Source organism: Syngnathus scovelli, chromosome 15 (assembly GCF_024217435.2).
Source record: "Syngnathus scovelli strain Florida chromosome 15, RoL_Ssco_1.2, whole genome shotgun sequence".
NCBI classification, from domain to species: domain Eukaryota; kingdom Metazoa; phylum Chordata; class Actinopteri; order Syngnathiformes; family Syngnathidae; genus Syngnathus; species Syngnathus scovelli.
Genome location: NC_090861.1, coordinates 12,332,789 through 12,452,508, shown reverse-complemented (window position 1 = coordinate 12,452,508; position 119,720 = coordinate 12,332,789). Strand labels below are relative to the sequence as shown.

Sequence of the window (119,720 nt, the reverse complement as noted above, 5' to 3'; positions counted from 1 at the left end):
TGTGCCTTCCTCAGGTCTGGCACACGGGAATTGCAGCTAAATTTAGTTTTGTTGCATGTGGGTTAGGGTTAGGGGGTTAGGGTTTAGGGTTAGGTATTTTGAGTTTATCTCGCTAAACCTTCCCCAAAGGGTCCGCCGACCCTGTCGGTTAGATAGAAGGCAACGGAAGGCACGAGCCTACGCATGTCTCACCAGTAAACCTCGCCGTACCAGGTCACATAAAATCTGGATTGGGTACGAAGGACAGCGAAGTGAGAATGCACCTCTGCCAGAACCTCCCCCGAGTAGCTGAGGCGCTACCCAGGTCTTCGGCCAGCAAGATGGAAAAAATAAGAGAAGAAAAAAAAACAACCTAAAGTCCTACCCTTGGATTACATTATGTCTATTCACTTTGAACCATTGTTTACCTCATGTCTTGTTTTTATATTCAACCAACCGTTTTCCTTAGAAGTTAGGGGTTAGGGTCAGCTAAAAAGTTCCTCCCCCGAAGGAGAGGAGCAAAGGCACGGTCCTTCTATCCTTACCTGCCCCCCATAACCGGCTCCAAAGTATCCTACCCATTGCGGACGCGCCAGCCATGTTGGCCCGGACTACTTAGGGCTTAATAAAGTTATTTTTTTTACCTTGAACTCGTGTTTGTGCTTCTTGTATGTTTGATTTTGACTGTACTTACCCGATCTGGTCACCTGAGGGAAAAAAAACACTAATTTAAAGTCCTACCCTTGGATTACCTTTGTCTATTCCCTTTTAACTATTTGTGAACTAATATCTCGTTTTTATATTCAACCAACCATTTTCTTTAGAGGTTAAGGTTAGGGATTAGGGTTAGGGGTTAGGTTTAGGGATTAGGGGTTAGGTTTAGGGATTAGGGGTTAGGGATTAGGGGTTAGGTTTAGGGATTAGGGGTTAGGACTAGGTCTATAAGGTTATCTCGCTACACCTTCCCCAAAGGGTCCGCCGACCCAGCCGGCCAGACAGAAGGCAGCGGAGGGCACAGGCCGACGCATGTCCCCTTCAGCAAACCCCGCCGCACCGGAGTCGCACAAACTCCGGAACGAAGGACGGCGAAGCGAGACCGCACCTCAACCAGAACCCCCCCCCCCCCCCCCCGGAGCAGCCGAGGCGCCCCCCAGGACCCCAGCCAGCAAGACGGAAAAACAGCGAGACGCGAGAGAAGAAAGCCACCCCATCCCTGGACCACATCACGTCTACCACCCTTGCAGCATTCTTGACCCAATATCTTGTTTCTATACTCAACCAACCACTTTCTTCAAAAGGGATCCCATTAAGTCGACATTGTTGTTCTGGGTAATTTGAACGTCATAATTTTGTAGACACCTCATCAGTAGTGGACCTTGGGGTCACAGAGTGTTTCGGCCATTATCACCAGACACCCTCGCCCAAGGGAGGCCCCACCGGGGTCGATCAAGCCCCGGAGTGTGTCTACCTCCTCAATCGAAATCTCAGTATCTGTCTAGTCAACTGTCCAGCTTTAACGCAGACAGCATAAATCAATTGGTCAGTCTTTTAGTCCTTTTGTTGTGCTGATTTGTTCAACCATTAAACCTACGTACAAAACCTTTGTATTCCTTTGTATGGCATGCCACAAGTCTGGTAAAACAAAGTTTAGGGCTAACCTGATATAGTTTTGCTTCGCATGCTCCCGCATATCCCATCTCAATAAAGTCTAGCATAGCGTAATACAGCATAACCTAGCCTTGACGATTAAAAAAGTTTCACCTGATATTCTCAAAGAATCGGAAGAATCTTCCATATTAACTGGAAACAAGGTCTTCCCCAGTGCCCTTCCCCCGAGTCACCGTCCTACCGCCGAGCACCTCCTCCCCAGAGCCTCAGCGAAGCAACTGACGGCTCTCGTCATACAATCACGCACCCACATCTAACTGATAAGCACCAAAAAATATATATATCGGCAAACCCTATCGGTACTGTTTAATTGGTTTAGTCGTGCAACATTTAAATGTAAATTGAATTCATAATTTAAATCCAATCATATATTTAGGAATACATTCATCTACGTAAATTGCGATCCCCCTAAGTCCCGCCCCCTGGAAACACTCGTAAACTCCTGTCAATCACCCTGGCGGCTCTTTTCTCCGTAATCCCCCTATCTTTCAAAACCTCACATCGCCCAAATAAACGATCAATATAAAATAACATTCTCCTAAATCCCCTGGTATTATTAAAGTGTGTACCCCGATCCCCTTCATTCGTAGAATTAATTTATAACATTAATACGATCGTACATTCAAGATTCAAGATTCAAGAGTTTTTTATTCGCCATGTTTGAGCGTGCCAAACAAGGAATTTGACTTCGGTAAATCACAGCCTCTGTTCAACATTTAGGTGACTAACAACAACACTCAGGACATGTGAAGAACGAAAGATATTCTCAAACACCCCCTGATCTTAAACTCCCAAGAGGGCAAGGAAAAACTCAAAACTCCAGCTAGGGGAAATGAGAAACCTTGAGACGAGACCACAGATGGGAGGGTCCCTCTTCTAGGATGACCAGGCTGCAATGGATGCAGAGAGGACACATAGTACAAACAGTGTAGACAAAAAAGGTGTGGCAAGCGGGATGTTATTGCACAGTAATGACTCTGAGACTCTAAGAGTGGTGTGAGTTCATCAGAGCGACAGCCTGGGGGAAGAAGCTGTCTCTGTGTCTGCTGGTTTTAGTGTACAGAGCTCTATAACGGCGTCCGGAGGGGAGTAGTTCAAACAGGCTGCAACCTGGGTGCGAAGGGTCTGTTGAGATGTTACTTGCAAGTTTCCTGGTCCTGGACAGGTACAAGTCTTGGATAGATGGGAGGTTGATTCCAATTATCTTTTCTGCAGTCCTTATTGTCCGTTGCAGTCTGTGCTTGTCTTGTTTGGAGGCCGATCCAAACCAGACAGTGATGGAGGTGCAGAGGACAGACTGGATGATGGCAGTGTAGAAGGTCTTCAGCAGCTCCCGTGGCAGGTTGAACTTCTTGAGCTGTCTCAGGAAGTACAGCCTCTGCTGGGCCTTCTTCCGGACAGAGTCTATGTGGCCGGTCCATTTCAGGTCCCGAGAGATTGTGGTTCCCAGGAACTTGAAGGTGTCTGATGAGAGAATAGTATTACTGCGGATAGTGAGGGGTGAAAGTGGTGAAGGGCCTCGCCTGAAGTCCACTGTCATCTCCACGGTCTTGAGCGGGTTCAAGTCCAGGTGGTTTTGGCTGCACCAGTGACCAGCCGCTCCACCTCCTGTCTGTACGCAGTCTCATCACCGTTCTGGATCAGTCCGATGAGAGTGGTGTCGTCTGCATACTTCAGGAGCTTCACGGAAGAGTCACTTGCGGAGAAATCGTTGGTGTAGAAGAGAAGAGCAGTGGGGAGAGGACTGTTGGGTTGACAACATTTATCTGAAATCAATCTCGGAGACGGTAGGTCTTTCTTGGCTTAGCGTTTTCTCCTGCGCAGAAGGGCGCATCCCAGACACAGCAAGTGTGGCTGAGATTCGCGCTCTGCTCTGAGTTTTGCCGACCTTTTTATTGAGAAAGAAACAATTGGGCAAGTGTACATGATCGGGTAGGTTCACAGGCAGGAAATACATTCCATAGTTATATCTCATTACCACAGAACAAACTCTCATGGACGGAGCAGTATGGACGTCTCATGACTATTAGCTTAACAAAAACGTAGTCTTTAGTGGCCCTGGGAATACATCCCGGTGTCGTACTCATGACTTCAACTTAAATGAGACCTCTGTCTGCTTCAGCCATCCCATGACAATCTCATGATCTGAACATGTCTAGCTAACTATGGGGCTTATTGTATAGCGCGGCTAATGACTCCAGTCATTAGCCGGCCATATGCCCCCAAATCATTTTCACAAGGCTAGATGGTCACATACTGCGGAGAGTCTTGCACACAAAAGTAGATACATAGAATCCAATGATAAAAAGTATATCATTTCCAACATTCCCTCCTGTTTTTAACATTGGAATTCATGGGAAAACAAAACATCAACTAATAACTACATATGTGTATAAATGAGTATATGCTTACACAATATAGTATAGTACCATCAAAAAGCATGAAAGTTTACATTCCAGAGTTTATCAGAACTACAGCCCTTCATCCGGCTTTGGCTATGTTCGTTATAATGGAATGTATTTTGTTCTGGATCGTCAAGAAAAATAGACAGGTAGGCGATTTACGCAAGGCGGTCCCACTCATCTTGTTCACACTGGGCCAACATGATATTCTGGACAGCAGATGCTGATGTCAACCTTTTAGTCATGTGACTAATTAAAATAATGCCGCATGTGGTCGTTTGATAAAGTAATGAAGGACATAATATTGACACAATATCACAGCATACTGCAAAGTTGAAATGCTCTTAGTTTTGCCCCCCTTGCATATGTATGTGTCTGTCGATGAATTGCTCTGGGATCACTGCCCAGGGCCTGCTGTCCATCCAAGATCTTTATGTCCACTTCACCGTCCTCAGAGTCTCTTCCCAGGCCCCGGTCAGCGTTCAGGAGTTCCCTAGTAATCGACATCTCCATAACCAGTCGTCAGCAAACAATTCTTCTCCTTTGTGGTTGTTTGGGGCACGGGGATGATTGGTGGTCGTTGTTCAATAGAACCTCCAAGCGTCCCTGCATCTACTCCTACGATCCAGAGGCCCGCGTGAACCTAAAACAAACAAACAAACAAACAACAACACTCCCCCCAGGAGTTATGAATTATCTTCCTTATTTCTCATCGTGCTGTCAGTCTCGCACGATTTCTCCTGTGACTGCTGCCTGTTGAATTCTGGCACGTCCTGTTAAAGCCTCCAAAACAAGTGAATCCAAAAAAGCATTGAATGTCACAATTAAATTTTATATGTATCTACTTACGCACTCAAACGTAACTCCACCCCCCTTTAACACATTCGCCCAATGTGTCATTAGGCATTTAAAAAGGAACCGGCAAACGTCCTACCACATCATCACGTCTTGCAGCCAGTCCTGTCGAACCTTGCAGTCATCCAGGATCGTCATCCCCAAGTTCCTGAAAATTGACTGTGCACCTCACACTCGGCAATACCAACAACGGACACTTGTGCTCACAAAACTACACAGGCATCGAGTATCTACTAAATGAAAATAGACACACAATGAATCATGGCGCACGGGGATTCCGTCCTGAAAATCATCAATCATCATAAAAATCAAAAGGGTTAGGGTTAACATTTTCACGTGAATTCAACATAAACTTTCCAAGACTGCAATCGACAACCTGCAAAAGTAATACAAGTTATAAAACTGATGGAAATGATATACTTTTTATCATTGGATTCTATGTAACTACTTTTGTGTGCAAGATTCTCCGCAGAATCTGGCCTCGTGAAAATGACTTGGGGGCATATGGCAGTCATTAGCCGCACTATACAATAAGCCCCACAGTTAGCTAGATATGTGTAGATCATGAGATTGTCATGGGACGGCTGAAGCGGACAAAGGTCATGAGTACGGCACAGCAATGTATTCCCAGAGGCACTAAAGACTACATCTTTGTTGAGCTAATGGTCATGAGACGTCCATACTGCCCACTCCATAAAGAGTACTCCCTGTGTTCTGTGGTAATGGGATATAACTGTGGAATGTTGTTCTTTCTGTCTGGAAACCTATTCGATCATGTACACTTGCCCCTTTGTTTCTCTCTCAATAAAAGCACGGCAAATCTCAGAGCAGAGCGCGAATCTCAGCCACACTTGCTGTGTCCGGGATCCGCCCTTCTGCGCAGGAGAAAACGCTAAGCCAAGAAAGACCTACCGTCTCCGAGATTGATTTCTGGTAAATGTTGTCAACCCAACATTTTTGGGGGCTCGTCCGGGATTTCCTGAAAATCTGCTCGCTGATCCGAAGAGTGTTGAAGACGCCGAATCCGTGCACGGCAGAGGTCACAGGACGCCTGAAGGAAAGCCCTGGGGAACAATGTTCATCCACCAGGCCGGCGTCCGGTTCAGCACCTCTCGGCAGCGAGGATTGACGGAAACTTCAAAAGAAATCTCTCGGAGACTCGGTGAGACCTTTTTGTTGGCTGCGTGGTTGGGGTATTTTAGTCCCCAGAAAAAGGGTACCTGGGTAAGGACAGCGGAGTCCTTGTTGTGAATTCCAAGTGATAGGAATTCGGTCTACAGATGGAACTTGTAGACGGAAATACACCTCGTTGTGTTAAGAAAATTCCGCGGTGTGAATGTGTGTGAATGGTAGCACGTATCACTCGCTATTGTGCTGCATGTAACATGGTGGGGAGAAATGGCAAATTTCTGTGGAATTCCTCACCAGAAAACTGGTCAAAGCAGGAATTACCACAGAAAGTTGTTATTGCACTAAAGAAACATTCCATCTTTAGAAATCCCTATGATTTAAATGTTGAACTAAATTGATTACAATGGGGGGGCCGTCAAAGTGTTACTGACAATGTATCAGGGGATGAGAAGTATACGTTAAATAAGTTACCAAACTTGAGGCTGCAAGTATGATTGTCAGACAATGAAGCTATAGTGCGTAGGCGCACTGTTAGGCGTGGCTCAAGAAGAGGAGCCTGAGGCAGAAGCTCCTCCTGCTCCTATGCAAAACATGCATCTAATTTAAAAGACCTGAACCCCCCCCCATATGATAGCAAAATATATTATGGTCAGTCAATAAGAACTCCTGTACAAACAAGAAGCATGACCAAGGCTGTTAAATTTCCCCAAAGTATAAATGACGCTGATGTATGCGAATGATACAGTTGTCAAACCTTATTGAAAGGCCAGTAATGTGAGAAAAAATAAATAAAAATAGTAAAACCAAAACATCAAATAGAGGAAGACGTTTGCGCAGCATTGTTTGTTGATGTTGTTTGTGCACTGTGTTTTGTTGTGGGCCTTTGTGTTGTCCTTGTGTTCTCTGTGTGTTTATGTGTGTCTATGTGTTAAAATTTTGAAATTGGCTAAAATAGTGTGCAAGGAAAGTTACTAGACTGGGGTCTATTCGATTTGCACTGCAAGAAAAAATAAAATAAAAAAGGAGACATTGAAACTGGAAAATGCATTTTTTGGAGAAATTGGTGTAAAGACAGGCGAAAAAGATGAATAAATATTTAGGAGATGCAACAGAATGATGTTCGAGCAGAATTGAATCAGTTGAAACATGTAGAACTTAGAGGTGAAATATGAATTTTGTAAAATTTTGCAGAAATTTTAATCAATCTTTTATTGGCCAAGTTTGAGCATGCCATACAAAGAAGTAATAATTTAACGTGAAAATATGAATTTTTTAATTTTGCAATTTCGGGAATGTTTAAAAACTTTCCCAGTGTGATTTAAATGGGCTGAATGATGTGAATTTCAAACTGGGACAATGTAAAGGTGAAATGTAGAATTTGCCTGTAAGAATGAGTGGAAGGAAAATTGCCCTAAATCTGCAATTTTTTTGGAAATGAAAAGCTTATGGAATTAATTGAATGCAAGCATCTCTTGAGTGAATTTTTGGAATATGTCAAAATCGGAATGAGTGGGTTGTTTTACCAAGAACCTTGAGATAGGACAGATTCAAATGAGGACTGTGAATTAAAAATGATGTAGTATGACTGTGTGGACAGCTTGAAGAGAGCTTGAGGAGAGTGAGAACAGTGCATGCGTGCGTGCCTGTGTGTGTGTGCGCGTGTGTGAGATGCAAATGAGCAGGAATGAATGACAAGATTTGACTTAAAAAGAAAAAAAAAGATACAGCTTGACTGGTTGACGTTGTTGGAGACTACTATGTGAAAAGTAGTAGAACAACTTTGAAGAAAGAATGATTTTGAGCATATTTAATGCTAAGAAAAGAAAATAGGGCTTATTTCACAGTGGTTGACTGATTATCATGAATTGAATGGCTCGTTTTAGGCTTTCATCTAAAAGTCAAGTCAAGTTTATTTGTATAGCCCTAAATCACAAACAGTCTCAAAGGGCTTCAAGTAGACAAAAGTTCAAGTTTTCGTCTACAATGATGATAATTGCTTTTGAAACAAAGGAAGTGTAAGGATGAGATTCCTTTCTCCTCATGCAGCATTTAGGCCAGAGAGGAAGTGAAGTCAAGTAACAGAAGTTAGGATGGGTAAAAACCAGAAGTAAACTATCTTGGTTTACTCTCAGCGAAAGGGAGAGCAGGGAACAGGTTATATTAGACACACCACGACCTGTCACGAAGAACAACTGATGTTTTTTTTGTCATTACTGCAGAGCTTGGGCTCCATGCTATGCTGAAATTGCTAACCCACTAACAGGAGTGGCACATGGACAGCCGTTAGCAGTCAAAGATACATTCGCGTGGACACCAAAAGTAGAAGAAGGATTGACAAGATTGAAAATGATATTAGTTCAAACAACAAAGGGTGTGATAATGGATAAGGTGCTATTGACGATGTCAATAACAAAACTGTTTTGCCAAAATGACTTTTAAGGCAACGCCTGTTGTGTCACTTATGTGACAACAGGGGGGAGATGAGTTATTAGTTACCTATTAGTTACCTTTGGTTTAGATTCTTGAAAAAAAAAAAAAATTTAAGCATGCCCTGTTTGTGTGAAACATGATCCACACAGGAACCTAAAAGAAACTCTATATGAAAATTCGAAGATTCGAATAGTGGAGCCTAACAGGAACATGGAAAAAGTGAACAGCTGAGAAATGGCCTTCGATGTACTGGCAGTGAATTATAAATTCAGGACAGTTCAGTAATATCTGTAAAGTGAGCATAACACCATTAATACTGAGGTCAAAATAGAGATGATACTAGGCAAAATTTGGAAACTAGATCAGAAATTGAAGGCTCAAATCAGGAAAGGTGGAAAGGTAATAGAGAGAATGGCATAAAATCAAAGTTAGGAAAACAAAAGATAGATAGTAGCCTGGAAATAGGAGGAGTTTCTGGAAATTACAGTATAATTGAGAGAAATCACAGTTAAGACTTGCAATTTAAGTTTAGGGTAATCTGTCAATTTAAAATGGTTCAAATGAGGTCCATCACAATACATCCGAGCGCTCATGAAGGAAAGGCGCTGTCCTTCTCAGGTAGATTAGATTATTGATAATAGTAGAATTTGAAGTTTGATTAACAGAAGGCACTATGGAATTTATGTCAAATTGGAAGATGATAATTAAGTTTGGTACCCCAGTCTGTTTTTTCAGTATCCATCAGTGACTCTGAAACTCGATCCCGAGACTCCACCGACAGCTGAGAACATCAAGAAAAATGGTGCATGGCTCTAAGGCACCTTTGACCTTTGCAAGAGCAAAGAAGGACTAAATTTGTGCTTTGGGGGGAGCACAACGCTTCTGGAGGAGAACGACATCCTCGGCGGCGGAGTACAAAGAGTGAATGGACTCACAAGATGAGAATGGACTCAGTTGAAAATGGACTCATCCAAGAGTGAGGGATGAGTTGACTCTGAGACTACAACCAAAGATAACAACCTGACAATGAGGTGCGGCGAAAGACACACAAGACCTGAAAGATGCATCAAGACGTTATCAAACTTGGTGGAGCTTGGGTCAGAGTGGATGGAAGCTTGCTTGGGCACTGAGTTTGACACAACTGAGGAGTCTTGCTAAAAGATAAACAAATAAGGAACAAATTGTGTAGTGTTACGAAGAAAGAAGAAGTATCATAGTCAGAGGATAAATTTGGATGAAACACATAGGCTAAAATTGTAAGAAATAAGAGTAGAATCACATTTAGCCCATCCAGCTTAACAATTAGACATTTAGTCATTAACAGTTCGGAGAAGGAAAAATAGGGCATTAGGATCTACTAGGATGCAGTCAAAAGGTGATTAGATTATTCAATGGAGGTAATTAATAAAGTAGAAGTTAATCACACCTCATAGGGAAATTCTGGTGTCAAAACAAAAAGTTTGATAAGATCAAGGAATAACAGCCATGAAAACTTTTGACAGTTAAGAATAACACTGCATGAGACTCACACCAAGTGACAGTGAACGCGATGACAAATGTGATAGGACTCGGAAAACAAATGCCTTAACATGGCAAAGTGAAAATAATGTAGTGGAGTGGACTGTTGGAGGAAGACTTTTGAGTATCTTTACCCAGGTGCTCGATCAGAACGATGGATTAGGACAAGATTATTTAAGGACCTACTGAGGCTGCTTCTTTCCCCATGCTCACCCATGAACATGCTCAGCAGTACAAATGACTGAATTTTTAGGCATTTAATTGGCAATTTTACAGTAAAGGTCCGGTACGAATGTACGAAATATTCACTTGGGAAGAACATCCAGAAATGAAGGGTTTACCGTTAATATTCGCTGATTGCCTGTTCACTTACACATACTAAATTTGTTTGCTGTTGTATGAGTGATAGATGCAAATGGATTGGCGCTTGTGTGGTTACGAATATGTGTGTGTGTGTGTTGAGGGCAGTAGGCCAAAGTATTTTGTGGTTGGTATGAAAGGGTCACAGTTGAGGGTGAGATTCCTCTCACCTGAGACGGGAACACCCAAGCGTGATGACTAACAGCCGATGGTTAATCAAAGGCACCATGAACAACAAAAATAGTTCATGGAGAAGGCCGAATTCAGCAACACGGATGGACAAGACAGGACTGATATCGAACACTAGGACGATGGACATATGACATGACGAACCTGAACTCACCCGACAAGGTGACAGACTATGTAGATGACAACCATACATATGGAACTTAAGCTTGCTTGTGGCAAGTGCGAGCTTGGCTTTGTTTCTGTGTGTCACTTGACTTATTGCAGCGTCAACCGACAGCCAAGGAGCAGATTGCTGGTTGTTTTATAACTTGTATTACTTTTGCAGGTTGTCGATTGCAGTCTTGGAAAGTTTATGTTGAATTCACGTGAAAATGTTAACCCTAACCCTTTTGATTTTTATGATGATTGATGATTTTCAGGACGGAATCCCCGTGCGCCATGATTCATGGTGTGTCTATTTTCATTCAGTAGATACTCGATGCCTGTGTAGTTTTGTGAGCACAAGTGTCCGTTGTTGGTATTGCCGAGTGTGAGGTGCACAGTCAATTTTCAGGAACTTGGGGATGACGATCCTGGATGACTGCAAGATTCGACAGGACTGGCTGCAAGACGTGATGATGTGGTAGGACGTTTGCCGGTTCCTTTTTAAATACCTAATGACACATTGGCCGAATGTGTCAAAGGGGGGTGGAGTTACGTTTGAGTGCGTAAGTAGATACATATAAAATTTAATTGTGACATTCAATGCTTTTTTGGATTCACTTGTTTTGGAGGCTTTAACAGGACGTGCCAGAATTCAACAGGCAGCAGTCACAGGAGAAATCGTGCGAGACTGACAGCACGATGAGAAATAAGGAAGATAATTCATAACTCCTGGGGGGAGTGTTGTTGTTTGTTTGTTTGTTTTAGGTTCACGCGGGCCTCTGGATCGTAGGAGTAGATGCAGGGACGCTTGGAGGTTCTATTGAACACTCCGATGAGACAACGACCACCAATCACCCCCGTGCCCCGAACAACCACAAAGGAGAAGAATTGTTTGCTGACGACTGGTTATGGAGATGTCGATTACTAGGGAACTCCTGAACGCTGACCGGGGCCTGGGAAGAGACTCTGAGGACGGTGAAGTGGACATAAGGATCTTGGATGGACAGCAGGCCCTGGGCAGTGATCCCAGAGCAATTCATCGACAGACACATACATATGCAAGGGGGGCAAAACTAAGAGCATTTCAACTTTGCGGTATGCTGTGATATTGTGTCAATATTATGTCCTTCATTACTTTATCAAATGACCACATGCGGCATTATTTTAATTAGTCACATGACTAAAAGGTTGACATCAGCATCTGCTGTCCAGAATATCATGTTGGCCCAGTGTGAACAAGATGAATGGGACCGCCTTGCATAAATCGCCTACCTGTCTATTTTTCTTGACGATCCAGAACAAAATACATTCCATTATAACGAACATAGCCAAAGCCGGATGAAGGGCTGTAGTTCTGATAAACTCTGGAATGTAAACTTTCATGCTTTTTGATGGTACTATACTATATTGTGTAAGCATATACTCATTTATACACATATGTAGTTATTAGTTGATGTTTTGTTTTCCATGAATTCCAATGTTAAACAGGGGGGAATGATGGAAATGATATACTTTTTATCATTGGATTCTATGTAACTACTTTTGTGTGCAAGATTCTCCGCAGAATCTGGCCTCGTGAAAATGACTTGGGGGCATATGGCAGTCATTAGCCGCACTATACAATAAGCCCCACAGTTAGCTAGACATGTGTAGATCATGAGATTGTCATGGGACGGCTGAAGCGGACAAAGGTCATGAGTACGGCACAGCAATGTATTCCCAGAGGCACTAAAGACTACATCTTTGTTGAGCTAATGGTCATGAGACGTCCATACTGCCCACTCCATAAAGAGTACTCCCTGTGTTCTGTGGTAATGGGATATAACTGTGGAATGTTGTTCTTTCTGTCTGGAAACCTATTCGACCATGTACACTTGCCCCTTTGTTTCTCTCTCAATAAAAGCACGGCAAATCTCAGAGCAGAGCGCGAATCTCAGCCACACTTGCTGTGTCCGGGATCCGCCCTTCTGCACAGGAGAAAACGCTAAGCCAAGAAAGACCTACCGTCTCCGAGATTGATTTCTGGTAAATGTTGTCAACCCAACAAAAACAACCAGCAATCTGCTCCTTGGCTGTCGGTTGACGCTGCAATAAGTCAAGTGACACACAGAAACAAAGCCAAGCTCGCACTTGCCACAAGCAAGCTTAAGTTCCATATGTATGGTTGTCATCTACATAGTCTGTCACCTTGTCGGGTGAGTTCAGGTTCGTCATGTCATATGTCCATCGTCCTAGTGTTCGATATCAGTCCTGTCTTGTCCATCCGTGTTGCTGAATTCGGCCTTCTCCATGAACTATTTTTGTTGTTCATGGTGCCTTTGATTAACCATCGGCTGTTAGTCATCACACTTGGGTGTTCCCGTCTCAGGTGAGAGGAATCTTACCCTCAACTGTGACCCTTTCATACCAACTACAAAATACTTTGGCCTTTCATACTGCCCTCAACACACACACACACACACATATTCGTAACCACACAAGCGCCAATTCATTTGCATCTATCACTCATACAACAACAAACAAATTTAGTATGTGTAAGTGAACAGGCAATCAGCGAATATTAACGGTAAACCCTTCATTTCTGGATGTCCTTCCCAAGTGAATATTTCGTACATTCGTACCGGACCTTTACTGTAAAATTGCCAATTAAATGCTGTTAGAGATTTGCTCACTCCAACTTATTTTGCAAGAACCACAAGAGACAAGGCAAGTTCTTTTAGACACCTGCAGGTGGAGAGATCACTCGCTACAGGAATGAAATCTGAAAGGTCTCCTTCCTGCAAGGGCATATTTATTAGGAGGAACAGAGTGGGGGTGAGAGTGGGGGTCAGAGTAGACAAATGGCCGAAGCCCCTGGCTGATCAAAGCACAGCAGGGGGTCCTTCACGATGTTGTGTGAACTAAACAACTTTGATTGCTTCCTCTGCAGCTAGTCACTTTGTTCTACTACTTTTGTTAAGACAGGACAGGCGAGTTTAATTATTACAGGTTACATTCCAACATAATCATAGGATCAAGATAACCTGGAAAACCCTAACATCTCCCTCCTGTTTTATCATATGATTATGTCACCCCAAACAACAAAGACAAGCAAGAAAAGGAAAAAAAACATATATACGTATAATGAAGAAAGTAGAATAGTAAAAATAAAAACAACAAACAATGATAGCAACACTTTCCAGTGAAGATGAGGCATTACCTCAACACCCCAGATCAAACTTATTGTGTAAGCGAAAAACCTGCTGGCCAGATGTTATTAGCAGGAAAATTCTTACACGGCCCCGTCGCCACAGGCGGCCAGAATGCTATGAATAACAAAAAATAAAAAGAAAAACACAGAAACAGTACATCATTGTATCCATCACTTGCGAAGCATTTTCGATGGTCAAATCATCAAGTTTCTGTAAAACATGCAAAACAGAACAGCATCTACGCAATCCATGTTTCATCATCGTCATCACATCCGTCATCTCTAAGGAGTTGTATATGAACCTGGGCTACAGTAGAGGACACAAACTTCGACACAGCAGACTTCAAACATGGGATAACGCAGGTCGTAAACAAGCACAACACCATCAGCACAACAAGCACAGGAGACAGCAATTTCAACAGCAGTTGCCACCAGTTGCCAGAGAAAAACCACGAAAAGAAATCAAACTGATGTGGGACCTTGTCATTAGACATGGCCTGCTGTAAGTTCTTCAGTGAATTCATGGCGTCGTTGATGTGGGTGTCATTTTCTCCTGGTATGTATGTGCAACAGGAAGTCCCAATGATGTGGCACACACCACCTTGTGCTGCCGTCAACAAGTCCAGAACCATCCTGTTTTGCAAGACCATCAGTCTGATAGCCTGAATCTCTCTATTTTGTCCATCGTTGACTTGCAGCGAGAGATTCACAAAGGATTGAAAACGATAGTTCAGTGTCTCGATGAAGAGCGATAGTTTCCCAACCCCAATCTGAGGGAAGAGCGCAAGGACAACTTTGTCTCCGGCAGACCATACTTTATGGTCCTCTGGAACGTTCACACCCCAGACAGGGTCATGAGGGTCAAAGGTTGTAACTGCTCTGCGTCGACGTCCAGTAGAGTTACGTGCTCCTGTCAACAAATGGTGTCGTATCCTGTAGGTGTGGTCTGTCACCCACACTGGTGCACACACTCCTGTCCAGTTGGCGGGCAGCATCGGATAAACCTTGTGACCACAAAGCCACCAGCCATTCTGTATGAAGTATGTTCCATTCGATGGTGTAGCCATGTTGGTTGGAGAGCCCTCCCCACCTGAAATGGCTCTCTTATCTTGACACTCATCGGTGATGTCCAGAGCTCCCATCCAGTTTCCTCCTGGAGAGCAGTCGTCGTTAATGCAGACGTGGGTCTTGTTACCTTGGGTGTAACATGTGTAATTCACTCCAGCTGGTCTCTCTGTGTAGGCCACTTGTGGTATTGTTCGTCCTTTAACAGTCACATTGAGATTTGTCCAGAACAGCTGATCACAGGCACCGTCAGCAAGTCCAGGGCGGTAAGGGTCAGCATCTTTGACTGTGACGGCACGGTGCTGATATCCAACTCCTCCCATGGATGCCATACATTTTGCTTCAGTGGCATTCATTGCTCTGGCCTCCAAGCGAACTTGCGTGGAGGAAGGGGGGAGTTTCGAACACACATAGCATCCCTCCTGTGTGTGAGCTCTCACAGTGAACCTGACATATCGGTACCAAGTGTTGGTTTCGTATGGGTTTGTGGGGTCCCATGACCAGTCTTCAAAGTTCTCATCATGTGACCATCGTTTACCACGGGCAACATTGTCATTTGGTCTGTTCAGATGAGTCAATAGACCATAGCACGCTCCAACCACAACGCAGCAGAGGATCCATCTGGCATATGGAGCCCCGTTGCTACTAGGATGGCAGAGACACTGGGACATCCCCTCGCCTAGCGGAGTGGGGATCGATGAATTCTTCACCAACATTGAGACGCCTCGCCCTAAACGACAGGGCCCCTTTGTAGTCAGCCTTCCCCACCACTCCGAATTAGGGGTCCAGCACTCTCTGCAACTTGCAGTGGCTGAGGTGAATCCAGCTGGGCCGTTGAGAGATTTTTACCGCCGTGGGAGTAGCAAGCAAAACTTGGAACGGTCCCTCCCACCGCGGGCTGGCCCAGTTCTTTCTTTTGATGACCTTGATGTAGACCCAGTCTCCTGGATTGATGGGGTTGTCCACCTGTGAGGGGGAGAGATCAGGCGGCAGTAAATTTGCATTTGACACATCTTTCAGTTTGAGCGTCCTGATTAGATAATCTGCCAAGGTCTGTTCTTCATCTGCTTTTTGCAAATCTGCAGGGAACACTGGTAGTCTATATGGTCTCCCATGTATGATTTCAAAAGGTGTTAGTCCTTCTGAAGTGGGAGTAATTCTCATATAGAGCTTCACTAAGTCGAGGCACTCTGGCCAAGGTCTGCCTGTTGTTTCCATGCATTTTTTCAACCTGCTTTTGATAGTAAAGTTTGCCCGTTCAACCAGGCCTGCGCTCGAAGGATGCCAAGCACAGTGGTTTTTTAACGTTATTCCAAGGTGTACAGCCATGTTCTGCACAACTTGGTTCACAAAGTGTGGACCATTGTCACTGTAAATGGTTTGGGGGATGCCATGAGTTGGTATGATGGTTTTGCAGATAGCTTTTGCCACTGTTAAGGCATCTGCGCGTTTAGATGGAACTACTTCCACCCACTTTGAAAATGCATCAATTATCACTAGGCAGTATTTGTAAGGTCCACTTTGTGTGAGTTCAATAAAATCCATATGCATGATTTGAAATGGATAAGAGGGTTTTGGAAATGAGCCTCTCTTAGGTCTCATGTTTCCTTGTGGATTATGTTTCACACAAACAGGACATGCTTTACAAAAATTTTTTAAGTAAGCATCTAAACCAAAGGTAGTGAATTGTTGGTCTATGATGGACTTCATCCCTCCTGTCGACACATGGCAAGGCCCATGTGTCGCAAGCGCTGCTGCCTTAAAAAGTGATTTTGGTAAAACAGGTTTGTCATTGATGCGGTGGATATTATCTGTATCCACTATTGCACCTTTTGTCGTCCACATTCGTTTTTCTACCATTGGAGCATTGCCCTGCATATCTGTCAGTACAGTCTTATCTATGAGTTGTGTGTCCTCTGAACCCATTAAAAAAATTTCATGGCCATGTCTCCCTGCAGCTGCTTCTTTTGCAATCTTGTCTGCTAATCTGTTTCCATTTGAGACTTCATCTCTGCCAGTGGTGTGAGCAGCACATTTACACACAGCTAGTTTAGCAGGTAAAAGAATGGCCTGCAACAAGTCTTTTAACAAGGAGGCATGGGTAACCGGCTTGCCGGTTGATGTTGTCATCCCTCTGCGCTCCCATTGTTTTGCAAAATAGAACAGAGTAGAAAACGCATACTGACTGTCTGTGTATACAGTGACTTCCTTATCTTCCGCTAATTGACAAGCTCTTGTTAGAGCAATCAGCTCAGCAGCCTGTGCTGACCTGGTGTATGGAAGCTTCTCTGCTTCAACAATCTGGTTTGGCAATTTCACAATTGCATAACCACTTTGATTGTTCCCTTTAGGATCCTTTGAACATGATCCATCCACAAACCACTTTTCCCCCTTGTCAAGTGGCGTGTCACTTAAATCTCCTCTGGGCAGCTGTAGATGTTCTGTAGCATCCAAACAGTTATGTGGTGTTCCATCCCCTGGCAACGGGATCAACGTTGCTGGGTTAAGGATTGTGCACCTCTTTATCACAATGTGTGGTTGTGACAGAAGTATAGCAGTGTAGGACAGATGTCTGGCTGGTGACAAAAAGTTCATTTTGCTTTGCAGCAGCAACACATCTACAGCATGTGGAACCAGCAGCTCCATTTTGTGAAAGAGCACCACATCTGCAGATTGTCTCACTGCAAGCGCCGCCGCGCATACTGCTTGGACACAGTCTGGCAAAGACAGCGCCACTGGATCCAGTTTTTTTGAATAAAATGCAATTGGTCTTAGTTTGCTGCCATGACTCTGCAGCAACACTGAGGTCATAAAACCATTCCTGCAGTCTGCTGTTTGCACAAAGGTTTTATTGTAGTCTGGCAAGATAAGAGTTGTGGTTTCTATCAGAGCCTGTTTCAGCACTACAAAAGCATCATCCGCTGCTGGTGTCCACATGATTTTTTCTGTCATTGTCATGGGAACTCCATGCACAATATCCACCAGCGGTTGTGTTTTTTCCGCATAATATGGGATCCATGCTCTGCAGTAATTGCAGAGCCCCAAAAATGACATCATTTGTTTTTTTGTTTCAGGTTTCGGTGTATCTGAAATAATCTGCTTTCTGGTTCTTTGTATCTGTCTTCCAGAAGCTGACAAAGTGTGACCTAAATAGTTCACTTCCTGTCTGACCCACTGTAACTTATTTTTGTTCACTTTATTCCCTGTTTTGAAGAGATAGTGTAACAATGCTAAGGAGTCTGCCTTGCAAGCAGCTTCAGTTTCAGAGGCTACCAGGAGATCATCTACATAAACTAGAAGTTGACTTTTGTTTGACATCTGAAAATCAGCCAAACAGGACATGATAGCTTGAACGAAAATAGTTGGACTATCAGCAAATCCTTGTGGCAATCTTGTGTATGTATAGCTTTGTCCTTTAAAGGTAAAAGCGAACCAAAACTGTGAGTCTGGGTGAATTGGCACTGAGAAAAATGCATTGCTGAGATCAATTACTGAGAAATACTTCTGATTAGGTTTCAAAGTGTTCAGAAGTGTGTGTGGGTCAGGCACATTGGGTGCTCTCGTTTGCACTGCATCATTCACTGCTCGTAAATCTTGTATCATTCGCCAATTAATTTTGTCGGCCTTTCGGACTGGGAAAATGGGAGTGTTGCAAGGAGAATCCGAACACTCCCTAATGATTCCTCCTGTCAAAAGATCATTTATAACAGGGGCAATCCCGTTCATTGCCTCCTGTTTTAAAGGATATTGTTTAACTCTTGGACGCCACTCTGATCTTGGTTTGATCTGTACTGGGGAAATGGATTTTAAAAGTCCTACATCAGATGGGCCCTTGGTCCACAGTTTTTCAGGAAGCCCAGCCAATTCCCCCTCCTCCTTTTCATTCAAACAAATGTCAACTCGTCAGGGAAGCGCACAAGCGCCTGCTCTGCCTACAGCCACTTCACACACTGTTTGCTTCCACACGTCACAACTGGTACTGTAGCTCCACCCATCACCTTTGTCCTCATAATCAGTCACAGATCCAGCAAGTTTAATTCGGGAACCCACATCTGCCCACGTTATACTGTGAGGTTTAAACAATGAGATGTGGGGTACAGCCGACAATTTGTATCTATCTTTCTGAGGAGCGGGCAGGCGTACAGCGGCAGCCGCAAATGACCTGCGATCAGTGTACAGAGCAGTGATTGTTAAAGTTACTTCTGTGTCGCTGAGAAAACTTCCAATATAGTCATCTTGTGGATCAGTGAGAATATTCATGGTGACATGTAATTCAGTACAAGTCATTTCTGATTCAGGTTGGGACAATTGTTTTCGAGCTTCACCCAGCAATCTGCTTGGGAGTTTAGGATTTCGTTCAGGAGGGATGGCATAGGAGCAGCAGATCTGTTCACCTGCTTGTGCAGCATATGAGTCCACATCTCTCACTCTACATGCTCGCATGCCATCCTTTACTGGAATTATTGCAATTCCCAACCGAGTCATCAGATCTCGTCCCAACAGGTTTATGGGACATTTTGGGGATAGGACAATCGAAACTGAAGCCATGCTTCCAGTTTCCTTATCTCTCACTTCAACTGGATTAGAGATACTCTCCTTGTGTACCTGCCCATCAGCAGATTTCACCCAAATAGTATTTTGGGAGGCCTTTAGATTTGGGACTTTAGTTTTTATCACGGTTTTACAAGCCCCGGTATCACACAAAAACTCGACATCACTGCCTCCAATGTTTAGAGTAACATATGGTTTTTCTTTTAATGCACTCAGAATGTCCCATGCTGTATGGACATCTACTATTTCTTCCTCTTCGGCATATATTGCATGCAATTAAGAAATCTACTCGCCATGTACTTCTCATCTCCGTCAAGAGGTAGAGATTTACCGTTTTTATTTCCCATCTTAATTCTAGTAGTTCTAGGTTATACAATTTATTTTTCTCAAAAATATTATTATTATTATTATTATTACTATTTATTACTATTTATTTATTTATGTCTTTGAGGATCCTCAATGCAGGTTTAAATTGACCTTTCAACAAATCACTAGCCTGTATTATTGCCGTGAATCAATGCTAGAACTGCTTCTTAGTCAACTTATCCTACCAGTCACACTCCCAACCACACAAACTCAAGCGCTTTGTATTTTTCTCATGGCTTGGACAAACCAAAACCGAATCTCATAGCTCGGACAAACCAAAGCCGAATCTCATAGCTCGGACAAACCAAAGCCGTATCTCATAGCTCGGACAAACCAAAGCCGTATCTCATAGCTCTTTAACTTACTTGTCCCCTGGTTCGTTGCACTGCCGGGTCCCGTCAATCCACCTCTGTCAGACGAAGGCAGACCTAAGATGCTGGCCCAGCGAAGAATTTCCTTCCCAGGTCTTTCTTTACCAGGTCCGGCTAGTGGACGCTGGCCCGTCGACGGTGTACAGCGCGTCGTCCTCCGTCAGCCAGATGATGGGTATGAGGGTCCCGGGTTTCGGCACCAAAATGTTAGAGATTTGCTCACTCCAACTTATTTTGCAAGAACCACAAGAGACAAGGCAAGTTCTTTTAGACACCTGCAGGTGGAGAGATCACTCGCTACAGGAATGAAATCTGAAAGGTCTCCTTCCTGCAAGGGCATATTTATTAGGAGGAACAGAGTGGGGGTGAGAGTGGGGGTCAGAGTAGACAAATGGCCGAAGCCCCTGGCTGATCAAAGCACAGCAGGGGGTCCTTCACGATGTTGTGTGAACTAAACAACTTTGATTGCTTCCTCTGCAGCTAGTCACTTTGTTCTACTACTTTTGTTAAGACAGGACAGGCGAGTTTAATTATTACAGGTTACATTCCAACATAATCATAGGATCAAGATAACCTGGAAAACCCTAACAAATGCCTAAAAATTCAGTCATTTGTACTGCTGAGCATGTTCATGGGTGAGCATGGGGAAAGAAGCAGCCTCAGTAGGTCCTTAAATAATCTTGTCCTAATCCATCGTTCTGATCGAGCACCTGGGTAAAGATACTCAAAAGTCTTCCTCCAACAGTCTACTCCACTACATTATTTTCACTTTGCCATGTTAAGGCATTTGTTTTCCGAGTCCTATCACATTTGTCATCGCGTTCACTGTCACTTGGTGTGAGTCTCATGCAGTGTTATTCTTAACTGTCAAAAGTTTTCATGGCTGTTATTCCTTGATCTTATCAAACTTTTTGTTTTGACACCAGAATTTCCCTATGAGGTGTGATTAACTTCTACTTTATTAATTACCTCCATTGAATAATCTAATCACCTTTTGACTGCATCCTAGTAGATCCTAATGCCCTATTTTTCCTTCTCCGAACTGTTAATGACTAAATGTCTAATTGTTAAGCTGGATGGGCTAAATGTGATTCTACTCTTATCTCTTACAATTTTAGCCTATCTGTTTCATCCAAATTTATCCTCTGACTATGATACTTTTTCTTTCTTCGTAACACTACACAATTTGTTCCTTATTTGTTTATCTTTTAGCAAGACTCCTCAGTTGTGTCAAACTCAGTGCCCAAGCAAGCTTCCATCCACTCTGACCCAAGCTCCACCAAGTTTGATAACGTCTCAGCAGCTTGGTGCATCTTTCAGGTCTTGTGTGTCTTTCGCCGCACCTCATTGTCAGGTTGTTATCTTTGGTTGTAGTCTCAGAGTCAACTCATCCCTCACTCTTGGATGAGTCCATTTTCAACTGAGTCCATTCTCATCTTGTGAGCTCCTTCACTCTTTGTACTCCGCCTCCGAGGATGTCGTTCTCCTCCAGGGCGTTGTGCTCCCCCCAAGCACAAATATAGTCCTTCTTTGCTCTTGCAAAGGTCAAAGGTGCCTTAGAGCCATGCACCATTTTTCTTGATGTTCTCAGCTGTCGGTGGAGTCTCGGGATCGAGTTTCAGAGTCACTGATGGATACTGAAAAAACAGACTGGGATACCAAACTTAAATATCATCTTCCAATTTGACATAAATTCCATAGTGCCTTCTGTTAATCAAACTTCAAATTCTACTATTATCAATAATCTAATCTACCTGAGAAGAACAGCGCCTTTCCTTCATGAGCGCTCGGATGTATTGTGATGGACCTCATTTGAACCATTTTAAATTGACAGATTACCCTAAACTTAAATTGCAAGTCTTAACTGTTATTTCTCTCAATTATACTGTAATTTCCAGAAACTCCTCCTATTTTCAGGCCACTATCTATCTTTTGTTTTCCTAACTTTGATTTTATGCCATTCTCTCTATTACCTTTCCACCTTTCCTGATTTGAGCCTTCAATTTCTGATCTAGTTTCCAAATTTTGCCTAGTATCATCTCTATTTTGACCTCAGTATTAATGGTGTTATGCTCACTTTACAGATATTACTGAACTGTCCTGAATTTATAATTCACTGCCAGTACATCGAAGGCCATTTCTCAGCTGTTCACTTTTTCCATGTTCCTGTTAGGCTCCACTATTCGAATCTTCGAATTTTCATATAGTTTCTTTTAGGTTCCTGTGTGGATCATGTTTCACACAAACAGGACATGCTTAAAAAAACATTTTTTTTTCAAGAATCTAAACCAAAGGTAACTAATAGGTAACTAATAACTCATCTCCCCCCTGTTGTCACATAAGTGACACAACAGGCGTTGCCTTAAAAGTCATTTTGGCAAAACAGTTTTGTTATTGACATCGTCAATAGCACCTTATCCATTATCACACCCTTTGTTGTTTGAACTAATATCATTTTCAATCTTGTCAATCCTTCTTCTACTTTTGGTGTCCACGCGAATGTATCTTTGACTGCTAACGGCTGTCCATGAGCCACTCCTGTTAGTGGCTTAGCAATTTCAACATAGCATGGAGCCCAAGCTCAGCTGTAATGACAAAAAAAAACATCAGTTGTTCTTCGTGGCAGGTCGTGGTGTGTCTAATATAACCTGTTACCTGCTCTCCCTTTCGCTGAGAGTAAACCAAGATAGTTTACTTCTGGTTTTTACCCATCCTAACTTCTGTTACTTGACTTCACTTCCTCTCTGGCCTAAATGCTGCATGAGGAGAAAGGAATCTCATCCTTACACTTCCTTTGTTTCAAAAGCAATTATCATCATTGTAGACGAAAACTTGAACTTTTGTCTACTTGAAGCCCTTTGAGACTGTTTGTGATTTAGGGCTATACAAATAAACTTGACTTGACTTTTAGATGAAAGCCTAAAACGAGCCATTCAATTCATGATAATCAGTCAACCACTGTGAAATAAGGCCTATTTTCTTTTCTTAGCATTAAATATGCTCAAAATCATTCTTTCTTCAAAGTTGTTCTACTACTTTTCACATAGTAGTCTCCAACAACGTCAACCAGTCAAGCTGTATCTTGTCATTCATTCCTGCTCATTTGGATCTCACACACGCGCACACACACACAGGCACGCACGCATGCACTGTTCTCACTCTCCTCAAGCTCTCTTCAAGCTGTCCACACAGTCATACTACATCATTTTTAATTCACAGTCCTCATTTGAATCTGTCCTATCTCAAGGTTCTTGGTAAAACAACCCACTCATTCCGATTTTGACATATTCCAAAAATTCACTCAAGAGATGCTTGCATTCAATTAATTCCATAAGCTTTTCATTTCCAAAAAATTTGCAGATTTAGGGCAATTTTCCTTCCACTCATTCTTACAGGCAAATTCTACATTTCACCTTTACATTGTCCCAGTTTGAAATTCACATCATTCAGCCCATTTAAATCACACTGGGAACGTTTTTAAACATTCCCGAAATTGCAAAATTAAGAAATTCATATTTTCACGTTAAATTATTACTTCTTTGTAATGCTATGGCATGCTCAAACTTGGCCAATAAAAGATTGATTAAAATTTCTGCAAAATTTTACAAAATTCATATTTCACCTCTAAGTTCTACATGTTTCAACTGATTCAATTCTGCTCGAACATCATTCTGTTGCATCTCCTAAATATTTATTCATCTTTTTCGCCTGTCTTTACACCAATTTCTCCAAAAAATGCATTTTCCAGTTTCAATGTCTCCTTTTTTATTTTATTTTTTCTTGCAGTGCAAATCGAATAGACCCCAGTCTAGTAACTTTCCTTGCACACTATTTTAGCCAATTTCAAAATTTTAACACATAGACACACATAAACACACAGAGAACACAAGGACAACACAAAGGCCCACAACAAAACACAGTGCACAAACAACATCAACAAACAATGCTGTGCAAACGTCTTCCTCTATTTGATGTTTTGGTTTTACTATTTTTATTTATTTTTTCTCACATTACTGGCCTTTCAATAAGGTTTGACAACTGTATCATTCGCATACATCAGCGTCATTTATACTTTGGGGAAATTTAACAGCCTTGGTCATGCTTCTTGTTTGGTAGGAGTTCTTATTGACTGACCATAATATATTTTGCTATTATATGGGGGGGGGTTCAGGTCTTTTAAATTAGATGCATGTTTTGCATAGGAGCAGAAGGAGCTTCTGCCTCAGGCTCCTCTTCTTGAGCCACGCCTAACAGTGCGCCTACGCACTATAGCTTCATTGTCTGACAATCATACTTGCGGCCTCAAGTTTGGTAACTTATTTAACGTATACTTCTCATCCCCTGATACATTGTCAGTAACACTTTGACGGCCCCCCATTGTAATCAATTTAGTTCAACATTTAAATCATAGGGATTTCTAAAGATGGAATGTTTCTTTAGTGCAATAACAACTTTCTGTGGTAATTCCTGCTTTGACCAGTTTTCTGGTGAGGAATTCCACAGAAATTTGCCATTTCTTCCCACCATGTTACATGCAGCACAATAGCGAGTGATACGTGCTACCATTCACACACATTCACACCGCGGAATTTTCTTAACACAACGAGGTGTATTTCCGTCTACAAGTTCCATCTGTAGACCGAATTTCTATCACTTGGAATTCACAACAAGGACTCCGCCGTCCTTACCCAGGTACCCTTTTTCTGGGGACTAAAATACCCCAACCACGCAGCCAACAAAGAGGTCTCACCGAGTCTCTGAGAGATTTCTTTTGAAGTTTCCGTCAATCCTCGCTGCCGAGAGGTGCTGAACCGGACGCCGGCCTGGTGGATGAACATTGTTCCCCAGGGCTTTCCTTCAGGCGTCCTGTGACCTCTGCCGTGCACGGATTCGGCGTCTTCAACACTCTTCGGATCAGCGAGCAGATTTTCAGGAAATCCCGGACGAGCCCCCAAAAATGTTGGGTTGACAACATTTATCTGAAATCAATCTCGGAGACGGTAGGTCTTTCTTGGCTTAGCGTTTTCTCCTGCGCAGAAGGGCGCATCCCAGACACAGCAAGTGTGGCTGAGATTCGCGCTCTGCTCTGAGTTTTGCCGAGCTTTTTATTGAGAAAGAAACAATTGGGCAAGTGTACATGATCGGGTAGGTTCACAGGCAGGAAATACATTCCATAGTTATATCTCATTACCACAGAACAAACTCTCGTGGACGGAGCAGTATGGACGTCTCATGACTATTAGCTTAACAAAAACGTAGTCTTTAGTGGCCCTGGGAATACATCCCGGTGTCGTACTCATGACTTCAACTTAAATGAGACCTCTGTCTGCTTCAGCCATCCCATGACAATCTCATGATCTGAACATGTCTAGCTAACTATGGGGCTTATTGTATAGCTGGAGTCATTAGCCGGCCATATGCCCCCAAATCATTTTCACAAGGCTAGATGGTCACATACTGCGGAGAGTCTTGCACACAAAAGTAGATACATAGAATCCAATGATAAAAAGTATATCATTTCCAACAAGGACGCATCCCTGAGGGGCTCCAGTGTTGGTGGTCAGGGTGTCAGATGTGATGCTCCCCAGCCTCACACGCTGTCTCCTGTTGGTCAGGAAGCTGGTGATCCACTGACAGGTGGAGGCAGGCACCGCAAGCTGGATGAGCTTCTGTTGGAGGATGTCAGGAGCGATGGTGTGGAACGCCGAGCTGAAGTCCACAAACAGGATCCTGGCGTACTTTCCTGGGGTGTCCAGGTGTTGCAGGATGTAGTGCAGTCCCATGTTGACCGCATCATCCACCGACCTATTTGCCTGGTAGGCAAACTGGAGGGGGTCCAGCAGGGGGCCCGTGACATCCTTCAGGTGGTTCAGTACTAACCTCTCGAAAGATTTCATGACCACAGATGTCAGTGCAACAGGTCTATAGTCATTCGTACCTGTGATGGCGGGCTTCTTGGCCACTGGTACGATGGTGGAGCTCTTGAAACACGAGGGCACCTCACACAGCTCCAGGGAACGGTTGAAGATCCGTGCAAAGGTGGGCGCCAGCTGCTCAGCGCAGACTTTCAAGCAGGAAGGTGACACGCCGTCTGGGCCCGGTGCCTTCCTGATCTTTTGTCTCCGGAACATCTGGCGCACTTCCTCCTCGCGAATCTGGAGTGCGGGCGCGGCCTCTGCAAGAGAGAGAGTCGGTGACCACGGTGATGGAGGTGTGGACAGAGCAGTTGTGGGGGGAGGTGAGTATGTGGATTGTGTGGATTGTGCTGCAGGAGGTCCCGTTGTGTGGGAGGACCGATCAAACCTGCAGTAGAACCTGTTTAGCTGGTCAGCGAGCCTTGGGCTCTCCACAGGACGGGGGGTTCGTTTCTTGAAGCCCGTGATGCTCTGCAGGCCTTTCCACACTGTTGAGGGATCAGGATTGGCAGAGAGGTGTCTCTCCAGGCTCTCCCCGTAACACCTCCTGGTTTTCCTGACCTCTCGGTTCAGTGTGTTTCTGGTCTGCTTGAACAGGTCCCGGTCGCCGCTCCTGTAGGCCTCCTCCTTGACTTTGCGCAGCCTCCTAAGGTTCGGTGTAAACCAAGGTTTGTCGTTGTTGTACGTGCAGAAGGTCTTAGTCTGCACACACAGATCCTCACAAAAACTGATGTATGATGTGACAGTGTCAGTGAGTTCATGCAAGTCTGAATTTGCAGCTTCAAAAACACTCCAATCGGTGCAGTCAAAGCAGGCTCGGAGGTCCTGCCTTGACTACAATGTCCACTTCCTGACAGTCCTCACCACAGGCTTTTAGTTTTTAGTTTCTGTCTGTAGGCAGGGATCAGATGAACTAGACAGTGGTCCGAGAGTCCTAAAGCTGCACAAGCCACAGAGTGGTATGCATCCTTAATTACGGTGTAGCAGTGGTCCAGTGTCTGTGCCCCTCTGGTGGGACACGTTATGTGCTGTCTGTATCTGGGGAGTTTGTGTGCGAGGTTCGCCCTGTTAAGATCACCCAGAACAATGATTAGTGAATTTGGTAGAAGTTTCTCCATGTCTGTCACCTGGTCAGCCAGCATCTGCGTGGCTTCACTCGCACGTGCGTGTGGTGGGATGTAAACAGCCGCCATGACGATCGAGGAGAACTCCCGTGGTGAATAGAACGGCCGGCAGTTTATGAAAAGTGTTTCTAGGAGAGGGCTGCAAAACTCTTTCAACACCATGACATCGGTACACCAACGTTCATTAATGTAGAAACAGAGACCACCTCCCTTTGATTTTCCGGAGAGCTCCGCGCTGCGATCTGCACGCGTTAGCCGAAACCCAGCTAACTCCATGGCGTGGTGGGGGGTTCGTTCGCTAAGCCACGTCTCAACAAAACACAGCGCGGCGGATCTGCTGAAGTCCGTGTTCCTTGAAGTGAGGAGCAGCAGTTCGTCCATCTTGTTCGCCAGGGAGCGGACATTCGCCAGATGAATTGACGGTAGGGCAGAACGGAACCCTCTCTGCCTCAGCTTTACGAGGGCTCCCGCTCGTTTTCCGCGTCGCCGCCGTCGCGCTAGCTTGTATAGCACCGCCGCTCCGGCTAAAATCTCCGACAAACAGTCTGAATCAGAGAGAACAGGAGAGAAAATACCAGAAGAAGACTGACCGATGTTTAACAGTGCTTCTCTAGTAAAAGTGATCCGGGATGGACAGCAGAAGACACAGAAAACACACAAAATAAGACAAAGAAACAGAGAGCGACTCACCGTGGCAGCCATCCGCGGCGCCATCAGTCGTAACCAAATCCCCGTAAGCGTATCGTAGCTAATGTTATGAGCGTTAGCTGTGTTTCCTTTATTGATATCCGGCAATTTAATATTTTCTCTTTTCGTTCTCTTTTACCTTAGCATACTCCCGCACATCCTATACCAATAAATTCCAGCATAGCGTAGTACCGCATAACGTAACTTTAGCAATTAAAAAGGGTTCACCTGTTTCTCTCAAAGAATCGGAAGAATCTTCCACCTTACCTGGAAAGAAGGTCTTCCCCAGTGCCACTCTCCTGAGTCACAGCGCCACCGCCGAACGCCACCCCCCCCACGAGCCTCAGCGAATTAACTGACGGCTCTCGTCATCCCATGACGTTCCCACATCTAACCGATAAGCCCTAAAACATTCGGTAACCCCTATGGTACCGTTTAATCGGGTTAGACGTGAAACATTTAAATGTAAATTGAATTCATCCTCTAAATCAAGACATATATTTAGAAATACATTCATCTACATAAATTGCGATCCCCCTAAGTCCCGCCCCCTGGAAACACTCGTAAACTCCTGTCAATCACTCTGGCGGCTCTTTTTTCCGTAATCCCCCTATTTTACAAAACCTCACATCGCCCAAATAAACGAACAATATGGAATACCATTCTCCTAAATCCCCTGGTATTATTAAAGTGTGTACCCCGATCCCCTTCATTCGTAGAATTAATTTATAACATTAATACGATCGTACATTCGTAACCAAATCCCCGTAAGCGTATCGTAGCTAATGTTATGAGCGTTAGCTGTGTTTCCTTTATTGATATCCGGTCTCATTCATCCGGCAATTTAATATTTTCTCTTTTCGTTGTCTTTTAGCTTAGCATACTCTCACATATCCTATACCAATAAAGGCTAGCATAGCGTAGTACCGTATAACTTAGCTTTAGCGATTAAAAAGGGTTCACCTGTTTTTCTCAAAAAGAATCGGAAGAATCTTCCACATTACCTGGAAAGAAGGGCTTCCCCAGTGCCACTCTCCTGCCTCACAGCGCCACCGCCGAAAGCCAACCCTTCTTTTCTCTTTTCTTTTCTCTCCCACGAGCCTCAGCGAAGCAACTGACGGCTCTCGTCATTCAATCACGTTCCCACATCTAACTGATAAGCACTAAGACATTCTGTAAACCCTATTGGTACCGTTTAATTAGGTTAGTCGTGAAACATTTAAATGTAAATTGAATTCATCATCGGCGGCTCGGTGGCGCACTGGGTAGCACGTCCGCCTCACAGTTAGGAGGGTGCGGGTTCGATTCCACCTCCGGCCCTCCCTGTGTGGAGTTTGCATGTTCTCCCCGGGCCCGCGTGGGTTTTCTCCGGGCACTCCGGTTTCCTCCCACATTCCAAAAACATGCTTGGTAGGCCGATTGAAGACTCCAAATTGTCCCTAGGTGTGAGTGTGAGTGAGATTGGTTGTCTGTCTCTGTGTGCCCTGCGATTGGCTGGCAACCAGTTCAGGGTGTCCCCCGCCTACTGCCCGATGACGGCTGGGATAGGCTCCAGCACGCCCGCGACCCCCGTGGGGACTAAGCGGTTCAGAAAATGGATGGATGGATGGATGGATGAATTCATCATCTAAATCAAATTATATATTTAGAAATACATTCATCTACGTAAATCGCGATCCCCCTAGGTCCCGCCCCCCGGAAATACTCGTAAACTCCTGTCAATTACTCTGCCGGCTCTTTTTTTTTCTGTAATCCCCCTATTTTCCCAAACCCTCCCCTCGTCCAAATAAAAAATTCATATGGAATAAAATTCTCCTCAACCCCCTGGTATTATTAAAGTGTGTTACCCGATTCCATTAATTCGTAGAATTAATTTATAACATTAATACGATCGTATATTTGTAACGAAATCACTATAAGCGTATCGTGGCTAATGTTATGAGCGTTAGCAATGCGGAAGTACTTTTTCATTTCTGAATTTAAAGGGTATCATTAATCCCCTAATATTCGCGTCTAGCCGAGCTCTATTCGTACCACAGCGATTTAGTGTGCCAAGGGCGCCCTCAAGCGTCCCATCACGTACTATGTTTTCCTTTTATGTGTTAGAAGAAAAATCCTTCTTTTTTTTATATTTTTCTTTTAGAGTTTGCTTAAAATCAAAAATATAATTCGATTATAGTCCCCCCTTTTTTTTGTTTTGTAATTTAATTCAATTTAATCGTAAATTTTTAGATTTGGTTGGATTAAAATTCATTCTGGAATCTCATTGCATTTAGGATCAACATAAGGTTCAGTTTAGATTAATTTTGTTGAAATTTGGTGTAATTCCTAATTAATTTAGCGTTAATGGTTAGGGTCAGAGGTCAATGTTAGAATTAGGGTTTGGGTTAGGTTTTCATTCTGAATCTGAACTTATGTAAGTTTTATGAATTGATTAAGTGTTAGGATTTAATGTTAGAGTAGAGTCCAAATAAGGATGAAGATTAGAATTTGGTGTCCGAGTTGGGCACTTTATCTATGTTGTCAGGAAAACCAGCCAACCAGAGTTAGACTCTTTGATTAAATGGAAAGTGTCAGGTTTTTCTCCAACCTCCTTTCAGCCGTCTCCCAATCACATAAACATCCCCCACAAGAACTTAAACCAAGGAACAATTATGATATTTTCCCTAATTTCCATATATCGTTTCGGGAGGGCATTCCCTCCAAATTTTCCCCAACCGTGTAAACTCCACCACTAGAACTTCTATTTTAACCCCGATATTCCAGTGTTCTCCGTTTCCGTTGTTGCCAAATTGAGTCCTAGTGGATATTGAGTTTTCAACCTCCTGACCCATCTCATTTCCGCGTTTTCCCTATCCCTTTGTGTCCAGCCCGCACAGCTCTCCAAAATCCGTATTCTCAAGTTACGTAACCCGTGCAGGCGGAAATGGCGTACTACATGCGTGTTACGCTTCTGGTTATGTGTGATGCTGTAGCGGTGCGCATGCAGTCTGCTTCTGACATCATTTCGAGTCCGTCCCACATACATAACTCCACACAATCGACAGCTCATACAGTAGACCGCATTCCGCGTAGACAAGGCCTTACCCGTCTGTGTGAAGAAATGTTCTTTCTTCTGAGAGTCTGTTATCACTCCTATTGATCTCCTGGCTGCACGAGAGGACCCACTTTTCATTTTAGTGCTAACCAACAAATCTTTTAAATTTGGATTCCTTTTGAAGGCTGAAACCACCTTATGTTTCGCCTTCAGGTCAGTCAGCGCCGACGCTTCCAAATTCTGTTTAATTTTTCTGTGAACATTGACTGTGTAAGAGTTGTAAATCGAAATTAGAGGAAGTATCATTTTTTTAACCCGCTGAGTGTCCCCTCTTCTTCCTTTTTTCCATGTTTGTAGCTTAATCGTGCGAAGAAATGACCGAGAATAACCTCGTTGCTGTAATGACCTGAACAAGACTTTGGTCGCTTCTTCCCTATCTTCTGTGCGAGTGCAAATTCTCCCGAATCTCAAGAGTTGTGAATAAACCAAACCCCCAAACGTGTGTCTAGGGTGAAAACTCTTTTTGTGTAGTAGCGCATGAGTATCTGTGGATTTAAAAAATACTCTGACATCAAGTCCCCCTGTTGTATGAAATTCCGGTCCCTTATATGTAGTTGTGTCAAGAAAATTAATTTCCCTCTCGCTAATCTGTGCCGTCAGTTTAATTGAAGGGTGGTGGCCATTTAAGGTTTTAAGAAACACGTCAAATTCTTCCCTAGAATCTCCCCAAATTCCCCAAATATCATCTAAGAACCTCAGGTAAGCTATAGGTTTCTTAGAGCACTGTGTCAAGGCGTTCTCCTCCCATTCAGCCATATAGATATTGGCATAGGCTGGAGAGAAACGTTTCCCCATTGCTGTCCCCTTGACCTGTAAAAAATACCCATTGTCAAATTGAAAATCATTCTTAGTCAGATTGAGTTCCAGCAATGCCAAAATGTGTTCATCCGGGCGGCCCAAAATCGGATTACGTGCCAAAACATTGCGTACCGCCTCTAAACCCCTAGCAGTTTCAATATTAGTATACAAGTTTTCAACATCCATGGAAAACAACCAACAGGTCTGTGGCACGGTCAAGGTCCGTACTTTTGAAACAAAATCATTAGTATCTTTGATGTAACTCGGATGTAGAATTGACAAGGGATTCAAGTAATAATCTACTAGCTCAGCCGAGCCGTAGGATTCGCTACTACAATCTGACTCGATGGAACGTCCTGGCGGCATTTCGTAGGGCCAGGGCCACGATGCCGGGTCTTTATGAATCTTAGGGAGTAGATAAAAGTATCTCGGACGTGACGGGGATGCTCCTGTTAAATACAAGAATTGTTTTTTTAGTAATGTGGTGCTCTTTTCTCATTTGATCTAATATTGTGTGGACTAACTTTTCTGTATCCGGATAAATCGTTTTTTGGATCGAATGGTAATACTCCGTATTGCGAAGTTGTCGATGAGCCTCTCTCACGTAATTTTTTCGGTCCATAATGACCACCGCTGACCCTTTATCTGCTGGCTTAATAATCAATTCCTCTGCCGAACTTAAGTCGTCCAGGGCTCTTCTTTCGCCCTCTGTCAAATTTGGCATCTCTCTTGGGACTTCCACTTGTTTTAGGACTGCTCTGTCTTTGTGTATTAATACTTTTATCTCCCTGGGTACTTCATCATCCTTGGGCTCCCACATTGAAGCCGACTGGAATTTGGGTGGTGCTGCCGTCGTCGAAGTTCCAAAATAAGAGTCTAGTTTTAACCTTCTATGGTACTGTCGCACATGGGCCTTGGTGATCCTTCTCTGATCCTTCATCATGGTTGCGGTGGGGACGAATGTAAGCCCCTTCTCCAGAAGCTCCCTATGATCTTTCGTCAAACTAAAGGAGGTCGACAGGTTGACCACTGGATCAGCCAGGGTTATCTCCTTGAGTTAGGGGAGGCTCCTTGGCATAAAAAAGGTTTTCCACAAGTTATCTATCTATCTCTTCAGCCGTGTCCGTTGTCCAATGGATGTTGTCCGGTCCTGTGGTAAACAGTCTTGATGGTAAGCGTTGAATCGAATGACCCGTTTCCTCTATTATTTCATTCAGTTCCCTAAGGTTGGCTTGGATCTCCAAAGGAAGTGATTGGGAATAATTAATTTTAGGAATGAATATTTTAGCATAAGGAAAAGTGGCCTTAGCTGCTCCCAGCAATCTGGCTATCTCCTTGGATATGAATATTGGGATGACCCTACCTCTATTGTTAAGGCCCAAGGATAAAATGACCCCTAGCACGTTGGGAGAGGTTGCAGTTCTGTTTCTGAGTAGGTGAATCCCATGGCGGATTTTAGCTCCCGGGTAACAGTCCACTTGTACTTCGCGGTCTTCGATTTTCTCCAATTTGGCCAAGTTTGAATCACCTACAATCAACCATCTTCTCTGGGGAAACAAAAACCAATTTGCCCTCTTATTCCCTTCATGTTCGTGTGTGGTGTACATCGATTGTGGTTCGGTTTGTGTGTCACGTGACTGGAAGAATATTGTTTCCAGTAATTTCGGTCGTGGTGTCTCTCTTCTCCTAATTGGTGTTTCTGACGAGTTAGGGCCAGTAGGTTCCTGGTATTTCCTCCTTATTCCTTCAATGCGCTTCATTAGAGTCTCTGTCGTCGGTTCTTCGGAAGCTGTCGAGTCCTCCTCTTGAGTCGGTGAAGGTAAGTCTTCCATCTGCTGGTCAAGGTAAGTCGTTTGAGGCGCTCCCCAATCCTCTATGTGTTGGGCATCCCTCTGTTCCCCTGAGTGGTGGGTGAGCTTCTTACTCCTCTTTCTCTTTTTCTTAGTCTCCTTAATCTTCTTAACTTCACCTTGTTGAGTGTCTTTTTTTAGGTTGGGGTTAGGGTCAGGGTCAGGGTTAGGGTTAGGGTTAGGTTTTGAGTACAGAGACCCACTCCAAAAGGAGCGAGGAGGTGCACGGACCTCCCGGTCCCAGGATCCCCTATCCTCCCTGTCCAAAAAATTGGGCGGTTGACGTGGTCCCCTCCGACCACGACTAACCACCGTCCACTCTGTCATTGTTGTTTTTTTTTAACTTATTTAATTTTGAAAATTTAATGTATTTTTAACTTTATTTATTTACCAAAGCATTTAATGTACTAATTTGCCAATGAAATCCAATTCAATCCCTTTATTTATTCACGTATTTATTGAGACCCCCAAATCAATAAAGTCCCCAATAACCCAAACCCAGTGTATTGTGCCAAAAACAACAAAAAAACTTCTTTTTAAATGAACTGAAACAAATACGACGTTTCGACCTTAATCGGTCTTCATCGGGTACTATAAAAAAAAAATGAAAAAAATGAAGAAAACCCCCAAAAAATATATTAGTGAAAGAGTTGGCTAGTTTTTAAGAGAGCAGAGAGTTGTCGACTGTTCGAGAGACAAAAGCACAATGAACCTGTTTTTTTCTCGCCTCCTTTTATACTCTTTCATTTTTTCTTTTTTCCGGGTCCCTTTTCCTTTTTCCTTTTTTCCTTTTGATTCAGATTTTATTTTGTTGACTTGTATATCACTTTTCGCACCATAAACCACTAAATCCACTGGTCTAATTATTTTCATTCGTTCTGTTGCTTATTTTACATCAAATGTATAATTTGTGTTAATATTGTTTTATTTATTTATCTCTTTCGACTCAATCATCAATTAATATTTAATGTTACCTCTGTGTTTTTAATACTTCTGAAATTTCGTAAATGATTTTAAATTAATTAGTATTTATACATTTTAAATTTTGACGTTCTAAACTTTTATGTATTTTTAAGCTTTCTTAGTGTTTTTGAAAATTTGTAATTGTCATTTTTTTTATTTTTACATGTTATAGCGGCAGAATTATAATTTAGGCGATTGTTGATGTTAGGATTGTGTGATGTGGGTGGGGTTAGGGGTTAGGGTTAGGGGTTAGGGGTTAGGTTTAGGGTTAGGGTTAGGATTAGGTTTGGGGTTAGGGTTAGGGTTAGGGTAGGGTTAGGATTAGGTTTGGGGTTAGGTTAGGATTATGGGTAAGGAGTAGCGATTGGGGTTAGGTTAGGATTATGGGTAAGGAGTAGGGATTGGGGTTAGGGATGGGATTGTAGTAAGGATCCAAATCAAGTGGTGTATGGTGAATCTTCAATGCTTAATGTTTAGTCCAATTGGCTCCCTAGTTCGCAATGTAAATATCCAATATCGTTCCCTCCCTTTTCTTTCTATGTCTGTCCAATTAATGTTCCTTTGTAATCCCGCCATTCTCATTGAGGCCATACCATGATCAACAACATGTTTAACTAAGGGTGTGTCCATTTCTTTCTTGTTCTTCACATTATACCGATGCTGATACATGCGTGTGGACAAATTGTTTCGTGATTCGCCAACATATTGGATCCCACATTTGTTACAAAAAATAACATAAACACAATTTCTAGATTTTGGGTTGATTCCCTGGTCAATTCCAAATACTGTTCCCATTTCTATATTTTTAATGAAATTTAGTCTCTTGAATTGAGTGTCCAACAATAAGGGTTTGTCCCACTTCAATGTTGGCAATTTTGCCCGGATCAAAATATCTGCCAGACTCTTGTTCCGCTTGTAGGCAGAAATGACCTTAGTGCCAGAAAATAGCCCCAGAGCACCCTGTCCGTCGTGGCTGCGCCAGCCATGCTGATCAGGCCAAGTTGGGCTTAAGAAACATGTATTTGCTTTGTATTTGTTGTTTGTTTTTGTGTTTGCACTTTGCCTATCCAGTCGCCTTTGTTATATATGTAATAAATGAGTCTCGACTTGGCATGATAGATTGACAGCGGCATTTGCGGTCAAATTAGTCGTACCTCGCACTTAATTCATCGACTCCCCTATCTGGGTGGAGCGAGAGCATCTTGCTCTGTGCGGCATCCATGCGCTCTCCTATCTGGGTAGAGCGTGAGTAAATTATAATTTTGCACCTAATTGTTTTCCTATCGGCGCTAGTTTGCGCTCCCTTTTATTTCCTCCGTGTGGCCATCGACAACGTTTCGGCATCTTTTGTGCCTTCCTCAGGTCTGGCACACGGGAATTGCAGCTAAATTTAGTTTCGTTGCATGTGGAGCTGTTTCCTCCTTCATGGCCGCATCGAGACTGAATTTCCTGCTCCGAGCAGTCCTTATATGTGTTTCATGTCAGCAATTTGCGTTTCGTTCCGGATAATTTTCCATCTACTCATTTTAGCTTATTAACTTGTTGTTTTTGCTCTTTTCTTGCAGGTACCGATTGGGTGTGAATATGTGAACTCGGCATAGTTAAGTATAACTGTGTGTTTTTCTGTTTCAGGTTATCCAGGTAAGTATTGTTTTTTTTGATAGTGTAAATTTTTACTTTCAACCACTTTTTAGTTTATATTCAATTTCGTGTTTGTGTTCAAATTTTTGACTTCTTAATTTCCATTTTTTGACTTGCAGGTTGAAATTTTTTTCATAATGGGAGTCAGGGAGGGATTTGGATTAGGGTTAGGGTTGGGGTTAGGGTTTGGGGTTAGGTTAGGGTTAGGGTAGGATCGGTTTAGGGGACAGCGCACAGACGCAGCAGGAGCTCAATGGAAACTGGAAACGTGGGGGGGCAGTGGAGGTGGCACAGGCGAGTTAGGATTAAGAAGGGAGTTCCTCCCCCGAAGGAGAGGAGCAAAGGCACGGTCCTACCATCCACGCCCACGTCCCACATCCAGCCCCAGAGCAACCTGTCCGTCGTGGCTGCGCCAGCCATGCTGGTCAGGCCAAGTTGGGCTTAATAAACATGTATTTGCTTTGTATTTGTTGTTTGTTTTTGTGTTTGCACTTTGCCTATCCGGTCGCCTTTGTTATATATGTAATAAATGAGTCTCGACTTGGCATGATAGATTGACAGCTGCATTTGCGGTCAAATTAGTCGTACCTCGCACTTAATTCATCGACTCCCCTATCTGGGTGGAGCGAGAGCATCTTGCTCTGTGCGGCATCCATCCGCTCTCCTATCTGGGTAGAGCGTGGGTAAATTATAATTTTGCGTCTAATTGTTTTCCTATCGGCGCTAGTTTGCGCTCCCTTTTATTTCCTCCGTGTGGCCATCGACAACGTTTCGGCATCTTTTGTGCCTTCCTCAGGTCTGGCACACGGGAATGGAAGCTAAATTTAGTTTTGTTGCATGTGGAGCTGTTTCCTCCTTCATGGCCGCATCGAGACTGAATTTCCTGCTCCGAGCGGTCCTTATGTGTTTCATGTCAGCAATTTGCGTTTCGTTCCGGATAATTTTCCATCTACTCATTTTAGCTTATTAACTTGTTGTTTTTGCTCTTTTCTTGCAGGTACCGATTGGGTGTGAATATGTGAACTCGGCATAGGTAAGTATAACTGTGTGTTTTTCTGTTTCAGGTTATCCAGGTAAGTATTGTTTTTTTGATAGTGTAAACTTTTACTTTCAACCACTTTTTAGTTTATGTCAGGTGCAGAGCAGGGAGAGGATTCGAATGCAGAGACTTCAATGTCCAAAAAGGCTTTTATTGTCTCCACTGATAGTCGAACAAAAAACGCCTCAATAGGAGGGAAAAAAGGGAAAACTAAGGCGCCTCGAACCGAGGGAGAAAAAGGGGAAATCAAAGCACCTCGAACCGAGGGAAATACAAAAACAAGATAGCGATGTAACCAAGTTAACATCGGGGATCAAAGTCGCTCAAACAAGGCTTGTACGTGGAACTCGAGGGTTTCGTGATCGCTAGTGTTCTTACAAGGCAAGACGCACTGGCACTGGATACTGGGAAAGACGCGGGTTATATGGACACAGGAGGGGAACACAGGTGAAGACAGTTGGTCATTGACGCAGGTGCACACACTTGGAATCAGGGGTTCACGTGACCGGACGCACAGGGGAAGGACACACCGACTGGAACGAGAGGAAAATCACACAATAAAACAGGAAGTGATCCGGACGACACATGACAGCATGACATAACCCCCCCCTCTAGGGCCGGATCCCAGACGGACCCGGAGCATCGGGGTGAGCCGCGTAAAAGTCATCTAGTAGCCCGGGATCCAGGATATAGCTACGCGGCACCCATTGCCGCTCCTCTGGCCCGTAACCCTCCCAGTCCACCAGGAACTGCCAGCCCCGGCCCTTCCGGCGCACGTCCAGCAACTTCTTAACTGTGTAGGTAGGCCCACCCCCCACCGTCCGCGTAGGCGGGGGTGCCGCGGGAGCCGGCACCATCCCACTCTCCCTAACCGGCTTGACCTTCCCGACGTGGAAGGTGGGATGCACCGCAAGGGACCGAGGCAGACGGAGTCGCACAGCCGCTGGACCGACGACCTTGGAGATCGGAAACGGCCCTACAAAACGGGGGGCCAGCTTCCTGGAGCCCACCTGGAGGGGAAGGTCCCGGGCGGACAGCCAGACCCGCTGGCCGGGCCGGTAGACAGGTGCCGGACGACGTCTCCGGTCAGCCATCCTCTTCACCCTGTCGCCCTGGCGGACCAGTATGGCCCTTGCCGCTGCCCAGATGCGCCGACAGCGTCTCACCACGGCGCACGCCGAGGTAACTGACACCTCCGGCTCGCTGTCGGGGAAGAGCAGGGGCTGGTATCCAAAGACGCACATGAAGGGGGACATCCCGGTCGCCGTGATGGGAAGGGAGTTATGGGCGTACTCTACCCAGGTCAAGTTTTGACTCCACGACGAGGGGTTCTGGGTTACCAAACAGCGGAGGCCCATTTCCAGCTGTTGGTTAATGCGTTCTGCTTGGCCGTTCGCTTCCGGGTGGTAGCCCGAAGTGAGGCTCACGGTGGCCCCTATAAGCTTGCAGAAAGCCCTCCAAAAGCGGAACACGAACTGGGGGCCCCTATCTGACACGACGTCCGAGGAAATCCATGAATCCTGCAGACGTGGTCCATGAGAACTACTGCCGTACGTTTGGCCGAAGGTAATTTGGGCAGGGCAATGAAGTGGGCCATCTTGGAGAACCTATCCACGACGGTGAGTATCGTCGTCTTACCGCTAGACACCGGCAGTCCCGTGACAAAATCCACAGAGATGTCGGCCCATGGTCGAGAGGGAATGGAGAGAGGCTGCAGCAACCCCACACGGCGGCCCGGAGTGTTCTTACTCCGCGCACAGATGGAACAGGCTGCAACATACTCCCGGACGTCCGCCCCCATGGAGGGCCACCAGAATCTTTGTTGGATGACGTGCAGGGTTCTTCGCACGCCCGGGTGACACGTGAGCCGGGAGGTGTGCGCCCAGTGGATCACTTGGGATCGTAGTTGGGGCGGAACAAACAGTCTATTCTCGGGACTTCCCCTAGGGGGTGGATCATCGTGGTTTGCCCGCTTCACCAAGTCCTCTATGGGCCAGGTTACGGCTCCCACCACGCAGTGAGGGGGGAGAATGGGCTCTGGCTCTGTGGACACCGGGTCTGGGCTGTAGATGCGTGACAGCGCATCAGGTTTGGTGTTCTTGGCCCCCGGTCTGTAAGACAACGTGAAATGGAAACGGTTAAAGAAGAGGGACCAACAAGCCTGGCGGGAGTTCAATCGCTTGGCCTCCTTGATATATTGCAGGTTCTTGTGATCGGTCCAAACCAGAAAGGGGTGTTGGGCTCCCTCCAGCCAGTGTCTCCATTCTTCAAGAGCCTTTTTGAATTTGCTAACAATTCCCGATCTCCGACGTCATAGTTCTGCTCCGCGGGGGTCAGCCGTCGGGACAAAAAGGCGCATGGATGGAGCTTGTTGTCGACCTGGGATCTCTGAGACAGGATGGCGCCGATTCCCTGACTGGAGGCATCAACCTCCACCACGAACTGACGAGATGGGTCGGGCAAGGTAAGGATTGGAGCGGTGGTGAACCGCCTCTTCAGCTCCTGGAAGGCGGCTTCAGCCTCCGCCGTCCAGCGAAACGGAACTGTCGGGGAGGTGAGAGCGTGCAGGGGAGCCTCGGTGGCGCTGAAGCCTCGTATGAATCGTCTATAAAAGTTAGCAAATCCCAGAAATTGCTGCACTCTTTTGCGGCTATCCGGTACCGGCCATTGGGTCACCGCGCTTACTTTGGCTGGGTCCATCTGGACCTTCCCTGGGGCTATGATGAAGCCAAGGAACGATATCGTTTCTGCATGGAACTCGCTCTTTTCGGCCTTTAAAAAAAGTCGATGGTCCAGGAGCCGTTGCAGGACCGACTTAACATGACTCTCATGGGTCCTCAAATCTGGTGAATAAATTAAGATGTCATCCAAGTAAACGAAAACAAAGTGGTCTAAGAAATCACTCAGAACGTCATTGATCATGGCCTGGAAGACCGCGGGGGCATTGGTGAGGCCGAACGGCATTACCCGGTATTCAAAGTGTCCCCGGGGGGTGTTGAAGCCCGTCTTCCACTCATCACCTTCCCGAATGCGCACGAGGTGATACGCGTTACGCAAATCTAACTTGGTGAATACCCGAGCCTGCTGCAACTGATCAAACACGGCCGACATGAGTGGGAGGGGGTATCGATTCTTTATAGTGATCTGGTTGAGGGGACTGTAATCTATGCAGGGGCGCAGGGTTCCGTCTTTCTTCCCCACAAAGAAAAACCCGGCCCCTGCAGGCGATGATGACGGCATGATCAGACCCGCTTTAAGTGACGCGTCAATATAGTCATTTAAGGCCTTCTTTTCGGGGCCCGAAAGGGAATAAAGTCTCCCCTTGGGGATCGAAGCACCGAGCAATAGGTCTATGGCGCAGTCGTAGGGACGGTGGGGTGGTAAGGAGCTCGCCTTGGCTTTGCTAAATACCTCCGCAAGTTGATGGTAGCATTTGGGTACTTGGTTTAGATCCGGAGCTCTGAACTCTGGTTCAGGAGACGCAAAGTCCGAGGGAGAAGTGCATGGGGACTCGATCGAAGGGTTCGGTTTGACACACGATACTTGGCACTGGGATGCCCACCCCTTTATCTCCCCTGACTCCCAGTTTATTGCAGGGTTGTGGTGTTTTAGCCACGGATAACCGAGGATAAGTTTTTAATCAACGCAATAATTTACAACCGTTGACCAGTCGAAATAATCGTCGAAATTTGGCATCTGTGGCTGGAAGCAGACGCCGAGTTCGACGTTCCTCCCAAACGCCACACTCCCTCGCTTTTCAGGGCTACACAAAAAAACATATTTTTCAAAACAACGAGTTGTAATTACCTTGTACGCTCTAGACGGTCAAGTTGCAAGCTGAAAACAAAAATATTTGTCTTGTTAGTTGTCGTGTTACTAACCGCTGTGTCTTGTTTGCAAGCATTGCCGCTTTCCTACTTCCTGTTGCAAGTCACGCCCACGGATTATAATTTTGCCGTGAGTTCCGCCTATTGACATCATGTCCGCGTCACATGACTGCGACATAATATTATCTAAAACTGTTTGTGCGGTATTGTGTTGTTTTGTGCGGTATTGTGTTATTCTGTGTGGCGTCGTGTTGTTCTGTGCGGCGTCGTGTTGTTCAGTGCGGCGTCATGTTGTTCAGTATGGCATGGTGTAGTTCAGTGCGGCATGGTGTTGTTCAGTGCGGCATGGTGTTGTTCAGTGCGGCATGGTGTTGTTAAGTGCGGCATGGTGTTGTTCAGTGCGGCATGGTGTAGTTCAGTGCGGCATGGTGTTGTTCAGTGCGGCATGGTGCTCTTCAGTGCGGCATGGTGTTGTTCAGTGTGGCATGGTGTTGTTAAGTGCGGCATGGTGTAGTTCAGTGCGGCATGGTGTTGTTCAGTGCGGCATGGTGTTGTTCAGTGTGGCATGGTGTTGTTCAGTGCGGGATGGTGTTGTTCAGTGCGGCATGGTGTTGTTCAGTGCGGCATGGTGTTGTTCAGTGCGGCATGGTGTTGTTTAGTGCGGCATGGTGGTGTTCAGTGCGGCATGGTGTTGTTCAGTGCGGCATGGTGTTGTTCAGTGCGGCATGGTGTTGTTCAGTGCGGCATGGTGTTGTTCAGTGCGGGATGGTGTTGTTCAGTGCGGCATGGTGTTGTTCAGTGCAGGATGGTGTTGTTCAGTGCGGGATAGTGTTGTTCAGTGCAGGATGGTGTTGTTCAGTGCGGCATGGTGTTGTTCAAAGCGGCGTGGTGTTGTTCAGTGCGGGATGGTGTTGTTCAGTGCGGGATGGTGTTGTTCAGTGCGGCATAATGTTGCTCAGTGCGGCATAATGTTGTTCAGTGCGGCATGGTGTTGTTCAGTGCGGCATGGTGTTGTTCAGTGCGGCATAATAATGTTCAGTGCGGCATGGTGTCGTTCAGTGCGGCATGGTGTCGTTCAGTGCGGCATGGTGCTGTTCAGTGCGGCATGGTGTTGTTCAGTGCGGCATGGTGTTGTTAAGTGCGGCATGGTGTAGTTCAGTGCGGCATGGTGTTGTTCAGTGCGGCATGGTGTTGTTCAGTGCGGCATGGTGTTGTTCAGTGCTGGATGGTGTTGTTCAGTGCGGCATGGTGTTGTTCAGTGCGGCATGGTGTTGTTCAGTGCGGCATGGTGTTGTTTAGTGCGGCATGGTGGTGTTCAGTGCGGCATGGTGTTGTTCAGTGCGGCATGGTGTTGTTCAGTGCGGCATGGTGTTGTTCAGTGCGGCATGGTGTTGTTCAGTGCGGGATGGTGTTGTTCAGTGCGGCATGGTGTTGTTCAGTGCAGGATGGTGTTGTTCAGTGCGGGATAGTGTTGTTCAGTGCAGGATGGTGTTGTTCAGTGCGGCATGGTGTTGTTCAAAGCGGCGTGGTGTTGTTCAGTGCGGGATGGTGTTGTTCAGTGCGGGATGGTGTTGTTCAGTGCGGCATAATGTTGCTCAGTGCGGCATAATGTTGTTCAGTGCGGCATGGTGTTGTTCAGTGCGGCATGGTGTTGTTCAGTGCGGCATAATAATGTTCAGTGCGGCATGGTGTCGTTCAGTGCGGCATGGTGTCGTTCAGTGCGGCATGGTGCTGTTCAGTGCGGCATGGTGTTGTTCAGTGCGGCATGGTGTTGTTAAGTGCGGCATGGTGTAGTTCAGTGCGGCATGGTGTTGTTCAGTGCGGCATGGTGTTGTTCAGTGCGGCATGGTGTTGTTCAGTGCTGGATGGTGTTGTTCAGTGCGGCATGGTGTTGTTCAGTGCGGCATGGTGTTGTTCAGTGCAGCATGGTGTTGTTCAGTGCGGCATGGTGGTGTTCAGTGCGGCATGGTGTTGTTCAGTGCGGCATGGTGTTGTTCAGTGCGGCATGGTGTCGTTCAGTGCGGCATGGTGTCGTTCAGTGCGGGATGGTGTTGTTCAGTGCGACATGGTGTTGTTCAGTGCGACATGGTGTTGTTCAGTGCGGCATGGTGTTGTTCAGTGCGGCATGGTGTTGTTCAGTGCGGCATGGTGTTGTTCAGTGCGGCATGGTGTTTTTCAGTGCGGCATGGTGTTGTTCAGTGCGGGATGGTGTTGTTCAGTGTGGCATGGTGTTGTTCAGTGCAGCATGGTGTTGTTCAGTGCGACATGGTGTTGTTCAGTGCGGCATGGTGTTGTTCAGTGCGGCATGGTGTTGTTCAGTGTGGCATAATGTTGTTCAGTGCGGCATGGTGTTGTTCAGTGCAGGATGGTGTTGTTCAGTGCGGGATGGTGTTGTTCAGTGCAGGATGGTGTTGTTCAGTGCGGCATGGTGTTGTTCAAAGCGGCATGGTGTTGTTCAGTGCGGGATGGTGTTGTTCAGTGCGGCATAATGTTGCTCAGTGCGGCATAATGTTGTTCAGTGCGGCATGGTGTTGTTCAGTGCGGCATGGTGTTGTTCAGTGCGGCATAATAATGTTCAGTGCGGCATAATGTTGTTCAGTGCGGCATAATGTTGTTCAGTGCGGCATGGTGTTGTTCAGTGCGGCATGGTGTTGTTCAGTGTGGGATGGTGTTGTGCAGTGCGGGATGGTGTTGTTCAGTGCGGCATGGTGTTGTTCAGTGCGGCGTCATGTTGTTCAGTACGGCATGTTGTAGTTCAGTGCGGCATGGTGTTGTTCAGTGCGGCATGGTGTTGTTCAGTGCGGCATGGTTTTGTTCAGTGCGGCATGGTGTTGTTCAGTGTGGCATAATGTTGTTCAGTGCGGCATGGTGTTGTTCAGTGCGGGATGGTGTTGTTCAGTGCGGGATGGTGTTGTTCAGTGCAGGATGGTGTTGTTCAGTGCAGCATAATGTTGTTCAGTGCGGCATTGTGTTGTTCGGTGCGGCATGGTGTTGTTCAGTGCGGCATAATGTTGTTCAGTGCGGCATAATGTTGTTCAGTGCGGCATGGTGTTGTTCATTGCGGCATGGTGTTGTTCAGTGCGGCATGGTGTTGTTCAGTGCGGCATGGTGTTGTTCAGTGCGGCATGGTGTTGTTCAGTGCGGCATGGTGTTGTTCAGTGCGGCATGGTGTTGTTCAGTGGGGCATGGTGTTGTTCAGTGCGTCATAGTGTTGTTTAGTGCGGGATGGTGTTGTTCAGTGCGGCATGGTGTTTTTCAGTGCGGCATGGTGTTGTACAGTGCGGAATGGTGTTGTTCAGTGCGGCATGGTGTTGTTCAGTGCGGGATGGTGTTGTTCAGTGCGGCATGGTGTTGTTCAGTGCGGCATGGTGTTGTTTAGTGCGGCATGGTGTTGTTCAGTGCGGGATGGTGTTGTTTAGTGCGGGATCGTGTTGTTCAGTGCGGCATGGTGTTGTTCAGTGCGGGATGGTGTTGTTCAGTGCGGCATAATGTTGTTCAGTGCGGCATAATGTTGTTCAGTGCGGCATGGTGTTGTTCAGTGCGGGATGGTTTTGTTCAGTGCAGGATGGTGTTGTTCAGTGCGTCATGGTGTTGTTCAATGCGGCATGGTGTTGTTCAGTGCGGGATGGTGTCGTTTAGTGCGGCATGGTGTTTTTCAGTGCGGCATAATGTTGTTCAGTGCGGCATGGTGTTGTTCAGTGCGGCATGGTGTTGTTCAGTGCGGCATGGTGTTGTTCAGTGCGGCATGGTGTTGTTCAGTGCGGGATGGTGTCTTTCAGTGCGGCATGGTGTCGTTCACTGCGGCATGGTGTTGTTCAGTGCGGCATGGTGTCGTTCAGTGCGGCATGGTGTCGTTCAGTGCGGCATGGTGTCGTTCATTGCGGGATGGTGTCGTTCATTGCGGGATGGTGTTGTTCAGTGCGGCATGGTGTTGTTCAGTGCGGCATAGTGTTGTTCAGTGCGGCATGGTGTTGTTCAGTGCGGCATGGTGTTGTTCAGTGCGGCATGGTGTTGTTCAGTGCGGCATGGTGTTGTTCAGTGCGGCATGGTGTTGTTCAGTGCGGCATGGTGTTGTTCAGTGCGGCATGGTGTTGTTCAGTGCGGGATGGTGTTGTTCAGTGCAGGATGGTGTTGTTCAGTGCGGCATAATGTTGTTCAGTGCGGCATTGTGTTGTTCGGTGCGGCATGGTGTTGTTCAGTGCGGCATAATGTTGTTCAGTGCGGCATAGTGTTGTTCAGTGCGGCATGGTGTTGTTCATTGCGGCATGGTGTTGTTCAGTGCGGCATGGTGTTGTTCAGTGCGGCATGGTGTTGTTCAGTGCGGCATGGTGTTGTTCAGTGCGGCATGGTGTTGTTCAGTGCGGCATGGTGTTGTTCAGTGCGGCATAATGTTGTTCAGTGCGGCATAATGTTGTTCAGTGCGGCATGGTGTTGTTCAGTGCGGCGTGGTGTTGTTCAGTGCGGCATGGTGTTGTTCAGTGCGGCATGGTGTTGTTCAGTGCGGCATGGTGTTGTTCAGTGCGGCATGGTGTTGTTCAGTGCGGCATGGTGTTGTTCAGTGCGGGAAGGTGTTGTTCAGTGCGGGATGGTGTTGTTCAGTGCGGGATGGTGTTGTTCAGTGCGGCATGGTGTTGTTCAGTGCGGCATGGTGTTGTTCAGTACGGCATGGTGTTGTTCAGTGCGGCATAATGTTGTTCAGTGCGGCATGGTGTTGTTCAGTGCGGCATAATGTTGTTCAGTGCGGCATAATGTTGTTCAGTGCGGTATAATGTTGTTCAGTGCGGCATAATGTTGTTCAGTGCTGCATGGTGTTGTTCAGTGCGGGATGGTGTTGTTCAGTGCGGCATGGTGTTGTTCAGTGCGGCATGGTGTTGTTCAGTGCGGCATGGTGTTGTTCAGTGCGGCATGGTGTTGTTCAGTGCGGCATTGTGTTGTTCAGTGCGGCATGGTGTTGTTCAGTGCGGCATGGTGTTGTTCAGTGCGGCATGGTGTTGTTCAGTGCGGCATGGTGTTGTTCAGTGCGGCATGGTGTTGTTCAGTGCGGCATGGTGTAGTTCAGTGCGGCATGGTGTAGTTCAGTGCGGCATGGTGTTGTTCAGTGCGGGATGGTGTTGTTCAGTGCGGGATGGTGTTGTTCAGTGCGGCATGGTGTTGTTCAGTGCGGCATGGTGTTGTTCAGTGCGGCATGGTGTTGTTCAGTGCGGCATGGTGTTGTTCAGTGCGGCATGGTGTTGTTCAGTTCGGCATGGTGTTGTTCAGTGCGGCATGGTGTTGTTCAGTGCGGCATGGTGTTGTTCGGTGCGGCATGATGTTGTTCGGTGCGGGATGGTGTTGTTCGGTGCGGGATGGTGTTCAGTGCGGCATGGTGTTGTTCAGTGCGGCATGGTGTTGTTCAGTGCGGCATGGTGTTGTTCAGTGCGGCATGGTGTTGTTCAGTGCGTCATGGTGTTGTTCAGTGCGGCATGGTGTTGTTCAGTGCGGCATGGTGTTGTTCAGTGCGGCATGGTGTTGTTCAGTGCGGCATGGTGTTGTTCGGTGCGGCATGGTGTTGTTCGGTGCGGCATGGTGTTGTTCAGTGCGGCATGGTGTTGTTCAGTGTGGTATCGTGTTGTTCAGTGCGGTATCGTGTTGTTCAGTGCGGTATCGTGTTGTTCAGTGCGGTATCGTGTTGTTCAGTGCGGTATCGTTGTGTTGTTCGTATTGTGTTGTGTTGTTCGTAATGTGTTGTGTTGTTCGTATTGTGTTGTGTTGTTCGTATTGTGTTGTTGGTATTGTGTTGTGTTGTTCGTATTTCGTTGTGTTGTTCATATTGTGTTGAGTTGTTCATATTGTGTTGAGTCGTTCATATTGTGTTGTGTTGTTCGTATTGTGTTGCCTCTAACACTTAGCTTCTAACACTTAGCCTCTAGCACCTAGAAGGTAAATAAATAGGAAGGAAGGACTCACCGGTGATGTCGTCGCCCACGTCCAAGCGTTGTACTTTGTATTTTCATCCTTCTGACAGTGGAAAACATATAGCCAACAAACACCGTGGAACCTAAACGAATGAAAGAAAACTATCATTTGGCCACAACCAACATTCACAGATACAACACAATGTGACGTGCGGGGTTGAGGTTAAAGGTTGAGTGAAGGGCCCTCGTTTTAAACTACTTTTTTGAAAAGGAGTGGGAACAAAACGTATTTAATTTATTTATTGGGAAGTAGTAAGACTTATTAAATTTATTTAATCTACTTTTCTTCCCAGGCAAAATTTGATGTGCCGCAATTCCAAATTTCCAAAGTGAATGAAGGAATGAAATCCTTTAAATTATGATTTTGTATAAATACTAGGCATAAACACAAAATCTACGGCACAAAATGGGCAGACTTTACTTGTTTGAAAAGGACTGGTTACAAGACAGACTTTTTTAATTTATTTAATGGGAAGAAGACTTATTTAGTTTAATTGATCTATTTTTGTTCCCTGGCAAAATTCGATTTGCTGCAATTCCAAATTTCCAAAGTGAATGAAGGAACAAAGTCGTTTAAATTATGATTTTGTATAAATACTAGGCATAGACACAAAATCTACGGCACAAAACGGGCAGACTTTACTTGTTTGAAGAGGACTGGTTACAAGACAGACTTTTCTGATTTATTTAATGGGAAGAAGACTTATTTAGTTTATTTAATCTCTTTTTGTTGCCTGGCAAAATTGGATTTGCTGAAATTGTATTTTGCCAAATCTTGACTTGAGACCTGATAGGAAGTATTAAACGCTCAGTTAAATCGATACAAGTTGGTAATAAGAGCGAGTAATGTTGGTTGAAGCGACGAATGAAGGTTAAAAGCAATTTAAATTATGACTTTGTATAAATACTAGATATTAACAGAACATCTACTGCGCAAAATGGGCAGAGTTTACTTGTTTGAGAAGGAGTGGCTTATTTAAGACTAAGATTTATTTAATCTGTTTGTTCCCTGGCAAAATTGGATGTGATGCAATTCCAAATTTCACCACATGATGGTGCCAAATTTTGACTTCATAGGACATATTCAACACTTAGTTCAAGGTAATCAGATTTGTTTATAATTCTAATGGCCTTTTCAAAACTATTCTGGATTACTACTTTGGATCTATTCTACATTACTTGTACATTACTCTAACAGATTAGGCAGTATAATCACATATGTTAACTTGAGAGTGCCCACACTCAATCTACTTATCGTGATGTGTTAAATCAATTACCGTTAGACATTATTTGTCTGATAATCTACCAAATCTTTGAATAGAAGAATTTGTGATTTAATTAATAGCTTGTTGTTATGTTCAGGGTAATCAGACTTGTATATAATTCTAATGGCCTTCTTTTGAAAACTATTCTGAATTACAACTTTGGATCTTATATTACTTTGCAACAATATACTCGGTGACAGATTAGGCAGTATAATCACATATGTTAACTTCAGTGCCCACACTGTATTTATTTATGGTTATTTGTTAAATCAAGTACTGTTAGACATGAAATAGGAAGTGTTTAACATAAATGTTATGGCTACTCACCATTGTAGCTCGCTCCTGGTCAATGATACGAGCCTCTTCTTGCAGTGGAAAACTTGCAGCCAACAAACACCGTGGAACTTAAAGGAATGAAATTAAACATTAACATTTCGCCTGGACCAATATTCACACGTACAACGCAACGCGGCTACACTTCTGCTAGCGCCTCAGCTACACGTTGCTATTACAAACGTAAATCTCTTTAAACACAATGAGTGTTACTTACCGTGTGCGCTGTAGACGGTCCAGTTGCAAGCAGAAAATAAAGATATTTCTGTTGATATTCGTCGTTGCTCAGTGGCTCACGGCCATCGCGCCAACAGATTTGAATTTTGGTGGAAGTTCAGCCAATTACGTCATATCCGCGGCACATGACTGCGACGTAATACCCGCTTATCTGAAACGGCAGTTAAAAGTAGAGTTACATCAAGTTTTCTTTTTTAATCAACGCAATCATTTACAACCGTTGACCAGAAAGAATCGTCGAAATTCGACGTTCCCCCCAAACGCCACACTCACTCGCTTTTCAGGGCAACAAAAGTACTTCTTTTTAAAAACGATTAGTTGTACTTACCGTGTACGCTCTGGACGGTCCAGTTGCAAGCAGAAAATAAAAATATTTCTCTTGTTAGTCGTATGTTACCATCCGCTGTGTCTTTGTCAACATCGCCATTTTCCTACTTCCTGTTGCGAGACACGCCCACGGATTTAAATTTTGGCGGAAGTTCCGCCCATTGGCGTAGTTTTCGCGTATAGCAAATCCGATTGGTTGGGAAGGGGGCGCGGTTATGCAGCCGAGGGGTCCTGTGATCGGTGGGATGTAAAGTAGGCGTCGACGTCACGTCCGCGTCACGTGACCACGACGTGGCAGACGTCATATAGCAACCGCTGTTTTGTTTAGTAGACTTACAGTTGTTATGCATTGACATAATGGCGCACACTCCAAATAGATTTAAATAAATTAAATAATTCTTCTGCCCACTCCCTTTTAAACAAGTTAACTCTCCCCGCGGATTTGAATTCCGGCGGAAGTTCTGCCCATCACGTGACGTCTGTCACGTGACCACACGCGGCAGATGTCATATAGCAACCGCTGTTTTGTTTAGTAGATTTACAGTTGTTATGCGTTGACATAATGGCGCACTGGTTAGCATGTCCACCTCTTAAGCATGATGTTGCGGGTTCGACGCCTGATCAATGTTAGCATGGAGTGAGCTGAAGTGCATGGCGCTGAAGATTTGAATCTTTGAAATGCGCTGAGGTCTGACGTATCAGGCAGAATGGTTTGCCATCACGTTCAACAAAAAATATAAACTTTCCCACTCTGATAAAAACGTCCTGTGTTCATCTACATATTTTCGTTTTGCTGTGCATCTTTTCCCTGCCATTTCGAGAGCCCAATTGACACTAATAGTTTACTGGAATGTGTTTGCCCATCCTACTTTGTGGAATTTCACCACATGCGCTTTTGACGAAAATACTAAATTGAACTCAAGTGAAGCCAACACGCACAACCCCCCCCCCCCACACACACACACACACACCTACACACACACACACAAATGTTGATATGAACATAAAAGAGCCGCATGCGGTTCGGGAGTTGCGGCTTGGCCAAACCTGTACTATACAACTTTATTTGTGTAAAATTTTCACAACAGCTGTCACACAAACAAAGCGGGAAAAACCGAAGACGTGCGTGTTCCGCCCACGCTGGATTTATTTGCACCTTTGAAAAGACACCGTATTGCCGCAGATGTGGCAAAGAGTACTTTTGGGCATCTGAGACGGAAGGATGTCCAAAGCATCACGTCACCTGCTCTGGTAGGAATGGTGGTGGGACGTTGAGGTCAACCGCTTTGGGGTTGGCTGAATCTTTGGTCGCAGGATGCCACACACTTGAAGACAGAAGCAGAAAAGCAGAGCTAAATGCAAAATGTACTCACCGGTGACTCCAATTTTTTCCCCCCCTGAAGAAATGGATGGACGGGTGGCCCCGGCTGGCCGGTGGGACTCTTGTTATTCTGACCCTTTTTAGTGCGCGTTTGGGGCAACAACCGTTTTTTGTGGCGCTCTCTTCTGGTTCAAGAGTGCCCTGCATGTGAATTTGCCTTTCCTGCCTTCTGATTGGATGAGCGCCGGTGTGACGCGGTGCCTCTGTCACCGTGGCGGGGGGTATACGTCGGCATCGGAGCGTCTGCCAACGTCTGAGACCGGCTGGCAGTGTATCGGAGGTGTCGAGTGCGGTGCCGCTGGAGCTCACTCACCAGCTGGTGTTAGGGCCACAGAATGAAGGCCAAGGAGAAGACTAGAAAGAGAAACAGAAACTTCTCCTCCAATTGTTTGATTTGTCTCTTCTGAGCTTCGATGAATTCTTTCAGCTCTTTGTTCCTCTAGGACGGACAAATGGAAAGTAGCCTTCAAAAGCCAGTAAGCGTGCAAGTAAGTGCCGGGCTGGCTTTGGGCCCTTACCTGTTGCGCGCTGTGCAGCAGATCCATTCTCTCTTGGAGGATGCAAGCGTCGCGCTCCCTCAACTCCCACATCAGGGCTCGCTTCCATTGGTCCACGGCGCTCCTAAGCTCTTGTCTCTGATCCGCCGTCAGCACGTCATTCACGCCAGCGTGGCTGGCTTTTTCGCCGTCCGTGGCGGGGCAGTCCCGCTGCGGTAGCGCCTCGTACAACATGGCCTCCAGCTCCATGATCCTCTGGGCCGCAATCCTCGTCCATCAGTGGTCCGGCGGGAGATTTGAGGGCGGCTTACCTTATGAGCCTGGTCCATGGAACGCTTCCTGAAGTCCAACTCTTCATCCAGGTAGCCCTTCTGGTTGCAGAACATATCCTAGCACAGCTCAAGGTCAGAATTGTTGGGGCACATTGCCCCGAGTTCCCCTTGGCTGATGTCGCGTGTCTGTCTACCTTCTCACTTTCAATGTCCAACATCTTCTGTTGAAGTGCTGACTTGGTCACTTTGATGTATTCTAACCACTGAGGAAAGGCTGCTGTCACATAAGCAGAATGCGAGAGCGTGCGTGGACGTGCGCGTTACCTTCTCGGCTAGGGTGGGAAGGGTCCTGGCGTGAATCACGACCACCTGCTCCTCGTTGGTGAGATTCTGCAAGAGCCCAAAGGCACAGCGTCAACAAGGTTCTTTCAGCGCAAAGCCTTCCAAAAGTCACATTTGAGCCGCCGAGTCTCGTGGAGTGCGAACATAAGGAGTTCGACATACACTTACGGCGTTATCGCCCAGGATGTCCAGCTTCTTCATCAGATCACTGATGACGATGTCCTGGGGAAAGGCGCAAGGAGCAATGTAAGGTGTTCTGGGACCTCAGGTTAAGGTTAGGGTTGCGAGGGACGCCTTACGTACGCTCACGCCGTCGGCCTCGCAGTAGATCTGCAAAGGGCTGAGGCCGTCTGGGAAACGGACTTGCAGAAACTTCAAGACGGGGGAGCGCCACTCCCTCTCCTGAAAGGCAGAGGCATGCATCCATCCGTCCGTCCGTCCGTCCGTCCGTCCGTCCGTCACATCTCTGGCCTCAACACGCTTGTGCGAGTCTTCTCACCTCCAGCTCCAGGATGCGGAACTCAAGCAGTTCGGATATCCTGGATGTGCTCTTTCAGACGCGCTTCTTCCGCCTCCATCCGCCTGACCTGAAAAGACAGTCAGACCTCATCTGCGGGGCTTCCGGACGGGTGTGACGCCAAGCGACTCCGCCCAGCGCCTTTCTTTCCGTCACCTTTTCGGCCAACTGCTGATTGCTCTGACGCAGCAGCTGCTTCTCCTCCACCCACTTGACATTCTAGAAGAGACAAACGCGTGGACAGCTTTGAAATGTTGTGTCATTTTCATCCACAAATTCTTTGGTTGACTGGAAAATGACATTTGCTTTTCTCCGCATTTTCCCAGCCACGTTCAGGGGGGGGGGGGGGGGGGTTGGTCCAGTAATGCCAGACGAATGAGTGACTGAAGAATGTAGCTATTTTGTCTGAGAAAAAGGTGTGCTCATTGATAAGCTTACCTGTCCTTGTTGCTTCAGCGCTGACTCCAGATCTGCTACTCTGCTTTGATAGTGACCCATTTCTACTGTCATGTAACATGGGGGGAAGAGATGGTGCAAATGGTAAAATATGGATTGTTCACAGGAATAAATTGGCAGAGCTGAAATTCAAAATTTGTCCAAAAGATGGCGCCAGACCAAAACATGAGACCAAAAAAGGGGCCAAAATAAGCTAAGCAAGTTAAAATAGAAATAAAACAGGAACACGGTGTCGGATTGTGAGTCACGCATGGACGCACAAATGTGATTTTTACTTTTTGATTTCTTTGCTTGGCTAAAAATGTATTCTGTAACAGCTTAAAGCAATATTGTTAGTCAATTCGATCAAGGGACCCGTCACTATGAGAATAGTGGCGTGACATAAATTGTTTGGAGAAGCACAAATGTGATTTTTACTTCTTGATTTCTTTGCTTGGCTAAAAATTGATTCCCTCTTTCATGAACTGTGTTTTGCAATCGAATTGTTCTGGGATTGAATGATTTTATTAACACGGGTGTCAGTGGGTGAAATTGTTCGGTTTCTGGAGTGATTAAGATTTGTAATTCTATTTCATGTTTCTTCAATAAATGTGTTGTGTATATTCATCTACTTTGTTGTGCGCTGATTTGTACTGAATGTACAATCGATGGTTCGGGGTTGATTTGACAATTTGATTAATGTGCGGGGGGTTATTATGGTATAACATAGGACCGTAATAAATAAAAGTAACATCAGACAATTTTAGAGAATTGAATAACTTTCGTAGTTATTTGAGACACGAGTGAATTTCAATCCGTTTGAAAGTTTGCTTCGTCTGAATAAATTAACGGAAGTGTTTGAATCGGATTATCGGTTTGGTGTAGAACTGAAAGTAATTTAATTATTTGAAGGGCGCAACGGGCCTGTTTCCCCTTTTGACGGGCCGCGTAAAAAGTAACTCCGAACATGTTAGAGAATTAAATAACTTTCGTAGATATTTAAGGGAAGAGTGATTATTGAAAGAGGTGCGTTTGACACTACCATCAGCTTTTCTCTGGTCTGAAAGGAGGAGGAGGGAGGCTCCTCCTCCTCCTTTCAGACCAGAGAACACCCGAGGCTGGGTGAGAACGGGGAGGCTGCGACCCGGCCGGGGGTTGCGGGAAGGGGCGCCACCTTGATCTCCTTCTCGGCGTCGTAGTCCCCTCCGCTGGTCTGGGCTAGCAGAGCGTAGGCTCGTTGCAGCGCTTGATATTCTTGCGTCAGCTGGCGGTAGCGAAGCTCCGCCTCCTCATGCACACACCAATGCAACACAGCACTAGTACCAGAATCAGTCAGACCGGCGACAAAGCACCCGCGACGCAAAGACGAGTCCGATTCCAGGGTGAAGAGGAATGTTTGGCGCCAATACGCTGGCAGAAATGGCGGGCTACCTCTTCGGGTTCCGTGTCGGGGGTTCTGTCGGTGTGAAAAGACAAGGACGATCCGTCCGAGTCCACCAACACGTCTTCGTCGTAGCCGTAAAATGTTTCGATGACCTGCGGGCGCGGAAGCAAACATCTCTCTGAACAAACTGAAGCGACACCTCACGATGAATCGACGAGAGGAACGATAGCGATAAAAAGGCCATTTCATCTTGCGCAACACCAAGCAGCCGCAAACAAACAGACTCACCTTGCAGGACCTCACGCTTTGTTCCTCCTCAGAGATTCTCGACGTCGGTATCGTAGCAGCAAATCTCTCTCCTGTCGACACAAATAATCTGCCTTTGAGATTCTTTGGATGCAAAGGGAACGAACGGCTCCGGCGCAGAAACAAACGCGACTCACGATGACATTTCTGACATGAGCTCCTGTCTCCAGAGCCTGAAAAACCCGTCACCGGCGATGATTGGAGGGACGCTCGTCTTTTCCAAAAGTGACAACTACAGGGTGTGTCAGGGTTTTCCAGATTATCTTTATCGTATGATTATGTTGCTTTGACTTTGACTGCAACCTGTAATAAATAATATTATTTATCCCTTATTTATCCCTATCGCTTATCCCTTCCTACACAAAGTCGTAAAACATCCCTTGCTATGTTTTGACTAGAGGTCAAGGGCTTTCTCTATTCAATCCACTCTTACACCCACCCTGTTTCTCTTAATAAAAATGCTCGTGCAGGAGCCGAGAGTCAGACTTCATTCGTACAACGGATGGACTCTCCACCTGCAGGTGTCCAAAAGAACTTACTTGTCTCCCGTGTGGTTCTTGCAAAATAAGTTGGAGCGAGCGCAACTCTAACAGGGTGCATTTTGCCACTAGCTGCCTACGGACAATGACGTCGCGCTCGCGGCTCATGGTTGACGGGCTGAGCAGCCGGGCGAGTCCGTCGTTTTCAGCGCACAGCGAGTGGCAAAGGCGCTGACAAAACGGGAGCTTTGAGCTGCTGAAAACGGCAAAACAAGTCTAAAGCGTGTTCAAACGCGTGCGCACAATGCTCCTGCTTGAAAGGTCGGAATTTAAGGGGCCAATCTTTTGGATGGCGGCCGCCAGCCAAGCTTTGGACGGAAAAGGTTTCCTGGCGACAGCGAGCGAGCGCGGCGCTGCCGTACGTGCACCGAGTCACCTGCCTGAAGACCTTGGACAAGTCGTCGATGATGTGCCGCTGCTCCACAACTTGAAGGAACTCCATTTCACCGTCCTGCTGGCCGCAACCGCGCTCCAGGTCATTGAGCGAACTAGGCCTTCTCTGTGGAACACAAATGCAGTGGACTCTGTTGGCACGCCGCCGTTGTCCGCGTCGACTTACCAAGCTTGCCATCTCCTCGTTCTCCTGGGTGACAAAGCGCACTTTGTTTTCAAGGCGACACAGCACCAGTGAGAGTTCTTCATTCTTCCTGCTCAGGCGTTTGTTTTTGTACAGGAGTGGCAGAAACTGGCTTTCTGTTTCTCTCAGTCGCTTAAGCTGCAAGCATGAAGTGCGGGATGCGAAAGACGCACAACACGCGGGCCAGAACGTATCCATTCCTTTTGCATCGGTTTGAACGGAATCGTGGCTTTGGCTCCCAATAAAAGACATCTACCAGGCAACCGACTCGCCGCGCCGCTCAACTAATAAGCAAGCGCAATGGGTGCCTCGCTGGATGGCGCGCATCAAACGTAGCGCAAACCTTCAAGCGTGCCGTCAATAAATTACCAGTTCATTGCGCTCTTCAGAAAGCAGGGCGTTTCGATCCTCCAGTTTCCTGATGACTGCGCTGAGCTCAGCGATTTTCAGATGAAACCTTCGCGTGTCCCGATCCTCCTGAGACTGAAAACGCCCCGCAACACACACACACAACCACTCGTTCAAAGTTCAAAACTGTTTTTGTGCTACCTTCCTCCAGCAACGAACTAAGTCATGCGTACTGCAAGTGTGTGATGAGGTGGCTTACGCTATGAAGAGGATTGCTAGTAGCGCCGTTGACCCCACTTCCAGGGTAGTTTAGGCCCGCCCTTTGGGAATCCCTCAGGGCAGCGATCTGCTGCTCGGCAGCCTGAGTCTGCAGCTGAAGGCGGTGGACGTGGCCGGCCCCAGGGATTTATCCAAAACACTAACCGCTCTGTCTTTCAGCTTGATTTCATCCATCTGGATGTACAAACGGGGAGCGCTCAGGCAGGCGGGCAAACTCATTTGCCAGAATTGTGACAAAAACAAAGAGAGCAACCGGCCAATTTTTATCTTGAATCGACTAGAACACCATTGCTGTGACAAAAGCGAAGCGAGCAACCGGACGTTTTCTTCTTGTGAAATAGAATAGAATAGAATGCCTTAGGTGTCATTGCACTGCAGGTATACAACGAAATTGGGAACATAGCCACGCACCGCGCATCTGATCAGTCCTACCAGTCGGCGGATCTCCCTCTCGCAGTCTCTCTTAGTTCGGCTCAGCTCCTCCCGATGCTGGTGATGAGCCGATCGGAGCTCGGCCGCTCGGGACTGCCAGGCCTGCTGGGCCGCTGCCAGGGCTTCTTCCGCGCTCCTGGTGGAGGCGACACCGCTCGGTCTCCCGACACCGCCGCGTCTCCTCCACTTCCGCCAGCAAAGCGCCCCCGCTCCTCACCTGAGCAGACATTGCGCCACATCGGGCCGTTGAGACCGCAACGGAGCGCCGCGACGCTTACTGGGGACAAGCTACACAATACGGTAGCGGCCGCATCGGAGCCCGACGTGGCGTGCGGATAGTCAGACACGGATTGAGCGGATCACCTTGTCCATGGAGCCGTCCCTCAGGCTGAGGACCAAGGCATTCAGTCGCTGGATCTCTCCATCTTTGATTTTGATCACTCTCATCAGCTCCATTTCATGCTGCCGCAGTAATGTCTCCCTGGTAACGGCTAACTCTTTCTGCTTCTCCTCATGGAGTGTGCTTTTGAGTTCCGTCATGGCGGCGGTGGCACGGTGGTGCTCCGCCCGCAGGTCCTGACTTCTCTCTCTCTCCAGACAGCTGACCTGACATGACTTAGACAAACTTTATTGTCATCTTGTCTGCACATGGTGCATACAAAACGAAAATTTCGTTGCACACGGCTTACAACAAAGTAGTGATATTGCAGTTGAATAGAAGTAACATATCCTATGAAAATATATATATACATATACTGTATATATATATATATATATATTACAAATAAGTATAAAGTGCAGCAGTGCTAATTATGCAATAGTGCAAGTAGGCAAAACAGTATTCAAGAGTGTGCAGAGGAATGCTAAACCATGTATTAAACTTCTATTTAAAGGGTTTACACAAGTTCAGTAAAGTTGGTAGTGCGAGATAGTGCAAGATAGAGGTCCGTAGTGTCATAAAGTACAGTTCTGTGAATGTGTGATGCAGAGTTCAGTTTAGAGCTCAACAGTTCTAATGTTCAACAGTCTGATGACAGCAGGGAAAAAGCTGTTGCAGAACCTGGTGGACCTGCAGCGGATTGTGCGAAACCTCTTCCCAGAGGGCAGCAGGGAGAACAGTCCATGGTGGGGGTGTGATGGGTCATTGATGATGTTACGGGCACGGGACATGCAGCGCTGAGATGAAATGTCCTGAATGGAGGGAAGAGGAGCCCCTATGATCCTCTCTGCTGTCCTCACCACTCTCCTCACGTTCTTCCAATCGGAGGCGGTGCAGCCTCCACACCACACAGAGAGTCAGCTTGTCAGAATGCTCTCTATGGTGCTCCTGTAGAACGTCCTCATGATGGGTGGGGGCAGGTGGGCTCTCCTCATCCTCCGCAGGAAGTACAAGCGCTTCTGTGCCCTCTTGATCAGTGCCGTAGTGTTCATAGTCCAGGTGAGGTCTTCTGTGATGTGGACCCCCAGGAATTTGGTGCTGCTGACCACCTCCACAGCTGAGCTGTTGATGATCAGTGGAGCGTGGTGAGGCTGGTTTTTCCTGAAGTCGACGATGATCTCCTTCATCTTCTCCACATTCAGGATCAGGCTGTTGTCTCTGCACCAGCCCACCAGCTGCTCCACCTCCTCTCTGTAGTCCAGGTCGTTGTTGTCTCTGATGAGCCCCACCACCGTTGTGTCGTCTGCGAACTTCACGATGTGATTGGTGGTGAACCTGGGGACGCAGTCGTGTGTCATCAGGGTGAACAGCAGGGGGCTCAGGACGCAGCCCTGAGGGGAGCCTGTGCTGAGGGTGATGACATCAGAGGTGTTCTGTCCGACCCGGACTGACTGAGGTCTGTTGGTGAGGAAGTCTAGCAGCCAGTTGCGAAGGGGGGTGTTGAAGCCCAGGTGTTCCAATTTTCCTACTAGATGCTGTGGGATGATGGTGTTAAACGCTGAGCTGAAGTCCAGGAACAGCATCCGAACATGGGTGTTCTTCTCCTCCAGGTGAGCCAGGCTCAGGTGAAGAACGGAGGAGATGGCGTCCTGAGTGGAGCGGTTTTGCCGGTCGGCAAACTGGAACGGGTCAAATAATGGGGGGAGTCTGGAAACGATGTGATCTTTAAGCAGCCTTTCGAAGCACTTCATCATGACCGGAGTCAGTGCAACAGGCCGGTAATCATTAAATGAGGTGATTTGAGGTTTCTTCGGCACCGGAATGATGGAGGCAGTCTTAAAGCACGCTGGCACTGTGGCTTGGCCCAGCGAGGTGTTAAAAATGTCTGTGATGACCCCAGCCAGCTGACTTGCACATTCCCTGAACACACGCCCAGGAATGTTGTCGGGGCCAGGGGCCTTACGGGGGTTGACTCTCCTCAGGGTCTTCAACACATCGGCGGAGTCAAGGCAGAGTACCTCCTCTTCCTGATGGGGGACAGTTTTAACTGCTGGAGTGCTGTTTAGTGCCTCGAACCTCCCAAAGAAGTTATTTAGACCATTTAGAAAGTCAGAATCAACTTCACCCACCGGGGGGGGGAGGGTGAGTTGTAGTCTGTAATCGCCCGTATGCCTTGCCACATACTCCTGGTGTTGTTGGCGTCGTGGAAACGATCCTGAATTTTTCGACTGTGGTCTCGCTTCGCTACCCTGATGGCACGGTTCAAGTTGGCTCTCGCTGTCCTCAGTGTCTCCTTGTCGCCAGACTTGAAGGCAGAGTTCCGCGCTCGTAGCGTTTGACGTACCTCCTCAGTCATCCAGGGTCGTTGGTTGCCCCGGGTGATGATATTCTTAGTGGTGCTGACGTCCTCGGTGCATTTGTTGACGTAGGCTGACACAGTCATGGCACACGCATGTCAAATCTACATCGGGGAAACTGGGAGGGAGGGAGGGAGGGAGGGAGGGAGGGCGGGAGGGAGGCAAGCAGGGAGGCAGGCAGGCAGGGAGGCAGGCAGGGAGGCAGGCAGGGAAGCAGGCAGGGAGGAAGGCAGTGTCTGTCTGTTGAGGTTTTCACCTTGTTCTTCTCCTGCTGAAGTTCTAACTGGACGTCCATCAGTTTGGCTCTCAGCTCGTCATTGGCGGCCTGAAAGGCGTCCGTTCGCTCCGCCTTGACCCGCCCTGCCGGAGCTCGTTTGGACATCTCTTACTCGAGTCTCGCCCGGTCGTCAGTCAGAGATCACAACATTTGTACCTGGAGAGCACAAACGCAGCGCTGTTTTCCACTGGCTTCGGACTCAACTTCAATCGGTACCGTAACGTACAACATCATAAACATAGATCTAGCTTGACTTATTCATTGAATAAATGCATTTGGTTCTTCAAAACTGCATCACGCAACATAGCGTGACCGAGACGGCCGTTATCCACCTGCGTGAAGTTATTTGGTGAAATGAATGAGATGTTTAAGACACCATCGTTCTGTCTCTATGTAGATGAAGGGAAATAATCGATTGCTGAAGGTCCAAAGGTGTTGTGATAAACAAATAAACATATTAGTGACATATTTGTGATAAACATATTAGGCAGGATAATCACATATGTTAACTTGACTGCCCACACTGTATTTATTTATGGTTATTTGTTAAATCGAGTACTGTTAGACATGAAACAGGAAGTGTTTAACATAAATGGACGACGAAAGGGGTACTCACCATTGTAGCTCCTGCTGGTCAATGATACGAGCCTCTTCTTGCAGTGGAAAACATACAGCCAACAAACACCGTGGAACCTAAAGGAAGGAAATTAAACATTAACATTTAGCCTCAACCAACATTCACAGATACAACGCAACGCAAACTACACAAACATAAATCTTTTTAAACACAATGAGTTGTACTTACCGTGTACGCTCTAGACGGTCCACTTGCAAGCAGAAAATAAAGATATTTCTGTTGATAATCGTCGTGTTTGTATCCGTTGTCTCGCTCAAGGCCATTGCGCCCACAGATTTGAATTTTGGCCAGAGTTCAGCCTATTGACGTCATTTCCGCGGTGTAATACCCGCATATCTGAAACGGCAAAGTTAAGAGTAGAGTTAAATAAAGTTTTTAATCAACGCAATAATTTACAAACGTTGACCAGTCGAAATAATCGTCGAAATTTGGCGTCTGTGGCTGGAAGCAGACGCCGAGTTCGACGTTCCTCCCAAATGCCACACTGCCTCGCTTTTCAGGCCAACAAAAAAACATATTTTTCAAAACAATGAGTTGTAATTACCTTGTACGCTCTAGACGGTCAAGTTGCAAGCTGAAAACAAAAATATTTGTCTTGTTAGTCGTCGTGTTACTAAACGCTGTGTCTTGTTTGCCAGCATTGCCGCTTTCCTACTTCCTGTTGCAAGCCACGCCCACGGATTATAATTTTGCCATGAGTTCCGCCTATTGACGTCATGTCCGCGTCGCATGACTGCGACGTAATATTATCTAAAACTGTTTGTGCGGCATGGTGTTGTTCTGTGCGGTATTGTGTTATTCTGTGCGGCGTCGTGTTGTTCTGTGCGGCGTAGTGTTGTTCAGTGCGGCGTCGTGTTGTTCAGTGCGGCATGTTGTTGTTCAGTGCGGCATGTTGTTGTTCAGTGCGGCATGGTGTTGTTCAGTGCGGCATGGTGTTGTTCAGTGCGGCATGGTGTTGTTCAGTGCGGCATGGTGTTGTTCAGTGCGGCATGGTGTTGTTCAGTGCGGGATGGTGTTGTTCAGTGCGGCATGGTGTTGTTCAGTGCGGCATGGTGTTGTTCAGTGCGGCATGGTGTTGTTCAGTGCGGCATAATATTGTTCAGTGTGGCGTAATGTTGTTCAGTGGGGCATGGTGTTGTTCAGTGCGGCATGGTGTTGTTCAGTGCGACATGATGTTGTTCAGTGCGGCATAATGTTGTTCAGTGCGGCATAATGTTGTTCAGTGCGGCATAATGTTGTTCAGTGCGGCATAATGTTGTTCAGTGCGGGATGGTGTTGTTCCGTGCGGCATGGTGTTGTTCAGTGCGGCATGGTGTTGTTCAGTGCGGCATGGTGTTGTTCAGTGCGGCATGGTGTTGTTCAGTGCGGCATGGTGTTGTTCAGTGCGGCATGGTGTTGTTCAGTGCGGCATGGTGTTGTTCAGTGCGGGATGGTGTTGTTCAGTGCGGCATGGTGTTGTTCAGTGCGGCATGGTGTTGTTCAGTGCGGCATGGTGTTGTTCAGTGCGGCATGGTGTTGTTCAGTGCGGCATGTTGTTCAGTGCGGCATGGTGTTCAGTGCGGCATAATGTTGTTCAGTGCGGCATAATGTTGTTCAGTGCGGCATGGTGTTGTTCAGTGCGGCATGGTGTTGTTCAGTGCGGTATATTGTTGTTCAGTGCGGTATATTGTTGTTCAGTGCGGTATATTGTTGTTCAGTGGGGCATAATGTTGTTCAGTGCGGCATGGTGTTGTTCAGTGCGGGATGGTGTTGTTCAGTGCGGCATGGTGTTGTTCAGTGCGGCATGGTGTTGTTCAGTGCGGCATGGTGTTGTTCAGTGCGGCATGGTGTTGTTCAGTGCGGCATGGTGTAGTTCAGTGCGGCATGGTGTAGTTCAGTGCGGCATGGTGTAGTTCAGTGCGGCATGGTGTAGTTCAGTGCGGCATGGTGTTGTTCAGTGCGGGATGGTGTTGTTCAGTGCGGCATGGTGTTGTTCAGTGCGACATGGTGTTGTTCAGTGCGACATGATGTTGTTCAGTGCGGCATAATGTTGTTCAGTGCGGCATAATGTTGTTCAGTGCGGCATGGTGTTGTTCAGTGCGGCATGGTGTTGTTCAGTGCGGGATGGTGTTGTTCAATGCGGCATGGTGTTGTTCAGTGCGGCATGGTGTTGTTCAGTGCGGCATGGTGTTGTTCAGTGCGGCATGGTGTTGTTCAGTGCGGCATGGTGTTGTTCAGTGTGGCATGGTGTTGTTCAGTGCGGCGTCGTGTTGTTCAGTGCGGCGTCGTGTTGTTCAGTGCAGCATGTTGTTGTTCAGTGCGGAATGGTGTTGTTCAGTGCGGCATGGTGTTGTTCAGTGCGGCATGGTGTTGTTAAGTGCGGCATGGTGTTGTTCAGTGCGGCGTAATGTTGTTCAGTGGGGCATGGTGTTGTTCAGTGCGGCATGGTGTTGTTCAGTGCGGCATGGTGTTGTTCAGTGCGGCATGGTGTTGTTCAGTGCGGCATGGTGCTGTTCAGTGCGGCATGGTGTTGTTCAGTGCGGCATGGTGTTGTTCAGTGCGGCATGGTGTTGTTCAGTGCGGCATGGTGTTGTTCAGTGCGGCATGGTGTTGTTCAGTGCGGCATGGTGTTGTTCAGTGCGGCATGGTGTTTTTCAGTGCGGCATAATGTTGTTCAGTGCGGCATAATGTTTTTCAGTGCGGCATAATGTTGTTCAGTGCGGCATAATGTTGTTCAGTGCGGCATAATGTTGTTCAGTGCGGCATGGTGTAGTTCAGTGCGGCATGGTGTTGTTCAGTGCGGCATGGTGTAGTTCAGTGCGGCATGGTGTTGTTCAGTGCGGGATGGTGTTGTTCAGTGCGGCATGGTGTTGTTCAGTGCGGCATGGTGTTGTTCAGTGCGACATGATGTTGTTCAGTGCGGCATAATGTTGTTCAGTGCGGCATAATGTTGTTCAGTGGGGCATAATGTTGTTCAGTGCGGCATGGTGTAGTTCAGTGCGGCATGGTGTAGTTCAGTGCGGCGTGGTGTTGTTCAGTGCGGAATGGTGTTGTTCAGTGCGGGATGGTGTTGTTCAGTGCGGGATGGTGTTGTTCAGTGCGGGATGGTGTTGTTCAGTGCGGGATGGTGTTGTTCAGTTTGGCATGGTGTTGTTCAGTGCGGCATGGTGTTGTTCAGTGCGGCATGGTGTTGTTCAGTGCGGGATGGTGTTGTTCAGTGCGGGATGGTGTTGTTCAGTGCGGGATGGTGTTGTTCAGTGCGGGATGGTGTTGTTCAGTGCGGCATGGTGTTGTTCAGTGCGGCATGGTGTTGTTCGGCATGGTGTTGTTCAGTGCGGCATGGTGTTGTTCAGTGCGGCATGGTGTTGTTCAGTGCGGGATGGTGTTCAGTGCGGGATGGTGTTGTTCAGTGCGGGATGGTGTTGTTCAGTGCGGCATGGTGTTGTTCAGTGCGGCATGGTGTTGTTCAGTGCGGCATGGTGTTGTTCAGTGCGGCATAGTGTTGTTCAGTGCGGCATGGTGTTGTTCAGTGCGGCATGGTGTTGTTCAGTGCGGCATGGTGTTGTTCAGTGCGGCATGGTGTTGTTCAGTGCGGCATGGTGTTGTTCAGTGCGGCATGGTGTTGTTCAGTGCGGCATGGTGTTGTTCAGTGCGGCATGGTGTTGTTCAGTGCGGCATGGTGTTTTTCAGTGCGGCATAATGTTGTTCAGTGCGGCATAATGTTGTTCAGTGCGGCATAATGTTGTTCAGTGCGGCATAATGTTGTTCAGTGCGGCATAATGTTGTTCAGTGCGGGATGGTGTTGTTCAGTGCGGCATGGTGTTGTTCAGTGCGGCATGGTGTTGTTCAGTGCGGCATGGTGTTGTTCAGTGCGGCATGGTGTTGTTCAGTGCGGCATGGTGTTGTTCAGTGCGGGATGGTGTTGTTCAGTGCGGGATGGTGTTGTTCAGTGCGGGATGGTGTTGTTCAGTGCGGGATGGTGTTGTTCAGTGCGGCATGGTGTTCAGTGCGGCATAATGTTGTTCAGTGCGGCATGGTGTTGTTCAGTGCGGCATGGTGTTGTTCAGTGCGGCATAATGTTGTTCAGTGCGGCATAATGTTGTTCAGTGCGGCACCTAGCACCTAGAAGGTAAATAAATAGGAAGGAAGGACTCACCGGTGACGTCGTCGCCCACGTCCAAGCGTTGTACTTTGTATTTTCATCCTTCTGACAGTGGAAAACATATAGCCAACAAACACCGTGGAACCTAAACGAATGAAATAAAACTATCATTTGGCCACAACCAACATTCACAGATACAACACAATGTGACGTGCGGTGTTGAGGTTAAAGGTTGAGTGAAGGGCCCTCGTTTTAAACTACTTTTTTGAAAAGGAGTGGGAACAAGTAAGACGTATTTAATTTATTTATTGGGAAGTAGTAAGACTTATTAAATTTATTTAATCTACTTTTCTTCCCAGGCAAAATTTGACGTGCTGCAATTCCAAATTTCCAAAGTGAATGAAGGAATGAAATCCTTTAAATTATGATTTTGTATAAATACTAGGCATAAACACAAAATCTACGGCACAAAATGGGCAGACTTTACTTGTTTGAAAAGGACTGGTTACAAGACAGACTTTTTTAATTTATTTAATGGGAAGAAGACTTATTTAGTTTAATTGATCTATTTTTGTTCCCTGGCAAAATTCGATTTGCTGCAATTCCAAATTTCCAAAGTGAATGAAGGAATGAAGTCGTTTAAATTATGATTTTGTATAAATACTAGGCATAGACACAAAATCTACGGCACAAAACGGGCAGACTTTACTTGTTTGAAGAGGACTGGTTGCAAGACAGACTTTTCTGATTTATTTAATGGGAAGAAGACTTATTTAGTTTATTTAATCTCTTTTTGTTGCCTGGCAAAATTGGATTTGCTGAAATTGTATTTTGCCAAATCTTGACTTGAGACCTGATAGGAAGTATTAAACGCTCAGTTAAATCGATACAAGTTGGTAATAAGAGCGAGTAATGTTGGTTGAAGCGATGAATGAAGGTTAAAAGCAATTTAAATTATGACTTTGTATAAATACTAGATATTAACAGAACATCTACTGCGCAAAATGGGCAGAGTTTACTTGTTTGAGAAGGAGTGGCTTATTTAAGTCTAAGATTTATTTAATCTGTTTGTTCCCAGGCAAAATTGGATGTGATGCAATTCCAAATTTCACCACATGATGGTGCCAAATTTTGACTTCATAGGACATATTCAACACTTAACTATTATGTTCAAGGTAATCAGATTTGTTTATTATTCTAATGGCCTTTTCAAAACTATTCTGGATTACTACTTTGGATCTATTCTACATTACTTGGCAACAACATACTCTGTAACAGATTAGGCAGTATAATCACATATGTCAACTTGAGAGTGCCCACACTCAATCTACTTATCGTGATGTGTTAAATCAATTACTGTTAGACATTATTATTCTGATAATCTACCAAATCTTTGAATTGAAGAATTTGTGATTTAATTAATAGCTTGTTGTTATGTTCAGGGTAATCAGACTTGTATATAATTCTAATGGCCTTCTTTTGAAAACTATTCTGAATTACAACTTTGGATCTTATATTACTTTGCAACAATATACTCGGTGACAGATTAGGCAGTATAATCACATATGTTAACTTCAGTGCCCACACTGTATTTATTTATGGTTATTTGTTAAATCAAGTACTGTTAGACATGAAATAGGAAGTGTTTAACATAAATGTTATGGCTACTCACCGTTGTAGCTCGCTCCTGGTCAATGATACAAGCCTCTTCTTGCAGTGGAAAACTTGCAGCCAACAAACACCGTGGAACCTAAAGGAATGAAATTAAACATTAACATTTCGCCTGGACCAATATTCACACGTACAACGCAACGCGGCTACACTTCTGCTAGCGCCTCAGCTACACGTTGCTATTACAAACGTAAATCTCTTTAAACACAATGAGTGTTACTTACCGTGTACGCTGTAGACGGTCCAGTTGCAAGCAGAAAATAAAGATATTTCTGTTGATATTCGTCGTTGCTCAGTGGCTCACGGCCATCGCGCCAACAGATTTGAATTTTGGTGGAAGTTCAGCCAATTACGTCATATCCGCGGCACATGACTGCGACGTAATACCCGCTTATCTGAAACGGCAGTTAAAAGTAGAGTTACATCAAGTTTTCTTTTTTAATCAACGCAATCATTTACAACCGTTGACCAGAAAGAATCGTCGAAATTCGACGTTCCCCCCAAACGCCACACTCACTCGCTTTTCAGGGCAACAAAAGTACTTCTTTTTAAAAACGATGAGTTGTACTTACCGTGTACGCTCTGGACGGTCCAGTTGCAAGCAGAAAATAAAAATATTTCTCTCGTTAGTCGTATGTTACCATCCGCTGTGTCTTTGTCAACATCGCCATTTTCCTACTTCCTGTTGCGAGCCACGCCCACGGATTTAAATTCTGGCGGAAGAGCCCGCCCATTGGCGTCGTTTTCGCGTATAGCAAATCCGATTGGTTGGGAAGGGGGCGCGGTTATGCAGCCGAGGGGTCCTGTGATCGGTGGGATGTAAAGTAGGCGTCGACGTCACGTCCGCGTCACGTGACCACGACGTGGCAGACGTCATATAGCAACCGCTGTTTTGTTTAGTAGACTTACAGTTGTTATGCATTGACATAATGGCGCACACTCCAAATAGATTTAAATAAATTAAATAATTCTTCTGCCCACTCCCTTTTAAACAAGTTAACTCTCCCCGCGGATTTGAATTCCGGCGGAAGTTCTTACAGTTGTTATGCGTTGACATAATGGCGCACTGGTTAGCATGTCCACCTCTTAAGCATGATGTTGCGGGTTCGACGCCTGATCAATGTTAGCATGGAGTGAGCTGAAGTGCATGGCGCTGAAGATTTGAATCTTTGAAATGCGCTGAGGTCTGACGTATCAGGCAGAATGGTTTGCCATCACGTTCAACAAAAAATAGAAACTTTCCCACTCTGATAAAAACGTCCTGTGTTCATCTACATATTTTCGTTTTGCTGTGCATCTTTTCCCTGCCATTTCGAGAGCCCAATTGACACTAATAGTTTACTGGAATGTGTTTGCCCATCCTACTTTGTGGAATTTCACCACATGCGCTTTTGACGAAAATACTAAATTGAACTCAAGTGAAGCCAACACGCACAACCCCCCCCCCCACACACACACACACCTACACACACACACACAAATGTTGATATGAACATAAAAGAGCCGCATGCGGTTCGGGAGTTGCGGCTTGGCCAAACCTGTACTATACAACTTTATTTGTGTAAAATTTTCACAACAGCTGTCACACAAACAAAGCGGGAAAAACCGAAGACGTGCGTGTTCCGCCCACGCTGGATTTATTTGCACCTTTGAAAAGACACCGTATTGCCGCAGATGTGGCAAAGAGTACTTTTGGGCATCTGAGACGGAAGGAAGTCCAAAGCATCACGTCACCTGCTCTGGTAGGAATGGTGGTGGGACGTTGAGGTCAACCGCTTTGGGGTTGGCTGAATCTTTGGTCGCAGGATGCCACACACTTGAAGACAGAAGCAGAAAAGCAGAGCTAAATGCAAAATGTACTCACCGGTGACTCCAATTTTTTCCCCCCCTGAAGAAATGGATGGACGGGTGGCCCCGGCTGGCCGGTGGGACTCTTGTTATTCTGACCCTTTTTAGTGCGCGTTTGGGGCAACAACCGTTTTTTGTGGCGCTCTCTTCTGGTTCAAGAGTGCCCTGCATGTGAATTTGCCTTTCCTGCCTTCTGATTGGATGAGCGCCAGTGTGACGCGGTGCCTCTGTCACCGTGGCGGGGGGTATACGTCGGCATCGGAGCGTCTGCCAACGTCTGAGACCGGCTGGCAGTGTATCGGAGGTGTCGAGTGCGGTGCCGCTGGAGCTCACTCACCAGCTGGTGTTAGGGCCACAGAATGAAGGCCAAGGAGAAGACTAGAAAGAGAAACAGAAACTTCTCCTCCAATTGTTTGATTTGTCTCTTCTGAGCTTCGATGAATTCTTTCAGCTCTTTGTTCCTCTAGGACGGACAAATGGAAAGTAGCCTTCAAAAGCCAGTAAGCGTGCAAGTAAGTGCCGGGCTGGCTTTGGGCCCTTACCTGTTGCGCGCTGTGCAGCAGATCCATTCTCTCTTGGAGGATGCAAGCGTCGCGCTCCCTCAACTCCCACATCAGGGCTCGCTTCCATTGGTCCACGGCGCTCCTAAGCTCTTGTCTCTGATCCGCCGTCAGCACGTCATTCACGCCAGCGTGGCTGGCTTTTTCGCCGTCCGTGGCGGGGCAGTCCCGCTGCGGTAGCGCCTCGTACAACATGGCCTCCAGCTCCATGATCCTCTGGGCCGCAATCCTCGTCCATCAGTAGTCCGGCGGGAGATTTGAGGGCGGCTTACCTTATGAGCCTGGTCCATGGAACGCTTCCTGAAGTCCAACTCTTCATCCAGGTAGCCCTTCTGGTTGCAGAACATATCCTAGCACAGCTCAAGGTCAGAATTGTTGGGGCACATTGCCCCGAGTTCCCCTTGGCTGATGTCGCGTGTCTGTCTACCTTCTCACTTTCAATGTCCAACATCTTCTGTTGAAGTGCTGACTTGGTCACTTTGATGTATTCTAACCACTGAGGAAAGGCTGCTGTCACATAAGCAGAATGCGAGAGCGTGCGTGGACGTGCGCGTTACCTTCTCGGCTAGGGTGGGAAGGGTCCTGGCGTGAATCACGACCACCTGCTCCTCGTTGGTGAGATTCTGCAAGAGCCCAAAGGCACAGCGTCAACAAGGTTCTTTCAGCGCAAAGCCTTCCAAAAGTCACATTTGAGCCGCCGAGTCTCGTGGAGTGCGAACATAAGGAGTTCGACATACACTTACGGCGTTATCGCCCAGGATGTCCAGCTTCTTCATCAGATCACTGATGACGATGTCCTGGGGAAAGGCGCAAGGAGCAATGTAAGGTGTTCTGGGACCTCAGGTTAAGGTTAGGGTTGCGAGGGACGCCTTACGTACGCTCACGCCGTCGGCCTCGCAGTAGATCTGCAAAGGGCTGAGGCCGTCTGGGAAACGGACTTGCAGAAACTTCAAGACGGGGGAGCGCCACTCCCTCTCCTGAAAGGCAGAGGCATGCATCCGTCCGTCCGTCCGTCCGTCCGTCACATCTCTGGCCTCAACACGCTTGTGCGAGTCTTCCCACCTCCAGCTCCAGGATGCGGAACTCAAGCAGTTCGTTTTGGTCTCGGATATCCTGGATGTGCTCTTTCAGACGCGCTTCTTCCGCCTCCATCCGCCTGACCTGAAAAGACAGTCAGACCTCATCTGCGGGGCTTCCGGACGGGTGTGACGCCAAGCGACTCCGCCCAGCGCCTTTCTTTCCGTCACCTTTTCGGCCAACTGCTGATTGCTCTGACGCAGCAGCTGCTTCTCCTCCACCCACTTGACATTCTAGAAGAGACAAACGCGTGGACAGCTTTGGAATGTTGTGTCATTTTCATCCACAAATTCTTTGGTTGACTGGAAAATGACATTTGCTTTTCTCCGCATTTTCCCAGCCACGTTAAGGGGGGGTGGGGGGTTGGTCCAGTAATGCCAGACGAATGAGTGACTGAAGAATGTAGCTATTTTGTCTGAGAAAAAGGTGTGCTCATTGATAAGCTTACCTGTCCTTGTTGCTTCAGCGCTGACTCCAGATCTGTTACTCTGCTTTGATAGTGACCCATTTCTACTGTCATGTAACATGGGGGGAAGAGATGGTGCAAATGGTAAAATATGGATTGTTCACAGGAATAAATTGGCAGAGCTGAAATTCCAAATTTGTCCAAAAGATGGCGCCAGACCAAAACATGAGACCAAAAAAGGGACCAAAATAAGCTAAGCAAGTTAAAATAGAAATAAAACAGGAACACGGTGTCGGATTGTGAGTCACGCATGGACGCACAAATGTGATTTTTACTTTTTGATTTCTTTGCTTGGCTAAAAATGTATTCTGTAACAGCTTAAAGCAATATTGTTAGTCAATTCGATCAAGGGACCCGTCACTATGAGAATAGTGGCGTGACATAAATTGTTTGGAGAAGCACAAATGTGATTTTTACTTCTTGATTTCTTTGCTTGGCTAAAAATTGATTCCCTCTTTCATGAACTGTGTTTTGCAATCGAATTGTTCTGGGATTGAATGATTTTATTAACACGGGTATCAGTGGGTGAAATTGTTCGGTTTCTGGAGTGATTAAGATTTGTAATTCTATTTCATGTTTCTTCAATAAATGTGTTGTGTATATTCATCTACTTTGTTGTGCGCTGATTTGTACTGAATGTACAATCGATGGTTCGGGGTTGATTTGACAATTTGATTAATGTGCGGGGGGTTATTATGGTATAACATAGGACCGTAATAAATAAAAGTAACATCAGACAATTTTAGAGAATTGAATAACTTTCGTAGTTATTTGAGACACGAGTGAATTTCAATCCGTTTGAAAGTTTGCTTCGTCTGAATAAATTAACGGAAGTGTTTGAATCGGATTATCGGTTTGGTGTAGAACTGAAAGTAATTTAATTATTTGAAGGGCGCAGGCCCGTTTCCCCTTTTGACGGGCCGTGTAAAAAGTAACTCCGAACATGTTAGAGAATTAAATAACTTTCGTAGATATTTAAGGGAAGAGTGAATTTCGTCAAAAGTGAATTCGTTTGAAAATTTACTTCCTCTAAATAAAATAACGACGATGGTTAAAATAGATCATTTGAGTTGGTGAAGGATAAAAGTATTTCGATTGTCCGTCGGGCGCGGCCCAGTTCTTAATTTTGTCGGGCCGCGTCAAAAGTTAAACAGGACACGATCGAAAAATAGACTTGCCTTCCAAATTAATTACTGGGCAAATCTAAATAGAGTAAGACATTTTTATTCGTTTTAAGAAAGTTGTTATTCTTTTTAAAGCAATCAAGTGGGGTGAAGCACGCCGACAGTTAAGTGCTAGATCTACATATAAGAAGTTAGAATTAATAACGTAAAGTGCATTAATTTTCTCCTTAAATGCTATTATTGTCACACTTTTATTAATTCGATTCTCTTTCGAATAAACAAGTTGGTCGGCTCGCTGCTTGAGCGACCAAGTAGAACGGACCCATATCAACATTTACTTCGGCAAAACTAGTGCTAGGGCGCGCTATACAAACGAATCCCTGAGGTCTTAACAAAGACATCTAAAAATATCCGTAACATAATAAGAACTTCAAACATTAGCGGGGAGCCATCAATACGATGCGGTCACTTCGAAGTCTTGCCTCGAATTGAGTTACTCGGCTAAGACAAACCCGTTACCGGGAAGCCGGGGGCACCTTATTGAAAGAGGTGCGGTTGACACTACCATCAGCTTTTCTCTGGTCTGAAAGGAGGAGGAGGGAGGCTCCTCCTCCTCCTTTCAGACCAGAGAACACCCGAGGCTGGGTGAGAACGGGGAGGCTGCGACCCGGCCGGGGGTTGCGGGAAGGGGCGCCACCTTGATCTCCTTCTCGGCGTCGTAGTCCCCTCCGCTGGTCTGGGCTAGCAGAGCGTAGGCTCGTTGCAGCGCTTGATATTCTTGCGTCAGCTGGCGGTAGCGAAGCTCCGCCTCCTCATGCACACACCAATGCAACACAGCACTAGTACCAGAATCAGTCAGACCGGCGACAAAGCACCCGCGACGCAAAGACGAGTCCGATTCCAGGGTGAAGAGGAATGTTTGGCGCCAATACGCTGGCAGAAATGGCGGGCTACCTCTTCGGGTTCCGTGTCGGGGGTTCTGTCGGTGTGAAAAGACAAGGACGATCCGTCCGAGTCCACCAACACGTCTTCGTCGTAGCCGTAAAATGTTTCGATGACCTGCGGGCGCGGAAGCAAACATCTCTCTGAACAAACTGAAGCGACACCTCACGATGAATCGACGAGAGGAACGATAGCGAGAAAAAGGCCATTTCATCTTGCGCAACACCAAGCAGCCGCAAACAAACAGACTCACCTTGCAGGACCTCACGCTTTGTTCCTCCTCAGAGATTCTCGACGTCGGTATCGTAGCAGCAAATCTCTCTCCTGTCGACACAAATAATCCGCCTTTGAGATTCTTTGGATGCAAAGGGAACGAACGGCTCCGGCGCAGAAACAAACGCGACTCACGATGACATTTCTGACATGAGCTCCTGTCTCCAGAGCCTGAAAAACCCGTCACCGGCGATGATTGGAGGGACGCTCGTCTTTTCCAAAAGTGACAACGACAGGGTGTGTCAGGGTTTTCCAGATTATCTTTATCGTATGATTATGTTGCTTTGACTTTGACTGCAACCTGTAATAAATAATATTATTTATCCCTTATTTATCCCTATCGCTTATCCCTTCCTACACAAAGTCGTAAAACATCCCTTGCTATGTTTTGACTAGAGGTCAAGGGCTTTCTCTATTCAATCCACTCTTACACCCACCCTGTTTCTCTTAATAAAAATGCTCGTGCAGGAGCCGAGAGTCAGACTTCATTCGTACAACGGATGGACTCTCCACCTGCAGGTGTCCAAAAGAACTTACTTGTCTCCCGTGTGGTTCTTGCAAAATAAGTTGGAGCGAGCGCAACTCTAACAGGGTGCATTTTGCCACTAGCTGCCTACGGACAATGACGTCGCGCTCGCGGCTCATGGTTGACGGGCTGAGCAGCCGGGCGAGTCCGTCGTTTTCAGCACACAGCGAGTGGCAAAGGCGCTGACAAAACGGGAGCTTTGAGCTGCTGAAAACGGCAAAACAAGTCTAAAGCGTGTTCAAACGCGTGCGCACAATGCTCCTGCTTGAAAGGTCGGAATTTAAGGGGCCAATTTTTTGGATGGCGGCCGCCGGCCAAGCTTTGGACGGAAAAGGTTTCCTGGCGACAGCGAGCGAGCGCGGCGCTGCCGTACGTGCACCGAGTCGCCTGCCTGAAGACCTTGGACAAGTCGTCGATGATGTGCCGCTGCTCCACAACTTGAAGGAACTCCATTTCACCGTCCTGCTGGCCGCAACCGCGCTCCAGGTCATTGAGCGAACTAGGCCTTCTCTGTGGAACACAAATTCAGTGGACTCTGTTGGCACGCCGCCGTTGTCCGCGTCGACTTACCAAGCTTGCCATCTCCTCGTTCTCCTGGGTGACAAAGCGCACTTTGTTTTCAAGGCGACACAGCACCAGCGAGAGTTCTTCATTCTTCCTGCTCAGGCGTTTGTTTTTGTACAGGAGTGGCAGAAACTGGCTTTCTGTTTCTCTCAGTCGCTTAAGCTGCAAGCATGAAGTGCGGGATGCGAAAGACGCACAACACGCGGGCCAGAACGTATCCATTCCTTTTGCATCGGTTTGAACGGAATCGTGGCTTTGGCTCCCAATAAAAGACATCAACCAGGCAACCGACTCGCCGCGCCGCTCAACTAATAAGCAAGCGCAATGGGTGCCTCGCTGGATGGCGCGCATCAAACGTAGCGCAAACCTTCAAGCGTGCCGTCAATAAGAATCGGTATCCGCTCCCACTGATGTCGACCGTGTTCGACCAATTACAGCAAGCCCGGGTGTTCACAAAGTTAGATCTGCGCAACGCCTACCATCTGGTGCGCATCCGGGAAGGGGACGAATGGAAGACAGGGTTCAACACCCATCGAGGACATTTTGAATACCTCGTCATGCCATTTGGCCTCACCAATGCTCCCGCTGTGTTTCAGGCCATGATAAACGATGTTTTGAGAGACTGTTTGGACCGGTTTGTGTACGTATATTTGGACGATATTTTGATTTATTCCCCAGATCTGAAGACCCATAGGGTTCACGTCGAGACGGTGTTGCAACGACTCCTTGAACACCAACTATACGTAAAGGCCGAGAAAAGTGAATTCCACAAGAGCACCGTTTCTTTTCTCGGCTTCATCGTAGCCCCGGGCAAGGTTGAGATGGACCCGGCGAAAGTAAGCGCGGTAACGGAATGGCCTACCCCTGACTCACGCAGGAAGGTGCAGCAATTCCTGGGCTTTGCCAATTTTTATCGGCGGTTCATCAAGGGCTTCAGTGCCACAGCGGCTCCCTTGCACGCGCTCACGTCTCCTAAGGTTCCCTTCCACTGGTCGGCGGAGGCGGAGGCGGCCTTCCAGGAGCTAAAGAACCGCTTCAGCACCGCTCCCATCCTCACGCTTCCTGATCCGTCGCGGCAGTTTGTGGTGGAGGTGGACGCCTCCAATCAAGGAGTAGGTGCCATCCTTTCACAGAGAGCCAAGAGCGACAACAAGCTCCATCCGTGCGCGTTCCTGTCTCGACGGCTGACGCCAGCCGAACAGAATTATGATGTGGGGGATCGCGAACTGTTGGCAGTAAAGCTGGCATTGGAAGAATGGAGACATTGGTTAGAGGGAGCACAGCAGCCTTTTTTGGTCTGGACAGACCATAAAAATTTAGAATACATAAAGTCAGCTAAGAGACTGAATTCACGCCAAGCCCGCTGGTCACTTTTTTTCAATCGTTTTAACTTCACTCTGTCCTACAGACCGGGAACCAAGAACACCAAACCTGACGCCCTCTCCCGTGTTTTCAACTCGGATCCAGAAATTAAGAAGCCCGAAACCATCCTGCCTCCTCATTGCCTGGTTAGAGCAGTGACCTGGCCTATCGAAGGCCGGGTACAGCGGGCCAATGGTAACAAGCCACCCCCTAGTGGTTGCCCTGAGAACCGACTATTTGTCCCTGCTCAATTACGATCCCAAGTCATCCATTGGGCTCACACCTCCAGACTCTCCTGCCATCCGGGCATGCGCCGAACGCTGTTTGTAATCCAGCAGCGATTCTGGTGGCCCTCCATGAGGGCAGACGTCAATGAATACGTTGCAACCTGTCCCGTCTGCGCCCGGAATAAGAACTCCCACGGCGCCCGTATGGGGTTGCTGCATCCCCTACCCATTCCTTCGCGCCCATGGGCGGAGATATCCATGGACTTCGTCACCGGGCTTCCGACCTCGCATGGGCGAACCACCATACTCACAGTGGTGGACAGATTTTCAAAGATGGCTCACTTTATCGCCTTGCCCAAGCTCCCGTCCGCTAAACGAACGGCCACCGTGATGATGGACCACATATTCCGGGTTCATGGGTTCCCGAAAGACATTGTTTCCGATAGAGGGCCCCAATTCGTATCCAGGTTTTGCAGGCTCATAGGGGCAACCGTGAGTCTCACGTCAGGCTATCACCCGGAGGCAAACGGACAGACGGAACGTATTAACCAGCAGTTGAAGACAAGTCTCCGCTGCCTGGTCTCCCAGAACCCCTCCTCGTGGAGCAAGAACCTCTCCTGGGTGGAGTATGCCCACAACTCCCTGCCCACCACGGCTACAGGTATGTCCCCCTTCAAGTGTGTGTATGGCTACCAGCCCCCTGTCTTCCCTGACAGTGAGCCGGAGGTGACAGTGTCTTCGGCCCACGCCTTGGTGCGCCGCTGTCGTCGCGTCTGGTCGGCGGCTCGGGCCACGCTGGTCCGACAGGGGGACCGGGTCAAGCGGATGGCTGACCGGAGGAGACGTCCGGCGCCCGTGTACCAGCGAGGTCAACGTGTCTGGCTATCCGCCAAGGATCTTCCCCACCGGGGGGACTCCAGGAAACTGGCGCCTCGCTTCGTGGGTCCGTTCCCCATCGCCAAGGTCGTGCACCCGGCCGCGGTGCGTCTCCGCTTGCCCAGGTCCCTTGCAGTCCACCCCACCTTTCACGTTGGGAAGGTCAAGCCGGTGGTGGACAGTCCGTTGGTGCCAGATCCTGCGCCCCCTCCGCCTCCGCGGACTGTGGGAGGTGGGACAGCCTACACCGTTAAAGAACTATTGGATGTGCGCAGAAGAGGCCGGGGCTGGCAGTACCTGGTGGACTGGGAGGGTTATGGGCCGGAGGAGCGGCAATGGGTGCCGCCTAGTTATATTTTGGACCCGGGACTTTTTGAGGACTTTTATGCTGCTCACCCTGGGGCTCCTGGGCCGTCTGGGATCCGGCCCTAGGGGGGGGGTTCTGTCATGCGGTCGCGTTTATTTTTCCGGGTTTCTGTCTCGTCGATGTCGTAATTTTACTTCCGGTTTTATTTTGTCGTCCCTTCCGTTTCAGTTTGTGTTTCCTTCCTCGGTGTTGGTTGTCTTGTCTTCCCTGATTCCGATTGTGTGCACCTGTGTAATTGACAATAATGGTCAGCACCTGTGTCCACGCCCTTTTGTGTGTATTTAGTCCGTGTCTTCCCCTTTTCCTGTGCCAGTGTGTCTTGCCTCGTCCCGACCACCAGCGATTCCTTGATGTCCAAGTTCTCAGTAAGACCCCTCCTCTCTGTCTGGCCACCGAGCGACGCTTTTGTTTGTACTTTTTGCCGCGTGTTTTCCCTCGTAAGAGGCGTTTTGATTTGTACTTTTAGCCTTTTTTCTCGCCTCAGTGCGACGCCTTCTGTTTGTACTTTTTGCCACGCGTTTTCCCTCGCAAGAGGCGTTTTGCTTTGTACTTTTGATCAGTGTGCTTGCCGGAATAAATCCAAGAAAGAAACGACTCTGCATCCGAGTCCTTCGCCTTGTCCCCTGCCTGACATCAACCTTTTATTGGCCAAGTTTGAGCATTCCATAGCATTACAAAGAAGTAATAATTTAACGTGAAAATATGAATTTTTTAATTTTGCAATTTCGGGAATGTTTAAAAACGTTCCCAGTGTGATTTAAATGGGCTGAATGATGTGAATTTCAAACTGGGACAATGTAAAGGTGAAATGTAGAATTTGCCTGTAAGAATGAGTGGAAGGAAAATTGCCCTAAATCTGCAAATTTTTTGGAAATGAAAAGCTTATGGAATTAATTCAATGCAAGCATCTCTTGAGTGAATTTTTGGAATATGTCAAAATCGGAATGAGTGGGTTGTTTTACCAAGAACCTTGAGATAGGACAGATTCAAATGAGGACTGTGAATTAAAAATGATGTAGTATGACTGTGTGGACAGCTTGAAGAGAGCTTGAGGAGAGTGAGAACAGTGCATGCCTGCGTGCCTGTGTGTGTGTGCGCGTGTGTGAGATGCAAATGAGCAGGAATGAATGACAAGATACAGCTTGACTGGTTGACGTTGTTGGAGACTACTATGTGAAAAGTAGTAGAACAACTTTGAAGAAAGAATGATTTTGAGCATATTTAATGCTAAGAAAAGAAAATAGGCCTTATTTCACAGTGGTTGACTGATTATCATGAATTGAATGGCTCGTTTTAGGCTTTCATCTAAAAGTCAAGTCAAGTTTATTTGTATAGCCCTAAATCACAAACAGTCTCAAAGGGCTTCAAGTAGACAAAAGTTCAAGTTTTCGTCTACAATGATAATTGCTTTTGAAACAAAGGAAGTGTAAGGATGAGATTCCTTTCTCCTCATGCAGCATTTAGGCCAGAGAGGAAGTGAAGTCAAGTAACAGAAGTTAGGATGGGTAAAAACCAGAAGTAAACTATCTTGGTTTACTCTCAGCGAAAGGGAGAGCAGGTAACAGGTTATATTAGACACACCACGACCTGCCACGAAGAACAACTGATGTTTTTTTTGTTTTTTTTTTGTCATTACAGCTGAGCTTGGGCTCCATGCTATGCTGAAATTGCTAAGCCACTAACAGGAGTGGCTCATGGACAGCCGTTAGCAGTCAAAGATACATTCGCGTGGACACCAAAAGTAGAAGAAGGATTGACAAGATTGAAAATGATATTAGTTCAAACAACAAAGGGTGTGATAATGGATAAGGTGCTATTGACGATGTCAATAACAAAACTGTTTTGCCAAAATGACTTTTAAGGCAACGCCTGTTGTGTCACTTATGTGACAACAGGGGGGAGATGAGTTATTAGTTACCTATTAGTTACCTTTGGTTTAGATTCTTGAAAAAAAAATTGTTTAAGCATGTCCTGTTTGTGTGAAACATGATCCACACAGGAACCTAAAAGAAACTCTATATGAAAATTCGAAGATTCGAATAGTGGAGCCTAACAGGAACATGGAAAAAGTGAACAGCTGAGAAATGGCCTTCGATGTACTGGCAGTGAATTATAAATTCAGGACAGTTCAGTAATATCTGTAAAGTGAGCATAACACCATTAATACTGAGGTCAAAATAGAGATGATACTAGGCAAAATTTGGAAACTAGATCAGAAATTGAAGGCTCAAATCAGGAAAGGTGGAAAGGTAATAGAGAGAATGGCATAAAATCAAAGTTAGGAAAACAAAAGATAGATAGTAGCCTGAAAATAGGAGGAGTTTCTGGAAATTACAGTATAATTGAGAGAAATAACAGTTAAGACTTGCAATTTAAGTTTAGGGTAATCTGTCAATTTAAAATGGTTCAAATGAGGTCCATCACAATACATCCGAGCGCTCATGAAGGAAAGGCGCTGTCCTTCTCAGGTAGATTAGATTATTGATAATAGTAGAATTTGAAGTTTGATTAACAGAAGGCACTATGGAATTTATGTCAAATTGGAAGATGATATTTAAGTTTGGTATCCCAGTCTGTTTTTTCAGTATCCATCAGTGACTCTGAAACTCGATCCCGAGACTCCACCGACAGCTGAGAACATCAAGACAAATGGTGCATGGCTCTAAGGCACCTTTGACCTTTGCAAGAGCAAAGAAGGACTATATTTGTGCTTGGGGGGAGCACAACGCCCTGGAGGAGAACGACATCCTCGGAGGCGGAGTACAAAGAGTGAAGGAACTCACAAGATGAGAATGGACTCAGTTGAAAATGGACTCATCCAAGAGTGAGGGATGAGTTGACTCTGAGACTACAACCAAAGATAACAACCTGACAATGAGGTGCGGCGAAAGACACACAAGACCTGAAAGATGCACCAAGCTGCTGAGACGTTATCAAACTTGGTGGAGCTTGGGTCAGAGTGGATGGAAGCTTGCTTGGGCACTGAGTTTGACACAACTGAGGAGTCTTGCTAAAAGATAAACAAATAAGGAACAAATTGTGTAGTGTTACGAAGAAAGAAAAAGTATCATAGTCAGAGGATAAATTTGGATGAAACAGATAGGCTAAAATTGTAAGAGATAAGAGTAGAATCACATTTAGCCCATCCAGCTTAACAATTAGACATTTAGTCATTAACAGTTCGGAGAAGGAAAAATAGGGCATTAGGATCTACTAGGATGCAGTCAAAAGGTGATTAGATTATTCAATGGAGGTAATTAATAAAGTAGAAGTTAATCACACCTCATAGGGAAATTCTGGTGTCAAAACAAAAAGTTTGATAAGATCAAGGAATAACAGCCATGAAAACTTTTGACAGTTAAGAATAACACTGCATGAGACTCACACCAAGTAACAGTGAACGCGATGACAAATGTGATAGGACTCGGAAAACAAATGCCTTAACATGGCAAAGTGAAAATAATGTAGTGGAGTAGACTGTTGGAGGAAGACTTTTGAGTATCTTTACCCAGGTGCTCGATCAGAACGATGGATTAGGACAAGATTATTTAAGGACCTACTGAGGCTGCTTCTTTCCCCATGCTCACCCATGAACATGCTCAGCAGTACAAATGACTGAATTTTTAGGCATTTAATTGGCAATTTTACAGTAAAGGTCCGGTACGAATGTACGAAATATTCACTTGGGAAGGACATCCAGAAATGAAGGGTTTACCGTTAATATTCGCTGATTGCCTGTTCACTTACACATACTAAATTTGTTTGTTGTTGTATGAGTGATAGATGCAAATGGGTTGGCGCTTGTGTGGTTACGAATATGTGTGTGTGTGTGTGTGTGTGTTGAGGGCAGTATGAAAGGCCAAAGTATTTTGTAGTTGGTATGAAAGGGTCACAGTTGAGGGTAAGATTCCTCTCACCTGAGACGGGAACACCCAAGTGTGATGACTAACAGCCGATGGTTAATCAAAGGCACCATGAACAACAAAAATAGTTCATGGAGAAGGCCGAATTCAGCAACACGGATGGACAAGACAGGACTGATATCGAACACTAGGACGATGGACATATGACATGACGAACCTGGACTCACCCGACAAGGTGACAGACTATGTAGATGACAACCATACATATGGAACTTAAGCTTGCTTGTGGCAAGTGCGAGCTTGGCTTTGTTTCTGTGTGTCACTTGACTTATTGCAGCGTCAACCGCCAGCCGAGGAGCAGATTGCTGGTTGTTTTATAACTTGTATTACTTTTGCAGGTTGTCGATTGCAGTCTTGGAAAGTTTATGTTGAATTCACGTGAAAATGTTAACCCTAACCCTTTTGATTTTTATGATGATTGATGATTTTCAGGACGGAATCCCCGTGCGCCATGATTCATTGTGTGTCTATTTTCATTTAGTAGATACTCGATGCCTGTGTAGTTTTGTGAGCACAAGTGTCCGTTGTTGGTATTGCCGAGTGTGAGGTGCACAGTCAATTTTCAGGAACTTGGGGATGACGATCCTGGATGACTGCAAGGTTCGACAGGACTGGCTGCAAGACGTGATGATGTGGTAGGACGTTTGCCGGTTCCTTTTTAAATGCCTAATGACACATTGGGCGAATGTGTTAAAGGGGGGTGGAGTTACGTTTGAGTGCGTAAGTAGATACATATAAGATTTAATTGTGACATTCAATGCTTTTTTGGATTCACTTGTTTTGGAGGCTTTAACAGGACGTGCCAGGATTCAACAGGCAGCAGTCACAGGAGAAATCGTGCGAGACTGACAGCACGATGAGAAATAAGGAAGATTATTCATAACTCCTGGGGGAAGTGTTGTTGTTTGTTTGTTTGTTTGTTTTAGGTTCACGCGGGCCTCTGGATCGTAGGAGTAGATGCAGGGACGCTTGGAGGTTCTATTGAACAACGACCACCAATCATCCCCGTGCCCCAAACAACCACAAAGGAGAATAATTGTTTGCTGACGACTGGTTATGGAGATGTCGATTACTAGGGAACTCCTGAACGCTGACCGGGGCCTGGGAAGAGACTCTGAGGACGGTGAAGTGGACATAAGGATCTTGGATGGACAGCAGGCCCTGGGCAGTGATCCCAGAGCAATTCATCGACAGACACATACATATGCAAGGGGGGCAAAACTAAGAGCATTTCAACTTTGCGGTATGCTGTGATATTGTGTCAATATTATGTCCTTCATTACTTTATCAAATGACCACATGCGGCATTATTTTAATTAGTCACATGACTAAAAGGTTGACATCAGCATCTGCTGTCCAGAATATCATGTTGGCCCAGTGTGAACAAGATGAATGGGACCGACTTGCGTAAATCGCCTACCTGTCTATTTTTCTTGACGATCCAGAACAAAATACATTCCATTATAACGAACATAGCCAAAGCCGGATGAAGGGCTGTAGTTCTGATAAACTCTGGAATGTAAATTTTCATGCTTTTTGATGGTACTATACTATATTGGGTAAGCATATACTCATTTATACACATATGTAGTTATTAGTTGATGTTTTGTTTTCCCATGAATTCCAATGTTAAAAACAGGAGGGAATGTTGGAAATGATATACTTTTTATCATTGGATTCTATGTATCTACTTTTGTGTGCAAGACTCTCCGCAGTATGTGACCATCTAGCCTTGTGAAAATGATTTGGGGGCATATGGCCGGCTAATGACTGGAGTCATTAGCCACGCTATACAATAAGCCCCATAGTTAGCTAGACATGTTCAGATCATGAGATTGTCATGGGATGGCTGAAGCAGACAGAGGTCTCATTTAAGTTGAAGTCATGAGTACGACACCGGGATGTATTCCCAGGGCCACTAAAGACTACGTTTTTGTTAAGCTAATAGTCATGAGACGTCCAATACTGCTCCGTCCACGAGAGTATCCCCTTTGTTCTGTGGTAATGAGATATAACTTTGGAATGTATTTCCTGCCTGTGAACCTACCCGATCATGTACACTTGCCCAATTGTTTCTTTCTCAATAAAAAGGTCGGCAAAACTCAGAGCAAAGCGTGAATCTCAGCCACACTTGCTGTGTCTGGGATGCGCCCTTCTGCGCAGGAGAAAACGCTAAGCCAAGAAAGACCTACCGTCTCCGAGATTGATTTCAGATAAATGTTGTCAACCCAACACAGATTTAGCTTGCATTTAGAATTTTGTATAATCTTATAACACAACCAATCAATTATTCCTATTAAATGTAGCATTGCAAAATCTTAAATTCACAATTTAGCTTCTTCCAATTCCTGAAAGCATGTTCTGTCATTTTTTTTTCTTCGAATTTCTCATGTGGGCTCGACACTTAACATGCACTAGTGTGGATTAGTTTCTGCTTGCAAACAGATTTCTCTCTTTTTCCTCTCATTTTTATCTTTCAAAATAATTTCTGTTCTGCGGTGCAAATTGGATAGACCTCAGTCTAGCAAATTTTTTTTTATACTAAAACTTTAGCCAATGTTCATCATTTTAACATATACACACACACATGCACAGCTCTCGCACGCAAAAGGTAGTTCCCAGCACCAATGATTCGTCACAGGCTGGCCATTTCCTGTGGTCGATCATGAGCTGGTCCCTCCCATGCACACGAGGACAGCACATTCTTATTTTATTTATTTATCTTCTAGAAGCAAGTTGCATTTCTTTACCACTTGATTTCTCAACTTCCTTTCTACTCCATACTTTTTCTTCCACTTCGGCATATATTGCATACAATTAAGAAATCTACTCGCCATGTACTTCTCATCTCCGTCAAGAGGTAGAGATTTACCGTTTTTATTTCCCATCTTAATTCTAGTAATTTTAGGTTTTACAATCTCTTTGTCTCAAAAAATATTATTATTATTATTATTACTATTATTACTTATTTATTTCTTTGAGGATCCTCAATGCAGGTTTAAATTGACCTTTCAACAAATTACTAGCCTGTATTATTGCCGTGGATCAATGCTAGAACTGCTAATTAGTCAATTTATCCTACCAGTCACACTCTCAATTACACAAACTCCAGCGCTTTGTATTTTTCTCATGGCTCGGACAAACCAAAGCCGTATCTCATAGCTCGGACAAACCAAAGCCGAATCTCATAGCTCGGACAAACCAAAGCCGAATCTCATAGCTCGGACAAACCAAAGCCGAATCTCATAGCTCGGACAAACCAAAGCCGAATCTTATAGCTCGGACAAACCAAAGCCGTATCTCATAGCTTGGACAAACCAAAGCCGTATCTCATAGCTCGGACAAACCAAAGCCGAATCTCACGTGCACCTGTGTTTTTGTTTTGTTTTGTTTTTTTATACGCGTTTCACAACAACACAATCACACAACTTCAGGCCTTTAACTTACTTGTCCCCTGGTTCGTTGCACTGCCGGGTCCCGTCAATCCACCTCTGTCAGACGAAGGCAGACCTAAGATGCTGGCCCAGCGAAGAATTTCCTTCCCAGGTCTTTCTTTACCAGGTCCGGCTAATGGACGCTGGCCCGTCGATGGTGTACAGCGCGTCGTCCTCCGTCAGCCAGATGATGGGTATGAGGGATCCCGGGTTTCGGCACCAAAATGTTAGAGATTTGCTCACTCCAACTTATTTTGCAAGAACCACACGGGAGACAAGCAAGTTCTTTTAGACACCTGCAGGTGGAGAGATCACTCGCTACAGGAATGAAATCTAAAAGTCTCCTCCCTGCAAGGGCATATTTATTAGGAGGAACAGAGTGGGGGTGAGAGTGGACAGGTTTGGTGTACCACCGGCCTCTGATAAGATCAGAGCAGGGGGTGTTTTACACTGTTGAGGGAAACAGAACAACTTTGATTGCTTCCGGTGCAGCTGGTCAATCAAGCAGAGGAAGCAACCACTTCATCTTACTCTGCATTGTGAGGGCAAGACAAGATTGATTTAATCATTATAGTTTACATTCCAACATAATCCTACGATAAAGATAACCTGGAAAACCCTAACAGTTGAGGCTGTGCCTTTGGGCTCTTGCAGAATCTCACCAACGAGGAGCAGGTGGTCATGATTCACGCCAGGACCCTTCTCACCTTAGCCGAGAAGGTAACGCGCACGTCCACGCACGCTCTCGCATTCTGCTTATGTGACAGCAGCCTTTCCTCAGTGGTTAGAATACATCAAAGTGACCAAGTCAGCACTTCAACAGTAGATGTTGGACATTGAAAGTGAGAAGGTAGACAGACACGCGACATCAGCCAAGGGGAACTCCGGCAATGTGCCCCAACAATTCTGACCTTGAGCTGTGCTAAGATATGTTCTGTAAGCAGAAGGGCTACCTGGATGAAGAGTTGGACTTCAGGAAGCGTTCCATGGACCAGGCTCATAAGGTAAGTCGCCCTCAAATCTCCCGCCGGACCACTGATGGACGAGGATTGCGGCCCAGAGGATCCTGGAGCTGGAGGCCATGTTGTACGAGGCGCTACCGCAGCGGGACTGCCCCGCCACGGACGGCGAAAAAGCCAGCCACGCTGGCGTGAATGACGTGCTGACGGCGGATCAGAGAGAAGAGCTTAGGAGCGCCGTGGACCAATGGAAGCGAGCCCTGATGTGCGAGTTGAGGGAGCGCGACGCTTGCATCCTCCAAGAGAGAATGGATCTGCTGCACAGCGCGCAACAGGTAAGGGCCCAAAGCCAGCCCGGCACTTACTTGCACGCTTACTGGCTTTTGAAGGCCACTTTCCATTTGTCCGTCCTAGAGGAACAAAGAGCTGAAAGAATTCATCAAAGCTCAGAAGAGACAAATCAAACAATTGGAGGAGAAGTTTCTGTTTCTCTTTCTATTCTTCTCCTTGGCCTTCATTCTGTGGCCCTAACACCAGCTGGTGAGTGAACTCCAGCGGCACCGCACTCGACACCTCCGATGAACTGCCAGCCGGTCTCAGACGTTGGCAGACGCTCCGATGCCGACGTATACCCCCCGCCACGGTGACAGAGGCACCGCGTCACACCGGCGCTCATCCAATCAGAAGGCAGGAAAGGCAAATTCACATGCAGGGCACTCTTGAACCAGAAGAGAGCGCCACAAAAAACGGTTGTTGCCCCAAACGCGCACTAAAAAGGGTCAGAATAACAAGAGTCCCACCGGCCAGCCGGGGCCACCCGTCCATCCATTTCTTCAGGGGGGAAAAAAATTGGAGTCACCGGTGAGTACATTTTGCATTTAGCTCTGCTTTTCTGCTTCTGTCTTCAAGTGTGTGGCATCCTGCGACCAAAGATTCAGCCAACCCCAAAGCGGTTGACCTCAACGTCCCACCACCATGCCGACCAGAGCAGGTGACATGATGCTTTGGACATCCTTCCGTCTCAGATGCCCAAAAGTACTCTTTGCCACATCTGCGGCAATACGGTGTCTTTTCAAAGGTGCAAATAAATCCAGCGTGGGCGGAACACGCACGTCTTCGGTTTTTCCCGCTTTGTTTGTGTGACAGCTGTTGTGAAAATTTTATACAAATAAAGTTGTATAGTACAGGTTTGGCCAAGCCACAATTCCTGAACCGCATGCGGCTCTTTGCTTGGATTCATGCGGCCCTTTTATGTTCATATCAACATTTGTGTGTGTGTGTGTGTGGGGGGGGGGGGGGGGGGAGGTTGTGCGTGTTGGCTTCACTTGAGTTCAATTTGGTATTTTGGTCAAAAGCGCATGTGGTGAAATTCCACAAAGTAGGATGGGCAAACACATTCCAGTAAACTATTAGTGTCAATTGGGCTCTCGAAATGGCAGAGAAAAGATGCACAGCAAAACGGAAATATGTAGATGAACACAGGACGTTTTTATCAGAGTGGGAAAGTTTCTATTTTTTGTTGAACGTGATGGCAAACCATTCTGCCTGTTATGTCAGACCTCAGCGCATTTCAAAGATTCAAATCTTCAGCGCCATGCACTTCAGCTCACTCCATGGCTAACATTGATCAGGCGTCGAACCCGCAACATCATGCTTAAGAGGTGGACATGCTAACCAGTGCGCCATTATGTCAACGCATAATAAGTAAGTCTACTGTTCAAAACAGCGGTTACTATATGACGTCGCTACGTCGTGGTCAAGTGACGCAGACAAGACATCAATGGACGGACCTTCCTCCGAAATTAGAATCCGTGGGCAGAGTTAACTTGTTTAAAAGGGAGTGGGCAGAAGAAATATTTAATTTATTTAAATCTATTTTGAGTGCACACCATTATGCCAATGCATAACAACTGTAAATCTACTAAACAAAACAGCGGTTGCTATATGACATCTGCCACGTTGTGGTCACGTGACAGACGTGACGTCGATGGGCGAAACTTCCGCCGGAATTCAAATCCGCGGGGAGAGTTAACTTGTTTAAAAGGGAGTGGGCAGAAGAATTATTTAATTTATTCAAATCCATTTGGAGTGTGCGCCATTATGTCAATGCATAACAACTGTAAGTCTACTAAACAAAACAGCGGTTGCTATATGACGTCTGCCACGTCGTGGTCACGTGACGCGGACGTGACGTCGACGCCACCTATACATCCCACCGATCACAGGACCCCTCGGCTGCATAACCGCGCCCCCTTCCCAACCAATCGGATTTGCTATACGCGAAAACGACGCCAATGGGCGGGCTCTTCCGCCAGAATTTAAATCCGTGGGCGTGGCTTGCAACAGGAAGTAGGAAAATGGCGATGTTGACAAAGACACAGCGGATGGTAACATACGACTAACGAGAGAAATATTTTTATTTTCTGCTTGCAACTGGACCGTCCAGAGCGTACACGGTAAGTACAACTCATCGTTTTTAAAAAGAAGTACTTTTGTTGCCCTGAAAAGCGAGTGAGTGTGGCGTTTGGGGGGAACGTCGAATTTCGGCGATTATTTCGACTGGTCAACGGTTGTAAATAATTGCGTTGATTAAAAACTTTATTTAACTCTACTCTTAACTTTGCCGTTTCAGATATGCGGGTATTACACCGCGGAAATGACGTCAATAGGCTGAACTGTCGCCAAAATTCAAATCTGTGGGCGCAATGGCCTTGAGCGACGACTATCAACAGAAATATCTTTATTTTCTGCTTGCAAGTGGACCGTCTAGAGCGTACACGGTAAGTACAACTCATTGTGTTTAAAAATATTTACGTTTGTGTAGTTTGCGTTGCGTTACATCTGTGAATGTTGGTTGAGGCTAAATGTTAATGTTTAATTTCCTTCCTTTAGGTTCCACGGTGTTTGTTGGCTGTAAGTTTTCCACTGCAAGAAGAGGCTCGTATCATTGACCAGGAGCGAGCTACAAGTATCATTGACCAGGAGCGAGCTACAATGGTGAGTAGCCATAACATTCATGTTAAACACTTCCTATTTCATGTCTAACAGTACTTGATTTAACAAATAACCATAAATAAATACAGTGTGGGCACTGAAGTTAACATATGTGATTATACTGCCTAATCTGTCACCGAGTATATTGTTGCAAAGTAATATAAGATCCAAAGTTGTAATTCAGAACAGTTTTCAAAAGAAGGCCATTAGAATTATATACAAGTCTGATTACCCTGAACATAATAGCAAGCTATTAATTAAATCACAAATTCTTCAATTCAAAGATTTGGTAGATTATCAGACAAATAATGTCTAACAGCAATTGATTTAACACATCACGATAAGTAGATTGAGTGTGGGCACTCTCAAGTTAACATATGTGATTATACTGCCTAATCTGTTACAGAGTATGTTGTTGCCGAGTAATGTAGAATAGATCCAAAGTAGTAATCCAGAATAGTTTTGAAAAGGCCATTAGAATAATAAACAAATCTGATTACCTTGAACATAATAACAAGCTAAGTGTTTAATATGTCCTATGAAGTCAAAATTGGGCACCATCATGTGGTGAAATTTCGAATTGCATCACATCCAATTTTGCCTGGGAACAAACAGATTAAATAAATCTTAGTTTTGAATAAGCCACTCCTTCTCAAACAAGTAAACTCTGCCCCTGGAGGCAGGCAGTGTCTGTCTGTTGAGGTTTTCACCTTGTTCTTCTCCTGCTGAAGTTCTAACTGGACGTCCATCAGTTTGGCTCTCAGCTCGTCATTGGCGGCCTGAAGGGCGCCCGTTCACTCCGCCTTGGCCCGCCCTGCCGGAGCTCGTTTGGACATCTCTTACTCGAGTCTCGCCCGGTCGTCAGTCAGAGATCACAACATTTGTACCTGGAGAGCACAAACGCAGTGCTGTTTTCCACTGGCTTCGGACTCAACTTCAATCGGTACCGTAACTTACAACATCATAAACATAGATCTAGCTTGACTTATTCATTGAATAAATGCATTTAGTTCTTTAAAACTGCATCACGCAACATAGCGTGACCGAGACGGCCGTTATCCACCTGCGTGAAGTTATTTGGTGAAATGAATGAGATGTTTATGACACCATCGTTCTGTCTCTATGTAGATGAAGGGAAATAATCGATTGCTGAAGGTCCAAAGGTGTTGTGATAAACAAATAAACATTTTAGTGATTAGTGACATATTTGTGATAAACATATTAGGCAGGATAATCACATATGTTAACTTGACTGCCCACACTGTATTTATTTATGGTTATTTGTTAAATCGAGTACTGTTAGACGTGAAATAGGAAGTGTTTCACATAAATGGACGACGAAAGGGGTACTCACCATTGTAGCTCCTGCTGGTCAATGATACGAGCCTCTTCTTGCAGTGGAAAACATACAGCCAACAAACACCATGGAACCTAAAGGAACGAAATTAAACATTAACATTTAGCCTCAACCAACATTCACAAACGTAAATATTTTTAAACACAATGAGTTGTACTTACCGTGTACGCTCTAGACGGTCCACTTGCAAGCAGAAAATAAAGATATTTCTGTTGATAATCGTCGTGTTTGTATCTGTTGTCTCGCTCAAGGCCATTGCGCCCACAGATTTGAATTTTGGCGAGAGTTCAGCCTATTGACGTCATTTCCGCGGTGTAATACCCGCATATCTGAAACGGCAAAGTTAAGAGTAGAGTTAACGTTTTTAATCAACGCAATCATTTACAACCGTTGACCAGTCGAAATAATCGTCGAAATTTGGCGTCTGTGGCTGGAAGCAGACGCCGAGTTCGACGTTCCTCCCAAACGCCACACTCCCTTGCTTTTCAGGGCTACACAAAAAAAACAGATTTTTCAAAACAATGAGTTGTAATTACCTGTACGCTCTAGACGGTCAAGTTGCAAGCTGAAAACAAAAATATTTGTCTTGTTAGTCGTCGTGTTACTAACCGCTGTGTCTTGTTTGCCGCTTTCCTACTTCCTGTTGCAAGTCACGCCCACGGATTATAATTTTGCCGTGAGTTCCGCCTATTGACGTCATGTCCGCGTCACATGACTGTGACATAATATTATCTAAAACTGTTTGTGCGGTATTGTGTTGTTTTGTGCGGTATTGTGTTATTCTGTGCGGCGTCGTGTTGTTCTGTGCGGCGTCGTGTTGTTCAGTGCGGCGTCGTGTTGTTCAGTACGGCATGGTGTAGTTCAGTGCGGCATGGTGTTGTTCAGTGCGGCATGGTGTTGTTCAGTGCGGCATGGTGTTGTTAAGTGCGGCATGGTGTTGTTCAGTGCGGCATGGTGTAGTTCAGTGCGGCATGGTGTTGTTCAGTGCGGCATGGTGTTGTTCAGTGCGGCATGGTGCTGTTCAGTGCGGCATGGTGTTGTTCAGTGCAGCATGGTGTTTGTTAGAGATTTGCTCACTCCAACTTATTTTGCAAGAACCACACGGGAGACAGGCAAGTTCTTTTAGACACCTGCAGGTGGAGAGATCATAGATCTCATAGCTCGGACAAACCAAAGCCGAATCTCACGTGCACCTGTCCCGTCAATCCACCTCTGTCAGACGAAGGCAGACCTAAGATGCTGGCCCAGCGAAGAATTTCCTTCCCAGGTCTTTCTTTACCAGGTCCGGCTAATGGACGCTGGCCCGTCGATGGTGTACAGCGCGTCGTCCTCCGTCAGCCAGATGATGGGTATGAGGGATCCCGGGTTTCGGCACCAAAATGTTAGAGATTTGCTCACTCCAACTTATTTTGCAAGAACCACACGGGAGACAAGCAAGTTCTTTTAGACACCTGCAGGTGGAGAGATCACTCGCTACAGGAATGAAATCTAAAAGTCTCCTCCCTGCAAGGGCATATTTATTAGGAGGAACAGAGTGGGGGTGGGAGTGGACAGGTTTGGTGAACCCCCGGCCTCTGATAAGATCAGAGCAGGGGGTGTTTTACACTGTTGTGGGAAACAGAACAACTTTGATTGCTTCCCCTGCAGCTGGTCAATCAAGCAGAGGAAGCAACCACTTCATCTTACTCTGCATTGTGAGGGCAAGACAAGATTGATTTAATCATTATAGTTTACATTCCAACATAATCCTACGATAAAGATAACCTGGAAAACCCTAACATCTCCCTCCTGTTTTATCATATGATTATGTCACCCCAAACAACAAAGACAAGTAAGAAAATACATATATATATATATATATGTATAATGAAGAAAGAAGAATAGTAAAAATAAAAACAACAAACAATGATAGCAACACTTTCCAGTGAAGATGAGGCATTACCTCAACACCCCAGACCAAACTTATTGTGTAAGTGAAAAACCTGCTGGCCAGATGTCATTAGCAGGAAAATCCTTACACGGCCCCTGTGCCACAGGCGACCAGAATGCTATCAATAAAAAATGAAAAGAAAAACACAGAAACAGTACATCATTGTATCCATCACTTGCGAAGCATTTTCGATGGTCAAATCATCAAGTTTCCGTAAAACATGCTCAACAGAACAGCATCTACGCAATCCACGTCTCATTATCATTATCACATCTGCCACGCCTAAGAAGTTGTATATGTGTTTTCGTCAGCTGATGATGTTCTAGTCTGTAGGTGTGTTCTGTCACACACACTGGCGCACACACTCGTGTCCAGTTGGCAGGCTGCATCGGACAACTCTGGTGACCACAAAACCACGATCCGTTCTGAACAGGCACGTGCACTCATAGGATGCAGGTGAGGCAGTGCTTCTGAAACTCTGGATGAAGTAGGTCCCGTCCGATGGTGCAGCCATGTCGGTAGTAGAGCCCTTACACCTTGAAAACGGCTCTCTCATCCTGGCACACAGCGGTGATGTCCAAAGCTCCCATCCAGTTTCCTCCTGGAAAGCAGTCATCGTTAATGCAGACGTGGGTCTTGTTACCTTAGATGTAACATGTGTAATTCACTCCAGCTGGTCTCTCCGTGTAGGCCACTTGTGGTATTGTTCATCCTCTAACAGTCACATTGAGATTTGCCCAGAAGTGTTCATCATAAAGTCCAGAGTGGGATGGGTCGGCATCACTGATTGTGACTGCTCGGCGTTGATATCCAACTCCTCCCATGGATGCCATACGTTTCGCTTCAGTGACATTCATTGCTCTGGCCTCCAAGCGAACTTGCGTGGAGGAAGGGGGGAGTTTCGAACACACATAGCACGCCTCCTGTGTGTGAGCTCTCACAGTGAACCTGACATACCGGTACCAAATGTTGGTTTCGTATGGGTTTCTGGGGTCCCATGACCAGTCTTCAAAGTTCTCATCATGTGACCATCGTTTACCACGGGCAACATTGTCATTTGGTCTGTTCAGATGAGTCAATAGACCATAGCACGCTCCAACCACAACGCAGCAGAGGATCCATCTGGCATATGGAGCCCCGTTGCTACTAGGATGGCAGAGACACCGGGACATCCCCTCGCCTAGCGGAGTGGGGATCGATGAATTCTTCACCAACATTGAGACGCCTCACCCTAAACGATGGGGCCCCTTTGTAGTCAGCCTTCCCCACCACTCCGAATTAGGGGTCCAGCACTCTCTGCAACTTGCAGTGGCTGAGGTGAATCCAGCTGGGCCGTTGAGAAATTTTTACCGCCGTGGGAGTAGCAAGAAAAACTTGGAACGGTCCCTCCCACCGCGGGCTGGCCCAGTTCTTTCTTTTGATGACCTTGATGTAGACCCAGTCTCCTGGATTGATGGGGTTGTCGACCTGTGAGGAGGAAAGATCAGGCGGCAGTAAATTTGTCTTTGACACAGTTTGAGCGTCCTGATCATATAATCTGCCAAGGACTGCTCTTCATCTGTTGTTTGCAACTCTCGTAGTTCTTATCGTTCTCATGTTCCTGTTAGCCTGCAATTGTCCAAATCAAAAATGTTTTCTTTTAACTGTCTTTCCTTTGAACCTCTAAATCTCTCGTGTTGCTAACCTATCTACACCAGAACAAAAAATTTACCACAGTATAACACCAAATGTATTCAAATTCATTGTCATAAAGTGTTGTATTATTACTATCTTCCACTATCTGTCCTACTCACTCCCTCCTTTTGAGGCTTGGCAACGCCCATGCCTCACACCTTGACAATTTTTTTGGGAGAATGCGTTCTTTACTACATACGATTCCATCATCATTTAATTTGACTGTCTTTCCAAAACGCTTCTCAATTTCTCAGTTCACACATCTTCTACATGTGTTACTGGTTCTCCAGTTTTGTTTTGTTTTTTTTGTAGTTAATTATCAACCCAAAAGCTACGTGTTTCTTTCTAACATTCAACCTGCTCAAAATCACTCTTTCATCAAAGTCGCTCTACTAATTTTCCATAGTAGTCGCCAACAACTTCAACCATTAAACCTGTAATTTCTTTTCATTCAGGCTATCATTCATCAATGTTCATTTGCATCTCACACACAGTCTCCAAAAAGGAGTCTTTCTATCACATTGGTCCCAATTCATCCAAGCTCACCACACAACATTCATATATCATTTTCAACTCAGGTTTCCTGGTAGAACAATCCACCAATTCAAAAAAAACTTAACTAAAACAAACAATTGGCAAATTAATCTGAATTTTTTCTTTGTTTTTAAATTTGAAGAACTCAATCTCTCAGATTTAGCTTGCATTTAGAATTTAGTATAATCTTGTAACACAACCAATCAATTATTCCTATTAAATGTAGCATTGCAAAATCTTAAATTCACAATTTAGCTTCTTCCAATTCCTGAAAGCATGTTCTGTCTTTTTTTTTCTTCGAATTTCTCATGTGAGCTCGACACTTAACATGCACTAGTGTGGATTAGTTTCTGCTTGCAAACAGATTTCTCTCTTTTTCCTCTCATTTTTATCTTTCAAAATAATTTCTGTTCTGCGGTGCAAATTGGATAGACCACAGTCTAGCAATTTTTTTTTTATACTAAAACTTTAGCCAATGTTCATCATTTTAACATATACGCACACACATGCACAGCTCTCGCACGCAAAAGGTAGTTCCCAGCACCAATGATTCGTCACAGGCTGGCCATTTCCTGTGGTCGATCATGAGCTGGTCCCTCCCATGCACACGAGGACAGCACATTCTAATTTTATTTATTTATCTTCTAGAAGCAAGTTGCATTTCTTTACCACTTGATTTGCATATTTTAACTTTAGTGTAACACAAATTTGAGCTCTAGTCATTTGTAATTTGGGCATACAAACAGCATTGTCATACTTCTTGGATGGACAGGACTTCTAATAATCTAAAAAAAATTCTAATAATCTGACAATGACATGTTTTGCTGTCATATGGGCATCTATTCTTTCTTTCTCTGTATGAGCATAAGCGGTCAAAGAGGAGGAAGCTTGTCATGCTAAAAATTTGGCTTTTCCTCTGCTCCTTCCTCCACCCTTTGATTGGTATTGTTTTGCAAAACGACACTCTCGTGCAAAGTGTCCTCGTCTCCCACAGTTCCAACAGTTGTCTGAATCTGATGGGGTTTTTGATTTGAATGGCAGCTCGCGACGTTGTTGGTATCTAACTCTTCCTCTGCCCCTTTGGGAACTTTGGTAGAAGATTGTTGTATCTTTATTTAGATCATTATCAACATCTAGATGAAATACATCAGAACTTTTGCCTTTCTCAATCCCTTTATCAGCGTCTCTGGGCCACTGCATGTTTTTTGTAAACCAAGCAGTGTCCGCTTCCACCAAGTGTTTCCTCACCCAACTGCCCAAGTCAGGGGGGAAACCAGTGAGGAGCGCAATTTTAAGATGTTGCTGATAAGAACTCTCATCTGCATCATTGAATGGGATGCCACTATGTACCCAGAATTCTTTTTCAAATCTCAATTGAATGGCGGCCTCATCACTTTTCAACTTTCTATCTTTTGTCTTTTGGATTTCTTCTCTTCTTTCTTGTGAAGCTTTCGACCACATTTTAGCACAATCCAATTCACTCTCTTTTCTTTTCTTTTTCAGTCCATTTTTCTTTCTATCCACACTCTCTTCTAAAACATCAACTACTATCTTCCACACTTCAACTCTCAACTTCCCTTCTACTCCATACTTTTTCTTCCACTTCGGCATATATTGCATACAATTAAGAAATCTACTCGCCATGTACTTCTCATCTCCGTCAAGAGGTAGAGATTTACCGTTTTTATTTCCCATCTTAATTCTAGTAGTTTTAGGTTATACAATTTTTTTTTCTCAAAAATATTATTATTATTATTATTACTATTATTACTTATTTATTTATTTAACTATGTCTTTGAGGATCCTCAATGCAGGTTTAAATTGACCTTTCAACAAATTACTAGCCTGTATTATTGCCGTGGATCAATGCTAGAACTGCTATTTAGTCAATTTATCCTACCAGTCACACTCCCAACCACACAAACTCAAGCACTTTGTATTTTTCTCATGGCTCGGACAAACCAAAGCCGTATCTCATAGCTCGGACAAACCAAAGCCGAATCTCATAGCTCGGACAAACCAAAGCCGAATCTCATAGCTCGGACAAACCAAAGCCGTATCTCATAGCTCGGACAAACCGAAGCCGTATCTCATAGCTCGGACAAACCAAAGCCGTATCTCATGGCTCGGACAAACCAAAGCCGTATCTCATGGCTCGGACAAACCAAAGCCGAATCTCACGTGCACCTGTGTTTTTTTTTTTTTTATACGCGTTTCACAACAACACAATCACACAACTTCAGGCCTTTAACTTACTTGTCCCCTGGTTCGTTGTACTGCCAGGTCCCGTCAATCCACCTCTGTCAGACGAAGGCAGACCTAAGATGCTGGCCCAGCGAAGAATTTCCTTCCCAGGTCTTTCTTTACCAGGTCCGGCTAATGGACGCTGGCCCGTCGACGGTGTACAGCGCGTCGTCCTCCGTCAGCCAGATGATGAGTATGAGGGTCCCGGGTTTCGGCACCAAAATGTTAGAGATTTGCTCACTCCAACTTATTTTGCAAGAACCACACGGGAGACAGGCAAGTTCTTTTAGACACCTGCAGGTGGAGAGATCACTCGCTACAGGAATGAAATCTAAAAGTCTCCTCCCTGCAAGGGCATATTTATTAGGAGGAACAGAGTGGGGGTGGGAGTGGACAGGTTTGGTGAACCCCCGGCCTCTGATAAGATCAGAGCAGGGGGTGTTTTACACTGTTGTGGGAAACAGAACAACTTTGATTGCTTCCCCTGCAGCTGGTCAATCAAGCAGAGGAAGCAACCACTTCATCTTACTCTGCATTGTGAGGGCAAGACAAGATTGATTTAATCATTATAGTTTACATTCCAACATAATCCTACGATAAAGATAACCTGGAAAACCCTAACAGTGTTGTTAAGTGCGGCATGGTGTAGTTCAGTGCGGCATGGTGTAGTTCAGTGCGGCATGGTGTTGTTCAGTGCGGCATGGTGTTGTTCAGTGCGGGATGGTGTTGTTCAGTGCGGTATCATGTTGTTCAGTGCGGTATCGTGTTGTTCAGTGCAGTATCGTTGTGTTGTCCGTATTGTGTTGTGTTGTTAGTAATGTGTTGTGTTGTTCGTATTGTGTTGTGTTGTTCGTATTGTGTTGTGTTGTTCGTATTGTGTTGTGTTGTTCGTATTGTGTTGTGTTGTTCATATTGTGTTGTTCGTATTGTGTTGAGTTGTTCGTATTGTGTTGTGTTGTTCGGATTGTGTTGCCTTTAACACTTAGCCTCTAACACTTAGCCTCTAGCACCTAGAAGGTAAATAAATAGGAAGGAAGTGTCACGTGCTGGTGTCACCTGCGACGGGACCACGCCCCCCCCTGTCAGTGGAATCACCGTCACCTGCCACGGGTTCATGGACAGCGCTATATCAGCGCCGCAAGCGCAGAACCGAGTGCCAGTCTGTCCCTTGATGCTGCTTCGCTCATCAGTCCCGGAGAAACTTGACTCGCTTGACTATTCGAAACCCCCGCAGAACCGTTTGTCCTCTCCAGCCCGATCGCCGCTCCAGCGCCGGCTGTTCCCATCATCCCCTTCCAATAAAGTCCGTCGTCACGCACTTGGCTGTACTGTCCGATCCTTAACAGTACAGACTGGCCAACGCTATGCAGTCAGCGAACGACGAGACGGCATTGAGCCGACTGGAGCGAGCCGAGACCGCCATCAGCAGCCTGTCCGCCGACATCCGGAACCTGATCGAGGTTGGTCAGCAACAACAGCTGCAGCAGCAGGAGATGGCCCAAGCCCTCCAGAGACTGTCGGTGGCTGCGTCCCCGGCTGTCACGGCACCCCAGCACCGCCCGTCTGCCGAGGCCAGGAGGCTCGTGGACGTCCCGGAGCCCCGCCTCGGCAACATCGAGAAGTTCAACGGCGATCCCAAGCACGTGAGGGCGTTTGTGACCAACTGTCGCATAATGTTCAGCCTCCAGCCCGTCACGTTTGCGTCAGAATCAGCCAAGGTCGGGTTCGTTCTAACCCACCTCACGGGCGAGGCGCGGCTATGGGGTTTGGCAGAGTATGAAAGGATGGCCCCGGCATGCGATTCCTTCGACGCCTTCGCAGAGGAATTGCTCTGCCTGTTCGACCTGGGATCCGCCGCCGAAGACGCCGCCGAGGAACTGGCGACGCTGCGTCAAGGTAGCCGATCGGTCGCGGAGTACGCCCTTAAGTTCCAGACGTTGGCCGGCAGCAGCGGATGGAACGTGCCAGCGCTCGTTAGCACATTCCTAAACGGCCTCGCCGAGTATATGAAAGACGAACTGGTGTCTTACGATCGCCCGCGAACCCTGAAGGGCGCGATGGACTTGGCGGCCCGAGTAGACCTGCGGATCCGGACGCGGCGGCGCGATCGGAGGTCCCCGCGGAATCCGCGTGGCCACATTCCTCCGTCTGCTGGGGACCCGTCAACCACACCACCCGCCGAGCCCATGGATCTGGGAGGGGCTCGGGTTCCCTCGGAGGAGCACCGTCGACGCCTCTCGCTGGGCTTCTGTTTTTACTGTGGGGAGGGGGGCCATTGGGTGGCGGGGTGCCCGTTAAAAGGCCGGAGCTCACGCGGCGTCGGGGGATCCGCGTGAGCTCGACCAGCACCGGCTCTCCCAGTCCCAGCACGCTCACGCTACAGGCACGTGTCCAGCTTGCGGCGGGCGACCAGAACGTGGCGGCCTTGGTGGATTCCGGCGCGGAGGGGAACATCATGGACATTAGCCTGGCGCGTCAGTGGGGTGTCGGCTGCCTCCCGCTGAGTCCGTCCATTCCCGCGCGTGCCATTGATGGCCGTCTGATTGGCGAGGTGGCTTTCGTGACGGAACTGGTTAAGGTAATGCTCTCCGGCAATCACCACGAGACCATCCAGTTTTTTCTTCTTTCCCTCCTAGGACAGCAGCTCACCCTGGGGCACCCTTGGTTGCGGCAGCACAACCCGGTGCTGGACTGGGAGGTGGGGGTGGTACGGCAGTGGAGCGAACGCTGCCATCGAGTGTGCCTGAAGGCGGCCACTAGCCCATTCGGCAGAGCCCCGCCCAGGTACAGTCCCGACATCTCCAATGTCCCAGCAGTTTATCACGAACTCAAGGAGGTTTTTAGTAAAGCCAGGGCCGCTTCTCTTCCTCCACACCGGTCCTACGATTGCGCCATCGACCTGTTGCCCGGCACCTTCCCTCCCAAGGGACGCGTCTACTCCCTGTCCGCTCCTGAGCGCCGGGCTATGGAGGAATAAATCCGGGAGTCCCTGGCAGCCGGTATCATACGGCCGTCCTCTTCACCTGCGGGAGCGGGGTTTTTCTTCGTGAAGAAGAAGGAGGGCACGCTCCGCCCGTGTATCGACTACCGGGGAATAAACGAGATCACCGTAAAGAACCGATACCCTCTGCCTCTTCTTTCTTCCGCCTTTGAGAGCCTTCAGGGTGCCACCATCTTCACAAAGCTGGATCTTCGCAACGCCTACCACCTGATCCGCATCCGGGAGGGAGACGAGTGGAAGACGGCTTTCAACACCCCGAGCGGACACTACGAGTACTTGGTGGTTCCGTTTGGGCTCACCAACGCCCCAGCAGTTTTCCAGTCCCTGATAAACGACGTGTTACGAGACATGCTGGACAAATGTGTGTCCGTTTATTTGGACGACATCCTCATCTTCTCCCGCTCTCTTCCTGAGCACATCAAGCATGTTCGGGCGGTGCTGCGACGCCTCCTAGAGAATTCGCTCTACGTGAAGGCAGAGAAGTGCGAGTTCCACGCCCCCTCTGTCAAATTCCTCGGCTACGTGGTGCGTGAGGGATCCATCGAAATGGACCCTGGGAAGGTGGAGGCGGTCACGTCATGGCCTGTTCCCGAGACACGCAAGCGGCTGCAACAATTCTTAGGTTTCGCGAACTTTTATCGACGTTTTATCCGTGGATACAGCACGGTGGCCGCGCCACTCACCGCCCTTACCAGCCCCGCCTCCCCATACAAATGGACAGAACGGGCGGAACAGGCATTTCAGGAGCTTAAGAGGAGGTTCACATCCGCTCCCATCCTCAGAGTTCCCGATCCCGACAGACAGTTTGTGGTCGAAGTGGACGCCTCGGACGTGGGTGTCGGGGCGGTGTTGTCTCAACGTAGCCGCCAAGACGATCGTCTCCATCCGTGCGCCTTCTTTTCTCGCCGTTTGTCAGCCTCAGAAAGGAAGTATGACATCGGTAATCGTGAGCTCCTCGCCGTCAAGTTCGCTTTGGAGGAGTGGCGACATTGGCTGGAGGGCGCCACCACTCCGTTCATTGTCTGGACCGACCACCGCAACTTGGAGTATCTGAGATCGGCTAAGAGACTGAACGCGAGACAAGCACGGTGGGCTCTGTTCTTTGACCGGTTTGAGTTCTCTCTTTCCTACAGACCGGGTTCCCGTAACGCGAAGGCGGACGCCCTGTCGCGTTTGTTTCCTGGTGGGGAGGAGGGACAGGGTCCGCCTCCCACTATCCTCCCGAGCTCGGTTCGGGTGGCGGCTCTCACATGGGAGATCGAACGCCAAGTGGAAGCCGCATCACGCGATCAACCCGGCCCCAGCAACTGCCCGGAGGGTCGCCTGTTCGTCCCTGAAGGCCTGCGATCGGCCGTGCTGCAATGGGCGCACGACTCACGCCTGGCCTGTCATCCCGGCGCTGCACGCACGAGGTACGTGGTGGCACAGCGTTTCTGGTGGCCCACCTGGCAAGTGGACACCAGCGATTACGTCAGAGCCTGCTCAATCTGTAACCGCTACAAGACGTCTACTCGTCCTCCGGCCGGGCTGCTTCAACCCTTGCCGGTTCGCCAGCGTCCCTGGTCTCACCTGTCAATTGACTTTGTCACAGGCCTCCCCCCCCTCAGAGGGAAACACGGTGGTCCTCACGGTGGTAGACCGTTTTAGCCTAAGCTCCCATCTGCGAAGCAGACGGCGTCCATCATGGTGCGGGAGGTGTTTCGTCACCACGGTCTTCCACAAGACATCGTGTCAGACCGAGGACCTCAATTCGCATCCACCTTCTGGATGGAGTTCTGCCGACTCCTCGGCGCTACGGCCAGCCTCTCCTCGGGGTTTCACCCTCAGTCCAACGGTCAAGCGGAGCGCCTGAACCAGGAACTGGGCAGGGCTCTCCGATGCATGGCCGCCGGGGACCAGCGCGGGTGGGTTCAACAGCTTTCCTGGGTAGAGTATGCTCACAATTCCCTTCCCAGCTCGGCCACAGGACTTTCGCCTTTCCACTGCGTCTTCAGGTACCAGCCACCCTTGTTCGCCCACCAGGAGCGTGGTGCGGCGTGCCCGTCGGCCCAGGCTTGTGTCCGCCGTTGTCATCGTGCCTGGGCGAGGGGCCGGGTCACTCTTCTCCGCTCTGTTTCAGGCTACGCCCGCCAGGCGAACAAGCACCGGACGCCGGCTCCGGAGTACAGAGTGGGGCAGCGTGTGTGGCTCTCGACGCGGGATTTGCCGCTGCGAGCGGGATCCCGCAAACTGGTGTCAAACACACCTCTCGGATTAAGGTGCCCCCGGCTTCCCAGTAACGGGTTTGTTTTAGCCGGGTTCGGAGATTGGTCCGTAATCTAACCACCCGAGTTAAATTAACTCCTCCGGAATCAATCTAATTTCTGTACGACGCCAATCCCTCTCAAGTCACCCGAAGCTCGTGCCGAGTAACTCAATTAGAGGCAGGACTTCGAAGTGACCGCATCGTATTGATGGCTCCCCGCTAATGTTTAAGTTCTTATTCGTTACGGATATTTTTTAGATGTCTTTGTTAAGACCTCAGGGATTCGTTTGTATAGCGCACCCAAGCACTAGTTTTGCCGAAGTAAATGTTAATATGGGTCCGTTCCACTTGGTCGCTCATGCAGCGAGCCGACCAACTTTTTTATTCGAAAGAGAATCGAATTAATAAAAGTGTGACAATAATAGCATTTAAGAAGAAAATTAATGCACTTTATATGATTAATTCTAACTTCGTATACGCGGATCTAGCTCTTAACCGTCGGAGTTCTTCACCCCTCTTAATTGCTTTAAAAAAAAATAACAACTTATTCTAAACCGGATAAAAATGTCGTGCTCTGTTTAGATTTGCCCAATAATTAATTTGGAAGGCAAGTCTATTTTTTGATCGTGTCCCGTTCAACTTTTGACGCGGCCCGACAATTTTAGGAACTGGGCCGCGCCCGACGGACAATCGAAATACTTTTATTCTCCTCCAACTCCAATGATTTATTTTAACCGTCGTCGTTATTTTATTTAGAAGAAGTAAATTTCCAACAATTCACTTTTAACGAAATCCACTCCTCCTTTAAATATTTACGAAAGTTATTTAATTCTCCAACTTCCTCGGAGTTACTTTTTCCGCGACCCGTCAAAAAGGGGAAGCGGGCCTGAGCCTTTCAAATAGTTAAATAACTTTCCGTTCTACACAAAACCAATAATCTGATTTAAACACTTCCTTCAATTTATTCAAACGAAACAACTTTCGAACGGATCGAAATTCACTCGTGGCTCAAATAACTACGGAAGTTATTTAAGTCTCTAACTTATTCGGAGTTCCTTTTTACGCGGCCCGTCTAAAAGGGGAAGCGGGCCTGAGCCTTCGGTTGCATATTCAGTACAAATCCGCGCACAACGAAGTAAGTAATATACAAAACACATTTATTGAAGAAACATGGAATAGAATTACAAATCTCAATTACTCCAGAAACTGAACAACTTCACTCACTGATACCCGTGTTAATAAAATCATTCAATCCCAGAACAATTCGATTGCAAAACACAGTTCATAAAAAATGGAAGAGGTAAATACCAGTTGCGTGCTATTTTTGGTGGAAGCAAAGTCGAGTGATCAGTTCGATCTTGCTTCTAAAATCCAAATTAGAGAAACAGGCTGGCCACGAGGAAGCCGGCGGCCCGATGACTATTCCCCCCTCTCGTTAAATACATAAAAACGGTCATCCTCACCAATTTCTCGTTTAAAGTTGTCCAGTCCAATTTTTAGGAGTAAATCCAAGTTAATTTCAGTCCAGTGATCCTGCGTCTCACACAAAGATCTTTGGGACTTTGGAAAAAATCTTGAAACTCCTCCGGGCCTCTTCACGTATGAGAGCTCTTTTGGGGGGAAAAGCCCTGAAGCTGCTCCTGCAGGACCTTTTATAGACCTCTCCGTCCCCCCCCCTCCCCTTTCTTTTCTCCGGTACTTTCCCTATAGGGTAAGACTGCCCAGTTTTCCCACGCCTATAGAAGGGACTGGCCAGCTTTCTCACGCCTATAGAGGGAACTGGCCAGTTTTCCCACGCCCATAGAGGGAACTGGCCAGCCTCCCCACGCTTTGTTATCTGTGGCCTTCAGCCGCTGTTTCCGCCCTGACCACGCAGTACTTTCCACCAAATGCACAGCTAGTGGTAAAACCTTTCACTTCCCCTTTTCACCCTTGACCTACTTTCTTAAACAATTTATGTCAAGCCACTATTCTCATAGTGACGGGTTTCTTGATCGAATTGACAAATAATATTGCTTAAAGCGGTTACAGAATACATTTTTAGCCAAGCAAAGAAATAAAAATAAAAATCACATTTGTGCTTCGATGCGTGACTCACACTCTGACACCGTGTTCCTTTTTTATATCCATTTTAACCGGTTTAGCTTATTCTGGCCCCTCTATTGGTCTCCCGTTTTGGTCTGGCGCCATCTTTTGGACAAATTTGGAATTTCAGCTCCCTGCTCCGATCGTGGCGGCGTGGTCGGGGCCTACAATATCTCGTGGACTGGGAGGGTTATGACGACGCGCACCGCTCCTGGGTTCCGAGCCGCTGGATACTCGACCGTTCGCTCATCACGGAGTTCCATCGCTGTCATCCGGACTGTCATGTAACATGGGGGTAGAGATGGTCCAAATGGTAGAATATGGATTGTTCACAGGGATAAATTGACAGAGCTAAAATTCCAAATTTGTCCAAAAGATGGCGCCAGACCAAAACATGAGACCAAAGGAGGGGCCAGAATAAGCTAAACCGGTTAAAATGGATATAAAAAAGGAACACGGTGTCAGAGTGTGAGTCACGCATGGAAGCACAAATGTGATTTTTATTTTTATTTCTTTGCTTGGCTAAAAATGTATTCTGTAACCGCTTTAAGCAATATTATTTGTCAATTTGATCAAGAGACCCGTCACAGAGAATAGTGGCTTCTCAGTGGCGTGACATAAATTGTTTGGAGAAGCACAAATGAAATGTTTATTATGTGATTTTTATTTTTTGATTTTTTTGCTTGGCAAAGAATGTATTCTGTAACCGCTTTAAAGCAATATTATTTGTCAAATCGATCAATGCATGTAACAGAAAGTAGGTCAAAGGTGAAAAGGGGAAGTGAAAGGTTTTACCACTAGCTGTGCATTTGGTGGAAAGTACTGCGTGGTCAGGGCGGAAACAGCGGCTGAAGGCCACAGATAACAAAGGGTGGGGAGGCAGGCCTGTTCCCTGCTATAGGGGCGTGGGAAACTGGCCTGTTCCCTGCTATAAGCGTGGGAACTGGGCAGTCTTACCCTATAGGGAAAGTACCGGAGAAAAGAAAGGGGAGGGGGGGGACGGAGAGGTCTATAAAAGGTCCTGCTGGAGAAGCTTCAAGGCTTTTCCCCCCAAAAGAGCTCTGATACGTGAAGAGGCCCGGAGGAGTTTCAAGATTTTTTCCAAAGTCCCAAAGATCTTTGTGTGAGACGCAGGATCACTGGACTGAAATTAACTTGGATTTACTCCTAAAAATTGGACTGGACAACTTTAAACGAGAAATTGGTGAGGATGACCGTTTTTATGTATTTTAGCGAGAGGGGGGAATAGTCATCGGGCCGCCGGCTTCCTCGTGGCCAGCCTGTTTCTCTAATTTGGATTTTAGAAGCAAGATCGAACTGATCACTCGACTTTGCTTCCACCAAAAATAGCACGCAACTGGTATTTACCTCTTCCCTTTTTTATGAACTGTGTTTTGCAATCGAATTGTTCTGGGATTGAATGATTTTATTAACACGGGTATCAGTGAGTGTGAAGTTGTTCAGTTTCTGGAGTAATTGAGATTTGTAATTCTATTCCATGTTTCTTCAATAAATGTGTTTTGTATATTACTTACTTCGTTGTGCGCGGATTTGTACTAAATATGCAACCGAAGGCTCAGGCCCGCTTCCCCTTTTTGACGGGCCGCGTAAAAAGGAACTCCGAACAAGTTAGAGACTTAAATAACTTCCGTAGTTATCTGAGCCACGAGTGAATTTCGATCTGTTCGAAAGTTGTTTCGTCTGAATAAAATTAAAGGAAGTGTTTAAATCAGATTATTGGTTTTGTGTACAACGGAAAGTTATTTAACTATTTGAAAGGCTCAGGCCCGCTTCCCCTTTTTTGACGGGCCGCGTAAAAAGTAACTCTGAGCCAGTTGGAGAATTAAATAACTTTCGTAAATATTTAAAGGAGGAGTGGATTTCGTTAGAAGTGAATTGTTGGAAATTTACTTCTTCTAAAAAAAATAACGACGACGGTTGAAATAAATCAGTGGAGTTGGAGGAGAATAAAAATATTTCGATTGTCCGTCGGGCGCGGCTCAGTTCCCCTTTTTGACGGGCCGCGTAAAAAGTAACTCTGAGCAAGTTAGAGAATTAAATAACTTTCGCAAATATTTAAGGGAAGAGTGGATTTCGTTAAAAGTGAATTGTTGGAAATTTACTTCTTCTAAATAAAATAACGACGATGATTAAAATAAATCAGTGAAGTTGGTGGAGGATAAAAGTATTTCGATTGTCCGTCGGGCGCGGCCCAGTTCCCCTTTTTGTCGGGCCGCGTCAAAAGTTAAATAGGACACGATCAAAAAATAGACTTGCCTTCCAAATTAATTATTGGGCAAAGCTAAATACAGCACGACATTTTTATTCGGTTTAAGAAAGTCGCTATTTTTTTCGAAGCAATTAAGTGGGGTGAAGAACTCCGACAGTCAAGTGCTAGATCTACGTATACGAAGTTAGAATTAATCATATAGGGTGCATTAATTTTCTTCTTAAATGCTATTATTGTCACGCTTTTATTAATTCGATTCTCCTTCGAATAAAAAAGTTGGTCGGCTCGCTGCATGAGCGACCAAGTGGAACGGACCCATATTAACATTTACTTCGGCGAAACTAGTGCTTGGGTGCGCTATACAAACGAATCCCTGAGGTCTTAACAAAGACATCTAAAAAATATCCGTAACGAATAAGAACTTCAAACATTAGCGGGGAGCCATCAATACGATGCGGTCACTTCGAAGTCCTGCCTCGAATTGAGTTACTCGGCACGCGCTTCGGGTGACTTGAGAGGGATTGGCGTCGTACAGAAATTAGATTGATTCCGGAGGAGTTAATTTAACTCGGGTGGTTAGATTACGGACAAATCTCCGAACCCGGCTAAAATAAACCCGTTACTGGGAAGCCTGGGGCACCTTAATCCGAGAGGTGCGTTTGACATTTTGGCGCCCAACGAGTAGGAGGGGGGTTGTGAGTAAAAGTTTAGAAAAAAAAAAATACAAATGAGACAATAGAAGAACATTTGTTTTTTGTTTTGCTCACAGCTCCAAAACGAACCTGTGTGGAGTTTTTCAGTTTTTTCTTCCCAGAAACTGTCCTAATTCCGCTCACTGATACAAATAAATGTCAGAACGGCCTTGAGTGACATAAGTACAGTCTCTTTAAGGAATAGAGTTTCCTAGAAAAGAACCTTATTAGCACGGGAGGATTAGAACTGTATTGTGTCATAGTAAACGGTGACCGTTGCCCCTCAGCACATTACTTTAAGCATGAGTAAGGAGGAGATCCTTCACAGCTTGTACTTGTATGGGGTGCTGAAAGTAATGTTTGTAGTGTACGCAGAGTATGCGGCAGAACTTGCAAGAGAAAGAGGGGCCGGTACATGGGCACGGATATTGGGTATAAATACAGAAGATGAACCAGTCGATGAGGAGCCTCAAATGTTTTAGATTTCATGCCAAAGCCAAGGCCAAAGAGAAGGCAACCAATTAGGAGACCGTCTGAAGAGAGGCCTTTTTATTTTGAAAGATAAAAAGAGAAGACTTGTCTCCCCTCTTCCTTTTCCTTTTCTTTCTCAATTTAACTTTATAATAAACCTTCATTTCTCCCTTGCAAATTTTTTTTTTTTTTTTTTTTTGTTCCTGGACACCTGTGTGGACCACAAATTTTTTTGTTCCCGGACACCTGTGTGGACCACAAATTTTTTTTGTTCCCGGACACTTGTGTCGATTACAAATTTTTTTGTTTTTGGACACCTGTGTGGACCACAAATTTTTTTGTTCCCGGACACTTGTGTCGATTACAAATTTTTTTTTTTTTGTTTTTGGACACCTGTGTGGACCACAAATTTTTTTTGTTCCCGGACACTTGTGTCGATTACAAATTTTTTTGTTTTTGGACACCTGTGTGGACCACAAATTTTTTTGTTCCCGGACACCGGTGTGGATTACAACATTTTTGTTCCCGGACACTTGTGTCGATTACAAATTTTTTTTGTTTTTGGACACCTGTGTGGACCACAAACTTTTTTGTTCCCGGACACTTGTGTCGATTACAAATTTTTTTGTTTTTGGACACCTGTGTGGACCACAAATTTTTTTGTTCCCGGACACCGGTGTGGATTACAACATTTTTGTTCCCGGACACTTGTGTCGATTACAAATTTTTTTGTTTTTGGACACCTGTGTGGACCACAAATTTTTTTGTTCCCGGACACTTGTGTCGATTACAAATTTTTTTGTTTTTGGACACCTGTGTGGACCACAAATTTTTTTGTTCCCAGACACCGGTGTGGATTACAACATTTTTGTTCCCGGACACTTGTGTCGATTACAAATTTTTTTTGTTTTTGGACACCTGTGTGGATTACAAGGATTTTTGTTCCCGGACGCATCAGAGGATTACAGATTTTTGTCCGCTGAACTCACAAAAGGATTTTTCTTCTTTCCGCCCTTTTCTCTTTTTTTTTTTTTTTTTTTCCTGCTGTTGAAGACTACAGTAAAGGCTGACCAGGAGTAGTAACTATACTTACTCTCCAGGCAGAAGAAAAACAGCCAAGATAATTCTTCTAAGGCTTGTATGGTACATGATTCTTAACTGTTGGAGACCTTCTGTGACTTACAGGTTCCCAAGAATTGAAAGGCTGAGTGGCTTCGGGCTGATGATTAGTCGTCATTTCCTGTTCGCTACAATAACGTTTGAATTAGAATTTGCAATTGAATGTACCCTTGTTAGAATTTCCTGTCAGTAGAAAACCTGGTGGGGAAAAAAGAAAAAGAAAAAGAAGTGCATCCCACCGTTGAGAGCATCAATAAGCGAGGCAAAAGTTCTCATATTGGTGTTCTGAGTAGAGGCGACGCAAAGGGCGCCGCTGAGTAACTAAGAGCTGAATCGACCCTGTTCCGAATGCGCACGGAAAGGCTTCGAAAGGAGACAGCTCGACCTTACAACTAGAGAAACTGCTACTCATTGAAAGGATGGCTAGCGGTGGAAGGAGATTGGATCCCGAACCTGGAAATCCTATGAATGGAACCGGAAAGGAGGGGTCTAATCCAGACTCTCCAAGACGACATGAAGAACCAGCATGTGTAAGGAAGGAGAGCAGAATGCCCACTGGGGTTTTGTTCTGAAGCAAAATGGAGTGGAGCGTTGCCGCCGCAAAGGAAAGACACCCGGCAGCGCGCAAACAGGAGAGGCCACGGCAGTGTTGGAAGGACTGTTAGAAAAAAAAAAAAAAAATCACGCTGGACGCGTAAGACTTATAACTGATAGTCATTATTGTGAGCAAGCTCTCAAATTCGATCTAGCCATTTGGGAAGAGAATGGCTTCGAGGGCGCGAAAGAAAGTACTAGTGGTCTGGTCAAAACATGGTTGGGAAAAAATGCGAACGGAAAAGAGTGGAGTACTAAATTGCTTGATTTGGTTGCAGACCTAAACGGGAGGAGCAGAAGCAGCCGGCCCTCCCCGCCCGAAGAACTGAACCAACGACTCTTTGTGTCACAAGAAGTGGGCAGAACCCAAGACGGCTGTCCCAGAATAAAGAGAAGTGTCGGATCAGCGTTGGACAGAAGGTGTGGATCAAGTCGAGGGACCTGAACAGCAACACGGCAGTGAAGGCCAAGTACGACTGCTCGGACATAGTTAGTGAAGTTTTGGATAGAAACACAGTACGACTAAAGAAGAAAGGTATCCAAGGAGTTGAACAGCTGAAGCCGTTATCGGCTGACCCGAGTCAAACCAAGAAGTAATTTAAATAACATATGGCAACGGACCACGGAACAATCCCAGCCTTCGTGCGCATGGCCGCACACAAAGGTGCGGTCATCGTAAGAAGAACACCAAATGGGATCCAGACCGGAAGGGCCCTAAATCTGGTGAGATTGGCCAAGCGGGGTTGCACACCCGGTGGACCAGAACATTTTCACTGGACATGGGTCAACGAAGCTTGTGTCATTTGTTTGACACCCAACCTGTTGCCTGCTATGTGGTCGGGAGTAGGCTTCATGATGCCACCTGTACTGACCACCGAAGTAAGAGAGCTGGAATTTGCCCAGAGAAATGAGGACAAGCTTCCAGTCAAAGTATTAGATGCCATGGTATGCCACCAGTGTCGAATTACCATCTTGGCACGAATGGTGTTCTTTTCACAGTGGGAGATCGGACCAACTACGGATGTACGGGCTCGACAAATTAGCTCGTGCACGTGTGTTTGGGACGGCGATGAGCTGAAATATTGCCTCATGTGTTTAGATCGCATGGCAAGAGGAAAATTATTGAAAGTCGGAGAAGCAGAGGGATGGCAAATTACCAGGGCAATGACCCCCCTGGCGACCCTCTATCCAGTGTTGGGAGGAGCGTCTTGGCCGGCATATGATAATAATCAGGCCATGAAGAACCTTTATCTGGCCTTGGGCCATTGTTGGCCTTGGCCAAGGCCAGTCGGCCGGCCTGCCCCCGACAGTTATACAGAAAAGGCCGACGGAATGGCCTTGTTTGCTCGTGAGTCGGTTCTTTCCGCAGGAGGAACCGCAGTCCTTGGGGACCTGCTTGAGGGACCTTGGAGGCCCATGACCTGGGCTCGGTCTATAGCCCAGTTGTTGGCGTGCAAGGACGCACCATTGGTCAAAGTGGAGGCAGCCCCTGCGGAAACAAGCCCGACCGTGAGCAACATGTACTGCTATCGAAGTGTTTTGGACACAAGTAACAAAGACTTTCAGTATGTGACCAAAAAGGGAATATACTGTTTTGCCCCTGGGAATAAAGTCGGATCAGTCAGTGAATGAGGGTGAAGCAGCACTGGTAGGGATTACAGTGAAAATGGCCATCATTCCTTACGAAGGAATATATTCACTGGGAATCAAATTGGAGGCCAAAAGGCTTAGCCAATTTGTAGCCATAAGAAACACCGGGTCCCAGATACGGGATATTCTTGGGGAACAAATACAAACGAGAAAGGAGCACGGCACAGTAGCGGAGATAGAACCTCAAGAAAAGGCCAAGGAGACAGATGACCTTGACCGGTCGGAAGCAAGAGAATGGGATAAAGGTCCCAGCCAGGAGTTGGCACAGGGATGTCCAGCTGGAGGAAGCATGTTCCAATCGGTGGTGACGGAGGAAAATTCAACCACTTCTCTCCCGCCAGAACCAGAAGTCCGAGTGGAAAGTCAACCCACTTCACTCCTGCCAGAAGCAAAAGTCCAGGAGGGAAACTTATCATGTCCAAAAGCGGAGGGCGGTGGCGTAAGTGACCAACCCAGGAGGATTCTACAAGACTGGACCCCTTTTGATTGGACGAAGTTGTATCCGGCAAATTGCCCTACTCCTGGCTGCGACGGGAGCGGTAGCGCCCGACCAGGGGCAACACACCACCGCTCATTTAGAGCTTGCCCGGTGTATGTGGGGAGCCTCGAGGTGTGTCCCACGCCTGGATGTGATGGAAAAGGAAACACCAGATGGGGTCCGGAGCGTCACCGCACCCTTAAGACATGTCCAGTGCTGGCAGAAATGAAGCGCAAAGCCTCCGAAACCAGGAAACAAGCCGGTAGCCAAGAGAACAACATGTCGAATGATGCGGTAGACACCAGGCCCGAGGAACCAGGTCCGTCTGCATCCGATAGGCCGCTGGGAACGTTGGCTCAAACGGCCTCCTATTATGCAGTGTGGTCCACAAAAACAGAACCTCAAAAGAAAAAGAGGGGTCGGGCCGCAGTAGAAGAATTGACTAGGCTGTGGAGCCAGCCAGATTCCCAGGGGGAGAATGACTGAAAAAAAAAAAAAAGAAGAATGTGTACATACGTGTATATGTAAATGAATAGGCATGTAATTGTGTATGTATACATGTGTATATAGAAGTATGATGACAATGTATTATTAATGGACTGTACATAACCAAGAACAGAAAGAAAACCAGACGCGGACAGCAGAAGGAGTGACCACCTTGGCCAAGGAGGTGGGCGTTTTCCTTGGCACAAGGGAGGAGCCAGGGAAGGAGGAGGGGCTGGAAGACCTCCTATAAAGCCAGGAGAGAAGAGCCAGATCTTCATTCAGGCCTGAGGAGTGACCCACCATGAACTACCCGCGCGGAGCCAAGAGAAGGAGAACAATGAGCCTGGAGAGTGGGGAGTCACCAATGGCCCCCCCAGGCTACACGGATGATCCCGCTGGTTGCAACCCGGTGGAACCAGCGGGTAGGCTGAGCCCCGGGACCGGGGCTTCCACAGACAACGATGGGAAGAACTGGAGGAATCCGTTTTTCATGGAAGAAGAGCAAGAGATTTATGTAAATCAGGAATGGATAGCTCTGGAGCCAATCTACGCGAACGCAGTTCCCGTGAAAAAGGATCCAGAGCCGAACTTTGAAAGTCGAGGAGCAACTTTATTTGCAGACAGCGGGTATGAGATTCCCAGCACTTCGCCTTTCTGCAACGAACCACCGAATCTACCCGACAACCCTCCAATGGATTGGAGTACAATTGAATGGAGACCATCTACTTTCCCTCAGCCGGCGATATCATGGAAGAAGAATCTGGTGACGGATTGTCTGACAGCTATAATACTTTCAGTCATTTTGACAGGCATCCTACTCAGCTTCACACTTTGGAAGAGCGCGGCCCGCGATGATCCGATGGAGATGATCAATATCGAGTACGATGGAACGAAGCTCTTCAATCAAACCTGTTGGGCAGTGGACTTTGGAAGCGTCACCGTGAAATGGAATACATCCATAGCACCAGACATCGCTACCAGACAATATTGGACATCGGTGCTGCGACGACGAGAGAAGATGATCGCCTTGCCACTGAAACCAGGAGCAATTCCGCGCGCAGGAGACGAGGAGGAAAGACGATATAAGACAAAAAGGGAAATAGTGAGTGAAGTAACTCACTTTCCCGATCATTTGGGTCTCGTGAATTGGACAGGGCAAATAATAAGTAACATCAGTGCTTGTGATATGAGGTACTTCAAAGCGCCAGAAAACTTTGCTAATCTAACAATAAGCTTGATTTGCAAGAACAAACGTGAAGAGAAAATTGTTAAAAGAAATTGGATTTTAAAAGTGGGCGAGGAGCATGCGGAATGGTATAGCAATGCCTCGTGTGTCCCGTTGCCCGAATCAAAAGGAGGGTATTGGGAAAAGAGTGGGAAAAGGCCGGATGAATTTTCATTCCCGGCCCCAATGAAAAACTCCACGTGCCGTGGCACTTATCCCGGATGGGAGCCGTGCTGGAGTTGTTTAGATTTGGTTTGTGAAAAAACTCAGGATTATTCAAGTAAGCGTCGCCTTAACCGGGTGCCGAGAAGCCTGTCCGACAGCCAGAAGCCAGTATTTTGGGACTGTCAGAGAGTTTTTAGTAGGTTAAATGCGTGTTACTTTAACGTGGGACAATTTTGTGAGAATAATTATCATGTGATAATGTGGGCCTATAAATTCCAAAAGATGAAGTCCCCTGTCGCAGTGTCAACAAGGGGAGGGAGGAAGTTCAACCCAAATAAGGAACCAGTGGATTTTGACTTTTGGCTAAATAGTTCATTTCCATGGTTATGGCAGGTACAGAGACAGATCGCTGTGCCCAGCAGTGACCAGGGCAGACACCGGTTGTACCCGTCGGCAAGGCACTTATGGGTTCAACGGTTACCCACTCCTGCCGATTTGTTGACGGTAACTCCGGGAGAATTTGATAAAATTGACCAATGTGTAGTGGGCAAAATTTATGCTGGATTGCATGGGAAGGATTGGACAGTTGGGAAGTCACCAAGATGTGACCTGGATGAGATCAAGCGATCCGTCTTGGGCACCAGGTGGGTTCACAACTGTGCCAGTCTCTTAGTAAACAAAACAGTGAAAGGAATTTTACAGGCATGGTCTGAGATAAACGTTCGGGACCCCGCCAAGACATGGTGGGGATTTAACGGGTATGAGATGAAGCAATGGGTTATACCCTGTTTAAACGTAACAACAAATTACTGGGTTCAATACCAATATATGTCAACAGTATATTCAAAAGAGACTGATATCAAGCCCACGGGAATATATTCCCCATATATTTATGTGAATCCTCGGCCCTGGGCGATGACTTGTAACACTGAGAAAACAAAATGTTTGATTGCCTTAGCTCGTGAACAATGTGTTACACTGCCTAATTGGAAAGAATATTGTTTAGATAAATATCAAGATGAGAGATACAGAAGTGTAGAAGGGGCTTTGTGGGAGTACGTCTCGCCACAAAACAGGTGGAGGCGGCAGCCCGCTAGAGACCGGGTGCCTTGTAGTACCTGGGTACAAAATGAAGGATTGCTAAATTTAGGCAAGCCAGTGTCTATCCCCTATCGGCTGCCTGCGCTGATGCAGATTGCTGAGGGGCGTGCGTTCCGAAAGAGTCTGTGTGAGGGGCGGCAGTTTATAGGTTTTGATTGGGTTGGCCCCAATAGAATTTTCAATAATGGAACATGTTTCTTCCCGTCAGAGCAGTGGATAAAATGTGGTCATGGAGACAATATTCATGATTGCACTTGGTATGAGAAGATAGGGGCGGCGCTGCAGTCAGCAACAAGTGCCGCGGTTGAGGCCTTTGGGGACGTGATCAGCGGTGCATTGGAGGTGGTACTGGGGCCAATCTGGGCGTGGGTGCTAGTAGGGTTTGCGTTGATAGGAATAGCAACAACTTTGTGCATTGCCATAAAAGGAAGTATTAAGAGGCTTTTGTTTGACCCCCGCGAGAGAGAAGGCGTCTCTAGTTAGGCAAATGACGGCCCACAAGAGGGGTGGTCGGAACGTCTTATTAAAAGGAGAAGTCGGGCGGCCGTTGGGCATTTGAGCCTGACAGCTCAGAGACTGGAACTTCAAGAGACAGAAGAGAAAAAAGAAAAGAAGAAGAACTAATTATGGCAACAAACAGCTCAAGTGGGTTTTTAGATCCAAGGGGGAGGCCAGGAGCGATGAGAGTGAGTAACGAAGTTCAATATTGGGTTTTATTTAGTATCTGGACAGCCTACTGCTGTTCTGGGTCTTGGGATTTGCAACAACTCACTCGCCCCGTGGTTTTGGTCATATCAATATTCAAGGTTTTGATTTTGAGATTTTTATACACAAGACACACGATGGGTTTGGGTCTTTTTGTAGTTTACATGCATGGCCGAATGTATGTTGACCCTGATACCCCCAGAGGTATCGCCGAAATGGTATTGCTTATTTTGTGGAGTGTTTTGGAAGTGGTGTCAATTTTTGTTTATTATGTAGTGTTTGGGGTTGTCATATTAGAAGCAATATTAGTGATAGGAATGGCCATGTATGTTATAAAGATGGTAGCCGGACTTGACCAGCATGCCCGCACCTCTGTCGCGTGGAGATGGCGTACGGCCAAACTCGTACTCTGGTGCATAGTATGGGGGTCATTGTCTGTGTTACTTTGGACCGAAGTGGTGGACCAATTGGCAATGATAACCTGGTTTTTTACGTACTCTGTTTTTTTTCCCCTCCCGCCCCGAGAGGCGGGAGGGCGGCAGCCGAGAAGCCCCTCTATTGTATACCGAGGGGCTGGCAGAGGGGTGATTGTTTAATGTGTAACATGAAAAATGTTAAAATTTGTGCTTCCATGTGTTACAGACTGTACACCGTATAACGGATGCACCTAAATGCATCCTATGCGGGATGAGCCACATGAAATTGGCCTGGGTGATCGGGAGATCTTATGTGGGAAACTGTTGTTATCAGGCCGGCTTTAGTTTGGCTTGGCTGGTCCCTGACGGTCTGTATGTAAAAGAGGGAGAGCAGTCCAGCTTGGACCATCTCGGATGGGAAGGATGTGCGGATTTGATGACCACCGCGACTCTGCTCGAGACAACTACAGGGCCCCTGATGGCACGTACGGTTCTCATGCATGGAGCAGGAGTAACCCACGGCACTATCTGGCCTTTGATTCACATGACCTGGCGTCAACAGAACGGCACCCGATGCGTCACTTCACATTGGCAATGTGGGCGCTGTCTGACAGTGAGCGCTCCTCATCGCTTTGTCCCGGCTGACTTTTACACCCACCCGAACGCGGAATATGGAGCACACCGACCTATGGTGATACCCAGCGAGGCCCCTGTGGGGCTTGTCCGGCCTGCGCGTCGGGGAGGAGGACGGTACAGAGAGCCAGGCGAGGGTTCCATGAGGCGTCGGGATTCAGACGACAGCCGTATGTATGGAGGGCCTGGCTACGGTGATGGTCCTCCCCTCGACTCGCCCACCAGCCCCGTACGGCTGATAAGCCCGCTGGATGTGGATGCAGCTCCTTCTGGGTCTGAGGACGACGAGGAGGCTCAAGACAGAGAACGCGAGAGCGACCTCGGGGCTGAGGATGAGGAAGCAGATGTCGAGAGTGTGGCCACGGGGAATTCAACGCCACCGGTGCTGAGAGCCCTCGCGGTGGAGGACCACGCTGACGACGACAACGCTGCTGGTCGGTTGTCGCGCCTGATCAACGCCCTCGCAGAGATCGCCAGACAAGGTGATATGGCGGCGGCCTGCCCTACTTCAACAACCGCTGAGGTCGTGAGTATCTCAGACGGAGACGACGACATGACTGCCTAGCTCGTAACAGGGGAGGGAGTGAGCAGAGAAAATTTATACCTGTTTTTCAATCCAAGGAGGTGGTGTCATGTAACATGGGGGTAGAGATGGTCCAAATGGTAGAATATGGATTGTTCACAGGGATAAATTGACAGAGCTAAAATTCCAAATTTGTCCAAAAGATGGCGCCAGACCAAAACATGAGACCAAAGGAGGGGCCAGAATAAGCTAAACCGGTTAAAATGGATATAAAAAAGGAACACGGTGTCAGAGTGTGAGTCACGCATGGAAGCACAAATGTGATTTTTATTTTTATTTCTTTGCTTGGCTAAAAATGTATTCTGTAACCGCTTTAAGCAATATTATTTGTCAATTTGATCAAGAGACCCGTCACAGAGAATAGTGGCTTCTCAGTGGCGTGACATAAATTGTTTGGAGAAGCACAAATGAAATGTTTATTATGTGATTTTTATTTTTTGATTTTTTTGCTTGGCAAAGAATGTATTCTGTAACCGCTTTAAAGCAATATTATTTGTCAAATCGATCAATGCATGTAACAGAAAGTAGGTCAAAGGTGAAAAGGGGAAGTGAAAGGTTTTACCACTAGCTGTGCATTTGGTGGAAAGTACTGCGTGGTCAGGGCGGAAACAGCGGCTGAAGGCCACAGATAACAAAGGGTGGGGAGGCAGGCCTGTTCCCTGCTATAGGGGCGTGGGAAACTGGCCTGTTCCCTGCTATAAGCGTGGGAACTGGGCAGTCTTACCCTATAGGGAAAGTACCGGAGAAAAGAAAGGGGAGGGGGGGGACGGAGAGGTCTATAAAAGGTCCTGCTGGAGAAGCTTCAAGGCTTTTCCCCCCAAAAGAGCTCTGATACGTGAAGAGGCCCGGAGGAGTTTCAAGATTTTTTCCAAAGTCCCAAAGATCTTTGTGTGAGACGCAGGATCACTGGACTGAAATTAACTTGGATTTACTCCTAAAAATTGGACTGGACAACTTTAAACGAGAAATTGGTGAGGATGACCGTTTTTATGTATTTTAGCGAGAGGGGGGAATAGTCATCGGGCCGCCGGCTTCCTCGTGGCCAGCCTGTTTCTCTAATTTGGATTTTAGAAGCAAGATCGAACTGATCACTCGACTTTGCTTCCACCAAAAATAGCACGCAACTGGTATTTACCTCTTCCCTTTTTTATGAACTGTGTTTTGCAATCGAATTGTTCTGGGATTGAATGATTTTATTAACACGGGTATCAGTGAGTGTGAAGTTGTTCAGTTTCTGGAGTAATTGAGATTTGTAATTCTATTCCATGTTTCTTCAATAAATGTGTTTTGTATATTACTTACTTCGTTGTGCGCGGATTTGTACTAAATATGCAACCGAAGGCTCAGGCCCGCTTCCCCTTTTTGACGGGCCGCGTAAAAAGGAACTCCGAACAAGTTAGAGACTTAAATAACTTCCGTAGTTATCTGAGCCACGAGTGAATTTCGATCTGTTCGAAAGTTGTTTCGTCTGAATAAAATTAAAGGAAGTGTTTAAATCAGATTATTGGTTTTGTGTACAACGGAAAGTTATTTAACTATTTGAAAGGCTCAGGCCCGCTTCCCCTTTTTTGACGGGCCGCGTAAAAAGTAACTCTGAGCCAGTTGGAGAATTAAATAACTTTCGTAAATATTTAAAGGAGGAGTGGATTTCGTTAGAAGTGAATTGTTGGAAATTTACTTCTTCTAAAAAAAATAACGACGACGGTTGAAATAAATCAGTGGAGTTGGAGGAGAATAAAAATATTTCGATTGTCCGTCGGGCGCGGCTCAGTTCCCCTTTTTGACGGGCCGCGTAAAAAGTAACTCTGAGCAAGTTAGAGAATTAAATAACTTTCGCAAATATTTAAGGGAAGAGTGGATTTCGTTAAAAGTGAATTGTTGGAAATTTACTTCTTCTAAATAAAATAACGACGATGATTAAAATAAATCAGTGAAGTTGGTGGAGGATAAAAGTATTTCGATTGTCCGTCGGGCGCGGCCCAGTTCCCCTTTTTGTCGGGCCGCGTCAAAAGTTAAATAGGACACGATCAAAAAATAGACTTGCCTTCCAAATTAATTATTGGGCAAAGCTAAATACAGCACGACATTTTTATTCGGTTTAAGAAAGTCGCTATTTTTTTCGAAGCAATTAAGTGGGGTGAAGAACTCCGACAGTCAAGTGCTAGATCTACGTATACGAAGTTAGAATTAATCATATAGGGTGCATTAATTTTCTTCTTAAATGCTATTATTGTCACGCTTTTATTAATTCGATTCTCCTTCGAATAAAAAAGTTGGTCGGCTCGCTGCATGAGCGACCAAGTGGAACGGACCCATATTAACATTTACTTCGGCGAAACTAGTGCTTGGGTGCGCTATACAAACGAATCCCTGAGGTCTTAACAAAGACATCTAAAAAATATCCGTAACGAATAAGAACTTCAAACATTAGCGGGGAGCCATCAATACGATGCGGTCACTTCGAAGTCCTGCCTCGAATTGAGTTACTCGGCACGCGCTTCGGGTGACTTGAGAGGGATTGGCGTCGTACAGAAATTAGATTGATTCCGGAGGAGTTAATTTAACTCGGGTGGTTAGATTACGGACGAATCTCCGAACCCGGCTAAAATAAACCCGTTACTGGGAAGCCTGGGGCACCTTAATCCGAGAGGTGCGTTTGACAGGACCAACCGGGTCAACGGCGCGGGCGCCCGAGGAGGGACGAGGGGACCAGGGGTGAGGGTCCGGGGAGGTCTTGCCCACCGGTACCGGGGTCTTCTGCCCCCGCGCCCGTCGAGCCTGCGTCTGGCGAGGTGTCGGACGTTTCAGCGGTGTGCTGACCCCTCCACCTGGCCGCCCGGGGTATTGCCTTCCTTTTTTTTTTTTGTTATTGTTTTGTTGTTTTCGGTTCCTGGGGACGTCGGGAGCCGTCCCTTGTGGGGGGGGTTCTGTCACGTGCTGGTGCCACCTGCGACGGGACCACGCCCCCCCTGTCAGTGGAATCACCGTCACCTGCCACGGATTCATGGACAGCGCTATATCAGCGCCGCAAGCGCAGAACCGAGTGCCAGTCTGTCCCTTGATGCTGCTTCGCTCATCAGTCCCGGAGAAACTTGACTCGCTTGACTATTCGAAACCCCCGCAGAACCGTTTGTCCTCTCCAGCCCGATCGCCGCTCCAGCGCCGGCTGTTCCCATCATCCCCTTCCAATAAAGTCCGTCGTCACGCACTTGGCTGTACTGTCCGATCCTTAACAGGAAGGACTCACCGGTGACGTCTTTGCCCACGTCCAAGCGTTGTACTTTGTATTTTCATCCTTCTGACAGTGGAAAACATATAGCCAACAAACACCGTGGAACCTAAACGAATGAAAGAAAACTATCATTTGGCCACAACCAACATTCACAGATACAACACAATGTGACGTGCGGGGTTGAGGTTAAAGGTTGAGTGAAGGGCCCTCGTTTTAAACAACTTTTTTGAAAAGGATTGGGAACAAGTAAGACATATTTAATTTATTTAATGGGAAGTAGTAAGAGCTATTGAATTTAATATATGTATTATATTCTATTGTATTGTATTCTGTTGTATTCTTTTGGATTGTATTCACACTAACCCTACTAAAACTTCAGCCCACAAAAACTCGCCTCTGGCGCCTAGCCTCTGGCACTTAGCCTCTAACACTTAGCCTTTAACATTTAGCCTTTAACACTTAGCCTAGAAGGTGAATAAATAGGGTTAAAGGTTGAGTGAAGGGCCCTCGTTTTAAACTACTTTTTTGAAAAGGAGTGGGAACAAGTAAGACGTATTTAATGTATTTAATGGGAAGTAGTAAGACTTATTAAATTTATTTAATCTACTTTTCTTCCCAGGCAAAATTTGATGTGCTGCAATTCCAAATTTCCAAAGTGAATGAAGGAATGAAATCCTTTAAATTATGATTTTGTATAAATACTAGGCATAGACACAAAATCTACGGCACAAAATGGGCAGACTTTACTTGTTTGAAGAGGACTGGTTACAAGACAAACTTTTCTGATGTATTTAATGGGAAGAAGACTTATTTAGTTTATTTAATCTATTTTTGTTCCCTGGCAAAATTGGATTTGCTGAAATTGTATTTTGCCAAATCTTGACTTGAGACCTGATAGGAAGTATTAAACGCTTAGTTAAATCAATACAAATTGGTAATAAGAGCGAGTAATGTTGGTTGAACCGATGAATGAAGGTTGAAAGCAATTTAAATTATGACTTTGTATAAATACTAGATATTAACAGAACATCTACTGCGCAAAATGGGCAGAGTTTACTTGTTTGAGAAGGAGTGGCTTATTCAAAACTAAGATTTATTTAATCTGTTTGTTCCCAGGTAAAATTGGATGTGATGCAATTCCAAATTTCACCACATGATGGTGCCCAATTTTGACTTCATAGGACATATTAAACACTTAGCTTGTTACTATGTTCAAAGTAATCAGATTTGTTTATTATTCTAATGGCCTTTTCAAAACTATTCTGGATTACTACTTTGGATCTATTCTACATTACTTGGCAACAACATACTCTGTAACAGATTAGGCAGTATAATCACATATGTTAACTTGAGAGTGCCCA

The 119,720-nt window shown here is 46.3% G+C and overlaps 3 protein-coding genes and 4 long non-coding RNA genes across 19 annotated transcripts; 1 reads left to right on the top strand and 6 right to left on the bottom strand.

The window, feature by feature from the left end:
• Positions 1-37,463: 37,463 nt before the first annotated feature.
• LOC137840997 (uncharacterized) lies at positions 37,464-40,098 on the bottom strand. Its single transcript, XR_011088267.1, has 2 exons — positions 39,558-40,098; positions 37,464-39,444 (listed from the first exon to the last, which is right to left on the bottom strand). It is a non-coding gene; the product is annotated as an uncharacterized lncRNA (long non-coding RNA).
• Positions 40,099-50,307: 10,209 nt separating this feature from the next.
• Positions 50,308-52,299, bottom strand: LOC137840998 (janus kinase and microtubule-interacting protein 3-like). Its single transcript, XM_068653276.1, has 9 exons — positions 52,268-52,299; positions 52,072-52,170; positions 51,931-51,990; positions 51,751-51,816; positions 51,621-51,689; positions 51,466-51,543; positions 51,176-51,409; positions 50,971-51,096; positions 50,308-50,601 (listed from the first exon to the last, which is right to left on the bottom strand). Exons 3-8 carry the CDS (start codon positions 51,967-51,969, stop codon positions 50,980-50,982), a joined length of 603 nt encoding a protein of 200 aa, XP_068509377.1. The 5' UTR covers positions 51,970-51,990; positions 52,072-52,170; positions 52,268-52,299; the 3' UTR covers positions 50,308-50,601; positions 50,971-50,979.
• LOC125982076 (janus kinase and microtubule-interacting protein 3-like) lies at positions 52,297-56,020 on the bottom strand. 3 transcript variants are annotated; one of them, XM_068653277.1, is made up of 8 exons: positions 55,896-56,020; positions 55,330-55,448; positions 54,393-54,463; positions 54,152-54,256; positions 53,895-54,008; positions 52,724-52,785; positions 52,442-52,504; positions 52,297-52,355 (listed from the first exon to the last, which is right to left on the bottom strand). In XM_068653277.1, exons 2-6 carry the CDS (start codon positions 55,427-55,429, stop codon positions 52,759-52,761), a joined length of 417 nt encoding a protein of 138 aa, XP_068509378.1. In that variant the 5' UTR covers positions 55,430-55,448; positions 55,896-56,020; the 3' UTR covers positions 52,297-52,355; positions 52,442-52,504; positions 52,724-52,758. The 3 variants fall into 3 exon arrangements, with proteins under 3 accessions (XP_068509378.1, XP_068509379.1, XP_068509380.1); XM_068653278.1 differs by having other exon boundaries at positions 52,724-52,788; positions 55,896-56,018; XM_068653279.1 differs by having other exon boundaries at positions 52,724-52,788; positions 53,895-54,005; positions 55,896-56,018.
• Positions 56,021-60,412: 4,392 nt separating this feature from the next.
• On the bottom strand, positions 60,413-64,462 carry LOC125982080 (uncharacterized). Its single transcript, XR_007486248.2, has 3 exons — positions 64,371-64,462; positions 60,780-60,809; positions 60,413-60,571 (listed from the first exon to the last, which is right to left on the bottom strand). It is a non-coding gene; the product is annotated as an uncharacterized lncRNA (long non-coding RNA).
• Positions 64,463-65,937: 1,475 nt separating this feature from the next.
• Positions 65,938-66,762, bottom strand: LOC125982084 (uncharacterized). The gene is made up of 3 exons (XR_007486252.2): positions 66,560-66,762; positions 66,212-66,382; positions 65,938-66,066 (listed from the first exon to the last, which is right to left on the bottom strand). It is a non-coding gene; the product is annotated as an uncharacterized lncRNA (long non-coding RNA).
• A 759-nt stretch (positions 66,763-67,521) lies between these two features.
• LOC125982048 (janus kinase and microtubule-interacting protein 3-like) lies at positions 67,522-88,305 on the bottom strand. 11 transcript variants are annotated; one of them, XM_068653242.1, is made up of 15 exons: positions 88,220-88,305; positions 72,258-72,328; positions 72,017-72,121; positions 71,760-71,873; positions 69,921-69,985; positions 69,643-69,705; positions 69,458-69,556; positions 69,274-69,372; positions 69,133-69,192; positions 68,953-69,018; positions 68,823-68,891; positions 68,668-68,745; positions 68,378-68,611; positions 68,173-68,298; positions 67,522-67,803 (listed from the first exon to the last, which is right to left on the bottom strand). In XM_068653242.1, the coding sequence occupies exons 5-14, from the start codon at positions 69,978-69,980 to the stop codon at positions 68,182-68,184; spliced, it is 945 nt and encodes a 314-aa protein (XP_068509343.1). In that variant the 5' UTR covers positions 69,981-69,985; positions 71,760-71,873; positions 72,017-72,121; positions 72,258-72,328; positions 88,220-88,305; the 3' UTR covers positions 67,522-67,803; positions 68,173-68,181. The 11 variants fall into 11 exon arrangements, with proteins under 11 accessions (XP_068509343.1, XP_049598204.1, XP_068509342.1 ...); XM_049742247.2 differs by lacking the exon at positions 88,220-88,305 and adding an exon at positions 73,374-73,733; XM_068653241.1 differs by lacking the exon at positions 88,220-88,305 and adding an exon at positions 73,195-73,317 and having other exon boundaries at positions 71,760-71,901.
• On the top strand, positions 76,844-78,053 carry LOC125982079 (uncharacterized). The gene is made up of 2 exons (XR_007486247.2): positions 76,844-77,757; positions 77,838-78,053. It is a non-coding gene; the product is annotated as an uncharacterized lncRNA (long non-coding RNA).
• Positions 88,306-119,720: the final 31,415 nt, after the last annotated feature.

Excerpts from the sequence above, each read along its gene's own strand:
- LOC137840998 (XM_068653276.1), bottom strand. The coding sequence starts at position 51,969 with ATGAAGAAGCTGGACATCCTGGGCGATAACGCCGTAAGT. Across the intron at positions 51,817-51,930 it reads TGGGCGATAACGCCGTAAGT|AATCTCACCAACGAGGAGCA; the intron begins GTATGTCGAACT and ends GGGCTCTTGCAG. Across the intron at positions 51,544-51,620 it reads TGGACATTGAAAGTGAGAAG|GATATGTTCTGCAACCAGAA; the intron begins GTAGACAGACAC and ends GAGCTGTGCTAG.
- LOC125982076 (XM_068653277.1), bottom strand. The coding sequence starts at position 55,429 with ATGACCTGGAGCGCGGTTGCGGCCAGCAGGACGGTGAAATGGAGTTCC. Across the intron at positions 54,257-54,392 it reads AAAGCGTGAGGTCCTGCAAG|GTCATCGAAACATTTTACGG; the intron begins GTGAGTCTGTTT and ends CCGCGCCCGCAG. Across the intron at positions 54,009-54,151 it reads CCGACACGGAACCCGAAGAG|GAGGCGGAGCTTCGCTACCG; the intron begins GTAGCCCGCCAT and ends TGTGTGCATGAG.
- LOC125982048 (XM_068653242.1), bottom strand. The coding sequence starts at position 69,980 with ATGGGTCACTATCAAAGCAGAGTAACAGATCTGGAGTCAGCGCTGAAG. Across the intron at positions 69,557-69,642 it reads ATCAGCAGTTGGCCGAAAAG|GTCAGGCGGATGGAGGCGGA; the intron begins GTGACGGAAAGA and ends CTGTCTTTTCAG. Across the intron at positions 69,019-69,132 it reads TGGGCGATAACGCCGTAAGT|AATCTCACCAACGAGGAGCA; the intron begins GTATGTCGAACT and ends GGGCTCTTGCAG.